The sequence below is a fragment of the Chanos chanos genome, chromosome 2, assembly GCF_902362185.1.
Source record: "Chanos chanos chromosome 2, fChaCha1.1, whole genome shotgun sequence".
Taxonomy (NCBI): domain Eukaryota; kingdom Metazoa; phylum Chordata; class Actinopteri; order Gonorynchiformes; family Chanidae; genus Chanos; species Chanos chanos.
The window spans coordinates 21,948,484-22,092,662 of record NC_044496.1 but is presented as its reverse complement, the minus strand read 5'-3'; the positions used below and the strand labels follow the sequence as shown (position 1 = coordinate 22,092,662).

At 40.4% G+C, this 144,179-nt stretch overlaps 6 protein-coding genes across 7 annotated transcripts; 2 read left to right on the top strand and 4 right to left on the bottom strand.

Annotated features, from left to right (window-relative positions):
- Positions 1-13,612: 13,612 nt before the first annotated feature.
- nae1 (nedd8 activating enzyme E1 subunit 1) lies at positions 13,613-20,079 on the bottom strand. Of its 2 annotated transcripts, none has more exons than XM_030764868.1 (20): positions 19,998-20,079; positions 19,540-19,648; positions 19,359-19,423; positions 19,157-19,187; positions 18,994-19,065; positions 18,814-18,893; positions 18,593-18,702; positions 18,397-18,506; positions 18,107-18,169; positions 17,829-17,892; positions 16,654-16,745; positions 16,481-16,540; positions 16,202-16,335; positions 15,833-15,908; positions 15,610-15,649; positions 15,219-15,305; positions 14,924-15,016; positions 14,647-14,761; positions 14,368-14,417; positions 13,613-14,146 (listed from the first exon to the last, which is right to left on the bottom strand). In XM_030764868.1, the coding sequence occupies exons 1-20, from the start codon at positions 20,045-20,047 to the stop codon at positions 14,037-14,039; spliced, it is 1,611 nt and encodes a 536-aa protein (XP_030620728.1). In that variant the 5' UTR covers positions 20,048-20,079; the 3' UTR covers positions 13,613-14,036. The 2 variants fall into 2 exon arrangements, with proteins under 2 accessions (XP_030620728.1, XP_030620727.1); XM_030764867.1 differs by having other exon boundaries at positions 19,359-19,419; positions 19,545-19,648.
- Positions 20,080-21,012: 933 nt separating this feature from the next.
- ca7 (carbonic anhydrase VII) lies at positions 21,013-27,775 on the top strand. The gene is made up of 7 exons (XM_030765030.1): positions 21,013-21,064; positions 21,903-22,100; positions 24,521-24,639; positions 24,858-24,953; positions 25,478-25,540; positions 25,776-25,931; positions 27,653-27,775. Exons 1-7 carry the CDS (start codon positions 21,028-21,030, stop codon positions 27,773-27,775), a joined length of 792 nt encoding a protein of 263 aa, XP_030620890.1. The 5' UTR covers positions 21,013-21,027.
- Positions 27,776-45,288: 17,513 nt separating this feature from the next.
- On the bottom strand, positions 45,289-68,800 carry cdh16 (cadherin 16, KSP-cadherin). The gene is made up of 16 exons (XM_030766885.1): positions 68,738-68,800; positions 66,434-66,568; positions 65,719-65,848; positions 64,580-64,738; positions 63,087-63,283; positions 58,986-59,111; positions 57,877-58,027; positions 57,424-57,636; positions 56,734-56,810; positions 53,655-53,846; positions 50,963-51,204; positions 50,644-50,774; positions 48,606-48,845; positions 46,216-46,332; positions 45,639-45,755; positions 45,289-45,389 (listed from the first exon to the last, which is right to left on the bottom strand). The coding sequence occupies exons 2-16, from the start codon at positions 66,533-66,535 to the stop codon at positions 45,289-45,291; spliced, it is 2,295 nt and encodes a 764-aa protein (XP_030622745.1). The 5' UTR covers positions 66,536-66,568; positions 68,738-68,800.
- Positions 68,801-70,717: 1,917 nt separating this feature from the next.
- rrad (Ras-related associated with diabetes) lies at positions 70,718-72,768 on the bottom strand. Its single transcript, XM_030766646.1, has 5 exons — positions 72,733-72,768; positions 72,119-72,496; positions 71,672-71,745; positions 71,313-71,517; positions 70,718-70,995 (listed from the first exon to the last, which is right to left on the bottom strand). Exons 2-5 carry the CDS (start codon positions 72,480-72,482, stop codon positions 70,718-70,720), a joined length of 921 nt encoding a protein of 306 aa, XP_030622506.1. The 5' UTR covers positions 72,483-72,496; positions 72,733-72,768.
- Positions 72,769-77,023: 4,255 nt separating this feature from the next.
- ciao2b (cytosolic iron-sulfur assembly component 2B) lies at positions 77,024-79,170 on the bottom strand. The gene is made up of 5 exons (XM_030765711.1): positions 78,874-79,170; positions 78,665-78,744; positions 78,225-78,350; positions 78,093-78,138; positions 77,024-77,745 (listed from the first exon to the last, which is right to left on the bottom strand). The coding sequence occupies exons 1-5, from the start codon at positions 78,998-79,000 to the stop codon at positions 77,645-77,647; spliced, it is 480 nt and encodes a 159-aa protein (XP_030621571.1). The 5' UTR covers positions 79,001-79,170; the 3' UTR covers positions 77,024-77,644.
- An 8,382-nt stretch (positions 79,171-87,552) lies between these two features.
- LOC115804662 (B-cadherin-like) lies at positions 87,553-129,024 on the top strand. Its single transcript, XM_030765170.1, has 17 exons — positions 87,553-87,588; positions 90,599-90,739; positions 90,826-90,981; positions 96,989-97,133; positions 97,341-97,513; positions 97,597-97,709; positions 99,647-99,655; positions 122,395-122,464; positions 122,551-122,706; positions 123,262-123,406; positions 123,568-123,740; positions 123,823-123,951; positions 124,036-124,221; positions 124,319-124,563; positions 124,642-124,784; positions 125,544-125,768; positions 128,780-129,024. Exons 1-17 carry the CDS (start codon positions 87,553-87,555, stop codon positions 129,022-129,024), a joined length of 2,490 nt encoding a protein of 829 aa, XP_030621030.1.
- The last annotated feature ends 15,155 nt before the right edge of the window (positions 129,025-144,179 follow it).

Below are 144,179 nucleotides of genomic sequence, written 5' to 3'. Positions count from 1 at the left end.
AACACTTGAGGGCCGGGAAGCTTTTTTTCTGGTGACACTAGGAAGCAGCCTAATGGCTAATTAAGCCACTACAGGCACAAGAAGACCTTCTACAGCAATATTCAAACAGCAAAGTTCCATGTCGTGCCAGTGAAAACAACAGGGTCTTACATACATTGCTCCTCCACAACAGTCTATGCCTGTCTGGACACAAGAAAATGGTCACTTTCAGTTACATACCACACACATGTTTTGACAACATTGTTTCCAAACAGGAGACAGCAGTAAGTTGTTTGGCCATTTTTCATCTTGAGCAATTTAGCATGTAAGCGTGTTATTTGCACTTCTGCTGAGGCTGCTGAACTGAGACATCTCTTGTGGATGTGACCAGGGTTTTCTGACAGAGACACTCTCAATACACTGGATGAGCTGGTATGACCTATGTGCTACTCTCTTTCAAGCCGCCTCCGAGTTTTGTGCTAGCTAAGATTAGCATGTTGATCCTGACAAGCACAGGCCATTGGAGGGGCCACAGAGAACCCACTGAGCCCCCCTGGGCCCACCAGCTTACACCCACCACACCAGTCAGAGGAAGAAAAAGACAGACAGAAGGAAAGAAGGAGAGAAACAGCAACACTACATGTAGAAAACCGTATTTGTTACTGCTAAGTTTCACAGTAAAATGTGTTTTAATTAAACAGTTGAAAAGGTATACTATCCTCAAGATCAATAAGGCACATTTGACTGGAGAAAAGTAGACAGAGAAAAGATTATAGAGACAGAGTAAAGAGTATAGAGACAGACTAAAGATTATGAGGATTTTGAAAACGAGGAAAGTGTAATGTATTTGCCCTGAAGGAAAGAAAATGAATTTACGTTAATATAAGCTGAATATGTGCATAAGGGAAATAAATGTCTTATTGAGCCTGGTTTTAAGTCAATATATTTGCATATATGTCAATACATAGAAAATGCATGGGCAATGTATTAGTAGTATACAGCAAATATACGCCTCACTGATCTTATTATCAGGTACATATATTTGCATATTTACCAATATAACAAATATATGGCAAAATATTATAATCCTTGAAGAGATATATTTGCATATTTGTAAGTCTTTTGTAGAATTCAAAAACCTGTCGAACAAAGGCCAATGAATTCACACCCTCACTGATCCATTCAAATAAACTATATTTCAAATGCCTTGCAGCTACAGCTCTGTGGAGTGATTGTATATATAACACATTTTTTGTGCTCTTCTGTGTTATTTTTCCTGGGCAGCTTAAGTTCATATGTCAACACACAGTGGAGTTGTGGAAGGGTGGGAGCCTGAGTCCTAGTCATGGTGGCTCTCATTAGCAGAGTGCTTACCCTCCAAGGGTACACATAATATGACATAGAACATACAGCACACTTATTTAAACTATCACCTAAATGAGAAAATCTTACCAAATTATGTTGACCATACTTAGCTTAATTATTTATTCATTTATATATTTGGGTGTGCGCATATGCACAGGTTTGTGTGTCTGTGTGCATGTTTGTGTGTGTGTGAAAGAGATAGAGAAGAGAGAGAGAGAGAGAGAGAGAGCACATGTATAGGACTGGACTTGTGGGGTGCTACTTCAAAGGGATGCCCCTCTGTGAAGTTTTGTGTGACTGATGGAGATCACTGCTCTGTCTGCTCATGGTGCCTTATTAATTCTCTGCCTTTCCCTCTGAACCCAAACCCCTCCTACCCTCACCCGCGGCACTCCCATATGCCTGCCTGCCACCCTGCCCCTGGCACAGAGTGAGGATGTGCCAGGCCTACAGTGAAATATAAAACTCACAGGCCACCCTGACACTATTAAGATATCACTAGACCAGCAGAATTGTGCACAGAAAGAGAAAGACAGAGAGAGAGAGAGGGGGAGAGAGAGAGAGAGAGAAAGAGAAAGAAAGAATTAGAGGGATTAAAGTCTGGTCTTTGTAACTGACCTGAACTAAAGATGAGAGGAGAGCATGACAGTTCATTAGATCAAAACACATTAAATGAGCACAAAGTGAGGAGAAAATGAAGATTTGAGTTTAAATGTCAAACTCTTCAACTCATGCTACTCTACAGATGCCTGGTTCACAGTCACGTTCATATTGTCATGCTCCTTTGTAGCAACAGTCTAGGAGGTACGAAGCGATGGGTGATCATCTTGTCCAGCAGCTGACGGGATCATTTTCTTTTCAACGTCCTGCTTGTTAAGATTCAGCCATGATCGGTTTAATATGCCTGACGATACCTGCATGTCACAGTCCAGTCCTTCATATAATACCACTTTATACAAATGCCACACACACACTTAGTAGGATTAGAGTGCACCACTGCATGGTTAGTCAGCATCAGCTGCTATAGAATGAATTTTGAAACCAAACAAGGAAAGAACAATTAATTCTGTCCCTTTCAATAGCAGAAGATTACATATGACTTCATTGTATGAATACTTGTTTAATTAGCCAAGCTGTAAAATGCTGTTTGCTGCTCTGTTTGCTTTCAGACCAAAGTTAAAGAGGACAGAGCCAACACAAAGACTATCCAGAGAATGGCAAGGCCTGAATCTCAGCAGTATTTATATGTCTTTATGGAGATCGATAGCGCTTTTGCAGAGCCCACAGCATGTGAGTTATGACTCCCTGCTGGACTCATGCGGCATACACTGGCCCACCTGTCTTTTGGCTGACTGTGCGTTCGACCACTATAGCTTCACAGATCACCATCTCATCTCCATGCCTGTCCAGAGCTTAGCAACACCATGCTCAAGTGTAAAGTGTGAAACAGATTTCTGTATTTGTGCATTGTCTTCCCATGGGCTTTAAGCAGTTCTGAATGAAATGTCTTTCTACAGAAGAAATAATTGTGTCTTTGTCTTTGACTGTCATGCACAATTTTCCAGTCTCATATTGTGTAAATCTAGCTCTTTTTCATTCTTCCTTAGCAAGATTGTTAAACTGTGTGATCTTGGCTTTGGTTTATCTGCATTCTAGGAAATATTTTCTGTTGAAGGCTCAAACATGGCCACTGACAATTTAAAAAATAAATTCACAATGCTCGCTTTGAACTTGAGTGTTGTCAAGTTAAGGTCAAGACCATAAAATCGCCAGGATGTAGGACTTACAGAATATGTGTCAAGGAGCCAGAGCTCCAGAAATCAGTTCTTAACAACACATAGCTCAAACATACTGTCACACCAAAAAAAAAAACCTCACACGACGACCAGTCAAAGACTGTCCCATCATCTGTCAAAGGCAACTCAACATTTATTATACTTGTGTTTTAATTTGGAGAAAAAGAATCTATGTGTCATAACCCCATACAGGTTTGTTAAGTCATTACATTAGTATTAACATGCAAGACATATTATTCAGAGCTACAGTAGTTTACTGAGAAAGTTCTGAAACTCATAGGTCAGATTGGACCAGCCAAGCTTTACACATACGAGTTTCAAATTGCTTGAATCACATTCCCCTCCAAGCAACTGCTTCTATCCTCACAAGAAAAATATCAGCTGAATGAAAGTTTTGATTTTCTTCCATGAGGACAGGCAGTAGAAATCAGGAGTAATTGTCAGTTTTTTAGTAAGCGACTTTAACATAAGGTAATAATTTACAGGTTCAGCTGTATTTTTCCAGTAAGCTCCAGGTATTTTGTCAGGACTGGCTAAAAGCATTTCTGTGAAAAAATAACGTTTGGCACCGGTGTTTTCATTCTTTTATGTGTGCCCTCATTTTCAACATTTATATTTACTTCAGGGTATATCTTTCTCTATGGGGGCCTCTTTGGGTCTTGAAATTACATTACAGACTGAGAAAGGTGAGTGTTTGCATACATTTAACTATTTCATTGTTTGAATGTCATTTCACTGGAAAGCAGTCCCTTACTGCACTTTGTGACTCTACCCTATTCAAATATCAACACTGGACATTCCATACTAGCCCCAATAAACTCATTACAGAACACAAAGATTCTTTTGAGAGGAAAAAAATGTGACTCAAATGTGTCTTCTCCTCCCATAACTACTCTAAAAACTAGTGTATTGGTAAACAAAAATATACAGGGGAATTGAGATAAAGTGAGGAAGAAGAGGAGGATGAGGAGACATAGTTGGTTGTTTGGTTCCCTGCCTGTCTGCAGTGTTTTGCTAGCAGCTATGCTGATGCAGACAGACATCTCAGCAGGGAGCATTTTTGGCTGTCCAGACATGGTAGCTTACATGGAAAGTAATGACAACAAACATTCAGAGAGGAGCATTTTGGTTCAGAGGACAGGAACACTGTCGCACTCTTCCACTTGTGTTCCTCTATTTTACTCGTGTGACTCCAGTTTTTCCTGCTTCTTCATATGCTATCTCAAGGTGGGATAACCGTACAAAAATTGTGTAGGGGTCTGTGGATGGAGATAATGCAGATGGAGGTAAAGTCAAACAACAGGTTCCTAACAGGCAGCACTAGTATGACTCAGCATAGAGACTGAACCCAAATTCAGTGCTTTGTTTAAAATGGAAATCCGTCGAGAGAAACCAGGTCAGCCACTGACTCTCAAAACCTTTTGCTAAAACATCAGTGACATTTGAGGGATGAGAGAAAAAGCTGAGTTGGCAAGCATGAAAAACACAGAGCAATTCGTCTGGATGTCTCTTAGCTAAGAGGCCTCTTAGTTGCTGTTTGAGGGTCTGTCAGTACAGCTCAGATACAGAGGGATAGGCGAACAATAACATCTTCCAAAGCAATAACAGGGCCATGTTTTTGTTTCAGAGTCCAAGTCTACACTGCTGAATACCCTGACACTAGTCTGACCTCCAGTGTGTTGCTGTGAGCTGAGAGAGGAGAGCTTTCAGTACATGCTTGACTGTTAAAGAGTACAAACTCAAGTCTTAACTGATTCTTCTGACCACTGATAATGAGACAAAGTGACACAACAATATGAAAGCACATGACATGACACCTCCTGGTGAAAAAGTTGACAGCGAGATGGAATGCTGCAGGCTGGTGTGATGACACAGACTGTGTTTCTCTTAAAATGCCAGAGTGACCATAAGAGAGAGTGGGGGGGGGGGGGGGGGGGAGAGAATGAGAGAGAGATAAGAGGCCAGGAAGAGGGATAGGGTGAAACAAAGTGCTTTGAGCACAGATGAAAGAAGAAGTGAAAGGAAAAAAAAGGTAAGCTGAAACACTCACACACACACACACACACACACACAAAGGTGGGGCGGGGGGTGGGGGCAAAATGAAAAGGTTGTGAAGGATAAAGGCATATAGGACCAGAAATACCTCATCTGTACTCTGTGTATGTGACATATGTCTTCTTTAGTGTGCACATAGGCTTCATAGATCTCACAGGCATGGTTAAACTGCATGTGCATGTATAATGGGGAAAGGGTGTGTTCAGGGCACATGTAAGACTACTTATATTTACAATGTGGGTTGTGTGCACACATTGGGTTTTCTGTGTCCATATGAGACCCGTACATACACGTTTGCATAGCCTGCAGATGTGTTGTAATACAGAGACCCAGTCACAGTAGTAAGAGATGTGAGAAGAAAACACCCAGATTGCAGGGCTTCAGAAACACTGATACAGTAAAACAGGGAGGCATAAGATGGGGAGCAGTCAGACTGAGACAGGGTGATGTAAGAGAAGGATTCATTTTGATGCCATCATGTCTTTGTTGTGGCCCCCTGTAGAGAGAAGTAGTGAAAGTGCTGCGCTCAGACTTGTCAGGCTCCCCCTGGTGATGATTGATGGTCAGTGCAGGCAAACCTTTGCAACACCCCACCAAGATCCTAACCCTGGATGTTTCTCTCTCTCTCTCTCTCTCTCTCTCTCTCTCTCTCTCTCCTCCCTCATCGCTCTTGCTGACTGCTGCAGACAAGGCTTCTGCAGCTTTGTGCTGGCATGGAGCCTCAGGCTGCTGACATATGCAAAGCAACACACACCCAAACACCCTAACACACACACACACGCGCACACACACACACACACTTGCAGACGCACACACACACACACACACACACAGACTTCCTTTAATGATCCACATTACATAAGCGCTGATGTGTCTAATGGTGGCTGTGGAGTCAGAGAGTAAAACTGTCTATACAAGCACTGCACTGTACTATATAGCTCCAACAAAAGCAGTAAACATTTTGGCACTGATTTATCCATTGTTTTCTCTGTGTCTTCATAGTTGTTAAGAATCTGCTGTGTTCTCCTTGCTGCGTTGTAAAGAAAACAAATGAAACTAAATCTAACGTGGCAATTTAATTAGAAAGAGGAATGGCAGGAATGTGAGAGGCAGGGAGCATGGCGCATGGACCTGATTTAGTCCATCTGGGGCCAGAGATGCCAGAGAGCCCCGCTCTCTCAGCGCCTGGCTGTTTGGATTCAGAGTTTGACCCTTGGTCACAGTGAGGTTCTTGCTATGCACTGTTCCTCTCTTCTTCTCTTCTGCTGGTTGATACAGCCCCCTGAGTTCAAACTCTGATCCCGGTCAAATGGCCTCTTTTTCTCTTTGTCTGAATCTCAAACACATCTCGAATGATGTGTGACACATTCCAAATTGCAGTAACTTTAGCTCTCGCTCAGGGTTCTCTATCACATCCATTTGTTTCTCTGTTCCCATTTTTGGCCCGCCATCTAGTTTCCCCTGACTTCACCCCACTTCACTGTGTTGTGTTCGTCTTAGCGTTTTGGTACGACCCACAGGAGTCTCGCCCAGACTCCCCGTAAAGCCAAAAGCATGTCACTTATCTGTTGAATTTGTGGGGTCACACTCCCCCTCATCAACACCTTCCTGCAGAGCCTCCTGCCGTGTGTTTAGCTCCACGCCTCACACACACAGCCAGTCTCTTATCACCGCAGTTTCTAAAGAGAGGGGTGAAGGATATAAACAAAGGAATGGTTTTACTGGACAGGCGTAAGTAATTCTATCCACAGCAGCCCCAAGAGCATGCTGGAGATTCTTTAAGTACATTCCAACCATGGTTGGCATTGGTAGGATTTTTGGCAACAAATGTTGAAACTGAAAAGGGAGCAGGCAGTTTTTAAGATGAAATGAGGCCTATGCAGGAAGAGGGTCAGAGAGAGGGGGCCAGAGGAGAGAGAGAGAGAAAGAGAGAGAGAGAGAGAGAGAGAGAGCCCCAAGTAAAAACAGAGTGCTGAGTGTTGGAGGGGTGATGGTAGGGCCCCTCACTCTGACCTCTCTGTTTACCCCTGGACTCCTCCCTCTGTCCTCTCTTCCCTGGGAGCTCCCTCTCCTTAACCAGCCCCCAGAAAGTTTCCAGCCTGTCAGGAGGTGCCGACAGCCCTCCAGGTCGCAAAGTTCACCTCCACATAGAGGTTTGCTCCTCTCTGTTCTCCAGCCTCTCAAAGATTTGACATCTAATCCAGGTAAAAGGTAAATCATTTGCGGAAAAAAAAAGAAAAGAAAAGAAAAGAAAGAAAAGAACAAAAAGAAGAAGAAAAAAGGCCAGGATGCTTCCATTCTGATGAATACAATACACTCAACTGTTCAATGTAAAGTTGTTAACTTCATGTTAGAACAGTAGGAAGCATGTATTTGAGAAAGAAATGCCCAGAAGGGTCTGTGTGTGTATGTATGTGTGCTTCTTCATCCCTCACAATGGAATTTGGCAGCCTAGCGGACAGATGACAGTGATGGCAGATGAAGGGAAAGCAGAAGAGCGCAGTGTCAGTGATAAGAATGGCACTCAGAGAATGCATGAGCTCCCTAGCATGTTCATACACTTCCCTGTGTTAATGACACACTAGTTCTGGAAAGTCTGCACACACTCACACACACGCACACACACACACACACATCCTCACACACACCAGTCCACACACTCACACACATGCACACATCCTCACACACACACCAATACACACACACCTGTATGCAAGAAGCTTACCCACATACATGTTTTTAAAACTCAAACAAAAACAAACACACACACGTTTACACATGCCCACATTCATGTGTTCACCCTTGACACACATGTACATGTAGACACACATACACAGTCTGTTCTCACTGTACCATGTGATGTACATGAAGGAAACAATTGCAGGAAACGAGCAGAGAGGAACCAGTAGAGCAGCTAAACTGGTGCACTAACTGAAACAGGAGCGTAAAACAGTAGGTAAAGCAGAACAGTGACCTCTTGTGCACATGTGCTTCGAGTGGACCAGCCTCTGGGCTCAAAGTACGTCCCTTCAACCGCTTCTCAATAAGTCACCCATACAAAAGAAGGCAACGCAGTGCAGTACTGCCTGTTCTGTGTGTACATTAAACTGCACAGAGAACAATGTGTACATAACATGAACAGGACGCAGGCCTCTCACACCTTATCCCGTGTATATGTACACACAACACCTTCACCGAGCCTCACTGTAGAACAGGTACAAGAATAAAACACACACATACATATGTTACATAATTTCTATAACTTCAGCATTACATTTAGCTCATCATGACTGAAAAGAGTTCCCAAACAGTTCCTTTATTGTGTTGTCCCAAACTAGACATATGCAATGAATCAAACCAATTTCTGAGATTCTCTTTCAGAAGATAAATATTACCAAAGGAACATCATCTTTTCTTTATAAAAAAATAGCTCCTGGCTAAATTAAAATGTTCTACATGTTGTGAAATGCATCACGCATAGAGATTTGTTTTGCATTAGTGGGTGTGTGGAGGATGGCTGTTGGATGGTACTTGGGGGCTTTGTTTGTTGAAACAGGGACAGATGAAATGAAACTGGGGTTCCAGTGCCAAGTCATGTGTGTGTCACACATGCTTTGGCGCAGCATGAGACGGAGGAAGCTGTGAGGTGTGTGTGTGTGTGGTGTAACCAGACACCGGAGCACAGAGCCCTGCAGAGCTGAAACTGAAGCCGGAACAACTTTCTGCCCTCTAGAGGGGTCCTGAGAGGGGGAGAGGGCCAGCACCTGGGCCTGCCTGAGACAAGACTGAGGACAGGGAGTGGGAAAAGGTAGGGAGGGAAAATTAGAGAAAGAGAGAGAGAGAGGGGGAAAAAAACAGAAATAGTGGAATGAAAATGTAAGATAGGCACAGCATGACAGAAGAAGACAGACCACAGAATGTAAGGAAGGAAATCCAATTGTTCTGAAAAGTGTCTTCCACATGTCCTAACCCCACAACAATAATGAGGTGAGAGAACACCCCCCCCCATTTCAGATTTATGACACCCACTGGTGTCATCCCTCGGCCCACTCAAGGACAATCTGTCCATCAAAGCACTGACCCCACCCCAGCGTGGAGAAATGTCTAATAAATCCCCTGTCCCCCTGCCAGTGGAGGTTGTTTACTTAACTGTGAATTAAGCTCCTCACTACTGCACAAACACAGTTCCAATAGCATTGCATCCTCAAAACCCCAAACAATGTCTGTGCCTCTTTTGTCAGGTATATCTCCAGCATGACTTAGGAAAGCCATCAGAGTGTCATGGTGTTTCTTCTCATACCCCAGCCTCTCCTTTTTTGAGTGCTTAGCCGTAAACCTGGGCTGTTCATCCCCCCTCCCAAACTAAAAACCAGGGCAAAGTGCTATGAGGGATGGGCTTGGAGGGCTGGAAAGGGGGGGAAGGGCAGGGCTGGGTGTCTGTAGCTTGTGTTACATAAACACACTATAAACAACCAAGACTGACATGACCGTGAGCTTTTGAGTCCTGAGGCATCTCAGTCATTGCAGGCATCCAAGAATCTGCAGTCTGTCACACACTTCCCCTCCTTCCTCAACACAATCTGACTTCCATGAAACTGATTAAGACTAACACTATCGATAGGATTAACCTAACTAGTCAGTTGCCATAAGTGGTAGCAGTTGGCTTTTGTGTCTGTTGAGGATATGAAATTCGTTACAGTAATAATGAACTGAATGCTTCTTCATAAGCACTGTGTCAACACTGTAGCAAGATGTCATCCAAAGATTTTTATCCAGTCCCAAAAAACATTCATGTCATGGCTTATTCTTCTTAACCCCTTGCAGACATTCACCACACCCTGAGAAAAGCCTGCTCGTACAGCCACGTTTTAATCCAGCCGCTGGACCTCAGGAGGGGAGCCACAGAGCTGCTCTGACAGTCAGCCAAACAAATATCCAAAGTAATAATCAGTAGGCTTTAGCAGAACTCTATACAGCTGCTTGCAAATGACTGCCAATGAAAGAATGAATAAAAGAGAGAGAGATCATCGTGTGCTACCGTTGTTTTTTGTAGCAATCTTTTTTTTTTTTTCTCATTGGCATATTGATTTTCACATTAAGAAAGCGACCACACCAGCAGGGCCAACCAGTCCATTGTTCAGTCTCCTCTGTGAGGGGAGATAATGCTCTCCTCTGGCCATAGCAGTCTGATAACCCCTGAACAAGACAGACTCAAATCAAGGAGACAAAATGGATGTCTGTGTGTACACACAGGTGTAAAAGTGTGTGTGTGTGTGTGTGTGTGTGGCGGTGAAGGACACAGATCAGGATTTAGCAGTGCTACGTGATCCTAATGAATTTCGTCTACGATATTGGATGATGTGATAAGGGAACATTCAGTGGATTCACATGATGGTCATTTGGTAATACTCATTCTCCTGTTTGAGGAAACACAAAAACGTTCAACAACATTTTACTACAAGATCCAATTTTTTGAAATGTTCTAAATAACTGAAATGCATAATTCACCCAAAATAATACGGCTAACATAATTCAGGGCACCGTCAATAACATGTTAAAGCAGTTAGAAGAACAGCTCGGTGCTCGTCATCATAAACCTCATATTGTTTGGAATCCAGCTTTTACTTCAAAATTCCTTTCAGACTGGTTGAATGTCAGTTTGCAATGCAGATAAGAGCTGAATGAAAGAGGAATGTGGTAGCATTGTACCAGTGCTCAGTGTGCCTTGGAGGGGCGGTGCCTTTCCTGTGGCCTGTCCTTGGCTTGTCATCCATATTAATGAAGAGAGACTCCACTGTTCTGTAGAGTAGCCAAAGGCCTAGCAAACAAGCTTTAGGACTGCATGCTTTACACGCCATTCAAGCACTTCACATAAAAACATTATTGAAAACAAATGTTTTTGCATTTTTCTGGGAAATGATTCAGTAATACAGGATGTTGGTTAACTTATCCAATTTTTAAACATTTTTTTAAACAAGTGTCATTTCAAAAGAAAATTGGAAATCACCAAGATGTATGACAACATCATAACAACATTCCAACGATGCTTTACGCGCATCTTATCAGAATGTGGTGGAATGCAACCTCTAACGTGTTTCTTTCTGACTGTGAAACATGTCCACCACAGATGTTATCATGAGTTAAAAGCTCAGACGCTCACGTCTGACACACATAGCCATTGTATACACTTTTACAATCTTCTATTTGTTGCACTCACTCACGCTAACCTGTCAGCCTCTGCGGATGCTTACCTGTAGGCAAGCTGCAGCAAAAAGTTTCTGTTGGATTCACATTAAATACCCTCACATATAAATACAGTTCTGACATAACCCAACATACAGCAAGGTAGAATTACATTATTGTTGTAACGGGTTAAAAACACGACTTAAAGGCGGATGTATTTGATGACTGAGGCCATGCTGAAAGCTCTGTGATAAAGACACGGCACTGGGAAGTGAAGTAGTCTTAGTATGTTTGAAATGGCTAGTTCCTCATAGTTCTACAGGAGTGTTGACACAGCTGCATTGCTCACCAGTACTGCACTGCTTTACTCTCTTATGCCGTACCGAAGTTTGACCACTTGTAATAAGGGAGATAGATTATTAAACCAAGTGACTTTAAAGCATAAAGTTTTTTTTCCTGCAGATTCCATACCCACAGTAATACAGATGGACACAGTTTTGACGTTCATAACTTTCTTTGCTGACTAAACTACCTTTCTGCCATGCTTAACATTTGCTTTAAGACCTCCTGTTCATTCTACTGGGACATATTCTAACCCTATCCCTAAAAGTATGACAAAACACTCGTTTATTTACACAGTTACTTTTATGACAGCATCTTGACAGGTATGTGGAAAATCATGACATCATGTATCAACAGTGAACTATTGCATTAATGTTTAGTCTCGGGCTCCAATGGAAAATGTTTTTAAGGGTTTTTCTGTTTAAAAGTATACCACTGTGGTCACCATTGTAGAATGGGTGATGAAACCAACTCAAACAGCACTGGACACACAGTGAAAGCAGAAGGAAGCAATGTAACTGTGAGTTAAGAGGAGCTGTGAGGACAGCATACACATACATGAGAAAACTGGAGGCAAGAACAGAACAGATGTCACGAATAATTCTGGCATACGGAAAACATGTTGAATTAAAAAAAAAAAAAAAAAAAAAGATGAGAGGGAGATAAATCTACCACAAGGGCAGCTTGGTGGAGGATAAAGTTTAGAAATAGCCCTGAAATTTCTTGGCCACTGGCACCATGTCCATATCAGCTCTCTTCCAAGAGGAATAAATCTGCCTCGGGAAAATTTCCACTCAGTTTGTAAAGCTACAAGCAAAGCACAACAACCACCAAAACATGTGAATGTTTCCTTCACCAACCAGCAGAACACAACATGTTCTGAGCCACCTCTGATTACACCACAATAAGCACTGGTCATAGACCCTCCTGTTATATTCAGCCCTGTCATGAAGTTTGCATTATGTTCATGCAATACACTCTCCACAGGAAAAACATTGTCTATATATTAAGCAGTGAAGAGACAATGTTTCAAGACTTTGCGGAAACAATGAGAGAGTCACTGATCAACACAGTTCAGTTAGGCAAGCTTCTCATTAACAATGTCCAGTTCAACTTATCGATTTAATAGTAGCCTGCGGTTATGAATAATTCACTCAGCGTTGGAATGTGTTCATGTTCAAGAAAAACATGCAGGGGTTTTCATAAGATGGTCTTTTATTACTATGGAAAATGGCGCCCTCTGCTGTCTGTGTGTTCCAGAACTGACGATACCAACCACAAAATGATAAGATTGTTGCCACAACATTGAACATCAATCCCAAAGGAATTAAAGAGTAAAAAAAAAAGACCTTTTAAAAAACAAATAAAAATGAATGAAAAAAGGACCAAGTGCATAAACACAAAACAACCAAAGATAATTCATTTTGTCATTCCTCTGTCTCCACTCCCTGTGTGGAAAATGCACTTTCAGTGACCACAGAACACACCATGAATTTAGACATGACCAAGAAAAGCATCACCCCACCCAACTGCAGGAAATACTCTGTAATCTGTCTCAAATCAGGAAACAAACAAAACAACATCATCACAGCGCTCCCAACCACCCAAACACATGATGCAGGAATGCAAGCATACTGTTGAGTTTATTCTCCAGTGAGAACAGACTAAACGTAAGCCTATCATAATAAAGAAAAGAATATTCCAGCAATTTAGGACAAATAACAAAGAAATTGGTTTCTGAAATGCTACATTCCCCAAGTGTAATCAGGGTGAGGAGCCTGGTTACCAATTAAGAGTTCATTTTGCCATCAAGCCATATTATGGGCAAATGGTCAAGACAAGATGTATATACAAAAGCTGTTTCGCGTTCTGTTTTTTTTTTTTTTTTTTCCTGAGATGCTCACATGTTTTTCAATTCAATTTTATATGGACAGGAAAGCCAGCTAACTGGTAATGTTGGTCATGCTACACGTCTGAAATTTCTGGAAGGGTTATGAAACACAGTTGATCCTTGTTCAATGAACATTTAACAAACGTGCTATCTATAAAATCTAATTTATTTTTAACTGAATCATTTAAGCAATGTGAGCAGTCAATACACTTCAAAGATAAAGTAAGAATGTTCAGCACCTATCATGAACATCTCCCGACAGAAACATTAGTCAGTGAAAACAAATACGAACGAGCGTAACCACACTATATAAAACACTGATTTTAATGTTGACATTTCCAAAATGAAGCTTAAGGTTTTACAGAGGACTTGAGAGAAAAAAAAAACAAAAAAAACCACACACACACAAGGTGCAGAAGATATGCTTATAGCTGGAAGGTAGTTGAAGTCTGGGACATAGCGTTGTAGATGAAGGCGTTGTTGAAGGGTACAAACTGGTGTGTGATGATTTTGATGGCCTCCTGTGCAGCAGAGCCTATCAAAACAAACGGAGCACATGTTCAGAATCAATACTACCACGTCTCAGTGCACCAACTGACTCTTAAGTCAACATAAACCCCTAAGCCACTGTACAAGTAATTAAGTAACACAAATCCTTGCTTTTAATTAAATAAACGGGAGAGGCTAAAGTATGAGCGAGAAGAGTGTTTTTGATTATTTTAAGATGAATATCAGATTTAGTTTAACAATACTAACCTCCCAAAAAGGCAGCGACTGTGTGTGGTTCAGCAGCACCATAGCGACAGCTGTAACAAAAATATTCTCTTTATATTAAACGATCAAAATGATAATCACCATATTTTGATGTAATCGTCTGGAATGTTACAAAACTTAACAGTATGTGTAAGGTGATTAACACAAAACAACTGTTTAAAAACACTGCAAAAGTGCATCGTCAATTCCACTACGAGTCATCATTCAAAGTGAAGTTTGTGTCAGTTCAAGTTTTGAATGAATTTGATAGTTAAAACTCACAATTCATGGATGTAGTCGTCTTTCACGTTAACAGTCAGACCGTACTCTTGTAGCAGACTGTTCACACACAGCTTCAGTTTACTGATGTCCTCTTCCACCTGGTAATTATACACACCTGTGGAAAAACAGTGAACAGCATTACTTTACTGATAATCATAACACCATGGCAGCGGTACTGAATTAGCCCTTCTGCCACTTCCTTCTCTTGTCCCTTCTATCAGCAGGCTTAGTAACTGAGAGCATTCTGGTCGTTAGCAGACATATGTGAGGGAGTCACCTGGGTAACGAGAGTGTTGCTGGTAGAAACGATCGACAGAACGCAACATCAGGTAAAGCACCATTTCACTGTCTGGACTGTCCATGCAGGAAGCTGTGAGAACAAACAGTTCAGACTTACTATAGCAATGTTTTAATACTTCAGTCTAATCAATGTGAAGTTATTTTGTCACGTCAAAACTCATGAGCAACACCAACTACCAATTATCCCCACATTTAAGTGAAAAAACAAAGAAACATGGTAATTTTAAATTTGAACAGCTGTATCACAACCTAAAGACGGGCAGATCACTTACTGATCTCATCTTTGTTGAATGACTCCACGCTGTACTCCTCAGCCAGAGATCTGCAGCGTACCACCCTCAGGAAGGCGGCGTTCTTACCTGACAAACATCAGAATCAGCTCTGCTCACACCAATGATTAACACAACACACATACCATTCTGGGCTTTCAACTCTGACTACACGGGAACGGGGAGTTGTACATTCATTTGCAGGACTGTTTTAGTCAAAGTATACATGCATTTGATTCATTTAGATGTGTAAAAATGCAAATGTCTTACACCTTTAAAAGTGAGGTCAGCATCCTCTGACTAAGAGACTGATAGAAACATAGACTTTCACAAGGGTTTCCAAAACTTTAGAACAACTGTGCGTGTGCGCGTGTAAAACAGAAGGAACACTCACAGAACAGTTTAATATCCTGCTCCGAGATGCTCTCTGGTGGCTGTATCATGTATGCACAACAAAAAAAAAAATGAAAAGCACTAACAGAGGCAGTCTGAAAATGGAGATACTGAACATGTCTCATCTGCATTAGCATAATGACATCATTCCAAACAGTGGCTTCATGTGCATATTAGATATCCACAACACTATAATATACATGACTATAAAAAGACTCAAATACCTTCCCAACAGACTGCAAGAGGGCTTCCACATGCTTTGATACGACAGAGGCATCCTGCATTGCTTTCTCCCTGTAACTGAAAGTCAACCAAACTTTACTCCATTTAAACAGACATGAATGAAAGCATCTTATCATCAGCATCTCCTAAGTAATACAATTTTGGACTAGAGGAAAGGCAAACAGGAACATCAATGGTCACAACATGTGGCCAAGAGCGTGCACTTCATCTACTTACCTCCGCTAATCACTTTATCTCTTAAACAATTACTGCCATTTGCGTACTAAGGCTTCATCTAAATACCAGTACAGCCTCGTGATTATGGAAAAACAGTTTTATAATTACTTTGGAAGATCTATGAGAGTACCTACACATTTTGCAATTTAATGAATTTCTCAGAGTCTGCGATCATGTCGGGGATGGTTCCCCGCACTGGGAGGTTCCCTCTGCCTTCATTCCGCACAAACTCCCTCACCGCTCGAGCCATGACCCAGAAGGCCGGCGTCTGGGGGGGGCAGATGACAAACAGACATAAGAAAAGAAGAAAAAAAACCCCCACTAGGCTGTAAGCCAATAAGTCTTGAATGGTATATGACTTTTTTTGTAAATGACAAATATTTTCAAATTAAAGGCTAACAAAAAACAAAAACCTGTGACGTAATGTTTTCGCACTGCTCCCCGTTAAAGACGTCCTCTACTGTGCTTGAGATCTAAGGAAAGGCAAGGACGAGGAGAGTTCCGGCAGTGCAGAGCATTAGACACTGTACACACATACCCCTTTTACTGAGATCTCACACATACGTTTCGGTCAAAAGCAGCATACCTTAGTAGGGTTTAGGGCTGTGTTGACATTCTTAATCGCTTCATCAAAATTCTCCTCATCTTCCAGAGCCCCGTTCTCATTTCTCAGGATCCCTGAGAGAACAGCAAAAGACGACAAAATCAAACTGTGTCCAGCGGACTGACGACTGCAACCTTTTACACAGCCTTGTAAAAGTTTATTTCATGGAGGGCTTCACAACATAATGAAGGAACGACTGCAGAAATCTAAAAAAAAACAAACAAAAAAACCCCAAACAAATCACATCCCCGGTCATAGCTTCCCCAAATTAGCTTAGCTCCACCACACTCCCCTAGAAAGACACATGATGAGTTAAACAGGCTCCACCAGCATCTAATCATGGTGGCTCAAATGATTTGAATAACCTGGCTGTTTCTTTCATGAGGTAAATTTGGAGATAAAAACATGACAAACAAGATAGAAGAATGAGCTTCTATATGAAGTTAATTAAAGACGCACATATGAAGAACGCAACAAGCAAATTTCATTGTCTTTGAATATCCCTTGGAGTGGTGTAAGGTCCAGTGTCAAGTGGAAGCAATGTGTGTCACCAGGACACTTCATTAATTGGGCTGTCTCTCAAAAGATACCATCCTTGGGTTAAGGTGGGTTAAAACTCTTGATCTCTGGCCTGGTAAAACGTAAGAACAGCTTGCTTGTTTTGCAGCAGTGAGGACAAGGAACTATCAGATCCTAGGGGCAAATGTGATGTAGACAATGACCTGGGGCTATAGAGGAGATTCACCCCTCAGAAAGATCATTTTCTGATTTACTGAGATGTCACTAAGCAAGAGAGAGAGTGTGCTGAAGAGTGGTCCAGTCAAAGCCCAGAAAATAATCCAATAATCCAAGTCCATAGTCCACAGTCGAATCACAGCCAGCGTTGAACAGCTGGAACCATTCTGACTAGAATAAACAAAATCTGAATCGTCCCACTGTGCAAAGCTGGTGGAGTCCTGTCTAAAATGACCCGCTGTCTCTTCTGAGGTAAAAGTACCTTCTATTAAATATAGAGAGTACAAATGCAGTGAAGACATTCTATTTTAATGACCTCTTTGAAAGGGATGTGTTATAGAATGTGAGAAAGGTCTGAAGATCTTTGTAACATATTTTAAACCTCACTTTCATCTTTTGAAAATATAACTCTCTGAGATTACCTTGCCGAATGAGCTCTCGGAATGCCTCCTTCTCTTTGTAGTTCTTTGGTAACTGATAGTTGTGCTGGATGGGAGAACATAAAGGCCCTTTCATTAATAAATGAATCCTTTTAATAACAGAAACTGATTAAAAAATGTATCGAATTACTAAAATAACATACAATTGTATTAGAAAATTCCAGCGTCACTAGGTTCTGCATGAACATTTTCATAGACATGAGACAGTCAAATATTTGTCTGTGAAGTCAATATGAAAGAGTGAAGGAGGATAATGTTACCTCACTGTGCCACTTCGCCAGGTATTTGGCTACTATGATGATCCATGGCGTGTGACTGTGATCCTGTGTTCATAGCAATAACAAACACATTATTTGCTTTTAAATCAAAAGATCAAGAAACTTATCTTTTCAGGATGAGGCTATAGTGAGACATTAACACACTAATGATGGTATACTTCAGCGCGTGACACTGTTGAGAAAGTGAAACAACTTGCAAAATGACTACAGCAACAAATAATTTTGAGATAATGGTACAATTGTGATGTTATAGTCAAAAACTTGAATCTAACCTTCTTTTCCATACTGTCTAGGTCATAGGAGTCTATGTGGTTTTTGAGCTCAGGAAAAGGCTGGTCAAGTCTCAGGTCCTCAAGGGCATTGTCAGGGTGAGACTCAATTACTGGGGACAGACACAGGAAATTCACAACCACAGCCTACCAGGAAAACAGCTTTTTACTAACACCCAGAAGAAAATCCAGCGAATACCTGTGTGTTCCTTCACTACTAGCCTCATGTAGCCAATCAGTCCATACGCTCTACACACCAGGAAGGGCACTCCAACACTCCATAGTACTGCCCCCAATCTCAAACATGTGCTGGAAACACACAAAATTGTTTGGTTAATTGGGAAATTAACCACACACTCCTCATTAAAAAAAAAATCACAAAGCATGAGAAATCTTTAAGCAGAAAGAAAAGAGAGAAACCTTTCAGGAAGCTGGACGCCAATCACCAAGCTAAATCTATGGAAGAATTCAGGGTCATTGTCCAACAGTTTGTCTGGGCTCTGAGGAAGAAAAAAAAAAACAAATTTACTTTAGTTATATAGGTATAGGGCTAAATGCATACAATGTCACTTCAGAGCTACTGAAACTGGCAAAACAAACCTCCTCAACAAAGTTCCCAGAGACATCACTGTTGAGCTCCTGTAGCAGTTCAGTGGCTGCCTGAGCCCTATTCTGTAACACAAACAACAGAGTTCATTTTCACATCCAACGTCAAGATATTTAACAAACAGAAAGTTGGATAATCATTAATCACCATGCATACCTTTCCAATGTTGTTGTTGCTGAGAAAAAAGCTGCAATGAAGTATTAAAACAGCCTTTGAGACAAGTGGAACTGGTGAGCTGCACTGCAATCTTGCACAACGTGAATCAGGGGCACTCAATATACCTCTCTTTTGAGTATTACAGATCAAAAATTCATGAGAAGCTTGCACAAAGAATTTACTACAAAATTAATCATTTTACTTGTTTCCTACGTCCTCCCCAGAAACTTTGTGTCCATCAATGATGGTGAAAGCTCCAATGCCTGGCAAAAAAAAAAGGGAGCAAGAGAGAGAGAGAGAGAGAGAAATCCAGAGTTGTTTATTATGGCCTCCTAGTTATGTTTTGAAATGATATAGTTAAATAGAAGCCAAGAAGTCACTCAATTACCTGGAAGAACAAGGTTCTTGAGTATCTCAGTACCAGTTGCAGACGCATTGATGAGGCAAACATGAGCGTTTTCGAGCGCGTCCTGTCCATGGTCTCCCCATAGCCTAAAAGATAATCAGTTATATATGTGGAACTCATGAGTGTACAGTTCTTCATCACCTGCCACTTCACCAACGTTAACCACACACGCAAGGCACTTATTAAACTGAAAATATAATGCAGTATTCTTGTCACGGTGTAATGTAAGCTGGTTGTTAAGATATGTGCTGCAGACAAACGTTAAACGAGCTATAATGACAAGTGAATTAACTCATGTCAATAGCTTGCTAAGGTTAACACTGAAGCCTTCGGCTACATGATACATTTAAATGGCACGCAAAATTAAAAGTGTTCCTATTGTATATGCACCACAATTTATGTAAGACTTTTACATAAGGCATCGCTTTCATATACCTCAGTTGCCTATCATATTTCTGTTCTTTAACTGTTTTAGGATCCGCCATGGTCCACTGTCGCCCTGCTCTGCAAAAATCCTTACCGGCTAAGGCTAAAAATTTTACACTGCTCCTAGACTCGCAGATTCGACATAATATATATATATGCAGTATCTGTAGATTCCACTCTGGGTTTTCGACATATCAACTTGCTCACTAGAGGGAGTCATTAGCAGTCCCATTTTAAGTAGTTCTGCGGAACACAAATAGGGGGTGTATATTTGTATGGGCAAATATTTATAAAACGCGTACAACAGACCACATATGATAGCACATTGAAACGTATTATGTAATATACATCAGTGACAATGACAACATTGTATGTTTTCGATATTTTTATATTACATTTATTGATGAATGGACACGAGCGTGCAAATTTTATGTAGATTTTTAAACTGGTATTGTCTCCCCATTTAAAAACTGGGAGAATGTAACAAATGTAACACATTTTCCAAGTAATTTGGACTCAAACGACCACTACTTCCCATGGTAGTGTTTCTTCAATCACCATATCAGAGTTTACATATTGGGGACCATCAAAAGAGTGAAGTGCGTTGTTTTAATGCAGTCCGAAGAATGGAGATCAGTGTAGACTATTTTCAGGTGAACTGTCGTTTCAAAATCCAGTGCAATTTGTTCTTCTTTAAAACGCTGTATTAAAACACTGCATACCTGCACTGGAAGACACTTTCTGTATCATAACAAGATGCAGTCTCAATTCGCGCCAGGTTTGACAGAGTTGAACATTCTCTAGTGTTTTGATGAATCCCTTGTGCAACGGGATAGAAAAGGGGGCGTGGTCAGAAAGGATAACCACAATTGCTATTGATAAGAGCTGATGCTTATTTCCTCTACCTGTCAGAGGTCTTCTAACTAGACGCCGGTGTGTCGAAACTCAGACAGTTTACATACACGACTCGAATAGACGCGTTAGATCTTTTTCTCCTTGTTCGTTCGTTTCGGATCTCAGTCAGAAAGGAGGCATTACAATGACTGGGCATCACTGGGGTTACGGAGAGGAGGACGGTAAGTTGCATTGCTGTGTGACAAACAGTATGTTGCTTGTACCCCTTGGTCCACCTTTCATGCACCACCCTTGCGAGCAACGAGCGGAATCGCTCAAATAGTGCAAACGAATAAGGAAAAAAGGCTGCCTGAGTTGAGAAATTCTACTCTTCTTACAGTTACTGTGACCTTTTAGGGCATTACCTGCATTTAAGGACACAAGTACTAATGCGGGTTTATTTTGTTTCCTTGTTATTGTCCAGAATATTTTTTCCTCCCCAATCTGCATGACTAATGTTAAGAGAACAAGTAATGCGAGATTAGCCCGATTATCTTTAAAGGGATAATTACAGACCGTATTTAGCTTCAACGGGGACAGTGTCTGTTCGGTAGAGGTTGAAACTGTCAAGGTCGGCAGAAATTGTCTGTAATCCTATCCTGCTGGTGCTTCAAGCACAACCATAGTTGTACTGATTTGTAGGAGTGATTCTTAAATCAGTTCTCATCCAGGTTGCTCCAAATTGTTTACCTCCTAATTTCTCGTTTAGTTAATCGATTTCAGACTAGTCAATATGCTATTTGGTTTGACCAAATGTAAGCGAGTTTCTCTCAATTAAATAAACATGTGAAACTTGTGTGTGTGTGTGTGTGTGTGTGTGTGTGTGTGTGTGTGCGCACGTGCGCGCGCGCGCGGTTTTATTTGAACGTTAAAAAAAGTTTAGGAATTTCAGTTTTTTTTTTTATTGAGATTCTCTCCTAGATTTAACAAGTGTGCAAAACATTTCTCATTTTAAATCAATTTTAGGAAACAGTATCTGATTCATTTTGGACGTCGTTGTGCCATCCTTCTGTTATGTAGGTCCTTCTGCTTGGCACAAAGCCTACCCCATTGCCCAGGGCAACCGGCAATCACCTATTGACATTGTTCCATCAGAGACTGTGTATGATCCTAGCCTCTCTCCCATCTCACTGTCTTATGACAACTGCACCTCCATCAACATCTCCAACAACGGCCACTCTGTTGTGGTGGAGTTTGATGACACGGATAACAGATCAGGTTTGTATTGAATGGAAGATAAATTCCTGATCATTTTCTGTCAAATGAATGAGTGTAAATGGGTACTCTTTACTAAATAAAATTGCAGTAGTACTGTTTAAATGCGATGAAACTGCAAAAACATTTTCTCTTAGCCTGGGCTGTCAGGGTTATCATAGGCAAAGATCTCACCTGATTTCCAAACTTGGGAAGCAAATTTGTATGGAGGTAAGAATCATCCTGCCTATAATCCACGGGAGAATTAAGCCCCAAACCTCAAAAACCACCATGATCAGAATATCAAATCAATTTTCAATATCAAAGTCATTTTCAAAGCCCAGGAACATGATCCAGTAGCATCTCTTTCTAGACCAATATTATGACTCTGGAAGTTATTGGTGTTTACTTTGAGCATTGGTAAAAAAAAAAAAAAGGAAAAAGAGTCACACAAGCCTATTCAAGACTTCTACTGAGCTGTGCCAGTGCGTTTGTGTTAAGTGCCTGCTTTTACTGTGTATTGCCAATTTGTGCCTCTTAAGGTCTCATCAGAGAAATATAATTTAAGACAGTTATTAAGACGGTTAAAGTTCAGAGTAAGCAGTAGTCATTTACATTTATGGGATAATTAATTGTTTGAGAAGTGTACTCATTTTTCATATCACAGTGGTGTACAAAACTACAGAAAACTAACCACTCAAAGGGTTAGTTTCTAAAGCTTGTTGTTTTGACATTTGACTTGAATTTGCTTGTGCTCAGCACATTTTTGCAAGTCTTCACAGAAATATGTATAATATACATGGACTAAATGGGGTAAGTTGTTTGCACAATCATACAACACAAATGTTAGCATAAAGCCTTCTACAGTGAAGAGGTTTCTTCTGATTTAGCATGGAAAAAAATTATGAAGATATTTTAATTATAAAGCGTCTATAAAGTTGAGGTAGCTTGCCTGTCGATATTTTCAGGGACAAAACTAGTCATCAGGTACTTTCTTTGTTTGATACAGAAGTGACCACAGCTCTCTGGCATGTCTGTGATCCCAATGTTTTTTTATTCTTACTGATACTAACCACTCACTATCTGAGTGTTTCAGCTTGAAAGATGCTTAAAAAAGACTGAAAAAAGAAAAGATTTTTGTTCAATGGATGTAATCACTGCAGCTCCACTAACATTACACAGACACATTGGATCAAACTGAAATAGCATGTTATCTTGGCCTAAGTTGATATGGTTGTCTTTTTCAAAGATCTAATTTCCTGAACACAGGAAATTAAGCTTTGTGGAGCTAAGAAGCACATATCCATTTTCCACAGGAGAACTGAGTCCCAAAGCTCAAGGACCTCTATAACCTGAATATGAAAATCTTTTACAAGTCATATACAGTGTACTATATCTGATGACAGGATCTCTTACTCACCATGCACTATGTGTTTTCACTATGCTTTCTAAGGCACAGCATGAAAAATAACATTAATATAAATCTAATCAAGAGTTTAATTCAGCTTTAGCAGTGCCTTTGTGTTAGAGGCCCACCTGTACTGCTTACTACCAGTTTGTGCAGAGAGTCTCAAAACTGAAAAATATCATTAATGCTAGTTATGAAGAAAGTTAAAGTTCAGATGAAGTGATAATCATTTACAGAAAAATAAATTACAAGTGGGATCATATTTAGTAGACAAGTGGACTTTTGATGCAGTATTTTGCTCTGTAACGTAAGTGTAGACATCGCTCTATTTTCAAGTCGGTAAACTCTGTCAAAAAAACTTTGTTAGGGCTTACTGTTCGGTCATGTCAACAGACGCCAAATGCTTGCTGTCATAGTGTCTCAGACTGAGGTGCTGGAACTGTAACCATCGAGTATATTCCAGTGTGTGAGAGCATGTGCATGTGTTTTTCATTTTTTCCTGCATGGTGCTGTTACCTGTAACCTTTCACTCACCTGTTGTGCAAAGTTCCTAAATACGGTTTTCATTTTGAAAAACTGAAACTATATTCTGTTATTCTGCATACCAAGAGAAAAATAAAGGACAACACAAATAAAGAGGATTATTTAATTAATAATCAGTTTGGCTTCAGCAGTATCAGACAAACTTTGCTACTTACTCATGTAACTCTAAGCACCATGTTGCTCAGAAACACGAATTGCCACAACACACGCATTCATTGAAAATTATTATGTACTCTGACCACTGTTTTCTTTGGGTAAACAGTTTTGAGTGAAATAATACCTAAAGTAGAAGGGTTGATGACCCTAGAGGAATCTGAAACACACTGTGACTCGTAAGTATATTGTCTGCAACACAGTTTGTATCTGTACCTGTGCCTGGAACTGACACCTACTGAAGTGCTTTAGTGAGGGCTGGTGTTTGTGAGGTGACAGTATGTTGTCTGAAGAGTGCTGCAGTGACATACAGTGTGGCTCTTCTCCTGTCCCTTTACAGTAATCCAGGGGGGTCCTCTCCAGAATGCCTACAGACTAAAACAGTTTCACTTCCACTGGGGAGGAAAGGGCTGCCATGGCTCTGAGCATACTGTTGCTGGACAGACCTATGCATCAGAGGTAAGGCCACAAAGGCCATACAAATCCTCATTCTCTTAGTACCCCCCACAGCAACAAAAGAACACACACACACACACAACAGAGTGAAGACATTGTCAAATCAGAGTTCTTGCTCCTCTAGGGTGTGTTTTGGTGTCTGTAGCCGAGGTATAGATTTTTTTGTTAGTCCCTAACCACTGCTCCTCTATAACCAAGCCTTGTGCCTCCTCTTCTCACAGCTTCATCTTGTGCACTGGAACGCTGCCAAGTACAAGTCGTTTGGGGAGGCGGCTGCAGCCCCTGATGGCTTGGCTGTCCTTGGCATCTTTTTGAAGGTGAGAGCCTCATTTTACCCCAGCCTCAGTCAGCAGCTGCTGCACTATTAGCCCAGGACACACACTGAAACCCACTGGTTTTTTTGTTTGTTTGGTTTTTTTTTGAGGTAATGTTGCTACCATAATTAAATCAGTTTAACATTCTAACCTATGTTTCTTAAACTGGTTGAACAGTCAACGATATTTAGTTGGATAACCCATAAAGTTGGTTTACGGTGAATTTTTGATGGATATATACACGCCAGTTTTCCTTTTCAGCCATTCGTTGATGTTTTAAACAGATGTGTTTTACCACTCTCCACTGTGATGAATTATATTTTGCCAACTTTTGTGCAGTAACAAAGTATGGAATTGGGACAGGTGGGCAACACTAATGGTTTCCTTAGAAAAATAATATTTTATTCATAACTTTTGTTGTGACTTTGTTAGGGATAATATGCCTCACAAAGTGACATTTCATTCTGTACAATGTTGCTTCAGTTTGTTTTTTGGGAGATGACTAAGAGTGTTTTTTGTGCTCGCAGACCGGTGATGAACACAAAGGTCTACATGGCATAACAGATGCTTTGTACATGGTCAAATTTAAGGTTTGTTTCCAAGCATCATTAAGACTGTGTGTGTGTGTGTGTGTGTGTGTGTGTGTTAGAGAGAGAGAGAAAGAGAGAGAGAGAGAAAGGTAGACTTTGTCTTTTGAATTACCTTAGGTTACCTCAAGTTGATTTGAATCTGGCATTATTCATCTTCTGTAATTGTTTTTATGAAACAGTACCAGTACCCTCATGATCAACATAGAGTCTCTTGCTCATTGTGTCTGGCACTCAGGGAAGCGTTGTTGATTTCAAGGACTTCAACCCAAAGTGCCTCCTGCCGAGCAGTCTGAACTACTGGACGTACCCTGGCTCGCTCACCACCCCCCCTCTGTACGAGAGCGTCACATGGATCATTCTGAGGGAGCCTATAGTGGTGTCAGAGAAACAGGTGGGTGTATAAATTGTGGGTCTAGACACAAGCAGAGTTCTAAGAAGTAGCATAGCCAAATTCGATGAAAGAACAAACTGTCAAACTTACTACAATATCTAGTATTAAAACGGAAAACAAACTCAGCTTTCTACCTGCTGGGTAGAAAAGGTGCCATTCAACAAAATTATTGCTTACATTCCTTATATATGTGTATACATACACACAGATTTTTTTGTTTGTTTGTTTTAATGTTGGGTGTCAGAGGGCAGTATCTTATGTTTTTATTTAATTTATCACATTTAACATTAAACGTGTAGCTAGCGTGTCAACTTGTGGAGCAGCTTTTTTTTCACCAACCTGAATGCCACAATTTGAAGTACATACTTCAGGACAGTTTTTCCCATTTCTTTCCTCTGTCTTTGCTGGGTGACTGTGTGTTGAGTATTTGTGATTTAACATACCTAAAAGAATATTGCACTATTATCTATGACTTTATTTCATCTGCTGATAAGAGAGCCTTAGAATCTTTAGTTCCTTGACACCCTTAAAGATAAGACTTGTCTGGTCTAAATGTCAGCCACAATATAACATAAATGTAACAGTCAACACCCATTTGTCACTCTGCCTTCACTTAGCCAAATACACTGACCGGGTCAAGGTCTACAATGTAAGGACAACTTGCACTCCTTGCCTGGCAGTATCATAACATATAGTTTGGTGGGTTTTCGGTTTTGTGCGTGAGTGTGTGTGTGTGTGTGTGTGTGTGTGTGTACTGAAAAGGCTGAGCTGAATCAGCACTGGAGTGAAGTGCCGATCACCTTGGGGCACCAAATCCACTCCTTGTGACATTAGGAGTGCAAGTCAAAATTAAGCTCCATTTGAAAAATATGCATTGCGCACCAGATAATCATAGTCAAATTGAGCAGAAAACTACACAAATATTTTTACCTTCCTAGAGACAACATGTAGACCCAGACACAATATTTTGATTTTGTCTATGAAATTTGTAGTCCCCAAAGTTTTGGAATATACACAAAGATATCTGATTCTGAGGCTTATCATACTTAAGTTCGTGTTTTTCTCTGATTTTATAATTGTATAGCATGTTTCCTTCTCCCATGAAAAATGTTCTTGTATGTTCCTAAGTAAGAAACAAAGAATTGAAGAAATTTTGCATTCACAAATCCTTTTTTGTCCACAGTCATAGAGTATGTTTTACTTCTTGTCAAAAACAAGACTAGAATACTGGTTCTAAATACCTGACTGCGGGATGCGTACATGCACACGTCACTGGTTTTTTTTTTTGTGTGTGTCATGACCAGAACAGAACAGAACAGAACAGAGAGCCTGTTGACGTCCACGTCCCCATCCCCTTCTGTTCACTGCCCCGTCTCTGTGTCGTGTGTGTGCTGAGGAACTTAATTAAAGTCAGCATGGTCCGATCGGCACGATGGCTGCATAGCTTTGGTTTGGACTGGCTTCCTCTTTGACCTGCATACTGGACCCAAGGCCACAAGGCTTTGATCCTTTTCTGCTGATTAAAATGATTGATAGGCAGTCACTTTGCTCTCTTAATTGTGGAAAGCTCTGGAGATACTCAGCAGGGGAAAAGCCTAGTTATGTAAGAGTGTATTATGTTATTATTCGCCCCAATGTAACAAGGACTTGTTCTCTCTCTCTCTCTCTCTCTCTCTCTCTCTCTCTCTATCTATCTCTCTCTCTCTCTCATCTGGAAACAGATGGGGAAATTCAGAATGCTGCTTTTCAGCGCTGAGGAGGAGGAACAGCGTAAACGTATGGAGAACAACTTCCGACCGCCACAGCCTCTGAAGGGCAGAACCGTGCGCGCTTCCTTCAAGTAGTGTGGCCTCTGCTCAGTGACAATATCGCCCCGCAGACCTGTGAGTCTGTCTAATGCCACACTACAGACTGTTCTAAAACCAGGTGTCCGACAGAGAGAATGTGAAAAACACCATGTCTACTAATTAATGAGCTAGTGGAAACACTTCAGACACAGAACAACTTTGAAAATGGCATAATTACACTGTACGTTTTCTCCATAGCAGATACTGAATTCTGACATGGGTCAATCCGAAAGTAGAGTGACACAAATTGAAACAATGAAACTACAAAGACGCTAAATAAGAAACTACATCAAAGAGACTCTGAAAATTATCAAAGGATCTCCTAATAAATCAGAATGCTTTGTGTTCAGAGCTTCATGACAACTATTAAAAGCATTAATGATGTAATCATGCCGAAACCACCATCTAAAAACATTACCCGTGAACCCCTATTAAATATATGATGACTGTTCCATAGAGATTTTCCTCTCTACATTGGAGCAAACTGTTTGCCTTCTACAGGCTGTCTATGTGTTTTCTCTGTTTATGTCTGAGGGACTAATATTTCCATGACAATGCTACTTTGTATGTGCAACTAGAGGCAGTCAAACGATGAGCTGTGCTGTCTTTGACTTTGGGTATTGAGCTGTTTGTCTTCATGTAGATCTACTTTGATCCACAATGATCAGGCATCAGCAAGTGCATCCAAACCCTAGGTGCCTGAAATCTTTTCACTTCAAAAGGGTCAGAACAGAGGCTGGAGTTGGATTAGCACAGGGCAGCCAGGCCTAGACTGCTTGACAGGAGCTTGGGGTCGGAGGTCAAAGGGCCCACGGTTTATGTTAACTCCCAATAATCAAGCCCCAGTGTCCACCAAAGGCCTCTAATGAAATTTGATCATGTTACCTTTTGTTTCAGACAAACTCCCTGTCACTAAAGCTACTCCTACTAGAGCAGATGGCTCTTTGAAACTTTGATACTCTGGTTAATCTGAGGGAACCCTTTGTAAAACTACAGGGACAAATGCACAAATACCATGGAATGTCTGTTCCTTCATGAGCCACTTAAATCTGTCTGCCATAATCACTATGTAATTTACGATAATTCCTCTGGGAATGTGTGTGTGTGTGTGTGTGTGTATGTGTGCATATGTGTGTGTGTGAGTGTGTGTGTGCACATACATGCGTGTGCCTACATGTGTGTGCGCACGCATCTGTGTATGAGTATACATATATGTATCTGTGCACATGCACATTTGTGTATGTGTCTTCAGACTATGCTGGTGTCTATGTTGCATGTACTCTACATGCTCATACACTCTCTTGGGGTTTTTTGACATCAATATCAGGGCTTTTACAATAATGAGGAACTCAAGGTCAAACTGTTCTCACTACTGAAGAAGTGGTTCCCAATCTAATTCCTAATGGAGGTCTTTGTATCTCTGGCAGTGACTTGTAGTGTGTTTGCATAATTCTCTTCCTGATTTAGAAGGAGTTCAGTGGCACCAATCTAAGATTAGCTAAGATTCCTAGCATTTCACACTGTCATGTTTTAGTAGGGACTGGGAATTTAGGCTTTTCACTTTGAAATAGTCAGTGAGATTGAGATGGAAAATTATTTATGCAATATTAAAAACTATGTGCATGGAAAGCTATCTATTCAGTCTATTGTAACTTTAATTGTGCTGTATCTTTTGTAAATTTTAATATGAAAGAAATATATTAATCTTCTATTGCTAAGTATTTTATCAGAAATAAAGTATGTAACTAGACTGTTATCTGTCTTTTTTTTTTCAGATAAATTTCATATTTCGTGGTTCAGTTTAAGCACTTGTACACAAGTTGTACCTATTTATCAAACAGCTGTTTGATTAATGCTGAAAGATAAATGCCTTTGTGAGGGCAAGTGAGGTTTTACTTTGTGGAGAACTGTTAATCAACTGCACAGCGATGTTCTGCACAAACTTTAACTGCGAGTATGTGGAACTGTAGGACAAATACTGATTTTAGCAGCACATGCATATGTACAGGGTCAATACTGAGTTTATTATTCTCACTTTAATAATGTCATACTAAAGAGGTATTTATGGAAATTGTCTAAAGTAGAAAATAGAGGCTACGTCATGACAAACATGCTTAACCATATCTATATTCTGTAAGTTTTGAGATGATTCATGCATTTTCTTACCAATGGTATTTCATAGTCTTAACTATAAAAAATCTCAATCATTTGTCCAAACAATGCTTGACATGGCACATTACTTCAAAACTGAATACAATCTAAATCAAATGTAAGGTAGTGCAATATGTTTTGGCATACATCTTCTACTTTCACTACTTTTTACCTATTACATTAATTGTCTATGTTGAAAGCATGTACCCTCACACATGGGAGTGTCAACATTGATCCACTTTCTGTAAAGTTGCTCTGTATAGTTTGGGGTTCTGCTCTCAGCCTGGACACATGTTGGCTTTATGTCAGTAAGGACAGAACCAAATATAGAGATCTGTTACCCAATAGAAATGGTGCAGAGATCTACAGGGAATAGAGTTGACCTTAGGTTTGCAGTTCAGGATCTAGATAGGCGTTACATCATGTCATTAATAGGAAGCTAATTTGGAGATATTCACTGCACATAAACAGTAAACTATGGTTGAAAGAAACAGAATGCTGGAAGCAGTTTGGTTTGTTTCTGCAGCAGTAGGACAGAGAGTCAGGTGAATGTTTAACTATGTCGAACTCTGATTCATGTCATCCTATCTGAAACTTTCTGTGGATGGAGTCTGATTGTGTTTGCCTCATTTGATGATCACCTTCAAGGCTCATTTCACTCTGAGTTGGGTGCTAATGAGGCGGCCCGAGAGTTGTTTTCTGTTTGCCCATGCACTGTTCTGCAGACCAGTAAAAAAAAAAAGAGAGAGAAAGAAAGAAAGAAAAAAACCCCCAGTAAACAGATGAGCTGCTGTTAACACTCTTTACAAACACACACACACTCAAAGGACCAAACTGACTGATGGGGTTCATTTAGCTAATACGTAGCTCTGTTTATTCATGTCAGGGGAAAAGGAATCATCATCTATTCTCTTCATTGGTCAATGCCAATGCCTGTGTTGGCCTGATTCACAGGTAAGGGCTGGCTTACTCTGGCAGGTTTCCTTCCTGGCGTTTGGAAACGATTCAGAAAGGTCACTTGTGAAACATGCTAGAAGAGCTTTGACCTTCTCTTGAAACATTAAGGATAGCGGATTAAGGCTGCTAATAATGATAGCTATTTTGTCTCATTAACCTGGTACAAATCCTTAATGTCTCACATTATGAAATGTCTCAGTGGTTGCTCTGTCAAGTGTGCTGTTTTTTCAACTTGGCTTTGATTAAGTTGTGTGTGATGACGTATGTCATTTTGACACACTGACGCCACAGGACATAACACTTCATTTGGTTTTAACTACAGAATAGTCAGTCTGCAGCCAAATAGATATTAACCTGAATCAGTACATCTTTGGTAGAGCTCATTGAGCTGTTGAGTTCTCTGCAATGTAGCATCCACTCCAGGCAGTCGTGGTGGACCTGTGGACTGTTCATTGCTTACGGTCCTGATCACTGTTGTACTGAGATGGATCTGAGTACGAATTAGACTGATAAGCAGAGAGGGTGATTGGATTTTACCTCTTAATCCAGAAACCAAAGGAGCTGGTTCCCTGAGTGACTCAAGGTGGTGAAAGGAGAAAAACGATGCTTTTCACTGGCTGATAAATAGATAAATGTTTAGAGAGCCACTTTGCTGAAAGCAGATTCCGAGCTGTTATACTTTCTTTTTCAAGGAATGTTTTGTCCATTTTTTACCCAATAAACCCCTCAAGCCCCAAGCTGATTATAACTGTGACTTCCTAAAAAAGTGCCACTCATCTGATTACATGCAAACATTTTACTTTATCTAGGACGGAGCATGGCGCTGTAGCTATTTTCTGTTTAATTAACCGTTAATTCATATGTTAAAGTATTAGTAAATAACTATTTATTTTAGAAGACTTATATTTTTACATTACAGATATTCTATACATTCATTCACACATATGCCACAGTGCTCTGTGTCTCCACATGATGGCAGCATGCACCAAAGTGAAATACAGAAGCACAGTTCACATCGCGACCAGACCTGGTCACGTGGGATATAATTTATGGAGTAAAAATAGCTAAAAACTCATCATAGTTATGGAGATGAGAAAAATAGTCTTAAACAAGCAAAAATGTTTTACACAAAAGACAAGCTATTTATACATCATTTAAACAAATACAAAAGCTATGGTAAATCTTATAAAAGCTATTTTAGACAAGATTTAAATAAAGAAATGATGTTTTAAAGCGTTTGATGTTTTAAAGTTCAGCTATGACATCAGACTATGTTAATTTATCTCTAAAGTTTCTATTTTGTGACAAAATTAGCTCTGCATATCCATATCTTTGTTGTCCCATCTGTCATCAGAGACGTCTGATTCACGGAGGTATTCTGTTTTCAGCTTCATCAATAATGAATGAGATTGGACGTCTGGTATATATTTAACATATTTGCAGAAATAGACCTCCCAGAATAGCAGCCAAAGGGTTGGGTTTAGACTGAGGATACCTGAGCAAGCACAAAATTCTTGAGAGCGATCAATGTGTCATGTAACGTAAACTGTATCTTAGACTCATATAAATAGCTCGCACGTGATATTTTTGGCATCATGATATCTATCATATCTACTGACGTTGCTCAAACAGACAGCAGCATCCGATGCCCGAGGAAGAATAAGAATTCCAGATACAATTATACATTTAGCCTGGCATTGTTTTCTCCCAAAGAGAGAGAGAGAGAGAGAGAGAGAAAGACAGAGAGAAAAACAGAGAGAGAGATGGAGAGAGAGTTAAGGTTAGATGGTCACATTTTGTTTGCAATATATTCTAATATTAGGTATAGTTTTATATAATCAATAGGAAGAGAGAGAGAGAGAGAGAGAGATGGAGAGCTTATATTACTGCTTCTACTGCAAGTAATGAGTCAAGAATAAATTACAGATCATAGAAACTCATACAGCACTTTAGAGAAATCTCACGTTGTTTTGAACTTCTGTGTCAAAAACATACTTCACTTTAGCGCTCTCCTTCCTAACATTCTGCTTTGTATCACTGTACCTCTGGTCTTCAGCAAAGTGAATTTCACACACATGAGAGAGAAAGAGAGAGAGAGAGCACTGATTTGTCAAGCTGAGTGCTTCTCTAGTTTTATAAACAAAACATTACGCAGTTAAGCATCAGACTGTCATAAGTCAGGATTTACAGCCACTGAAGGCCAGCAATGAGAGCTGTGTCTACACAAAGTGTAAAGTGTCTCTGGCACATCGCCTGACGTACCAATGTTGTCATGGTTACAAACAAACAGTCAGCTTCCCACCTCCTATCTTCCCCCCTTTCATTCTGAACGGTGATCTGTCGCCGTCACCCATCAAAAAATAAATGATGTCTGCCCAAAATATCTCACGCCCTCTTCCTGAAATACCATCATGCCACGTGTCCTACTGTACACATCGTCTTTATTTAGAAACATATGCTAACATGAGATAACGAATTCGTCCCCTATATATGACCCCGTGGCCTTAAGGGGGATGCAGACCTGCGCCAACCTTGAGCTAAACCTTCAGAGGTATGCTGTCAAAGCAGAAGAAATAGTGGCAAAAGGCACTCGTGGTCAACACACGCTCATACGCGAATAATCATGCAGCCTTGTCATCAAAATCACGCACCTTGAGCCATGCCTCTCGCCATCTCGCTATGGGGTCAACCAGTCATCAGAAGTCTCCACCTCATGAGTTATTGACAAGCATGACTGTTTTGCTCAGTCTCCCTGGGGAGTCATTGTGGGGCTGTTGATAATGTATTAAGTACTGTTCGAGCTCACAGTTGAATCCCTCTGCTGGTTAAAGTCTGTTTATTGCCTTTCTCACTTGTTCTACTTACCAGACAATAGAAGTGTGGGTTTACACTGACAATGACTTGTAGTGAAGAGCTGTTACCCGTGTGGTGGAGGCCAAGGCTGCTGGCACAGTAACCCAAACTACATGCTGTTACTGGATCTACCGATTCACAACAGGACGATTTTCATCAGCTGTAATCATAGCAACTCCACAACACAACCGATGACTCTGAGAGACAACAACACCAGCTGCTGGAGCTCTGACCACGTAGCCTTGTGCAGTTGGCACAGTGACGCGTGGGATAGGTATTACGGGCAGATCAGACCTCTGATGCCAGATCGGATCTCTGTGACGTCGCTTAGAAGAAACCCCCTTGCCCTTCCTCATCTGCACTGAACCAAGAAGTGTAGGAAGACTGTGTAATGTTTGTATGAAATGTAGTGGAATCAAAATTCATCACTGCCACATGTCTGGTGTGATTCAGTACCATTTCATCTCCATTCCTTTGAAAGGCAGGGATAATTCATTTCACTTCCCAATAACCTCCATCCATTCCTCTGTAGAAATATGTAGCTGTGATATGAATTGTTAAGATTTTGGGGTCAAAAAAAAAATTCTCTATTCAGCTACCTTGTATGTGTTGTGTCAAATTCTTCATTATACCAACTTTTTAAGTCCTATACAACAACATTCCACAAATCATAAGAGGTTAATTACATAAAACTTCACTAAACATTAGAATGTATTGCAAACAAAACATGACCATCTAGCCAAATCTCTCTCTCTCTCTCTCCCTCTCTCTCTCTCTCACACACACACACTTACACATATATACAAACACATGAACCAATATACACACACAAACAAACCCACACACAAATTTGGCACTGTAGTATAAACATTTTACAGTGGAGTATTTCAGTCCTACAAAAATTTGTTATAAGGTTCAAATCCAGTAGCATTTCTAAACACTCTCCAGAGATCACTCATGCTATATCCACTATCTCCTAAAATGACCGCCACGTTCTGGTCAGGGGTCAGTCATGCATGCATCAGAAGTTTCCACCAGAAGCCCAAGAGTTAAAAATAGCCTTCCCATTGCCTTTTATAAATCAAAGTGGGCCTATTAAAAGCTAGGCTAACCAACAGGGATGGTGGTGTCACCCTATCTTTAGCTGTATTTATGTCCTGCTGTTGACAGCCACACTTGCATGCTTTTCAGTTTCTACTCAGTAGGTCACATGTCTGTTGGGACTTTATTACTGGAAAGCACCGTCTTGGGAGAAAAGCCTCTGTGTCTTGCTCACAGTAATGTCGCTATTATTAACTTAACAACAGTTTCTCTGCCGAAATTCTTTCCATTCAATTATTTGCTATTACCACTGATTTAATGAGTGTATTGATGAAAGATAGGGACCACCTGCTCAGACTTCTGCCAACTTTCACTATTAATGTGCTCTGTCTTTCTTTTCTGTCGATGACTAAGAATATCACTGTTCTTGGTGATAATTCCTGGATTAGATGATGAAATATAAACATCCTGTTGTAAGTGTTTACACAGATATGGAGAGTCGCTACACATAAATATGTAGTTACTTGACATTTTTACTGTACTTGTACTTCGCCAAAGCAATTATTTCAGAACATATTTATTCACTATGCTGCTTTTAAAAAAAATTTAAAAAAGAAAAAAGTACTTTCTTCTGTAATACTTTCCTAGAATTTGAGAATGTCTTGCTATTTTTTTCAACGTCTTAAAGCACTGTTTTCACTGTAAGATTTTTAAACCAGTCTCAAGGAGGACAAGCAAATAGGCAAATTTAAATTTTGAAAGAGATGGCCAAATGACACCACGGTTTTAGGGAGATCATTCCCTGCGCTCAGGAATATTTCCATCAGGCTCAACACACCTCACCTCAGACAGATATTTACTCCACTGAAAACGAAAGTAGACACTTTAGAGCTGTCTTGTGTTGAAACTGACCACAAAGAGTTATTATTTATGCTCTACAGTCGTGCGGTATAGTAATAAGGGGTGCTGGTTTGAATCCCCTGTGGAGCACTGATTATTGGTTCCACGGTGGAGACTGATTCTAATGTTTCAGCCCATTTTATGTCTGCCTTCATTTTGCCCTTGAACAAAGCAAAGCACAACAGAGCAGCACTGTCTTCTCTACAACTTACCGTAGCACAGTAGCCTTCAAAAAAAGAGTGCCTGCCAGATGACTCTACGTATAATCAACCATGATTAAAATAAAACCAAGTTTTTGATATAATGTGTGAAAACAGCTGCTGCAAACTCCCAAGTGAGTCTTACTTCACTCACTGTTTGCTGTTGCTGCCCAAAAAACAATACTTTTAACTTTAATTTAAGTGCGTTTTCTGAAACTCAGTCTGAACTATTACATTAGGTCCCCTTTACTAACACCCTAAGGGAAATACAAGAATAAAGTGCTTTCTCCACCTGCAAATTTATAGGAAGTGATGGTGTAATTTTGTTAACTCTTAAATGACTGGAAAGGGTAAACAATGACACTAGGAAAAAGTTACAGTTTGGTATTACTTAATGAAATTCTTTTTGGCGGAAATGTCTTCCATGAAATATGATCCTTAAAGACAACACAGAGAGGGAAATGGAGACTAAATTCAGCATAGACAGGAACAAGGAGGCATAGACAGAAGGATAGACTTCCCTGAAACCTTTCTGTGTGGGAAGCCTCGATGGTTGATGGTAACGGTAATCTGTGTCAAAAACAGTCTGGGGGTGTTTCAGTGGAAAGTCAGACTAAATCTCTACCCCCTGGCCTGTTGAGGAGTCCTGTCAGCCCTCCTCTGCATGTCATGTTTCCAGGGAACGTGCCTGATAGGACCGCCAGTTTATTCCGGCCAAGTCATTCAGCAGCTCCACTGATGTGACAGAGAAAAACCTGCCAAGGCTGGTCAAGCTACGACTAAGTGGGGAGGGTGACACCTCTGGCTTTGAGCCACATAAACCATGTTCTGTTGATTTGAGCCCTCCATCCCTATGGAAACGATGTGAGAGATTAGGTGACACGGGGTAGAGGGGCTAAGCCCAATCTCCACACGGGATAAAAGGGAAGTCAGGTGTGGATATTCCTGGGGAAAAATCTAATACAAACACAGCTGATGAGCTAATCCTATAGAGGGCAGATACCATATGTAGGTTAATGCAGAGCTTTGCAGAGGTTTACAAGCAGTTGTTCTAGCCAGTCATTGTTCCACATCTCTAGCAGCTCCAGTGACAGTCACTGACATGCATGTCATACACAGAGAAGGGATTAACGTGATCCTGTAGAAATACCTGCTAGATCTTGTCTTTGGAGAATCAGACAGATGAGGATATACCTCTGAAAAAAAAAGCGGAATCTTTTAAAAGTCGTGTTTATCCTCATTTTGGTAATTCTACTGTTTGAGATTTTGCTATTTTTGGTTTGCTTTTTTAGGATAATTATTCAAGTAATTTTTGATCAATTTTGTTTGCATGTAGTACCAAGAGTCCCATTGTTACAGCTGTAATCTGACCAGTGCAAATGCATATCAAATAGTATATTGTATATCTAAGATAAAGATTCAGAGCAGGGATGCCCAGAGTCCTTCTGGAAGAGTTTGTGTAAATGCAAGCTTTTCCTCCAGCGCTGGACTCAACCAAATAATAAAAGTAATCAGTGGACTTTAGAATTCTCTCAGCTGGTTTTGTGGGCCGTAACGACCTGCTGATTGAAAGGTTAACTCAAAGACCCACCTACACACTGGCCCTTTAGGAACAACTTTGGACAGCATTGCCTTAGTCTATGTGACAAGTAAAAACACGTTTCTTAAGTAAGTGCATGTGTACCAATGACAAAGTGTGTGTGTGTGTGTGTGTATGGTTGTGTGTGTCTACATTAGACATGATCTTTAAGCATGTATATATATGTATGTATGCGCATATGTTTTGCAAGCGTGCACTAATGTGTCCACTGTGAGGAGAAAAGACATGAAGGAGTAGCACATATGAGGAGGAAGGGGAGGAGGAGGAGGAGGAGGAGAAGGAGGAGGAGAAGGAGGAGGAGGAGAAGGAGAAGGAGAAGGAGGAGGAGATGTTCAGCTTTACTGGAGATCTGAGCTGTCCTAGTGGTCTGTCAAAAATTTGAATGCAGCTGGCTTTCCTGGAAGAGTTCAAGAAGATTAAAACAGCTGATAGTCGCCTCATTGTGGGAGGTTGTCAAGAGAAACTCTACATGAGAGATGCACTCACTGACTGCTTGCATGTAAGGAGGGGGTCAGGGCTAAGGTGTTTACAAATGTCACTGAGCAAATGGAAAAACTGAGTTAAAGCCCTAAATTTGCCACATGAAAAAGAGGATGAGAAAGCAGTACAAAAACCACTGCTGCAGGGATACCTACAAGGAAATCCATTACAAATGTATTTTGCCAACATGTAACAACCAGAATATTTTAGCTAACATTTGCACATTTTTACCCCCATGATAGGAATGCTGAGATCTGATACATTTTTTCCTTAGTATTTTACTTATATTTCACTCTGCCTGGCCTTTTGTTTTCTGTGTAACAGCATGTGGTATGAAGGGTACTTACAGACACTCCACGCATATGACAGTAAATCTGAATCACCAGCAATGGATAAGAAATGTATATGTGTCAAACCATGAATCAATAGAAAGCAGAAACACAATGGCTGACACATTAAGTATCTTGATGAAAAGGCACTTGGCCCACACACACACACACACACACACACACAAATGCTACAGTGGGTCTGTTGGATCCCATCCCACTCATACTGAGACTGCTTCTCATGACCCTCCATGTTTCTGCTGGCCACGATACAGGCCTAGACCGTGGGCAGTTGGTTGGTTGGTTGGTTGGTGTGGGTGAGTGTGCCAATGACTGAGCGAAGGCTCCACTCTCACTGTTGTTCCTCCATCTCACTGAACTGAACCAGTGGAGCATGTGTGGGTGGCCATAGTGGATGATTTTAGCGTTTGTTGTTCTTCTCCAGTCTGACTTACGTGACTGAGGCGTGAGAAGTAGAGAGGCGCTGTTGGTGACTGTGTACAGTGGAGGCAGCATTTCTACTGTACGGACAAGTGGACAAGGCAAGAGAAAAGAGAGAGGATAAAGAACAAAAAAAAATATGGCTGATTGCTCAAAGTGAAAAGTGTGTTTTGAAGTCTTATGGCAAGTATAGGGTTAATGTTTCCCTGTGTTTTGCACTGGGCTGCATTGATCCATTTAACAATGACAAATCAAAGGCAGATGAAAGCATTGTGTTCAATGGTTAGGTTTCGGTACATCAGGATATTTTATCAGACAATGTGAAATGAGGTCTGACGCTATCCTGGGAAGCACTGACTTTGTTTAGAGCAATGTAAAAGCAGTGGAACAGCGTGGACAGTCGACAATAAATGCTTAACTCAGCAGGGCTACACAAGTCAAGGTTTATTGTGAAACCATCAAAAACCATCTTTGTGATTTGATGTCCTTTTATATTGCTGTAACCATGGAGACCAACACAAAGTAGCCAGTACGCCTGGAGAGAGAAAAAAATGTCTCCAAATATCAGTTGAGAAAAGAGCACCTTTGAGGTGTTACAACACACAGGAAATCTATTTCCATCTGAAATCTATTGGCTGGCTGGTGAAAGACAGACAAGCATGAGGAGTTTTGCTCAAGCTCATGTTTAGCACATGTGGGCTAGGGATAATACAATCTAAATACGCAGTGATGACTAAGACCTTAGGTACCATTCAAAATACTTAGCCTGCATTTGGTTTATTCAGGAAACACTTCTGCTGCCTAATAAAGATGCTAAAAATGCTTTGTCCTTTCCCCAGTATGGAATCTATGTCTTTAATGAGGCTATTGTGTCTAGACTGCTCTCCTTACTTGATGAGCATCCATGAAACAAGGGTATGAATCACACACTTCTTATCCTGCCTCGTAATCATTCTTCTCACAAGGAACAAAGCCCCAGGTCGTGGCAACTGTGTCACCGGCTTTACAGAAAAGGAAAATGAGTTTTGTCCCAGTAACCAAACACTGGAGCTTAGCATTATTCATAAATTTTGCATTTAGTTAAATGAAGGACTGTGATAACTCTTTTAACACCACGGCTGACGTCATTGAATGACCTAATATATATGATTCTCGGCCTCCGCCTTCCTCCTCCAGTGTGATATGTGGGGCACACACACATACGTACACACACACACAAACACTTTGTCATTGCCACACATGCATTTACCGAAGAAATGTGCTTAACAGGAGCAACAGTAAAAAGTACATTTAATAAGAGAGCAGTATTGAACCTTGGCCTCACATGGATGATCTAAGGTAAAATCAGTTGTATGCGCTGATTCTTGAGAGTAATCAGTACATTGGCTCCATAGGGAAATTGTGTTATCAGAGTATAGAGCTGCCAAATAATCATTTCTGAGCCCATGGATTTTGAATACCTCCTTTTTTTGAAGAATCTGCAGAGTAACAGATTGGTAATATGTTTTCCAAAGAAAACTTTTACCTTATATGCAACTTTCGCAAAGTGCAAACATTTACCAGACACTTTTCTCCAGAGTGATTTGTAATTATTACTTTCCATTTCAGAGGTCATACATTACTAAAATGATGTTAGAGTTAAGTGTTCTTCTCAGGGCCACACTGGCAGTGATATGTTGTTTTTGGAGTTTAAACCCACAATGCTCTGCTTATCAGGCCCCTTCAATTATTACTGCACTACTGCAGTTAAAAAATTCAGGAAAAGAGCTCGGAGCCAAATATCACCAAATTTTTTAGACACAACATTGCAACATTGTACAAGTTTAAAAACATACTTTTTCATACACAGATATGCCAGACATCAGACTGAAAGCATTAAACAGCTTTTTAAGAAATATTTTGCGATATTTAGGATGACTTATCTGTGTGAAATCCATTTAGACACCTGGGGGCCAGACTGATTCGTTTTCTAATGTCAAACACCGTACTGTGGCATTTACAGATCTACTCACGAGTGCAACATCTATTTTGTGAACCACTGTGCATTTTCTGCTGAGTAAAACCAGTTGTAATTCAGTTAGTGTGGCCAGGCAACATTCTCACTGGGCAACCACTACCTAGCCCCTTAATGCAATCACAGAAAGGCCTATTCTATTAGTCTGGGCCTGTTACTCTCTATGGGATATTGTTGGGGCCATTAGTTGACATTCGTTTAAATAGCTCAGGCACTTTCTGAAAATAGTAAGTCCCACTAAACGCCTTTTTCCAGTCCCTGAAACCCTGTCAACTATATGACCCATACACATTCATTGCAGCTGTTGAGCAGGAAAGACTGAAGACCTTTGCAGTAAGCTGGTAAACATGACATTTTTGAACAAAGAGAGAGAAACAAATCAAAGAGCTTTGAATTGCAGTTCAGAATCGCTATGTGTTCTCAAGGACTAATAGACAGGAACTTACGTTTCTTCTATTCTTGGACTGGCCCTGGTTGCTCAGCAAAGAATGTCTGAAGTGGATGTGAAGAGACCTTTATGTAGAGCATAATGCACTAATGGCTCATGACGACAGCATTGCACAATATGACATATATGTAGGAGTTAAAATTATATAATGAACTATAGAATTCAATAGGAGAAGAAGGACAATTGAAATTCTCTACAAAAAAGGGAATGACTGTATATGCTCGCTGAATTCTATTAAAACACGTGAACATATTTTGTCAAATGGTAAGAAAACAAAATCCTAGCACCAACTGTGATTTTAGTGCTGTCACATCATTCTAACCATCACAGGTGACTTTAAGCCAGCAGAAAGCTTTACTCATTTGTAACCCTACCATTTGTACTTCTCTACATCTGGGAGAGTGTTTTGTTAAACAGCGGTTAACGCAACATCACTGGTTCACGCCAAATTCACGTCACAGTTTCTGGAAGCTCCTCGCCTCCAGCAGACCCTTAAGCTTTGTCACTTGCTGGAAATTGACTAAAGCCCAATCAAATCTTTCTGGGAAGACATTGCCATGATTTACACCAAACAACAGGTGGAGATCATTTTGAGAGGGTTACATGGCAACAGTAACTATGGCTGGACCTATTACACTTGAGTAAAAGTGGCCATACGGGCTAAAGCGCTGTGTAATTTTGTTTGAATTTTTCATGTAATGTGGCGGTAAATTGGGGGAAAAGGGAAAAAACCTCCAGAGTAAACATACAACTTTAAAACAAATTATGGTTTATTTTTAGCCTTGAAACTCCATCCGTGTTATTATGTTTATGCCTCCTGTAGTGAAGCTCTCCCAGTAATCAGAGGCATTATTATCGGTTACAGGCAGGCAGCTTGTTAAATTTAGACCCTGGACCTCTCGTAGGTGCAGGGGCCAATTGCATGGAAACACTCAACACTTCTGTAGGTACATGTCTCAATGCTTGTCACAGGGTTGATACCCACTCCACTACCTGTCTGTTTTGGCTACACGAGAACACATCACATTTCTGCATAGCAAAGTGCTGTTTCCATACCAACCAGGCCCTAACTACCATCAGAAGACAACCAGTATCTGACATGTAACAGTGTCTTCTCACCACTTGCCAGTAATATCTGTGGACCTTCAACCCACATTCACCAAATGCCTATTAAACCGCCACAGCTGGCTCCAACTTCACACTGGCAACCTAATGCTGCATTAACCTGATGACAGAATAATTATTTGTTTAATTATGTGTTGTTAAAAGGAACATAAAGTATATTTTGATATGCTAAAAAATAAATACTGATTACCGTGTAAACACCACATATTAATGTGTAACTACAAAGGGTTTACAGTTTAATTGGTGGTTCAGCAGTTTTAATATTTTTGTCTGCCACATCCTACACTACACCCTGCATTGTTGGAAGAATAATTTTTAAAGATGCATATAGGTCGACCTTTGTTTATGTCCACATTAAGCATTCAAATTTGAATCAATCTCTGCAAGGCTTTAGAATCCCAGGCAACATAACTGTAGAGGAAAACAGTATTCTGCACACGGCAGAGGCTTGGATGGGGGTCCGCAGGCTTTCACAAAAAGCATTGAGCTGATCCTAATCACAGTCCAAATTGAATTTTATGCCTGTCCATCTTCACAAAGCCCCAAAGGAGATGGAAACACTTGATACAGAGAGATTAAATATGCATCAGATATAGGCAATTACAGGTTTTCTGGTCAAAGGATGCTTCTCATATTTGGCTGGCTAACCTTCACTTGACTCCTGCACTCTTGGCAGTGGTAAACAAGCAGGGTGATGCTCAGAAGTGAAGAGGAGGCTAAGTGGTCGGGGCCCTATTAAATTAATCAGGCAGTCAAACGGCAGGCTCGTTTTGGAGAGATTAAATGGGTCCATAAATAGAAAGCGTCGGTGCAGTGTTGAAGGTGAATTCCTTCCAAGTGTGTTCCTTTCTATCTGCCCTGGGGTGTTTTTGAAATTGGCTGTGGTGAGAGCGGCCACTTTTCATCCTAGCTTGCCACTCTCACTCACAAAGCATCACTTTCAGGACACTCACTGCTGCCGGTCCACAAGTGTAAAGAACAGAAGATAGACAATGTTGGTAACAGTGGGACCTAAGAACTGAGAACTGGGCTGGGAACAGTGCTTGAAAAGAGACAAAAGGCAACCAAAACGCAGTCCACACTGAGAGTCAGAAAGAAACTGACCATTCAAGTACCTAAACAGGAGGGAACTGAGGCATAATTTCCATTACGTTAAAGCGAAGGCAGCTCCTTCACTCTAAAGCATGCTTGCAAACAAACTGTTCTTTACTGCATTCACTCTCTCCCAGAATGACATGAGAGATAAAGCTGTGAATTACATCTTGTAGGCCTAATACCAAAGTCACATTCTTCCAACATCATGAAATTTTTTTCTCTATCAAAACTCAACTTCGGTATCTTTGAGACGGCAATTAAAGGCAAATGGGCTGATGTGATTGCCCTAAGTTGCACTCCAACCCCGGTTGAAATTAAGAAAAACAGATTTGGACACAGCTGACCTGATAACAGGAACAGAGTCACAGAAACTCATTCACTGATGGTCGAGCAGCTGACTATGATCATTTGCTTCTCCTCTCCCTGGTGATTGTTAGCATAGTTCAAAAACTTCAGTCTCAGCCCCAGTGCGTGGTGGTCCTGGCAGCCAGCTGAACCATTTTAATCCAGTCGAACCACTCCAAGAAACAAATAAGGCCAGAGAGACTAAATATAGTATCTGCCTTTTTTCTCTGTAGTACTGAGGCTTGACCCATGGTGACCACATTCTTTTGTGGGTATTCGAATGGGCTTTTGCCCTTGGAAAAAATGCATTGCAGACCATAACTTTTCCTTGGTTGTTTTTAGTAGTGTAGTGTGTAGCTGCTCTCCTGAGGCTACTTGTATGCGTTTTTATAATCCAGCTCACACAACTTGTGTATTTTAAACTAATGGTGGGGAGCGTCATAAGCATTGCTATTTTGGGAGCAGCGTATGTAAATAATTAGATTGTTATTTTTGGAAGAAGTATTCCTATTTTCCTACATGCACTGCTGGCACATTGCAACGGCTGAGTGGACACAGTGGCGAATCTCCTGTGCTGTGATCGTCCATCACACATGAATGAGATGCTCAGAGATTACATCACCCATCTGTTAACCTGCACATGGAAACTGCAATGAAAAAGTCTGTAGTAAGAACTGTTTGACAGAGCGAATAAAATGGAGGCATGACAATAAGTTAAAGGGGAAACATAATGAACACAAAGGACGGTGCTAACACATGGACGTGCATCTGGAGGAAAATGCACAAAACAAAATATTTTATGTTACACCACACACCTGGGGTTGAGCTTTATTTAAAACAAAACGGTTGAGTTGCTGCAAGGCGTCTTTCAGCAGACATTCAACGTCAGAGTTATTTCTAGTAGGCATCAGGTTTATATATTTAGCAGCTTTTAAAGGTCATCCAGGTCATGCTAACTGTCTGTTGTCTTCTTACCGTAAACGATTTATGCATCATAGTTAATCCTCACTCCTTCATTCCAATGTGAAATCATTTCAACTTCAGCTGGTTATTATCCTGAATAGATGAGATGATTAATCTTTGCCTTCCAAAGGTTTAAAAGCTGAGACATTAAAACGCACACACACACACGCACACGCACACAATACAGGCACATGAACTGAAATGAGGTTAAGCCCTGTCTCTGCAGAGCATTGGTGAACAAACAAACAACAAACCTTTTTTTTCCCTTTCATTTAGCTTTATTGCAGTTAGATTAGCAAGGTAGTGTAGAGAAAAGACACCAAAATAAATTTCAAATATGGTTTTCCAATCAAAATAAACATCATCAATCATCATTAAATGTATATAATCTTGATTATGGAAGATGACTATGTAACTATACATTAAAAAACAACAACAACTAATAAATAAGACATTTATATTTGAAGATGAATGCCTATACTTGTGGGCTACACACGCTCTGATGAACAAATGAGCTATCACAGATGAACAAACTTATGCATTAACAAAGCTATCAGCATGGTACAGTGTGTTAAATTGAGATTTTCAGAGGCACTCTCTCCTGGTTGGCCTTGTTTGGAGGTTTAGGCTCCTGGTAGGACAGTCTCATGAAAATAACAATTAGGATGATTCCTGTTAGACAAAGACACACATAGTTCTTTATTAAATGAGTTACAGTTCATAATGTTTACAGTGTAGTTTACAACATAGTTTACAGTGTAGTTTACACCTTACAGTGCAGTTTTCAGTGTAATTTACAGTGTGGTTTACAGTTTACAGTGTGGTTTTCATGTAATTTACAGTGTAGGTTACAGTTTACAGTGTATTTTTCAGTGTAGTTCATGGCGTAACTGAGCGCTGTTTTGATACAGATGTTCTTACCTATGACACCCAGGGTTCCCAGCAGAACGCCAAGGGTGGACTGGATGGTGGGCATGCCTGGAAGCTGCTTAGCGGCAGTCTTGCAGTTTCCTCTCACGTTGCATGAACAAACTGTCACTGTTATTGGAGAGACAGACAGTGACACTGCTTATAACTTTTGTTCAGTGCTGCCTAAACAGAATTTAAAAATATCAATCATTGGGACCACGCGGAAGAGGACTAGAGGTTGTCCTAAGCTCATACGTGCGACTGTGTGGGTTTGTGTGGTTTAATGAGGGGCTAACACAGAAAAACTCATTATACATCCTCAGATTCCAAAGTTACATCTGACAGGGGGAAACACTGCTGCACCTGCGTCCCAGCCCAGCGTCAGCAGAGATGGGGTGAACAAGTTGTCTCAGAACATTGTGCAAGCATGACACACATGCACATACACATACATACACACACACACACACACACACACTCACACAACTGATGGTCAGAACGTCCCCAACTAACAGCTAGCTCCCTTCTATTCCTCTCTCCCTTTCAGTCTTTCAATGATGAACCAGTGACAGAAATTGAATGATCCGACCTGGGAGGTTGATGAAGGTGCTCCTGGGTGGGGAGCTGCTATCGGAAATGGTAAAAGGGACAGTGTAGACTTCAGGAGGCAGGTAAGGAATGTTCAGAGACAGGTTGGTGTGAGTGTCTGTGGACAAAAAAAGAAAATACTACATGTCAACATGTCACATTAGAAACAAAACCCACAATATTCTCTGACCACTGCAAATGCACAGACGTGGTAGGATTCCCTTAGGATTCCCCATTTTATGGTGTTGGATGACATCCTTTCTTAGAGAGACTGATAACTGTTCCCCCGTGGTCACTCGCAGTGTCTGTATGAAAAATGCTACGGAAATTTTTATGATTCCTATGATTTCTGTGAATGTCTACTCAACACTGCTGCCCAACAAACCTTTAAAACCATTCAGCTTCGGGTCAAAATAAAGGCAACAGCTATATTTCTAACATGCAAATAATCCCATTTTACTCTACAAAGCCATTGTGTATCACCACGCTGTGGCTAAAACAATCAATGATTAGTTTATAGAAGAGAACCACACAATGACTTTTAAGTGGTGCTGAAATGTTTTACAGGTTTTCCCGAAATGTAGATGTTCATAGCTAAGGATAAGCAGTACAAGGCACAACAGTTTACAAACTTCAAAAAGACAGTGCTATACACACATTATCTTATCTAAGAGTGTGACATAAAGCTGGAAGGCCATGCCAGTAAATAGAGAGGTTTTTTTTTTTTTTTATCAGGGCCTGTTAACTCTAATCTATAGACCAAAGAGCTCCACAAAGTCCTCTGACACCAAGAGTCTTTAATAAGGCCGTGGTCTGGAAGGGCAGTGGTGACGTCAGGAGAGGGCTAAAATGGTCTTATCTCCTCTGTGTATCATTGCTGTACGAGCTGACTGATTTCTTACACACAGTCTTCACATCAAAAGGATCTCAGCAGGCTACCCCTCTAACTCATGTGTTCAACTGCATCACATACATACTCTGTCTCATGTCACTGGCTAAATGTAAGAAGTCGAAAAAAAGATGAAGAAGCTTACAAATTTTAAAATTCTGTTTATACTATACTATCATAATTTAAATACATTAATATAAATGAGTATTGTCCTTGTCTGTGACTGGTTTGAGTGCCTTAATTACTTTGATTTTATATGCTAGGTACAATATTCTAAATATCCAGGATGAATTTTAAGTAAACAGCTGAGTGTGTAAATGCTCCTGAATTTATATAGTTGTCTTATTGGCCTTTGGATAAAGGACTGGATGTGAATGATTGTTTCTGTGTTAGGGATACACTTCACATAAGTAAAACCTTAAGAATGGATGGTCTCTGATGAAACGGGAGACACACCCAGACAACTAAAAAAAAAAAAAAGCCCTGTATTTGTGAAGTGAGCTCAGCAACTGGAGCTTACGTCACATATCCGTCACCCTCTTCCATGCTTTACAGATGTGAGACGATGAGGGAGGGAGAGAGAGAGCATGAGAGACAGAGAGAGTGAATGAGAGAGAGAAAGAGAGAGAGAGAGAGAGAGAGAGAAATAGAGAGGGAGAGAAGGAGAGGTGAGGGAGAAAAGAAGCCACACCACAGGATGTCTGAAGCAAGCGCAATTACGAGACCAGTCACATCGAATACACTTTCAGCCTCTCAGGCATCAAAGCCCCGGTTGTGACATCACACGAATGAAAGGCAATATAATTACCCAACGCCACCAGAGGAGGCCTTCTCACCCATTAACATCTAACGAGGAGAAAAAAAAGGAAGAGATTAGGAGAGGGATGGCATGAGACACAGAGAGCAGTTTGGCTTGGCAAATCGATATTGCCTCTCAGCCAGTCAAGTCAACATGTTCCCTGGCATCAGTCTGACACATTAGACATGGTTACAGCGACAGGAAGAGGGCCATTACACTTATTACCACCTGCTCAGACAACTGCAAAGAAATGAGGGGAGGACAATTTCCTCCTGCTGACTGTCTTTCAATTTATTCTCTTCCCCCGACAATGTCTGAATTGGCAGGTGGCTAGTCTTCGACCTGATTCCGATGACGTTGCTGACAGACAAAATTGGTATAGTTACCACAGAAATAATGTTATTTTCTGGATTTCCAATTTTGACTGCTTTGACGTCACCATACACTTACACGGCAGGGCCAGCGTCAACATCTTTTGTACTGAATGACTCTTTTGGGTCTTGAATGCGTCAGTGAGTCTGAAAAATCTGATTTTGTAAAAAAAATGGTTCACTTGCTTACTTTCTTGCAGTAACAGGTCATTCGGTTCTGTCTCTGGCATTACTGTGTCTGGGTCACTGTGAGCTATGTATCCTACTGCGCAAGACTTAATCAACAGATGATTACAGTGCGAATTTTTTTTTTTTCACTGTGCGAGACACACCATTGATGGGTGTGAGTTTCCAGTTGCGGCGTACAGTGGCGTCACTCCGGAGGGAGAAGTTGAGTCTTCCACCATGCTGTGGGCCATCACTGTCACGGGAGGCTAGAACCAGAGCTTGGTCCTCCCAGCGTGGAGTACACAGGTACTTCCAGGAGTAATCCCCCACCAAAACGGGACTGTTATCATTCACATCCAGAATGTGCACAGTCACCAAAGTGGAAGCAGACAGAGAGGAATTCCCTTGAAGGACAGAGAGAGAGGAAAGGGTAGCAGTCAGAACAGAGACATCATCAAAACTTTTCTTTGTTTTTGGTTTTATTTATTTGTTTTTCAAAGAGAGATCTCTGGGTGGGGGCAGAGAGTGCATGTAAAAAAACTGACTTCATTTGTCAAAACAATCATATTTTGCATCAATTTATAAAGTTACGGTAAATGCTCAGTGAATTATGTGTACTGTTCTGTATCCCCAAAGAGTGAGCGAGGGCAAAGAACGACCCTGTCGCAATCCTACTTTTTTAAATCCCCGATCCCAGTGAACACGTGACTGTTTTTGATAGACTCCGTTTGTGGATCGGCAGGGGGTTCTTTAAAGCCATTGTGGAAGTACTCCTATATTTGTTTTTGCTAACATCTGTCTAGTCATAGCAGAGACCACAACATTCTAAGCTGATTTTCAAATGTTTTTAAATTTCTACTCAGTTTCCATACTCAATAAATTAGCTACCTCTACTGCTTTGCCATCATACTGCAACCTCATTTTCAGTGACTGGGTACAACCTTCATGAAGACCAGAATGGGATTTCCACCACCTTCATCTCTCAAAAAACTAGAACTTTTGTTAAATGCTTGTTATTATAGGCCCTTCAAAACCACTGCTTCAGGTGGGACAGATGTACTATATGCCAAACAACAGTACCACATGAACTACAGAATCACTCGTTCTATGGGAGACTTGAACTCACTGCTTTACTATCAGTTTACAATTACATCTGATTAAGTAGAGTAAACTAATTGTGCTAGCACAAATTTATCACGTCTTTCTAAGCTTTCTACACATAGACTCCTCTGTCCTTTATATTTAATTCGATGGCACGCAAATCTGACATGTCTGTGTCATAAGGCGCACACGTCTAGAGTTGCAGTTAAATACCTTCCTCTACCTGTAGCAGCTGTATCCTTTTTGTGGGCTTAAACACACATTAATCCAATTAGCTAGCCAGTTTTCTTAAAAGCGCATCAGTGCACACTAAGAACTTAGGTTCATCACTGTTCCAGTATATTCCGTCACCCACAATTCTCTGTCATCATAGTGGAATCTGAGTCATATACCCTCCACTTGTATGTCTCTACTCCAGATGAGTGTGTAATGGAGGACTCATAGAAATTAATTTTTCTTGTGGCCAGGACTGATGACGGCAGTAGGTAATTGGTGGAAAAATTGTGTTTTGTTCAAGGCCCGCGGGTTTCTGATTTTCCTCAACATCTATAGAGCACAGAAAAAGGGTCTCTGCTTTCCTCTAGAATCTCCCATTCCCCACACATCCCCCCTACTCTCCACCCCCACTCCACCTACAAGCACTTGTGCTAGTGACTCATTCACTGCTGTTTATGCTGTGTGACATTCTGGTCAGAAAGTGTGCATGTGTTCTTCAATTCACAATTTTCTTTACTAAGCTGCTACCAAATCTAAGATTTATGAAATGTCAAATGTCTCAGCTTTTACTGACAGGTATGGTTTGTTGATTTTACAGCTGTCTAATACCAGAACATGGATTCTGTTCTCATGTATTTTTTTCTCTATTGTTCAACTGAAAAGATATATTTTGAATGCATTAGGGAGCCTCCAACACAGTGAAACTGTCTTGGCAATTGAACACTGCAAGAATTTAATGACAGGATTCAAATCAGAATTTTGATGGATTCACAGCTGAGTTGAATTCATTCAGAAGAATGGTGACATACGGTAAAGGGTTGAAACTACAGTGTAATGTTCTCAAGTTCTTTTGTCATATGAGTTCTTGTAGTAATGATTTCTTACTTCCATCTTCTGCCACCACCTCCATGGTATAAGTACTGTTTTCTTCTCTGTCCAGGGCCTGCACGGTCTTCAGCTCCCCAGAATACTTCCCAATGGAGAAGTACCTCTTAGTGTCTCCTCTGAGAGAGTACCTGAAAGACAAGAGAGACTTCAGTCACTGAGTGGCTGCTGGGATATTCAAAACTGCAGAGTCTGTACTGCAAGCTTACTGCATTTACAAAAAATGCAATTTTCCTATTTGTACAATGTGTGAAAAACATTCTGATGTATCTGAGACATATGAAAACTCTTCTCCCCCATTGTTAGAGTTTCAGCTTGCCTGATTGGGTGTGAGTCAGGGTCGTATCCTCGGATTGTGGCAATAACTCGTCCCGGTTCCTCCCCTTCTCTGACTGTTACCTCATAGTGGCTCTGGGACAGAACAGGACCTTCGTTGATATCATCAACGAAAATTGAGACTGTTGCCGTGGAAGCAGGCCCATACCTGCCGCGCACAAGGGCCACTGGGTTTTGAGCGCTGAGCACCAAGATGTACTCACTCTCCCGCTCGAAGTCCAGGACCTGCACAGACGTTGCCATTGGAAACACTGCTCATACATAGATGCTGGAACATTACAGATATTACACTCTGTCTGAGCTGCCAGTTTAAGGAAATTAATAGACTGTAATAACCCAGGTAAGCCTGTCAGTATGCTAACACTCCTCTGATAGCATGATAAGAGGTCTGTGAGGTAGATATCTTTTTCTCAAGCACATAAACTTACATATATCACACACATTAACTTACAAACACACACACACACACACACACATACATACACACACACACATACACCAGAGCATTGCATCAGGTGTTTCAAACAGGCTGTTCCTTTAGTAAGACAGACAGTACACAGTGACCCTCAACCAAGCTGAAGTATCATACAGTCTACTGCACAGTCTCTCTCTCTCTCTCTCTCTCTCTCTCTCTCTCTCTCTCCCTCCCTCTCTCTCTCTCTCTCTCTCTCTCAGCTCATCTCTCATAGTCCAGCTGAGGTTTCTTTCCATTGCACATGTGCGCCCCAGAAAGAAAGCTGGACAGATCAGACATGCATTTCTTTTCTGATAATATGTCCTGTCAGAGAAACGCCAGCAGTTTCCAGTTTAGACATTTCTTCCTGTATTCCATAGATTCGGTTTTCCATTTTAGAGGAACAGAGGCTGCCTTATGATCAATGCACTACACAATGCAGCACACATGACCGAGGGGGGGTGGGGGGTGGGGGAACAGGAAGAGAGTGACTAATATGTATAGCATATCTATCTGGAGGAGAAGAGTGGAGCTGGCATAAACACTTGCCAGACTAATTGAACTTACCAACTGTATCTTCCTCAGGTTCATAGGCTTTTCTTCATAATCTGACATGGTCACCAACTGTGGCTGAACTTAGTTTCCTTTTTTGTTTAAGGCTCACTTTGCTACCAACCATTAAATTTGTTTTTAAATGAGGACAGACATTTGCTTGTAAAATGAGATCCTGACTGCTCTCCTGTGTCTCTAATATGTATTAGTTGGATCATACTGGGTAGTCAAAACAGCAAAAAACAAAGAGATAATCTGATTTTTTTCAAATATTATCCCTCATATTGTCAATTTAATACAGATTAATACATATTTTAACACACATATTTGTACTTTGAGCTTTAATACATTCCCTGATTCTCTCCCTTCCTGTGTGTGTGCGTGTGCGTGTGTGTGTGTGTGTGTGTGTGTGTGCGCATGTGCGTGTAATCTCCACACTCTCCGTCTGCACAGAATGACTGAATCTGTTTAGCACACCTGCTACTCTGCACAACACGTGTGACATGTTTAAATCCTCATTCAATTCTCTCGCAAGATTCAAAACAAAAGCTCTGATTCATCTCTCCTGACAACTGTGCCTCCATCAGTCCAACACTCTAACTCATCCTGAGACCGTGACAAATTACATTTGTCACTGTTGTTTACTAACTGCACTGCAGAGCTCACTGCTGAGAAATACAACCATTCTGGACTTGTTTTATTCTAGATTATATCACCACACTGTAATAATGAGATAATCTGCACTTTGGTAATATTTAATTAAGAATACAATTCAAGGGCCCATTTTCTCTGTTAACCATGCTAAAATAAATGGTGAGTGTTTATATATATATATATATATATATATATATATATATATATAAAGCTTGTGGAACAATCATTTCGCAGAATTACACCGGGGACAAGAGTAACAGAGGTCAACAGAACATAGGTCTCAAATGACTCAGAGAAAATGTACTGGTAAATCGATCAGGTATCGGGACCACAAATAAAGTGAGCCATGGGAAAAGCAGACACAAACCAGGCCTGTCTGATTAATAAACAGCATAGAAACCAATGGTCACGTGTTTTTGCCAAACGTCAGAGTGGGAGGCCGACTCCTATTCACAGACATGGTGTTGAGATCCTACTCTTTGGGATATAAGATCTGCTTCTCAGAGAAGAGGGAAACATCCCTCCACTGTTACAGTGTCGCTCAGGCCTGCTTCTCTGTCAATACAGTGTGCCAGGAAATAGCACACGCCCTGGGTCACGCTGTTTGGGGTGGGGGTGGTGAGACTGGCATTAGCTCAGAGAGAGAGAAGAGGTGGAGACAGGACCTGCAACAGCTGCAGAGGCATATGCTCACCTCTTTCAGATATGCTGTTAAAACATCATTGTTCTCTCTCTCTCTCTCTCTCTCTCTGTCTCTCTCTCTCTCTGTGTGCGTGTGCATGTGTGTTTGTCTGCATGCATGCATGTATCCATATGAACATGTGTTTGTGCACGTTGGTAAAATGTTGAATTTTGACTCACACTGCCCAGTGGATGTGTTTTTCCTAAGCTAGATCTGAGATATAATTTTCATCAAACCATCAATCCAGGCAATCAGCACTGTTTAACTAATGGACATTGTATCCTCTTTCTTGAATGGACCATAAATAGTGAATGAAGGAAGCAGCGTGAATACCTTATCAAGGACGAGGGAAACCTCGTTGGTCTGTCTGTCTGTTACGAGGGTAAAGACCTCTTCCTCATTACCAGACTCCAGCCGGTAATCCACCTGCCAGCTGTCTCCTCCCCATTCATCAGCATCCCATGCTGACACTGCTGTTACTGTGGTACCCACTGCAGAATCCTCAGGCAGGTGAAAGGGGCCATACTGACAATGTGATGAAGAGAGAGAGAGAGAGAGAGAGAGAGAGAGAGAGAGAGAGAGAGAGAGAGAGAGAGGATGATAAAGATAAAAAATGATACAGAATGTGTATATGGGACAGATGGGACAGCAGGAAACATCAACAGAGACAACACAGACAGATCATACAGACAACACAGACAGATCATACAAACACAGACAGATCATACAGACAACACAATAAGATCATACAGACAACACAATAAGATCATACAGACAACACAGACAGATCATACAGACAAATGAGTGAAGAATATAGGACAGAAGGAGAAAGAAGTGAAAAAAAGTTGGAGAGATAAGTAAGATAAACGTGTGATCCTTATGATTTAAGCACATCACTAGCTTCTCAAGGCTGTCAGTGATGGAATAATACAGATTTTTTGCCAGCACTAAAAACACGCTGTAAAGTAAGGTTGGTATTGTTTGACAATGTGGTATTGTTGCAGAGTTCCAACTTTCTACCACCTGAAGATTTTGAATAAGAAAAACAGCTCACTCAGTGTAACAGAACTGTGCTTTTTGTCAGTTTCCAAACATTTTCTCCATACATACAGAAACACACACACACACACACAAACACACACACACACACACACACATTTGCATGGAAGCTGTTTCAGTGTTTCAGCTTTTGTTTTAGCTGATTTATTCATCTGTATAGATTTGAAGTGTCTGTGGGGCCTGATGTGTCAAGTATTTTCACTCAGATAGAGATGAGTAAAGTTTGATAACACACAGAATGACTGCAGCTTCTCAGGTCCAACATGTAAAAGACAAAGGTGCTGTTTATAAACTCTTGTGCTTTGTTACTCTTGGCCAAAACCATAACCAGCATTATTGACTTCACTCTCCTAGGCCTTTATCTGTGTGCTTAAGTGGACTTTAATCAGGCTCTCTCCATGCTGCTTCACTGATGTGACAAACCCTCTGATCTCCCTGGACAACCAGTGTCAGCACTCGCCCTTCACCTTACCGCTAACCCCCTCACATGACAACACTGCCATGACCCACTCCAAAGTATTTTCCACTTCATGGAGAGAGAGAGAGAGAGAGAGAGAGAGAACATGAGATGAAGCATGTGTGTGTGTTTGTCTATGTGTGTGTGTGTGTTTGTGTGTGTGTGTATGTGTGTGTGTGGGTGTGTGTGTGAGTGTGTGTGAGTGTGTTTGTGTGTTTGTCTGTGTGTGTACATTAAAGTAGGCACCATCCACCTTAATTTGAGAAAAACTCAACTTCATTGTCTGAATAAAGTAAGAGGTATCGATTAAACATACAACAATTGCCTCTTTTTGTTTTGGCCCAGGGCTAGTGTGGAAAATTTCATAATAGAAGTTTCCAGAATGCAATGGAATGTCAGAGGACATCTATCTGAACTCTTCCTTCTCGACCCCTTTTCACTGACTGATCTAAATATACCTGCCTGTGCTGAGGCTTCCACTGGCCCTGGGCGTCCTCTGTTGCTCCACCACTGTAGCTCCTCTCCATCTTAAGGCAGTACTCAGTGCCTCCCACACACATTTCTAGCTCCTGTTTTATTCATGTGGCGTGGGTGGGCTTGACAGCAGCGAGGGTATTTTCCAGAAAAGAGGAGATTTTTTTTTTCACTTATGAGTAACTGTAGGCTGACTTTCTTGTGTTCATCCATCTCTTGTTCTCCGTGTTTTGCTGGCGATTTAAAGGTGTTATTCTGATCAGCATTTCATTAACTATTTATAACAGTTATTTAGTGAAGCAGCACCATCAGTTAAGAACAAAGACATCAGATGAGCGCTTGTTGTTCGTTTGTGTAAATGCATTCCCGTGTTGGGTGCTTTCATGAACCATAAATAAACATTACAAAACCGCTCAGAGGAACGAAAAGAGTCATTTTTAGAACTCAGGACAAGCCTCAGGACAAAAAGAACACAAAATCCCTCCAAAACAATGTCTGACAATGATGGGGTGGAAACTCAAGAGGATTTCCCTGCCTCACTGACATAAACAAAAGAGAGCACTGGATTATGAAATACCTAGAACTAAGTGTTTACTTAAAGTACTTGAAGCCTAGCTTTATCTGACCCAGCTTGCACTAGACACTGTGTGAATAGCTATAACCACAATGGCCTATATAGCTAAGAGACCTGACATCTTCTGAAAATGTGACAATGTAGTCAAGGTAAAAAGTGTCATGTCAAATGTAAAAAGAGTTATCCTTCGGAGATTAATTCATGCTATAACAGTGTTACCAACATGTGGTATTGTCATAATAAAAGACAAAGAGAGATGAGGAGAAAATGTGACAGAGAGAATGACATATCAGCCTTGAATGAAATTTCTTACTCACTGGCATGCCCTGTTAATCACTTCACACAGCAAATTTCCTTATATTGTAAAATTACAAACCTGCCATCTCAAATTATTTTTTGTCTAGTTTTGAAAGGGGATGTGGCATGATATATTCTAATTATTTAAATTATATTTTCCTCTGTACATGAAGTGCAATTAACTTGAAAGGAAATTAATGTTGCGAACAGAGGAATAATGCCAAGGGTCTGTGGCTATTGTCTGTTTTTTGCCTGTGTGAATAAATTGTCCTCTCAGGGTTTGATCGGATTATGTCTGAGAACACTGTCCATTTGGAGCGCTCAGACGAAAGAGAAAAAAATAACTCAGTAATATTATTATGCTTCTAAAGCCCAAGATTAAACCATGGATTCCCCTGAAAGAACTTCACCCTATTTGCCTCTGAAAATCAACTCGGTTATCCAGTTTCTCTGAGTTCAGAGATAGATACACACATTAATCCATCAGCACTCCAAACTTTATGTGCGTCGACACACACACACATACACACACACACACACACTAGCTTTACCTCATGCTGGGAGAAGACAGGTGAGTGGTTGTTCTCATCCAGCACTTTCACTATAACAGTACAGGAGCTGTTCAAACCTACAGAGAGAAACAAACACTGATTTCATTAGAATTATTTATAGTGTGTTTATCACTGTCAGTATCCATGAGTCAATGTCACTCTCGCACTTCATTTGATATGGTCATTTAGAAATGCAAATGACAGTCATTAAAATGACCTAGTAACTGTCACCACAGATCATGTCCCCATAGCGACACATGTCCTGTGACACACTTGATTAGAAATGCACAGGAGTTACATTATGGCAATATGTCCATACAAAAAAAAAGTAATAAAATTTTTAAAAAAATTAAAAAGAAAATTCAGAGCACTGAGAAAAACACACTCAAAAGCACTGAGTGTGTGTCATCGTGTGTGTTAAAAATGAGCATGGAATGAGTCATAAAATAACAAGCCCACTCATATCTGACATTGTGTCATTTTATCATTTTAGATTAGCTATTACAGTCAGTTATCTGCTGCTTAACATGACTGGAATTTTCTGCAAAAATGTTGTAAAATCTATGTTGTTATAATAACTGAACCATAAAACCTAGGACAATTCCATGTCATCTAATTATTCTCAGTGACTTCAGTGACTTGAGTTTGATTGTGTGTGTGTGTGTATGTGTGTGTTTCTGTATGTTTAACCTTTAGCATCCTCTGCAGTAATGGTCAGTGTATACTGAGGGGCAGTTCCCTCCATGCTGTCTGAATTGACTGTAATGACCCCTGAGTCACGATCCACTCGGAAAAGAGCCCGTGGGTTCTCTGGCACCTGTCCCACCAGCCTGTAGAAGATCCGAACGTTGTCCGTTTTTGGATCATCGTTGTCTGCTGCCTGGACTGTGAGAATTTCTGTTCCTGTGAGATTAGCAGGCTGATTTCAGTCCGGATACCTACGCAAATCTTTCAGTCTGAAACATGAGCTGAGATCAGACAATGCAATTTTAAGGCCAAAAGACCTTTTTTCCCCCCTAATTTGTATTTTCCTAATTCAAACTAAATTATAAAAAAATTACTTCAATGTCTCGTGTATTTCAGGATTGAAGAGGTGTTCATTTCTGTGGACATTTCAGTGGTTTACATGTTTGTGTGTTTGACCTTTGGTGGCGAGTTCTTTAACGACTGTGTGGTACTGCATCTGAGGGAATGTTGGTCTGTTGTCATTGGCATCTCCCACCATAACCCTCAGCTCCACCGGCTTAGCTATCTCTCTGCCATCTGGCCGCTCTACAAATATACTGATGTGAAACTAGGGGGAGAGAGAGAGAGAGAGAGAGAGACAGAGAGAGAGAGAGAGAGAGAGAGAAACACTCACCCACTTGGTTAAGAGAAGATCTCCTGCCAGTGTAGATACCTCTTATGACAAGAGACTTCCATCCAATCGCCTACAAATCAGTCTTTGCAGAGACAAATGACTTGAGGCTGTGCTAAGCTGAGTGACTGAGCATACCCCCCGTTCGGTTTGTGTTTGAGAGTAAAACTATCTGATCCCGTCCTGAGGTTCCTGCAGGACACTGGCATTGTGTGCACTGATTCATGAACTGAAGCTCAGAGTGGGGTGCAAAAAAAATGACAAACAGCTGGATACTCAACAGCTCTGCACTGCTCTGAGTTCACATGTGCTTCTATTCTGCACATGTGTGTCTGTGTGTGTATGTGTGAGGCAGAGAGAAAGAGAGACAGAGAGAGAGAGAGACAGAGACAGAGAGAGGGAGAGAGACAGCACGTGTGTGAGCTCATGACATGCCTGCCTGTGTGTCTATGTCCATGTGTGTGGTGTGATAAAAGAGTGGTCTATATGCAACTATTTCTGGATAAGGGTTAGGAACAAACAAGTAATATGTCAGAGTGAAAACCCTGGAACCAAAGGTGTCTAAGAAAGCTTGTGTGTAGTGGTTTACACAGTTGCACAGACATGAGAGTAGCTCAACACGGCACTGAACTGCAGCCTCACGTTCACCACACAAAGATGAATGTGCTGTTTACGTGCTCTTGTGCTGTTCCTAAAATACATCTAGGTGGCTGGCAAAAATGTTTATAAAAATGTTTGAATGAATTCGTAAATAAATAAGTTAGGAGATCAAAACATTACAGATCATTCTGTTCTGAATTCTGTTTTAACTTTGACTTTATACTGATGCCCACCTTTGGTCTGTCAAGCATTTATGCCTTTTCTTTTGGTTTGTTTTTTTAATGTATTTGTTTACCTGGTCCTGTGTCTCTCTGTCCAAAGGGGCATTGAGGTAAATGACACCCTCTCTGCTGATGGTGAAAAGCATCTCTGGAAACTCTCCCTCCAGGCTATATTCCACCTCACTACCGCTCCACTTTACCTGTCAAACAGACAAACACATACATCACAGAATCACATAAACAATATCAGTACTATTATGGGACAGGAGTGAACATACATTCATTCTAATGACAACAGAGGCTTTACACGACAGCAATCAAAAACCCATGAAATCTGGGAGTACACTAACAGCTCTCCTCCAGAGACACTGTTACATAAGTTTTGGAGAACAAAAACTTTTAAGAAGTTCTTTCCTCTTACAGCTGGAACAGAAATCAAACCATCCATAAAATTCAATATAAACTACTGTCACTAGGATCAGAATGGAGAATATACTTGAAAACAGTAATGTATCTGGTGCCTCATCATCACAGACCCAGACCCAGTCACAGGAGGCAGTGTTTTTGGGGGGAGCCCCAGATCCACTGAGCTTTGACAGTCTCAGGAGAAGTTCAGGACACAGAATGCTGAGCACATGAACCAAAGAACATACAAAGCCCAGAAGCCTGCCAAAACAAAGACATCTGCTCTCTAGATGGAGGGATTTTCCACTCTGTTAGAAAAAAAGATGACCGGTGACAGATGTGACAGAGGTATCCAGAATAGTACCGAACAAGGAGAGGACCCTGGTGCCTGGGGGAACACAGAGGACACGTGCATCTCTTCAAGCTGTGGTCATACGGCATTTGTTTTGGTGATGGTTCCCTAAACTCAGCCTTCTGTGTATACACCAGCCCATTTCCATCCACGGGCCCTCTCACACACTGTTAGGATATTTTAGAGCTGCAGTGCTTTGAAGAGATTAACGGCCATGACCACTACCGCTCAGTCCTCCAAAAGGGATGATCCACTTCAGGTGATGTCATCTGTTTTTGTTTCCATGTTCTCTCTCCCTTTTTTTTTTACTCTAGGAATCATAAACGGTTTTCCAGCCCTCCAGTAATGTTGTGAAAATCAGATGAGGCCTGATAAGTCTTTGAACAAACGTTGTAAACAGTTGATGATATCTTCAAAGTGTGATGGGAAAAAATACGCTTTAATACTCTACTCTTTATTTCTGTAGGATAATGTGGTTTTAGAAGACAAAATAATTTATACTTAAATAGAACAGATGCAGTTGAATTTAAAGTAGCTCAGGGAAGTCAAGATGCATAGCCTAAAATTCTCTACGTTAACTGAAGCACTAAGGTTAATTACACAAGTGTAATTCTCAGACTCTGAGAGCAACTTAACAGAATAAGAAAATAATAAAAAGAGATACTCGAAAGACAGCTGAAAAATCCACATTGTCTCTTATGAAGCTGATTGCATCATGCAATCGCAACTCTAATCCCATCTTGACAACGAGGAATCGACCAGCATGGGTGTTTTGGAGTGACCATCTGAATATGATCAAAGCAAATTTCAGCTCTCCAGATTCCACTCCACTGAGACAGAATGATGACCAGAAGAAAAAAAAACGAAACATCTAAACTTAGTGTGTAGTACAAATTATAATATCCCAGTTATATATTAACATCAGCAATACCAACCATACACTTACAATTTACTCATTTCCAGTCAACAGAATTGACAAATTATTCACCACATTACCTTAATGGCATAATTCTTAAGGTATCCAAAGGATTTAAAGACATTGTGCTTTATATAAAATGGCATTGTAAGAATGGAAGAAAGGTTGTTCTTAGTACAGGAGGAGTGGTGTGTGGACTGGAGCATGTTCACCCTTTCGTTTCATAACAGTAGTAATTCCCTCCACCCACCTGTACACCACCATGCGAGAGAAAAAAGAGGAGGATTCTCCCATGTAGGCTAAACTCTCTCTCAGGAATAAATTGAAAGTGCTACACTCACACGCATAAACATGCTCTCAAATACATACTCATATACATCATATACAGCCTCACCAACATTTGCTCCTGAGCATCAATTTAGGGTTCAAAGCATTGCACAAACAGGAGAAGCATGAGATTTCAAGTGGGGAAAGCAAACAAACAAACAAAAAAACAAGGAATAGAAATAGTATCTGGGCATATATATTGTAGGGTTTTTGTTTGTTTGTTTGTTTGTTATTTTTTCACAATTAAAAAATTGACTTTTTGACATGATTTTGATGACATTTGCTTTTGAGAAATATTAAATGCATCATACTGTGGAAACAGACTTGGTACATCTGTTTGTTACTGGTAGTGCTGTTGTAGAAAAACAGAGATTCAGATCCGCACAGATAGACAGAGTGAGATAGTAAGAGTGGGTGTGTGTGGGTGCAGGAATTAGAGAGGGAGAGGTGAGGTGTTGAAGGAGGAGGACGAGGAGGAGGAGGAGGAGAAAGGAGTGATGCATATTTTACATTCATTCCACACTCCTTCAAGCACACACACACATATATGGGTAGAACATTCAGTTCATGAAATAAAGATTATTTCACACATAAAAATATAGGCTATCACAGCAAGTGGCTGAATACATTTCAAAAATAAAAAAAAAAGAGTTTTGAGTTTTGATATATTTGTATATTTATATATTTATATTTGATATAAACGAAACATACACATTCTGTATTTAAAGGCATAGAGAAACAGAGGGCCCCCTAGAATGAGACAAGTTAAAAAAGATCTTACAAAAACACCATACCATGATACAGACCTTTCCAAATTTGAAATGCCCAACTTAATAGCGAATAGTATAGGTTAGACATGCAATAGCAAAGAGTAAATATACTGTACAATAGACTATAAACATACCACTAAAATCAGCAAAATCTGTAAAAAGGGATGTGTACTTATTCTACTGCAAAACTCTGTAATGACAGAGTGAAGGAGCTGGGGGAGCACCACTCGTGATCATGGGAACACTCGGGGAACACTCGGGCCCCTGGTGAATTTTAAAAAGTAAAATTGTCTCCAACCCACACAAACAAAAAGAAGCAGCAAAGTAGAGAGAGGGTAGACAGGCAGAGGGAAGAGAGGGAGAGAGAGAGATGCACATACAGAACATGCTAACACACATGCTCACATGTGCATGCATAGACACACTTAAAGATTCCATTTTCAATAAACAGTATGACACGGACACCTCGATGACAATTTGTAAATGAAACCTATTATGATTGTTATAATGAGGCACAGCTCATTCAACTGTTTCTAGCTCAGACTGTGTGTTCTCCGAGTCTTTCCATCGCTCCCTGCTTCGGTTTTCCAGCCCATTAAAATTTAATGGAAACAAAAGATAAGATCCATAGTGCTGAACAGTAAAAGTTAAAGTCCACACATCTCATTTTCTCCTTTCTAAGCACATCAGGTGTTCCAAGTTATTTATACACCTAGAGTGACAGTGGGCTGTGACAAGCACTCAGCCATGACTAATATTATAAAATTTGAATAACAAGCTAAAGGTCAGACTATACTGTAGACCAGGTGCTCACAGGCCAAACAATGCCTAGAGAGGACCCCAAGGTAACTCCGGGAACCATCTTCATTAGTTAACACATAATACAAAATGCATATTCACAATACAGATTTCACAGTCTGAGGAAACTTGAGTGGCATGACAGTGAGGTGATATAATACACTAAACAAGTTGAAAATGCTTGGTGTATTTGGAGCATTTGCCATATGCTCCTGGGAGATTACATTTGTATAAAATGCATTCTGATTCTGTAAAAACATAATGACCCCAAAAAACACAGTTCAGTTACTTAAAATATGCAGCAGAATGAATGAGTAAGGAAATCACTAACAGATGTCTGCCAGTGATCTTACAGCCTGGTTTTTTAATGTTTTGCAAATACATTTTCGAATCTAAGTGTATTTACCTGACCAAAGTAATGACCACCATTAATCAGTTCAATTTAAGTTTCATCCACAATTCTGACCATCAAAAGCATTTTCTCTCTTTTTAATGTACAGTTAATTCTTTAAGACTTAGAACTGACAAACGAGCCCTACTGCACAAGTTTACCTCTAAGTTCTTTGTGTCAGATCACAAGTCAGTGGTACTGAGAGCTGATTCTCACCTGGGAGATGGGGATGGGATACGGGCCGGGCAGGTTCTCCTGGAGTCTCACGGGGTCAGGCGACGCCCAAGTGTTTCCTGTCACTTCCACCAGCACGGTGCCCGTGGAGAAGAACGCGTTGGCCTTCCCAGCCATGTCCTTCACCATCACTGACAGTTTATAGCGACCGCACATCTCTGGGTCCAGTGTTGAAGCTCCTTGAGATGCGACAAATTCAGCAGTATTTACAAGCACAAATTCATAAAGGATTCACACAGAGACTGGTAAGCTATGCCAGAATGTTAAGTCATTCAAACAAAGTAAAGACAGACCTTTCTTCCAAAAGAACCAACCCCACCATCCACCCACCACCATCCACCCCCCACCCCCCTCCAACTTATGCCTGTCAGTTGTCCAGATACATCCAAAGAGAGCTACTGGTTTCAGTGTTGAAAATGCTTGTCATATTTAGGTACCACATAAGTCCTTGCCTTTCTTAAGTTCAGGACATGAAATCCATTTATCCGTTGCTTTTCTATGACCCTAATGACCAAATAACAAAAATAATATCTGAGCCGTTGAGAGATTGGAATGGCATACTAAGTCTACATCTCTCAGGGCATTTGCCAGTGCTGTTTTAATCACATTTGGCATTGGACCCAGAAATGGCGGCTTTGACCTGGTGCTCAGGTCTCTGATGACTCACATACACTAAATGATTCACATTTCTAGCTATGCTTGCTTTGGCCTTACTGCAAAGCCTTTTCATTTAGCACACGTGTTTAAAATTGGAGGAACAGCAGCATTAAAAACTGCAAACGAGCCAGTATGAAGCTGTAGCAACTCAGGCTTGGAGACTGCTCAGGAAGTCAAGAGGGCGATTAATGAATTCATTTCACAGTCAAATGGTTGAGAACAGAGAGTAAAACAAAAAGAGATGGAAAGGAGTTCAGGACATGCTGTTGATATCTTGCTTAAATCAACTTGTCAGAGGAGCACTACAGAAATAGTAAGAGAATATTCCAGGTTTCTGTTTGGACTGATCTAAGCCAGTGAGTGTGCAACTGTGACTGTGGGTGGAAAGGGGAAGGATGTGCAATGTTTTGAATGAAGAAGCCAAACAACTGGTCACCTAGCATAAATTACATCTGTAGCACTGTTTTTGCTGGTTTAAATAATGGAGCTGTGTGTGAGAAGGAAAATTGTACACAAAAATAGCACCTACATGTTGTGTTTATACCATGCTGAGAGTTTTAATAACCATGTAGTAGCTAAGTAAAAACTTTCATGAGTGATTTATAACAACACCTTGGGATCATTCTTTCTCACTTCTCTAAAACAATCTTATTTTTGTATTTAAATGTATAGTAGCATTTGATCACTTTAAAACCCTGACCACAATGCTGAATTTGAATCCAAATAAATAACAAGGGTGTTAACTCCCATTTTTAACATGTGCAGCATCTATAATTAACCCAGTTGCTTGCTGAAGTTTATCAAAATGTCTGTGGTACCATCTTCAGTTAGAGACACCTCTCCAGACAATGAGTCAATCTGGAACATGTGGCTGGCAGGGATGCGCGGAGTCTGGTCGAGCAAGCTGAATCGCAAGTCAGCATGGGCCGTGTTCCGGTCGTCCCGGTCCAAAGCCTCCACCTGCATGAATGGGATGCCTGGAGAGAATTCAGAGCAGACGTGAGAGAGAGACATGTGCTGTAAGAGAAAATACAGACCTGTGTTTACCTCTAGATGAGATACTCATTTATAAATATTGACAGCCAAGCCATTTTGATATAAAACGTCACACACTCAGAGAAATAAACATATGCGTATGTGCACAAATACTTATTTTATGGTTCAACTCAAAATAACTAATTTAAAATCACTCCTTAGAGTATGAGGCTCTTCTCATTTCTGACGCAAAAACGCTCCTAGAGTTTCTACAGATGCGTAAGCTGCCTGGATCTGAAGGTCACCAATAGAAAAGCATGACTAAGTACACCACGTCAAAGGATGAATGCCTCTGTGACATTTATAGCACCTCCGTGAGACTGGACAAGTACGGCTGCACATGTGGGAAAGACGACTTTGAAATGAATTAAGTTTCTTAATGAAACATGTTCTGATGATTAGAATGAGTCAGTATGTGTCAGTAAAGAGAGCCTTGGCATGGTTTTACATTGGTGGGTGCACGGTTGAAGGGGGGATTGTGACTCCTGGACGTGACACAGAAAAAAAAATCAAAGCGGCAGATGATAGAGACTACACACATGGACCTTCAGAAGATGGTGGGTACCAGGTCATGAGATCTCATTTAATTAGCCTTATAAAACAATTTTCAGTCTGACAAAAGAGCAGCTCCTCCCAAGTGCTATTACGTACAGTAATGTGTATTTAACTTTATAGGTTTTTTCGTACTCAAGTATGTGAAACGTTGTCAATACCTTGAGTTGTTGGAAGATTCTGTGTTATAAAAACTAAAAGAGCAGAACGGATCTTCAATCCTCTATGGAACCTAAATCCTCAAAGAGGTTAAATAATGATGACGGTAAAGATAGACAGTGTTGAGTGACTGTACAGAGAAGCTGATTGCTGAAAGAGACTGACGTAAGAGCAATATCTAATGTGTAAAGCCCACTGTCACTCCACCCACCTTTGAGGAGACCCAGCTGCACACTGCCTCTCATGCTCTCTTCCAGGAACACTGGCACGTTGTCATTCTTGTCAATGACACACACCTCCACAGTGAAACTCTGAGGATGCATTGAGGCTGTGAAGGACACCTGTAAGAAAAGCACAGACAAACTCGCACATTTAAACATTGAACCTTTTTCAAACCTTACAACATTTTCATCACTGACAATTTTCAACATCCTCATCAGGTATTTCTGGTACACAGGCCTTGAGGCTATATGAGTATATATTTACAGACAGACTAATCACTCATAGCAAACACAGCAATTTTTCTTATATTGAGCATTATTATGAATTTCACTGTTCAGACACAATTCATTAAAATCATATTTAGCATTAAAACACAACAGTATGATGGCCATCATAAATCTGAATGGATTTAAATTCAGTTTAAATTACTGTGCAACCCAGATTAATAGTTTTTAAATATTAGTGTTGAAGCTTTGTGAGGTTTTCCTAAAGATGCAATATTCCAAATCAAGAAAGCAGACTTCTTAAAGTTTCAATAACCTGATGCTGTTTTGCTCATCTTGTAAGCATGTTGGTTTGTGTCATTCATTTTTGTTCTGCTGTGTTGTTCATTGTTGTTCTTTCTTTTTTCATTTTTTCTTTTTCTAATTTAGAACTTCAAAGTCATAAAATGAAGCAATGAAACATCTTGAGCTATGTCCCACCTGCAGAGAGTAAGAGGGCTGTTTCTCTCTGTCTAATGGTTTGAGGGCATACAAGAAGCCAGACTCAACCCCAAAGATCCCCTCCTCATCACCAGTCACCATCAGATCAGTGTAAGTGTTGGGAAGATCAGGAAGCTGTAAGGATAAGCAACACCAAAAACAAAAAATGATTTCAGTACAGGACGTACATATATTCAGTACACACAGAGTCAGTTAAACAGAAACCTCAGGTGTTGACACGCGGTCCAAAGTTGACTCAGGAGGAGGAGCAGGTCTGCACTGACTGTTCAGAACTGGGTACTGCTGTTAATTCATTACAACATTAATGCAATAAATTAAATGACATTTCAACGGTGAATGTCAACAACACCATACAAGTGGCCCAAAATTGTAGTTATGTCGCCACATTCGACGGACTTTTTGAAGTTCTTTGTTTTGTTCCTGTCATAATGCAGTGGATTATATTATAACTCATTTACTTTTTCAGTTTATTTTAACCATGTTACATGCCTCTGGAAAACACTCAGGACTGAAACCGCCTGTTGTGCATTGAGAGACTAGATATACATGGATGGCCTGTCTGAATGTGACATCCATAACAAGAGGTGCTTCTCCTGTTGACAGCTATATCAGTTATATCAACAGTTATACCATCTCTCTGACTGGCACCAAGGCATGCAGTGCTGGCATGTTTAGCGTGTTAGTGGGCTGCATGAAACAGCTGGTTAAGTGTCTGTGCAAATGAGATGGATTCACAATGGACATATCCTGTATTTGGCCCACATGATATCACATAGCTCACAAACCTTAGTAAACAATTCTCACCCACCTGAAAACCAAAAACTTGTGTGTGTGTGTGTTTGTGAGGGGGAGGAGGATGTGTTGTTTCACCATATTTGGAGTAACATAATTAAAAGGCCCCATTTAAAAAAAAGGCATTTCATGACTGAGATCCTGACTGGTCACAGTGTGAAAGGAATCAGGCGATGACAGCTTACGTTTCCCCTGTTTGTTAAACACAGCCTACATTTTTTTTTTCACAGGTACCTCTCAGGTACCTCCCATTGGCGAAAACTCGTATATGACAACTGATTGGCTTGTTAAATGGCAATTTGACGTCATGTAACAAAAGAACAAAAATAAAACTGAGTCATATCACATTTAAATTACCACCCCCCCCCCCACACACACAAGAAATCAACCATTTTTTAGCCATCACTCTGTCCTTTTATTCCTAACATAGAGTGTGGGTAATTATCCACCCACCCACATGTACGCCATTACTGTTCATTTGGAGAGTGTTTTGATAGCCTGGCATCAAAAACAACACAAAAATGGAGAACGGCTAAAGCTTAGCATGTAGTCAGTGACGTTCTTTCAAAAATGCCTTCAATTACAGTGTCAAATGAGAAGTACTGCAAAGCCCACCCTGGCCATTACTAAATGGCATCTGGTAAAGATGCCTGCCGTCTTGGACACAAGACTGGCAGTCAGGCTTTGTGTAGAAGTTCCATATTTAGTGGTCTGACGACTAGATGGTGCATGAGTGGCTTGATCATAATTACACCTTGAGCTTTGAGTGCTTTGAGAAAGAATAATATGTACGACGACTCTGCTTTTTGAGCCTTTTTTCCCTCTTTCACTTGAGAGCGGCCATTAAACCATCACTCTCAGCTTGGCCATCTGATTCATTGCACGACACAAAAACAGACAGCAGCGACTACAGCATTCGTATCTAAAAATGACTAGTGCACTGACACTCACCTACAACTCGCTAAGTCTTACATTGTTGTAATTAATCAGTGAAATGTATTTACATTTATTTCCGTTTCAAATCTCTCACATGGTTTAACTTACAACTGACAAAACAGGGTCTAGAATTTGATCTCTGGGAAATTAGGTATGCACTAAATATTGCTTTTTAGTGATTATGCAATTCTGTCTTTTCCTCACTTTCTCTTTCTGTGCAGACATTAAACCTACCGTTTTTTTTGTAATAAAGGCACTTCTCCCCAAAAAAGTCTATCAAAATTGTAAAGACTACTGATTGTTTTTTTAATTGAAAGATGTCTTTTCCAGTACTTGTGTGTACACGCTGGCATATGCATGTATTCATAGGTTACAACCACGTAAATTATAGATAGTATACCCACTGATTTATGTGTCTTATTGCTGAATTCATTCCCTTGGCATATGTGATTATGAAACAATACATCTTTATTAAATTTAGAGTTATCAGAGTTCTAGTTAGATTTAGAGTTCGTTAAAGTCTTTTTTTTATCTTAGTTCTCAGGTAAAACTCACCTTGGTGAGGTACCACGGGAAAATACCATCATAGTTCTCTGGAACGCCAATTTTTAGATGTGCTGCCTTACATGACAAAAGTATTTGAAGAAGCACCAGCTGAAATAAAGGAAGAGAGTAGAGGTATAACAAACAGACTCTACAACTACACCAAAACATGTGAAAAAAAATGAGAGACCTCTTCTTACATTCATAGTGGTGAACCAGGTCAAAGAAGGTTCTCTTAAATGCATGTTGTCCAGTTGATATCTGTTTAATCTATATCCCAGGAATAAGAAAATTAGCAAGGTTCACCAATTTCACATTCAAACAAGTTTATCATTCCATGTTGCATATTAAGCCGAAACGTGTTTTAGGAGCATGTATGCAACTGACAAAAGAGGACATCTACACAGTTGGTTAAATGTGCGCGAAAAATGACTCCTCTCAAATTGAAATAAGTGAGTTAAATAGTAAGCCCCGCAGGATCTTCAGGTGAACAGCTAATTTAAGTCCTATCACGTAGCGTGCAACAGAGCAACTTAATGGGCAGAGGAATAGCCAGTTCCCCTTTCTTTTCATTTCTTTTCTTTTCTTTACTATACACTGGTCTTTAATCACACAAATCCTCTATTTCAAGATTAAATAATTATTACGATAAAATAGTGAGTTCATCAAGCCGCCACATTTCAGAACACAATAAAATATAGACACCTTTTAAATCAGACTGCCATGAACTGACTGAGTTTGCTTTTACTAAATATGACCATACTAAAACAAAACAGGTTGAGGCTGGCATGCATCAAAAGAATAATTTTGCGTTATCCGTCTTAGTACAGTTCAAAGAAACAAACAAATCTTCATTTGAACACTCGTGGAAGGATTAGCTGCTCTTGTCGCCTTTTACCAAGTGCATTTTATGCACATACGTAAACGTAGTGTCCCATTTTACGGGAAATAATCTTCACTCACCTTCTTGTAGAGACGTCTACACTCTCCCTGAGCAAGAGCGGAATGGTTTACGGTGGTGTGGAAAAAATACAGCATCTCCCAACGTTTAATGTTTAACTTCTTTAATTTCACTACAAATCGTTCAGCTTGCTTGTTTCCTTTCGTAAAATGGTTGGTCAACAAGCCTCCGGATACTTCAATGTTTGCATATGCATGAGGACATAAATCACCAGTTACTGAGGTTATGTTCCTTAAAAGCATATGGATTAAAAGCATTCTTTGCATGAGGAAGAATGTCAGAATAAATCAGAGTTTGAGATTTATTTTATTATAAAATTTCATTGTAAACATTGTAACAAAATTAACTGAATATTAAATGGAAGTGCAAATCAACTTTTTTTAACTGCTCACAACACAATATGATTTTATTGCTTCTACTTCATTCATTCACACTTGGAGCTTAAATTTCAGTACAACAGAATATGTCTAATATGAAGCCCCTTATTCTGAAAGCCCAGAATATCTCGATTCCTGTATCTTGCCTGAGGTACGGGCCTGCGTACTCAGTTTCAAGTAAGTATGATTCCAGATCAACAGCAAATATTCGTTGTGCTCACATCAAGCCCTGGCTCCAAGATATGCCCACATAAAAAGTTAACCCCCATTTTGGAGATTTATGTATTATAGCTACTATCTTAGCTGACACAAACGGACACCATTTTTCCCCCAGTATGAAGGCAATTCCATAACTTTCTGTTTGAAATAAACAGCCTTTGTGAATTCACTTCCTATTTACATGGGGAGAAGTTCCACAGCTACACATATTAAGGCAGCAAAAGACGGGAAATAAAAACATATGAACTTAAAAAGCCTCATGCAGATCTAACAATATGGACTTGTCAGTTTTGTCCTATGTGATCATATTTATTTTATATTATAAAATATGTAAATATATCTCTGTACAGCTTTAGAAGTCCTTGAATTAGTGCTAAAAACACACAACATCTGGTCTTGGTGGCCACTGAGAGAGTAAAGCAGTCCTGCTTTCTTTCAAAGTACCGTGAGGTCATGGCAGGATTTTGATTTCTGCCTAAAGGCCATTTTCTTGTTCTTCCGAGCCACCATACGACCCAGGAAGCGTTTGGCCTTCTTGCTGATGCTCTCACGGCGCTTGCAGTTGGCCATGCGACGGGCGTTGTCCTCTTTGCTGTCTTTGCGCAGACGGATTTGCCGAACAATTCCCTCAAAGAGGTCACGCACGTTGTGATGTAGAGAGGCAGAGGTTTCAATGAACTTGCAGTCAAACACAACAGCACAGGCACTGCCCTCTACAGGGGAAGGAGACAGGAGAGAAGATCAGGTGCATGTAAGAATCAGTCCCTTACAGTTAGTGTTAGTACTCAAGAGACAGTAGCTTCAGTGTCATCATTACTATGTCTCTCAGCTACTCCAGAATGCCCCCAAGAGGGCTTAGGTCTGTTTACTATGCCATATCTACACTGACAAAGTACCTATGATACAGCCACCTGGTCACAATAACATTATGTTGATGGATAATATAGTATTATTATTAGAAATGCCAGCAAATGCCAGCAATCTTAGATGTAGAATATCAGCAAAAAAAGTAGAATTAACAGTGACCTACCGTCGACAGACACCTCTCTGGATCGCACCAGATCGCTCTTGTTTCCAACTAGAATGATGGGAATATTTTCAGACTGACGAGCCCTGCGCAGTTGAATCCGAAGCTCTGACGCCTTCTCGAAGCTCGACTTGTCTGTTACAGAGTACACGATGATGTAGGCATCTCCCATGCGCATGCACTGATCCTTCAGCCACTGGCTGTTATCCTGAGGGATTATGCCATCATAAGGGAGTATATCAGTCAGGGTACAACAGTGCGGTAATGTGTCTTATAATACTGCGTTCTTTCACTGAAACCAGTTAATGTGAAGTTTGTTAATGCCACTGAAACTGTTTTAAGATGGGAAATCAAATGCTCACCTGTTCCCATATGTCATACAAGAGGATGGATGCTTCTTCCTCGTCGACAATAATCGATCTGTCATATGTGTTCCCTGAAACAAGAACAGGAAAATATCAGAATACCTAGTTAACATATGACAAGTGTAAATAACAGTTTTACTGAGCTCCCAGCTGACATAAGCACATTTGTCTTACTTAAAAAGCTTTCAATTTTGTTTTATAATTTTATTTTCATTTTATCAGTTGCTGTCATTTGATATAGCGCTAAACAGCAAAAGCTCTATGTTGGTTACAACTGAATGATAGCGAGAGTAATCAATATGCTTCAGTCTGTTAGCCCGGAGAGCATTTTCCGTTTGCCGTAAAGCATAAACTCCATGTGGTTACACCTTACAAATACCTTCATGAAGAAGAATCAATCTGGATTTTGACTCTTAGGTATCTATCAGCGTAGTAAAATATTACCTGCGTCTTCGCAATCGTGATTGTCCTCCACTCCTCCGAATATCCTGGCCAGACTGGTTTTCCCAACACCGTGTTCACCAAGCAGAACCACTTTGTACACTGGCCCTTCACAGTCACTGCCGCTGGAGATGACCGAGTCGGATGAATCGGAGACGCTGTCTCTGTGCTGCTCCCCAGGACTGTACGATGTGCAGCGCATGAGGTTGGAGAGTTCGCCAGTTTGCGCCGACGGCATTGTTGCGCGTAATTCGCGGTCGTCTACAGGCATGCTTCTTCTGTGCAAGTTCTGAAGGTGTACTGGAAACGGCATGCTCCCTCTCCTTTTATCCATGTTCCGCAACTTGTCACCTTTGTTCAAAGTCATGACTTCAAACCTGTCTGTGTAACAGAGTGTCGCGTTAATACTCTCCCTTCAGATTATGGGCTGTATGAAAGAATAAACTATTACGCTAAAGATGGTATCTTTCTTTGTAAATACTGATAATTAAATTAAAATTACAACAAATTAAGTAACTTTATCACAGGCTACATGTATGCAATAAATATGTATTCTAACGAAAACCACAGCTAAAACCAGAGATGGAAATTACAGCTCTCTAGGTGAATGGACCTACATGTGTAGCTTCCAATATCCTCGACACGTTGCCAAAAATCCAGTATCCAACAATCCCTCGTGTTAGTTCCTTGCGTTATTCTCCCTCGACGTGAGTTTGTGCTCTGAGAGGGGACAGATCCCGTATTTATTGCTCTGCCGAACAACTGACGTAAGCGCGAGGCAGGGCTTGCCTGGGAGAATCACGTATCTCCTTTTAGTAGTAATATCAGTCAGCGGGTAGAGAGAAGGGGGGCAGTGGAGGAAAGCAGCCCGGATTCCAGTTTGTCTCATGAGTAGCCTACGTGATTCAAAATTCTGCGCGGGCGGCCGGTAGAGGGGGTCTCCCCACCCCCAATGGTGCTGATGTAATGCTACCTGCCAACTAGTCAGTGTCCGAGAATAGGAAATAGATGACATGTAAGATATGTGAGATTCAGTCTTCATTTTAATATGTAGCGCAATAAATCAGCAAACGCACAAATATGTTTGCTGTTACATTTAATAATCTAAAATGCTCATTATTAGAATTTTTGAGTCACGTAGTGAAGGCCTACTAATGAGACAAAAGGAAACAGTTGTTTTCCTTCATCTCTCCTCTGTCTGCTCGCTAACTGACCTTACCCTACTCAAATACGTACACGGACGAATGAGGTCGAAATAAAGGACACTTTGTCGTCAAATGACGCTTGCGTTTACGCTTTCTGAAGTTCCTCCTATTTTAGCCAAACAGTGTTAGCTAGTGCAACACAGATGATTTGTTGCCTCCAGACTATGTACAGATTTGCATTTACACTTCTGTCAAAAATAAGTGGAGCCTGACTTGTGATGCTGAGGAATGTAGTCCTCCGCAGTTCTGCGGGCGAGCAAGGTCGTTCTTTCATCTTGATGTAGGCTAACCTGATCTTACCTGCAGAGGAGCACCAGGGAGCCTGATGTTATGTTGCCATCTAGCGCCCAATAAACAGGCACACAGCGTATAGCGGACTTGCACTAAATTTTATTTGTTTCATCATCTAAGTACACCCGTGAATATTGCTCTGTTGAATGTGTTAAGTATTGTCAATAACTTACCCTTCACTGATGGTCCTATAGTCATATTTCAATTATACATTCAAAAGGTATATGTAAGGACAATACTGTATATTGGGATATGTAAACTCATGATCATAATAATGAATAGCCTATAATAATAGGAAAAATGAAGTTCTACTTTGATATCTGATTGGTCACAAACATGCATGGAACAATCACACCCCCAATTATCGGCAGACAAGATGTTACCATGGAAACCACCACAGCATTTTAAGTTCAACCTTGAAAGCATGTCCAAAACCTTTCACATTACCAATTCCAGATGGAAAAACAAATACTCCTCTCGAAGACACTGGGTGTGTCATTGTATTTACAGGAGCTGAAAACAGTTGCATTGGGAAAGGCCCCTGCGGAAGAGCCGTGAATATGCTCCCATCAGGAACAGATCCTGGACACAACTGGTCTGTCACTGGTCTGTCACTGCTTTTACTCAGGTCCCTCTACTTGTATTGACACCACAGGACATGCAGTGTGTGTCACAGCAAAGAATACTGTAGCACTCCGTCTTATTTTGTTAGGCTATAGGCTACCTCTTTCAGCTAGAGTGGGAAGAACAGTGTTATCTCAGTCTTTGAAAGAAAAGACAATGTTACCTCATTATGGACAAGTGTTAAATTTACTCCCTGTTTTCCTCTATTGCATGTATATACAAATGAGTGTGGAGGTGGGGATGTTTACCTCAGTTCCAATAACAGAGGGAAGACTTGGCGATAGACTGTTCTGTCTGAGGTGACTCATTGTTTACTAGATCTCTCTGTTCTACTCTTTCATTAGCATTGCATTGACCTGAGTGGACACTGAGCAGTTTTAGTTTTGCTCACAGGCTTTTGTTTATACAGTCAGATGGCTGACACACTTGAGAGATGTCTTCTACATGCCATGGTTTATAGACATAAATTTGTGTCTACATCTCAGAGTATTTGAGCTCCGGACACTTTGTATATTCATATCACTATTCTGACTCATTGATAGCATAGCACACACACACACACACACACACATATCGGAATCTATGACTGAAACATTTGCTCATGGACAACTTAATTAAATTCCATTGAAGACCATCTCTACTCACAGATTTCAGAAGTATGAAAGACCAAATGAATCATGCACTCAGTACATATCTTTAGCTGGCCAAAGAAAGTTTGAGCTTATTTACAGTAATTTTCTCTAAGTAGTTCTCTCTGTTCTGGCTGATGAGCTCTGAAGAGACAATAGAAACTGCAGGCAGTTTTCTAATGAATGGAGAATAGCTATACTATCTTGGAAAAGTGTTCTATTACAGGTGTTTGAAATGATACTTTTTTGTTTTTTTCTCAGAAGATGACACTAGTTATTGACATAACATAGCTAGACTGCAAATATCCAAAAGATATCCGTCTAAATTAAGTTCCTCTCCAGTCTGCAAATTAAACTCCAAAATTAATTTATGATCCATGTCAGTCATTAACATTTTCATTTTTATCGGGTAGCCAGTACATTTACATTTCTTTTTGACTGTATTAACATAGGGACTTAGATAGTGTGATTTCTGTTCCATTTCATATTCTTGTTCTGAGCGCTTCATCCTCTTGTTCAGAGAGATTTGTAGATTAATACTGCCACCTGGTGGACTCTTTAATCCTTTTCCCTAAACCATACAAAGCCCTTAAGGTTATTTGACACACTCTTCCTTTTTAAACCCATGAAAAATCTTTCATAGGTACATAATAAAGTACATGTCTGACCATTTGATTAGTTTCATAGAAAGAGTTTCTAGGTTCTCACAACCTCTGTGCTCTTGTTGCTTTGCACATACAGCAAAAGAGTTGCCAGTGTGCCTTATATACCACAGATGCACTGTCCCCAGGTATTGTTAGGAAAGAGATATTTTTCATTACTAGAGCTTTGTTTAAGCCACTTTGGGTAGCACTTACCCTAAAGAAACTGGAACAATCACTTGACTTTTATCAATATACTGTAGGCTTTTGGTGAGAATACACATCATGAGTACGAACAAGTAAAAGTTATTTGTACTTTCTATCGTACAAGCACACTCAAAGACAGCTGTGCCATCCAGAGACAACAGAAAACATTACATATATTTAGCTAAACACAACACTCATTACTGAATTGAATGTTTCATAGTGGTTTGTTATTATAAATGTATGCATTCATTTGTTATGCACTAACCGAATTTTCCTATCCTAAATTACTGACACTCATATTTATATTGAAAGGGATATAGGTAAACTGAACGCAGATGAAAAAACCTTATAGCAGAGGATGGTTTCGATCCATCGACCTCTGGGTTATGGGCCCAGCACGCTTCCGCTGCGCCACTCTGCTCCTTCTGTACAAGGAGGGGAAATGTGTGCTTTCACCCACAGGAGCAGTACATGAACACAAACAATGCACAGTCTGACTGTACCCAAAAAGAGAGGGGATGTGAAGAACAATGACTCCCATTACAAACACAAAGCCTTGACTCTTTGGAGCACAACACAAACTATACATTTAATAGCCAACGTTTAATGAGGTCATAAAAGAAATGTGTTATTTAAGAAAAATGTGATACTGAAAAATATAAAAATACAGGTTTTGATAGAAAGCATCGCTTTAAGATTTAAAATTTAAAAACATTTAAATATATATTTTATTTGATTATGTGCATTTTAACATGCTACACTGTTCTTATTTATAGGAGAAAACTTAATGGACAGCATTGCATGGATCCCGAAACAATCTACGAGCAGGAAAACGACCACGGTAGGCTACAGTTATAAACCGATGTTTCTTCCTTTCACACACAAGGCCAGGAATGAGGGGACACAGGGAGATAGTGAACAAAGGTGGCGGAGCACTCAGGCGACGAAGACACATAGCCATAAAAAGATTCTTTTTTATCACCGACAAGAAAGGTAGAGAAGACAATGTATATTTAATTAATTATGTGGGGTTTTTTTGAGAATCACAAAACCATACATTCTGAGTGACAGTGCAGACTGAGTGCAGAATGAAGACTAAAAATGGACAGCAGCCAAATGACTGTTGATTAAAATGAGAAAGCACTACATTCTGCTGCTTCTAACACAATCAGGCCCTCAGTCATGTAAACCCAGTGAGAAAAATCCACAAACAATTTTCTTTAATTTTTCAAATCAAATTTTATGGGCATAAAGACATTTATGAACGTTTTATTATATTTTATTGTTATACTTTATTAAAAATGTACAAGCAATCCTTTCTAAGCATTAGAAATCTCTTCAAACAGAACTGAGCATATATCAAAATTAGTCAGTGTGCCAGCAGCTTGACTATTTTCAGTTCTATCTCTTCCCAAAGGACTTTGTGAGGACAGGATGCAGAGTAACTGTCATTTTAGTCTAGGAAATTTACAAAATTATTTTTAAGACTGACTCGTGTTGTTTTTACTTAGAGCATAAATATGATATCAAGGTGACCAAGCAAAGTAAGTACTTTCAGTTAACTTTTTATTCATATGAATGTGCTTTTGTGTTGCTTTTGTGTAAGTACTGCTCTGTAACACTACTGGATTCTGTCCTCTACACTCTTGATATAAAATGCATGTGTTGAATAGAATCCCTCATTTTTCTTTTCATATGAGGGTAATATGGAGTAGCTGACACCATGAAGAGTGAAGTGGCCAGTACATAACAGATCTTTGATGCAATCCAGTACACAAATTAAAACAGTAATACTGATGACTAGGATTAATCCTACAGAATAGCTTTGGCTGCAGTGTTGCACCTGAACATACACTTAGTCATAAGCCAAATGTAAATCCATTGCTGCACATAAATGCTTGATTCACCAGTTGATAATGTGTTTCCTGCATTTCACAGGGTTCTGGTTGATAGGCACTGGTTCACCACTTCCAAAAGCTGAGAGTTCTCAAGGGCTGCAGCCACTCTCTCCTTGTCTGCAAGCTGCTTATTGACTGGGGGGCAAAAGGAGAGTAAGCAAAGGAAGCAGTGAAGAACACAATCATAAAATATGGAAAAATAAGACCTGCTAGGATAACAGTGACCTAAAATGCAGAGGAGACACAGAAATCAAATTGTGAATTTATTGTTATTCAATTGGAATATTACTGAAAGTCAAGCTAACTAAAGAAAAAAAATGGGGGAAACTAAGATTCACTTTAACAACATTCTGTTGAATGTGATTATAAGTAATAAAAAAATACAACATAGTAGCAGCATTACACAGATCTGCAAACTAACAGGTTATCATAAGCCATACAAAATTATAGTGGTTTTCAAAGCGATATCCGGAGAGTTTTACCTGCATCCTCTGAAGCATGTGTGCCTGGTGTAATATGAACATCAATCTGAGAACATAAATCAACACATAAGTATACAAAGAATGACATTCAGCTACAGAGTGTCAGCAGAGCTGTTCTCCACTGTGACTTACCTTAAACCTGTCAGGCAGTGAGCGAAGCAATTTGACTTTGATGGAGAGTCCTATAAGTGTGGCCATACTGCAGTGGGGTATGGTGGGAGTGAACTCCACTGAGACTGTACTCTCCTCATCATTGACCTGTTTGTAGGAACATGAACAAAGGGTAAGATTAACTCTTTCGTGAGTCTGTGCGCTGCACTCAGTTAAACGACGGTAATCCACTAATATTCCAAAATAATACTCATTGTTCCATTGGGCTGGGTGAAATGTTGTTACGTTCCCTAGACGACATGGGCTTGTCAGAAAATTACCCCAACATACATAATGGATCTACTATCTTAAGGAAAACAACGCAAACACAAATAACAAAAATGAGTTCGATGTACCCCAGAGATAACTGTTAGCCTATTTGGTTAAACGTAGCTTGGAGCTGCAAAGAGCCTCCAACTCACTTTAACTCGCACTTGTTCCACGACGTTTAACTCTTCTAGAGATAAAGGGTGCTCGGGGTCGTTGATGGATCTGATCAGATGTAAACGTCAGGAGTTAAGCAGAAACACACACACAAGGTTTTAGCCAGGTTAGCTAACCTAGCTGCTAGTATACATAAATGAGTGGTTATCGTTAACTAAGCGACGTCCACAACTGTATAAAAGGATATCAAAAATTTCTCTGTCATCAATAGGGTCGGCAATGTTCTCATCCTCTTCATTTGCCGTTAGAAGTCTTTCCCCAGATCGCTGAAAGATCAAGGGATTGGCGTTTTCTAAACGCGTTGAGCCTGACATCTGGCCAACAGTCGCAGTTAAAGAAAAACGTAATTTTGAAGCAACTTTTTTGTTAACAGAAGGAGGGTTAAATACCCTGACTTCAAGTTTGATTAGTAAATGTAAATATGAAACCAATTTTATGATTAGATAAATGATCAACAAATCCTTGTCGTAATTTCCACTTTACACTTATAGAACTCTCCCCCCTCAGTGGCAACTTCCGGTATCGGTACGGCAACTGAACAATGTCAAACGTAACTGCATGAAAAATTGTCCATTTGAGCAGTTATTCTCAGCTACAGTCCTAAGGGCCCCCTGTCCTGCACGTCTTTGTTTTAACTCTTCATTATCAGAGTTAATTGAGCTAATCATGGGCTTGATGATTAATTGATCAGTGGAATCAGTTGTGTTAGTCCTGAGCTCAGGACTGAGGTTGGGTTGTGGCCCTAGCTAAGAATCCACCAGGTGCCTTGCTTCATTCTGCTTGTGCATGGAAATTAGTGTGACCCTTCTCATTGTAGGCTAATCAGTTCTGAGATCTACGAAACTGTCTCACCAATCATGTTCTGCTCTCCTGACATACACCATGGTTTCGCGTGCTGGAGTCTGATTAGTCTTATTCTTACACTTATGCATAACAGCCTGTGGATGGGAGCAACACACTTAAATGCTCCAGACTTACATATACTGTGCACAACCATTAGCACGCAATATACTATCAGGGCCTTTTTTTTTCTTTCATACGTAAATTCATCATGAAGCTCTAAGTTGTCGTGAAGTATGGGGTAATGTCCGACGGGCTGAAGAAAACAAATGAATGAGTTTGAGGCAATTCCACACGAAATATGGTGGACTACACAGAACGCACGTTCAATGATTTAAAACGGTGATTAAACTTTTGATCGGATGTATGACTGAGATGTACAGATATGTGAGCTTGACACCTACCAGCAAATCAGACACGTGTATTTTCCGTTGTCACTTTATATTATAAATGTATTATATTCCTTCGCAGCCTTTTCGGTTTAGCAATCGTACACGGACATGCTATTTCGGTTTTAACTGAGGACCAAAGCTGAGTTGTGTTTTACATACCAGAGTGCTACAAGTCTCGTTCCAACATGGCAATCGTCGGAACTGAGCGATTCAAGCTTTTAAATGGTATGACTGCATGATTTTGCTGGTCATGTCCACATCTCAGAATGGAATTTTTCCCAGTTGCAAATAGCAGTTAATAAGTTCTAATACTATTACACCAGCTGAATTCTGTATGAAAAGGTGAATTATACTCTTTTCAAAGTTTATGTTGCAATTATGTTGGAGTATTATTATAAAATCTATTGGGGAAATGGATCAGCACCAATCCAGATAATAACTGCAGAGACCATGTGTGAGAGGATGCGCTGGCTGAGAGTGTGCAAATATATGAATGCTTGGCCAGAAAAGCTCCTTTGTCATTTCGAGTTTTAATCAGTGTCTCGTACTGTGAAGTGCGTTGTCTGTTGTCTGTTTACCTGCCGGCAGCTTAAAAAACGTAAATAAAAATTTGCCATATCTGCAATACTTGCATGCCTGCTCCTTCCACCCATCAGACACACTACATTACAAAGTGCAGTTCAAGAGGTGGTTTTTTTTTTTTTCTTAGAATAAAAAGCATGTATAAAGAGGAACCAAAAGGAACCATCATAACCCTCAAATCAGAGACACACATAATAACTCACATAGTAGACACAAATGGCGTGAATGTTGAGGGTTTAATACCCTCCATTTACAACAAAAGATTCTATTCAGAGTCAGGCCAAATGTTCATAGCAACAACAAAAAAAGGAAATAGGAGTCAAATGCAAGCCTATAAGTTAGCAAAGACTGCCTGTTTGCATAAACATAGCCCAAAAAATCCATCAGTGCAGTGTTACAGCTACAAGATAAAATAAATAACTAAAAAAATAAAATCCATCTCACTAGATCGTTTTCATTTTCTGACTCTGAGTGCGAATGATGATTCGTCACTTTTTTGTTGCTGCTAAATGTCATTTCCGTTTATATTTTCACAGACAGAGAAGTTTGCTTTGCAATCGGAAACCGCAGAGTTAGCCACCTGCAGGTTAGCGTCTCCATCCTCCGAAGCGCTAACGTCACCGTTGGGTAGCTCCCACAGACAAGTTGCTGGGCGGCAAAAATAGTTCGTCAGAGGGGCACAACTAGACGTAACGAAGTCTTTCCTCCGCTGTTCCTCCAACTTCTCTCTCTGTTTACAAGCACCAGATTTATATTGTGTTCTGGGCACAACCAACTGGGAGGAGAACCCAGGACAGACCCAGGACACGTTGAGAAAATTATATATCTTGACTGGCCTGGGAACGCCGTGGGATCCCCCAGGAAGAGATGGTGGATGTAGCCGGTGAAAGAGATGCCTGGGCTACCCTCCTCAACCTGCTGCCACTGCGACCCGGTCCCGGATAAGCAGCAGAAAATGAAAAAAAAAAAGAGAGAGAGAGAGATCAGCAGGGGCCCCCCTAATGAAGCCTTTTCTCATATGGCTGATGGCCCACAAAAGTAACTGTGGGAAGAAGTGGGGTCATTAGTTGGTTCTGAATGGTCTGCATTCTTCTTAAAAACTAGTACATTCTCATGATTTTTTCCCTCCCAATTATTTTTGCAGCAAAGGTGGATTTCCATTTTCCTTGCAATCATGAGTGCCTTGCCCAGAGTCAATTCTGTTTCAAGGAGCATTCTGTCACGTCCACAGGTCGCATTTGTTTGTTCAAAGATTTACTTTTGTTGTCTTTCACTCTTGAGGTGATCAAATCTGCCCACAGAAATCTTATAGTGCAGCAACATTTCAGTCTTTCAATTCAAGCAAAATGTTTTCACTTGTTGTCTGAAGCAGTATCTCTCAGCTACAACATTATCTGTCTGGTGGTGAAGGTTTCCCACACTGTCCCCACAAGTTCACACACTGTCCTCATGAGTGAAGGGATAAGTACCAATACACAACTGATCAAACAAAGATCAGTGAAATTTTATCCCAAGCTCTGTCTCTGATCACTCTGAGTTGATATTTTTAAAAGTTAAATTACAAAAAAAAGTTCTTTTGAGGAAGATAATATCTACTACCTAAGTGGACCAGGACCAGGCCACAGCCTCTAAAATGACTGTGTTTCTGGAATAGAAATAGCCTTAAGCAACATGAGGAAGCATCAGGTTCCATCAGGTTTAATTATTTATTACAATTAACAGAAATTTACATTAAAATGCTTTCATCATAGCCAGTTACTGTGGGAGAGAATTCTCAGCCTGGGCCAGATATGGCTGAATCCCAACATCACACTTTAGTCTTTCTCCAATGTTGCATCTTCAGTACAATTCAAGAACTGCCAAGTCCTGATGAGTCTGATGCGGTATACATTTATTGTATATATTCAAAGCATACAACAAAGGGAGCCGGTCCTGGAAGTGGCTGTCTAACTGGCACACATCACATATGGTTACATAAAAATCATATCAAAGAATCCAATGGTATTCAAGACAGTCATCAGAGGACTTCCCACCTTCTCTGCCTATCTTGCTGGACACCATCATTTCCTAATGGTGTAGTCAGAAATTGACACCTTTGACCCAGGTCAAAAATGATTGAGGATGTTGCCTTTACATTGGCACCTGCATTGATAAATGAACAAAGGTATATACAAGGAGTTGTGTCTCACACTAACGCCTGCGATGACAAAATACAAAAACTAATGAGAGCTCGTTAGAGAATACAAGGAATAAGTGAAGACTGTGTTTCATGCTGTTGCTTATGATGATAGAGGATGAAAGGGCATACAGAGAATAAACGTAAACATCATTACACACTTAATTCACACCTGCTTGGTCTCGACTAAGAATAAATGAGAATACCGTTGGAAATACAAAGAATAAATGAGAGCACTGTTTTATCTTATCTTTGTGCTCTTGGCTATAATCCAACACAGTCAGTCTTCTCATTTCCTCCTAAAAAGGCTCACACCATGTAACCTTGAAGGCCTGACTGTTTGCACTCTCTGCACACAGATGAACTCGAAAAACCTTTTCTATTCACCATGCACAGGTCACATCTTTATAAAAGAACTTCACCCATTTACTTTATATAAATGACAATATAGGTATGAATTCTTAATGCAAATAAATACTGATTATTAATACAAAATGAATATGCTAATTAACTCACACAAAAAATAGCTACATAACTGTTACAGTGTTTTTTCATACAAAGAAACATTTTTTTCTTCCGACACTACTGTGACAGACTGCACATACAGTGTAGTTATTTTTCCGGGTTTAAAAGTTGGGAGTGGGCAGCTTGCGGGGGGGAGATACACTCACCATTGAGTAGCCTTGCACTTCTTCAAAAATCACTGACTACCACATGCACAGCTGAAATCCTGAAATGGTCAAGTGTAAAATGGTTAGTGTCAATTCACATGCAAACAGCGAGGAGGTCACACCACTATGAACTAACCCCAGTCAACCAAAAAAAGTATCACAATCTCCACAAAGCCTGGGATTAAACTGTATAAGAGTGATTAAACTATAGTAAATTTTGTATCCCTGGAAGAAATAAGAAAAACAAAAAAACATTTCTACATGTTTATTTTTGTCATGCTTACCTCACACCAAGAGGAACTTATAAAAAATAAAAATAACAATAACCATAATAATAATAGCTCAGTCATTAATTTTATTATAAAATAAGAAGCCTTTTATGTGTGGTTTCTACTGCACTGCCTTTGTCCCTAAGCCAGACTTTGGACCATCAACCCCTCTTCACTTTGAATTTAATATTGAAATAATGTCGAGGACAAATACAAATTAGACATTAACACCTATTTTAATGAAATATGTTATGTACTGTAATATTTCTCCACATTTTCTTGTATTTTTTTTTTATAAAAAGAACCCCTGTCCTTTGGGTTCATGGTCATTTCTGTACAAAATAGAATTCTGGTATCATGTTTTAGGGTTTGTATACTTGGTAACCATTGCAACAGCCACTCAACAGGGGAACACATGGCTGGAGAAAAGAGTGACCTCCACTGGGGGTAGTAAAAAGAGGAAAAATCAAGGTAAATATGAGTTAAATTGAGAGTATGTTTGTTGGGTGTCATTTCCAAACAGCTCATATTTCATATGATTGTAAAAACAACTGGACCAATTTCATTAAATATTGTGTATTTTGTGTATATTTAATGCTTCCTCTAAAACTGACATTATCAGGCTAACATATCATGAGATTTTAAAAGAAATGTGACAAAATGTCTTTTCCACGACAGTCATTTCCACAACCAGAGGTGGTGATTTCCTCTTAATGTTAGAGTGAAGTGTTCACAAAATCATCATAGCCATTATCAGGACACCCCTCCGTGGGCGACCGAAAACCTTGATGGTAAACTGTACAGTACGCCCTGTATTAATAGCCAGGGAAAGGGCTGAACCACTGATCATTCAGCCCAGTATCTCGACAGCCTCTTACGTTTCACCGGGGGACTTGAGACATCATTAAAACATCATTAAAATAAGGAAAAGATAAACTATTATCTAAACTAAACTACAGCTATTTTTAATTGTAAGCTACAAGGCAACCACTGAGTTACACCTAATGGAAATGATGGAAACAATGTGTACGAAAATATGGGACAAATCGCGTCCCTTATTGATTCAGTACAGGACACAGCACTTCCTTTTTCCAATACAGGACGATCCCGTTTTATACGGGACGGGTGGCAACCCTATCTGTTAGTGATCCAACACAGGAACTTCCTGTGTCGATTTAGCACAAGTGGCTGCCAAACATAAAGGATTAACTCGACCCAGAAAAGCGGCTCTCATGAAGCAACATCCTCTGACCAGACAGGAGGGGGAGGATCAAAACGGAAAAGGGAAAATACACAGGAAACACATAATCAACAACATAAGATAATGGATAGGATAGAGGTTTATACTTCTTTACTTCTGCTTGGGTGATCAGATACTTTCAGAGAGTAAAAACACGTGATAAATTGCCGACAACTGCTGCTGAAGTCATAAAAAGACCTCTGATTACTGTTACTGAGAGAAATTTACCCAAACAGTTCAGCCAGTTTGTTCACCTCAGCATCAGAGGGGTTCAAGTACGCCCACCCACTACTTCATCTATTAGTCAGCTTACCAACCCAGTGTAAAGACTGAATTCATTGAGGCAATAAGACGCGAGGGGGAGAGTCAGAACATGTGATCACTTGTGACAGGAGACCTCTTATGCTGACAGATGAGTCACACATAAGCCTGTGGTGGGTCCTGTTTTGAATCATCCTGTTTTGAAATGGTGGATTATTAATTTATTGTTACGTACACTCTTTTTTGAAAATGCACAGTTTTTAGCAACAATACTATACTAACAATACTAATATGATGAAGTTACTGATTTGAGCTTTTTGTTTAGTTTGTAACAATACAAAGCTGTGCCAATGTGATTCAGAATGAAAAACAGGCACTAAAATCATGCTTTCTTAGTTTCACAATGCCTAAAGCAGATTTCGATCAAATGCCTGCAGTGATCAAAGCTCATTAATCTTTGTCAACCAGTTCATTTTCTAATCACCATATACACCCACTTTCAACTCATCAACTCATAAGGTCTCTCACATAAATGTTTCACATACATGAGAGCACATGACTGAACAATGTCTCATGTTGACAAAACAGACAATCAGTCTGTTTTTCTTTCACTTGTCATCTTGTTTTAGGTTAAATGAAGCCAAAGGGAAGCGTGAATGCTTATAATGCATTTCAAGGAAAAGGAGAAGTGTGTTGTTTGCCTTAAAGAACAGGTGCACCATGTACATTGTCAGTTGGACAAGGGATTTCACTGACTGACTTGCTACTCCAAAAGATCTGACATAATATGATGTTTCATACTACCGCTGTTATTCACGGGCGCTGGAGTTTAAGAATGCTAAGAAAACCCCAATTGCCTTCAATTCTAACCTGGAAAATTTTCAGTTTTGTAGATGTTTAGTATTACTGTCATTGGCAGCTATGAGCTGCATAAAAGGGTAAGTATGGAGCTTTAAGTGTACATAGTCCATTGGTGACAAACAGCACACAACATGTACTGTCCCAAAAGTACATCACACGGAAAATGGGAATAATTACATTGGATTTCTCACTCATTTTGGCTGTATAGCATTGGATTCATGCACAGATCTGCATCCCAAATTGCAAAGTGGCAGTCAGATTATGTGCATATTCAGATTTCCATGTTACTTCTACTAAACAAAAATGTAATAAAACTTGAGACACCTTTGTCATGCACTACAGAACAGGCTAAACATCATTTCTATTTGTCTTCAGTGTGGCATCATTTACAGTCTGGCAAGGCTTTGAGTTTGATAAGCACTTCCCTTCAAGAGTTTAGAAAAAAGATATGCCACATCACTGTTGGCAGTGATTTGGTTGTGTTTACAGTCACATATTCAGACAAAGCAATATGTCAAAGTGTTAAAAACAAAGTAGAAAAACAAAAATGTGCTATGAATTTCATATTTTATGGTCCAGGCTTTTCTCAATTGTCTGTTCATTTTAGTCACACATATTTATTATAAATTAATAATAATAAGCAATTTGAAATCACACAGTTCAAGCAGAGGGGAAAAAAGAGGACAGGGATTTTCTCTCCACACAATCTCACAGTTTCAATGGGCCTTTCAAAGTAAGACCTGTTAATAAGTGACAGGCTCTGTGGGCGTCACTTAGTTATCCATAGCAATAAACAAACATTACGTCTCCATATCTATAAGACTTTCTATGATTCTACTGGCTGGCTTAACATTAGTAAAAACAACACTCTCAAGAGCCCCATGGACAGAGGCAATCTTCTTTTGTCATGACTGAGAAATACATACAGTTATCACTTAGTCAGGCTCTTCATGGCCCTCGAGAAATATGTAATTCTTTGTCACTGTCAACTTGAGTTTGTTCATGTGGCTTTTATGTATTGGATTCTTTTGAAGCTGCTCTCTGAGAATATCTTGTCAAAAGTGCTACTCAAATAGCCCAAATAAAACTTGATTGAATTAAATTTGCTTAGCTCTTTATTTGATACTATTCCATTCTATTGTCTGAGTATGTGACTGTGTTTGCCTTTACATTGATTATGCTGTCCTTTGTCAGAGAACAATGATAAAAGACAGAGAATTAGAGATTTTTCTGCTGCAAAATTTTTTACATTAAATTATACTATATTACATTAGGTTGTATTGTAACCGCCAAAATTTGTCACACCTTCAGAGCATTTAATTTATGATTTCACTAACTGTCTTAAAAGTCCTTACGATTTGTTCTAATGAACAGTGTCTTACCTAAATTAGCTTATTCTTTGTTGAACTGCATTGTGTGACAATTTTTCTTTTTAGAGAAGTAATACCAGTGGATGGAAACTTCCAGTGTCTCAGTGCAATCAGATGAATATGTGTTGAAGACAGAAGACAATTTTTACAGTTTCCTGTAAGGACACCAATACTCGAAGTCTCCCCACTATCATTGTGAACAACATGTCAATATTTTACCTTATCGTTGCATTGATCCAGGTAAGTCCATTTATTTTTGTTATTCCATTTTACTGGAGAGTCCAGTGGTCACACTGCAAAAAACTCTCTCTCAACATTTCACCTCACTGAGAAATGTCATTAGGTTATGGAGACAACTCATATGGCATGCATGAATGTTAAATCATCACTTCAGAGAGTATCCTACTGTGAAAGTCACATGTTGAATTTTAGTTGCATTTCTTTCCATTTATATTAAATTGGCTTTGAGGGTTTCACTCAGAGGCTAAAATTTAACTTTCATTTTCACCCAAGATTCCAGCCACCACAGTCATATCAGATAATCGTCAAGACCAATCCACAGAATATGCATTTACCAGTGTTAAAGAAGCACATCGTTCTGAAGGTAAAGTTGATGTTTTACTTCACAACTGAGTGTTGATCGTTGCTTGGTTTAATAATTGTAGTGTATATAAAAAGTTAAAGATCAGTGGGACACTGCTAACTCCACAGCCAAAAAAAGATGGAGCCTGCTCCCTGCACAACTCTGATGTGAGCACTGGGGTTGAACATATTTTCATCTTAGATCAATTATTGGATGAAGACTGATGAAAGATAACTAAAATGCATATCACAGAGATATGTGAAGCACAGTGAATACAGTTGAGTATCTCACCAAGTGATGTCCACAGTGAGACAGAGGTCTGTTTCACCTTAATGCTGAAGTCAGTCATAAAGGTTTTTTTTCTTTATGTTGTCTTACATAGTCTTTGTGTTAATTCATATGTCATCACATGGATGACATTTTGCTCAGATATAGAGTTTGAGTTGTGGAGACAACGGTGCCACATATACTGGGTATTTGGAGCAGAGGCCATCAATTTTGAAGAGCTAGGTGTTTGTTTGACACTTCAGTGAGGCTTTCAAACAAGCCAGCAACACAGCTGAAGAGAACAAATTTAGTATAAGTTGCAGAAAACCTCAAGCTATTTTATATTCAAGTTCATAGCTGTATGCAAGTACTTAAACATGTGTCACATTTAAATTGCAAAAGATGTTTCTCTCATTTCACAACTTGTTTGACAGTTGGATCATCTGATACAGTACCATAGCCCTGTTACAGAGGCTGCCTATCACATGTAGACAACACAGATTATGATGTTATAAATAAATAACAATCATGACTAAATTGTGCACTTTGTTTCCAACAGAGGAAATATGACAGTGCAACACAGTCAGACTTGCAAGGAAACATAGAAAAGATCAAAGAACGACTGAGAGGGAAAACTGTAAGATTACACTTGAAAACAACAGTATTACTCTGTTGAAAGTCAGGGTTATGGATGACTGCAGATTTTAAGTGGTCTGCAATCCATTCCATGGTGGTAGAAAATATAAACTTTTTGTCAAGCTTAGAGTGAGTTTGAGTGCAGAGAAGAATGGAGAATCCTGTTGTCATAGTTATCCATTTAACTGATTCTAAATAGGAATCTGCATCCCATTCAGCTTCAAAAAAGCAACCATCTGTTGACCAGATTCCCTTTAATACATTCTCTGATTTTCATTCTACCTAATATAGAAAATGATCACTGTCTGAAGCAGTGTTAATTACGTCAATGAAAACTGTGACGAAAAATGTTCGTCAAAAAACTTTTTCCTACGACAAAGACGAGACGATAACTAAATAAAAATGCACCTTTAAAAATAAAAACTGTGACGAAATATATTACCATTTTCGTTGATGAATACTAACGAAACGATAATGTCAGAGACAGACCAATAGACAAGCAATTACAGCCTCCCTCCTCTGGAAATCAAACGCTAAACATTTTAAATAACGTTAACCAGCGTTGCCAGATGTACGATTTAAATCCACATTAATGTGGGTGCAAAATCTGTGAAAAAAATACCTCAAACCTCAAGAGGCATTTGAAGCCCCACCTCCAAGAAATATATGATAATAAAAGTTAGACTTAAAAATCAACTTAAAGGCTTGACTTTGTTAGCTAGAACCAGGCGGCTATGTTTTCTTGTTCACTTGACTTGGCAACGTTTATTGTGCATACCGATAGCAAGCCTAAGAATATCTGTGTGCTTTATGAAATCGCTGTTATGATTTCATTTTAAAAAATGCAAATTGACGAAAATGTGACAAAAGCATTTGACTAAAACTTTACTAAAATTTGTCTATTTTTAGTTGACAAAAACTAGACTAAAACTTATAATGATCAAATGACTAAAATATGACTATAAGGAATAACTAAAGACTAAAGACTAAGAAAAGACTAAAACTAAGACTAAATCTACTTCACCTGCCAAAATTAACACTGGTCTGAAGAACAGTTAGTCATGACATTCCACTCATGAGGTTTGTATTAACGGTCCAGATATGAATCTGACCACATCCCCTCCTGTGCCTCAATCCATTAAGTACATGCATCCTGTTTCCTGGAGTATTCCTGACACATCATTTGTTATTTTATTAAATATTAAGCTATCAGGCAAGCAGTACAGAAATGGACTAATTCACTATTACCTATTACTGAAGTTTTCAGTTATCACACATTCATTAAGTATTAGGGTAGCTATCGTGAAAGTAATGTATGCCACACCTTTATTCGTAGTGCTGTAATGTCTTTCCAGTCAAGCCTGATGTAAAATGACAAAGGCACAGGAAATACGTTTTGGGACAAAAGGACATCTTAGTGGAAGCAAATAAAACGTTGTAATTTTCACTCAGTACCCTTGTTTGTTTGTTTGTTTGTTTGTTTGTTATACTGACGTTGTTATTACATTTTCTCTTTTCATATTTTGAATATGCTATAAGAGTCAAGCCTTACCCATGCACAGGTAGGAACTTTTTATTTTTTTAGACTCAGTGGAATGTCTTTGAATGTCTTTCACAATTGGAGAAATAATCGGAAACATTATTACCACAACTGACTCACAATTGGAATATTTGCATCAATTTGAAATGAAAGATGCCACCTGTAATCAGGTTTAGAACTTGGAACAATATCAAAGTTAAGTCAGTATTTCCATTTTTGAACAGTCCAAGGTTGCCCCGGCTCCACTACTTCTGGAGTTTCCAAAGTCCTCAGGGGTTCTGAAAAGAAAAAAGAGGGACTGGGTCATTCCCCCCATCAACTTCCCAGAGAATGACAGAGGCCCTTTTCCCAAAGAGATTGTGAAGGTAAGGGATAGTTTAAGGTGTATTATAACACAAACTGCTGCTTTTGCATCATTTAAACATAATCTTTTATTTTCTGTGTTAACTAGATCAAGTCCAGCAATGCTAAAGAAATCGCAATCACCTACAGCGTCACGGGTCCAGGAGTAGACCAGCCTCCTGTGGGACTTTTCACTATTAACAGAAACAGTGGTTGGCTTTATGTGACTCAGCCCTTAGACAGAGAGAGACAAGATAAATACACGGTAATATTTCTCTCTCTACTACACAACATTTGTGTTTTGTGTTTGCTATATATTCTGTCAAAACACCAGGTGAAAGTGTGACACACAGCATGTTTGTGTGACAATCAACTAAGGAAACCCAAACGCAGAACACAACTCTGGTTGGAATGAAGGAGGGTTTATTGACAGGTTGTAGAATGGAAATGGAAACAGGCAGAGGAAATGCAGGTGGCTAGCAAGGATGCGGACGATGAGCAAGGTTGTAGAGTGGCGAAGTGAGCGAGGCGGAGTAGAGGGACTAAGGAGACGGAGCTGGAGGTTGACAGGCCGGCGAAGGGCACACTGGATGTGCGGAGTGGCTCGGAGGTGATCCTTTCGAGAGAGAAATGGGCAGATAAATACTGATATGCAAACTATCAAACCAATGGAATACAAAGAGAGACCAAGAAGCGAGTTCTACCACACAGGCTGAAACAACGATCTGGCGACGAGTGGATGAAACACCAGGGTTTAAATACCATGATGTGATGAGGTGACTGATCACAGGTGTGTAGGCAATCTGGAAGTGAAGAGAGACCACGCCCACAACACACACGCACAACAGAGAAGACAAACCAACAGGGGGAGCACAGGGAAAAGGAAACACTAGAAACATAAGGAACAGACTGACAAAATAGCCTTAACCATGACAGTACCCCCCCCTCAATGAGAGCCTCCAGGCGAACCGCCAGGTTTGTGCGGATGGCTACGATGGAAGTCTCTAATGAGTGAGGGGTCCAAAATGAGGCGACGCGGAACCCATGAACGCTCCTCAGGACCATACCCTTCCCAATCCACAAGATATTGTAGGCCACGGCCACGGCGCCGCACATCCAATAAACATCTGACTGTGTAGGCAGGGTGGTCGTCGATGACGCGGGCGGGTGGGGGGGGGTCGGCCGGAGGGCACAACGGGCTGGTGGAGACTGGTTTCAATTGGGAGACATGGAATGTGGGATGAATCTTCATGGAACGAGGTAGCTTGAGTCTGACGGCGGTAGGGTTGATGATACTTTCTATTTCAAAGGGACCAATGTAGCGGGGTGAGAGTTTCTTGGAATCTGTTCTTAATGGAATATCTTTAGATGACAGCCAAACATGCTGACCAGGTTGATAAGCAGGTGCAGGGGTCCGGTGGCGATCCGCGATGTCCTTATTGCGTTCTATAGAGCGGGACAGAGCTGAACGGGCATTCCTCCAGATCTTACGGCAACGGCGAAGATGAGCCTGGACTGATGGAACGGCGATCTCGTCCTCCTGTGAGGGAAACAGGGGAGGTTGATAGCCTAGGGAACATTCAAAGGGAGACATACCAATAGCAGAGCTGATCATCGAGTTGTGAGCATATTCAATCCATGCCAGGTGAGAGCTCCAGGAGGATGGATTTTGGATCGAGACGCAGCGGAGGGCCGCTTCTAGGTCCTGATTGGCTCTTTCAGTCTGTCCGTTCGTTTGTGGGTGGAAACCAGATGACAAGCTCACAGAAGCTCCAAGGGCCTTGCAGAAGGCTCTCCAAACCTGGGAGATGAATTGTGGTCCTCGATCTGACACAATATCCGACGGGATGCCATGTAAGCGAAAAACATTACGAACCAGAAGATCTGCAGTCTCTCGGGCAGTTGGGAGCTTAGGAAGGGCCACGAAATGAACAGCTTTAGAGAACCGGTCCACTATAGTAAGGATTACCGTGTTACCCTGAGAAGGTGGCAGACCCGTGACAAAATCTAATGCAATATGGGACCAAGGGCGACTGGGGACAGGCAGAGGGCGAAGCAATCCAGCCGGTGGACGGTGGGAAGTCTTACCACGAGAACACACAGTGCAAGCAGCAACATAAGAGCGGACATCTGCATCCATGGTGGGCCACCAGAAACTACGTTTAAGGATCGACAGAGTGCGACCAACCCCTGGATGGCAGGCAAAACGGGAAGCATGCCCCCACTGAAGCACCTGGGAACGAACAGAGTTAGGTACAAAGAGACAATCAGGGGGACCGGTACCTGGGTCTGGTTGATTTCGTTGGGCCTCCCTTACAACAGACTCAACCTGCCACAAAACAGCCGCCACAACACATGAAGGTGGAAGGATGGTGTCAGGATTGGAAGGAACCTCTTCTAGGCAGAGCTGGCGTGAGAGAGCATCTGGTTTGATGTTCTTGGAACCTGGGCGATAAGTGAGGATGAAGTTGAATCGACCAAAAAACAATGCCCAACGGGCTTGACGTGAATTGAGGCGCTTGGCTGTCTGAATGTAAGCTAAGTTCTTATGGTCTGTCCATACAATAAAAGGCTGCTCTGCTCCCTCAAGCCAGTGTCTCCACTCTTCCAAAGCAAGTTTAACAGCCAGTAACTCCCTATTACCCACATCATAATTACGTTCGGCAGGGGACAAGCGACGAGAGAAAAAAGCACAAGGATGGAGTTTCTGATCTGGGGCAGCACGTTGGGAAAGAACGGCACCCACTCCAGTGTCCGAGGCATCAACCTCAACAACGAATTGGCGAGAAGGATCCGGTTGAACCAACACAGGTGCAGAGGTGAAGCGTTGCTTGAGTTCGGAGAAAGCTTGGTCTGCCTCAGGAGTCCAGGTAAATGGCACAGAGGATGAGGTGAGCTGGGTGAGTGGTGCTGCAACCCGACTATAATCCCTAATAAAACGACGATAGAAATTGGCGAACCCAAGAAATCTCTGCAGCTGCTTAAGAGAAGTTGGTTTCGGCCATTCTGCTACTGCTTGAACCTTTACAGGATCCGTCTTCACTTGCCCACTCGCAACAATGTAACCTAAAAAACTTACAGAATCAACGTGAAACTCACATTTCTCTGCCTTAATAAACAATTTATTCTCCAATAATCTTCGCAGCACTTGACGGACATGCAGAGTATGTTCCTTGAGACTGCGGGAAAAAATGAGAATATCATCAAGATAAACAAACACAAAACGATTGAGAAAATCACGGAGAACATCATTAACAAGGGCCTGAAAAACTGCGGGGGCGTTTGTTAGACCGAACGGCATAACTAGATACTCAAAGTGACCGAGAGGGGTGTTAAAAGCCGTTTTCCATTCGTCTCCCTCCCGAATCCGCACCAGATGATAAGCATTTCTCAAATCCAATTTAGAAAAAACCGTGGCTCCATGTAACAGCTCGAAAGCCGAATTAATCAAAGGTAGAGGGTACTTGTTCTTTACGGTAATACTGTTTAACCCACGGTAATCAATGCACGGACGAAGTGAGTTATCTTTCTTAGATACGAAAAAAAACCCAGCGCCAACAGGGGAGGAAGATGGACGAATAATGCCAGCAGAGAGCGACTCATTAATATACTTCTCCATTGCCTCACGTTCGGGACGAGACAGGTTGTATAATCGACTGGTGGGTAACGGAGCTCCAGGCAGCAGGTCAATCGCACAGTCGTATGGTCGATGGGGAGGCAGAGAAAGGGCTCGCTCCTTACTAAAAGCCTCACCCAAATCGTGGTAAGCGGGGGGAACTGAAGACAAATCAGGAGGTTCCATCATGACTGAGGAAGCTGGGGCATCAACGGGAGAGTGAGCGGACTGCAGGCATGTAGAATGGCAAAAAGGGCTCCAGCTAATTACTTTACCTGTGGACCAGTCGATATGGGGATTATGACGAGCCAACCAAGACTGACCGAGCACCACAGGAGCGTGCGGAGAGGAGATGAGATGAAATTGAATTTGCTCGCGATGGTTGCCAGAGAGAATGAGAAGCAAAGGTTTGGTTCGGTGGGTAACGCGGGCAAGGAGTCGGCCATCCAGAGCATTGGCATTTAAAGGCTGATCCAAGGGTTCCATGGCAATATCTGCTTGCAAGGCCAGAGTTGCATCTAAAAAACTCTCGTCCGCCCCGGAATCCACCAGTGCGAGGAGCGAAATAGACTGTTGTTTCCAACACAGACTGACTTTAAATTGCAACCTTGAACGAGGAGAGATAGGGGTTGTTTTTCGGCTCACCAGCACCCCCACTGCGACTGATGAGCCCTTTATTTTGGCCGAATTGGGCAGGCAGCAACAAGATGACCGGTCTGACCACAATAAAGGCACTCACCAGACTTCATTCTTCGCAGGCGTTCAGCGGGGGAGAGATGAGCTCGTCCTAACTGCATGGGTTCTTCGTCCGTGGAAGCTGGGGGATCAGGGAGAGAAGCTGCTTGGGACGAAGAAGAAATCACAGGGCGGTATCCAAGAGCGAAAGAGGGAGGAGTTGAAAGACGACTGGCTTTCTCTCTGCGACGTTCACGAAGGCGATTATCCAATCGCGTAGCCAGAGCGATCAAGCAGTCCAGGCTGTTAGTCTCGTCCCTGGCGGCCAACTCATCCTTAACTTTATCGCTGAGGCCATTCAGAAACACCCCCTGGAGCGACGAGTCATTCCAACCAGAATCCGCTGCTAGGATTCGGAATTCCACCGAGTACTCAGCGACGCTCCGAGAACCCTGACGGAGATTTAGCAGGCGTTTGGCAGCGTCGTTACCTTGGACTGGATGATCGAATACCCTCTTCATTTCCGCGATGAAATTAGGATAAGAGGAACTAATGGTGGGTTGGTTCTCAAAAACGGCCGTAGCCCAATCTAGGGCGCTACCCCTGAGCAAGCCCATTATATAAGTGACTCTAGACCGATCGGAGGAGAAGGTGGATGGTTGCTGTTCGAATACCAAAGTACACTGTAGGAGGAACGCTCTGCATTTACCCAGGTCTCCAGAATAAGGTGCTGGCTCCGGTAGATGAGGCTCTCTAGACCGCGGAGACGGAGCAACCACGGGAGTGGATTGAGTTGGCTGGGGTTCTGGAGCAGGCGGAGGAAGTCTCGAGGAAACTACTTCGAGCTGATGGCTGATCTGTGAAACTTGGGCCGACAGCCTCTGGAGGGTCTCTATAACTTCACGGAGTTTTTGATCATGCTGTCCAACTAAGACTCCCTGCCTGGCGATGGCTTGTTGAAGCGAGTCTGTGCCTGCTGGGTTCATCGTGGCCAGATCGTTCTGTGACAATCAACTAAGGAAACCCAAACGCAGAACACAACTCTGGTTGGAATGAAGGAGGGTTTATTGACAGGTTGTAGAATGGAAATGGAAACAGGCAGAGGAAATGCAGGTGGCTAGCAAGGATGCGGACGATGAGCAAGGTTGTAGAGTGGCGAAGTGAGCGAGGCGGAGTAGGGGGACTAAGGAGACGGAGCTGGAGGTTGACAGGCCGGCGAAGGGCACACTGGATGTGCGGAGTGGCTCGGAGGTGATCCTTTCGAGAGAGAAATGGGCAGATAAATACTGATATGCAAACTATCAAACCAATGGAATACAAAGAGAGACCAAGAAGCGAGTTCTACCACACAGGCTGAAACAACGATCTGGCGACGAGTGGATGAAACACCAGGGTTTAAATACCATGATGTGATGAGGTGACTGATCACAGGTGTGTAGGCAATCTGGAAGTGAAGAGAGACCACGCCCACAACACACACGCACAACAGAGAAGACAAACCAACAGGGGGAGCACAGGGAAAAGGAAACACTAGAAACATAAGGAACAGACTGACAAAATAGCCTTAACCATGACAGTTTGACTTTGAGTTCATATCATTCACATCTGTACCTTCAATACCATTAGCAGGGTCACATGTGGAAATTTCTCAAATATACATGTGGCTTTTCTAGATACACTGATGGTGACAGCACTACAGCAGTGCAACTTTTTCTCATGTTGAAGTTAAATTGAGTGTGATAACTTGCTTACCAGTTTGCTTATCAGACCAAATTTTGTTTAATTTCATATGAGAAGGAGACTCATGCTGGATGTCTATCATGGGTGTTTTCCACTGCAATATTAAGTGAAAAGGTTTATAAATTAATAATATTAATGGAAAAGCACTCTAACTGGTCTAACAGCTTTGGTGAAAATTTGATTTAGTATCATGATCATAGATTGCAATCAATATACATCACTGAACTCATTTTTATTTTAGCTAGTAACTCATGCTGTGGGAGCTGGTGGTCAGATAGTTGAGGACCCCATGGATATCATTATCAGTGTAATTGATCTGAATGATAATAAGCCTGTCTTTACACAAATTCCATTCCTTGGAAATATTCATGAAGCAGCAAAACCAGGTAAGTTCATAATCTGGCATTTCCAAGTTTTTCAAGTATTGTCTTGACGTGTGCATGTGTGTGTGTGTGTGTTTGTGTGCACGTGCATGCTTGTGTGTGTGTTGGTTTGTTTATATAAGTAAAAAAACTGAACAGCCTTTTCCCTGACAACTGTAGGCATATCATTCTTAATTAAACCACGATCTTCTTCACTTCTCTACTTTAAAGGTACTGAGTTCATGAAGGTTACAGCCACTGATGCTGATCAGCCTGGAACTGACAACTCTGATCTCAGATACTCCATTGTGAGTCAGGAACCTAAACTGCCGCATGACAACATGTTTGCCATCAACCCTGTGACAGGAGCTATTCGACTGAGTTTAAGTGGTCTGGACAGAGAGGTAAGTACTCAATTGTGTGACGGGTAGAAATGTCATGAACAGAAGGAGAATTATTTAATCTTTTTTCCCCATTTAACTTTCAGAAATATCCCAAATACACACTGGAAATTCAAGTAGCAGATATGAGAGGAGATGGTGCTGCAGTCCTTGGGAAAGCTGTGATTACTGTAACAGAAAGCAATGACAATGCACCTCAGTTTGAACAGACATCGGTAAGATAGTACAATTTACAATTTAGCATTTAGCAGACGCTTTTAGCCAAAGCGACTTACAGTCAGTGCATCAGTCAGATTCCTAATACCTCATAAGCATACATCGCTAAAAAGACTGGGCGTCGATTTACTCCTTCGTATTGCGCCCTGGAATTCTTAGACAAACATAGATACAAGACAAGGTTTTTTTATTTATTTTTTTTTTTAAGGAAGGGTAGGGGGTTAGGCTTAGGGGGATAGGTGGGTTCTGAAGAGGTGGGTTTTCAGTCTCTTGCGGAAGATGGCGAGGGATTCCGCAGTCCTAACTGTATGAGGGAGGTCGTTCCACCACCTCGGGACAATGGCAGAGAAGAGGCGTGGTCGGGAGGAGCGGCCGCCGGGTTCCCGAAGTGAGGGGACCGTCAGCTGACCAGAGGTTGTAGAGCGGAGGGTTCTAGTAGTGGTATATGGAGTTATTAGGGACTGAAGGTATGATGGGGCGGAGCCTCTTGTTGCCTGGTAGGCCAGTACCAGTGTCTTGAATTGGATGCGGGCAGCTACCGGAAGCCAGTGGAGCGCAGTAAGGAGTGTGTGCTTAATGTGATGCTTAATGTTGTTTTTCATGTTTGTTTTTCATTTGAGTGATCTGAATACTCTTGTCTTTTTTTTCTTTAGTACACAGTGTCAGTTCCAGAGAATGGAGTGGGATATGTGGTTGTGAAAATGCCAGTCACTGATGGGGATGAGCCAAACACACCAGCCTTCTGGACCAAGTACAAAATTATTAGTGGTGACACTAATGGAGCATTCAGCGTTACTACAGGACCAAATAAGATGGAGGGCATCATTACCACTGCTAAGGTACTGTTCTTACCTGTGTCAAATGAGTACCGTTTAAATTGATCAAGATCTGAGCATTTCACTCATTTTTATTTCTTGTTTCTTGTTGTCCACTTAGCCCCTTGACTTTGAGAAAAACATTAAGTACACACTGTTGGTGATTGTGGAAAATGATGTTCCGTTTGCTACCCCTCTGGCCACCTCCACTGCCACTGTCACTGTGGATGTGACTGATGTGAATGAGGCTCCAGTCTTTAAACCACCTGAAAAAACTATTTCCATGCGTGAAGACCTGCCTTTCACCAGTGATTTGGTTCTTTATACAGCCACAGATCCAGACACAACCGTGACAGAGAAATTGTTGTAAGAGTTTCTTCTCATGAAATTTAATTGCTTTTCACAAATTTACACACAAATGTTAAATATTTATCTGTATTCCAGGTATGAGATAGGCAATGATCCTGCTGGCTGGCTTGACATTAACAAAAAGACTGGACAGATCACACTCAAGAGCTCCATAGACAGAGAGTCTGCTTTTGTCCAAAATGGCAAATACAGAGCTCTCATTTTCGCCTCTGATAACGGTATCCTTGACTTCCCAGTTTCCCTAGCACCCCACTGAGTTCATGTAGTGAGTGCTATGAGTAAAGTTATGTGAGAAAAATGTTATGCGTAAACTGTGAGTGTGAGTGTGCTCATGAGTGAGATAGATTGTCTGGAGTTTCTTTACAGTGCATATATGTCATTTAGAATGCATCTGCTCCGCATATAATGTGTAGAGTCATTCATGAAGGTTTGTGTAAATGAGCAAGTGTGTATGGTGAGTACTATGTGTGTACGATGTGTGACTTCGTATGGTGTGTGTTTGATAGCGTGGGAGGTGTGGTTTGTAGGAGTAGCACAAGTCCCTATTAGTATGGTGTATTTCTAGTGTGTTCTCGCCAAGGTTCGAAGCTTTTATTCTTTAGATATGTTTATTTTATTTAATTCTCACCTAGTTCAACCACTGGGCATAATAGGATTTTTTTGTCTTTTAAAAAACTCTTAATGATATGGACAAACAAAAGCTACCTATCACCTACTACACCCATGAGCAGGGGAGGTTTGACAGGTCTAGCTTCAATGCTGCAGGTGGAGTAGCATCTGAAAGAATTGCTATAGCAAGAAAAAGAAGCAAATATCCAATTGGATTCAGCGTAGTTTGCTGCTTTTGTATAATTATAAAGACCATCAACCCCAGACAAAAGTGTAAGGGTGGCCACTTTTAAGTAGTATTTCTCTTGTAATTGTTCTTATCATTTTTGGAATTTTTTTCTTATGCTGAAATTAATTTTCTAGGTGATCCTCCTGCTACAGGCACTGGAACTCTAATTATTGAAGTTGCGGATGTGAATGAAAATGCCCCCACTATAAAAACAAGAACCATCACAGTCTGTAACAGAGACCCTCAGCCAGTTGAGTTTCCTGTTACTAATATGGAAAACTCAGGCCACTCTGCTCCACTCCGTGTGAAACTTATGGGAATGTCTGAATCCTACTGGACTGCCAGAATGAACGATGCAGGTAAGTTCTACACTTTATCAAATGTTCACTGAGCTGTGGTAATGCTCTGTTTTTCTAATTTAAAAACTGGTCAACAGTTGTTTTAATAATCAAAGAATTTCTAAACCAAAGTACTGTGTTTTTATGGTAGCACGTTTTACAATGATATGAACATTTAAAATTATGCATCCATTTCACATTCTTTCAGAGAATGTCAAACAAACATTCTTTAGAAGTTGTAAGGATCTTCCATGTGGCTGACATGTGTTCCTTTGTCTGTGTTGTTCCGAGAATGATTCCCCCTGTTCCTTTTTTAAGCATTTATTTTAACTGCAGAGACAAAATAAGATAATGAATTGTATCCAACTATCACCAAAATAAAGATATACTTTCCAATGTAACTTAATCGACACGGTCAGAAAACCGTGAGTCTCCACTTTTCCACTCAGTGTCCAAAGCATGCTCACGAATTGACCTTATTCTCTCATTCTTAAAGGGACAGGCACACATTAAGCCTACACACCAACACAATAGAAATATAACGAAAATATAAAGACATCCACTAAGGTCATCCACTAATACACAGAGTGTAACACATAAACATTAATACTACATATGCAAATTACCAAATGTTGCTAAATGTACAAGTTACTGAATATTACCAAGTATGAACTATCAGGGGACATTTGGCTCCTACAGAAGTGTTTAATGTCCTTCCTGTATTTATTTTCAGGAACTGCTGTTGTACTGAAAGTCAAACCCATGAAGGAAGAGAGAGTCTTCACTATAGTCGTGAGACTTTATGATTCCACTGGCCTGTACACTGACAACACCATATATGCCCTTGTGAATGAGGACAAGTGCATGACCTTTGGCCATTTCTGTTTAAAAAGATGATCTGAGATGGTCATGTAACAGCTACCATCTTGTCCCAATCCAGCCGAGGCCTTCCAGTGCCTAGCCATGTTTTCCCTCTCTCCTGTTTATGTGCCCAGTTCCTGGGTTCCACTCCAGGTTTTTGCAGTTCCACCTGTCACCAACCCTCTCTCCACACACCTGATTCACTGTCACCTCATTAGACTGTTTTAAAAGCCATGTTTCCTCCATTCAGTTCTTGCCAGATTATCTTGTCTGTTTTCCAGGAAGATTGTCCAGCCATTTCATGAGTATTCTGATTCTTGTTCATGGTTTTGACTTCTGCCTGTTTTTGGATTTTGCTCTTGTCTTGTCCTTTTCGGTTTTTGGTGATTGTTTGGTATGTTTTTGCCCTACTTTGACTACTGTTCTTGCCCTTCTCTCTCCCTCTTTTTTTGTATTGGACTGATCTCAGTTTTTTTTGTTGTTGTTGTTGTTGTTTTTTTTTTAACTTTACCTGGACTCTGACCACACCTTTTTTGACTGTGGAGTCTGTCTGCTATTTTCCGTGTTTTTTTTTGTTTGTTTTTTTTTATCATTAAAATTTGCTTTTTGTACTCTCACGTCAAGAGTCTGCTTTTGGGTTCAATCGCCATGTTCCAGGCCTAACAGGCCGTGACACATCTTTGTCATGGCTTCACTATCCATCTTTTGTTCCTCTCTATTAATTGCACTTTTTTAGCATCACAGCAGTAATATGACAAGTGAAATGCATTTTTATTTATCTACTTGTTTGGTAGCACACTTTCCAAGTACCAAGTACTGCCCTGTCACCACAAAAAGCCAAGTTAAGTCTCAGTAAAATCACTTGATCTAATTTGATGAACATAAATAAAATAAATGACACTTGAAATTAAAATCTCTCTGAAACATGTTGTCTTTGGAGTAGTTATTCTGTGTGGTCCAGAAAATCATTTTAAAGTGTTTTAAAGAACGGGATTCGGGTCATTATTGTACGTGTCAGAATTTCTCTGTCTTGTCTGCAAATTGGACAGTATTTAATCTCTCTCTGTATGTATGATTCATCTGAGGGTAAGGCTTCAGAACGCCATCATTACATTAACACATCTGGGTGTACAGTGTATCTGTATCCTCCCATGCACTGGGTAAGAACAGCAAACAGCTTCAAAATCATCACTTAACACAACATTACAATCAGCCAATCCAGTAACCACTGACTCTAACTATCATAACTATCATGTTCACTATCAAAAAGGGGGGGGGGGGGGGTGTTCTAAAGTTGCAGTCTGAAACAGGATTTTGTGCTCCAACCTCCTGAGTTTGGTGACCTGAAATTTTCTCTCCCATAACAATGTTAACTATTTCTCAGCAGCTCAGGGGCATGCTGATGTCTTCTTGTAGAGACTTGAATGTTGCTGTTTGGGTTCAGGTGAATAGTACTTGAATATTGCTCCTCAGTTTTGAGCTTCAAGTCAGAGCAACAGATTAGAGAATTATAGTGAATACGGAGTCAAGCAGAGCTACGATAGGACAGGTAACAATACCCAGCAGTCCACTGAAATGTGACGGGGCTTTTTCCAAGCAATGGTCACAATGGTTCGACCACGTTTGTGTGGAACAATCTTGCTAAATGTGTAACTGTCAAGGAAATTATGGGAGCTCTTATATACAAAGTAAAGAATACTTAATTTTCTTCCCTTTAACTACATTCCAGCGATAATTTTTAAAATATATATGTATATATTTCTTCCATTCTAAATTTGTCAAACAAATGCATTTAAATTTAGGCAATAGTACTTCCCCATGTCCTGGTCTTATTTATTATCTGATTTTTCACAATGTTGATTCTTCTAGTGCTGAAGATCCTGAAGACAAATGTCAAGCCAACTACATCCCTTTCACCCACTCCAATCGCTTCTGTATAATATGATTACAGGGTCTTTACACATGAACTTTTCTCTCTCCCTAAACTTCCTACCCCCCCCCCCCCATCTCTTACTAAGTTCCATTTTTCACTATCTGTCACTAGATCAAACCAATCTTTAAAATTCTCTGTCTGTTTATGGTCCTGCCTCTTCTCTCCTGGTAAGAATAATACTGTTATTCATGAATCAGGTTCTTCTTTGTCCTTCCCACCTTAAGCTCATTGATTTAACTTTTATGCAAAAGCAACTATGAAACTGCTTTGTGAGAATATCTTGTGCCAAATGTGCTACACAAATAAAGCTTCCAATTTAATTTCATGTATGACTGTGTTCATCCTTACATAAAAAATGCACTCTTGTCCATGAAGAAAATTACAACATGCACAATTAGAGACTATTTTGGTACAATACATGAAATACAGACTTATATCTCAGTTACATAACTGCAAATGTGTCATACTATCATAAGACATGTATTTATGTATTTGTTTCACACATGCCATTACATGCATTTTTAACGCCACTTCAAACAATTTTGAAAAATAAAACTATGCAATCTGGCCATTAGGGGGCACCGTGGCCCGCCCTGTGCAACAGCGTGAGCCGTAAGACAAATTGCTTAGAGTAGAGTTCGTAAGACACTTCCTGATATATGAGTTAATGGACAGTGACAAACTTAAATCAGATGCACTATTTAAAGCTCCAGTCTGTATGAGCTCTGATATTCGGAGACCAGGTCGAGGTAAAGGTGATGTATTAATTGAAACCTGAATACCATTATCTAAGCCGCTTATCCTGTTTAGGGTTGCGGGGGGTGCTGGAGCCTATCCCAGCGCTCACAGGGCGATAGGCGGTCCATCGCCAGTCCATCGCAGGGCAGACACACATACTCATACCTAGAGGCAATTTAGTGTCTCCAGTTCACCTAACCAGCATGTCTTTGGACTGTGGGAAGAAACCGGAGCTCCCGGAGGAAACCCACGCAGACGCAGGGAGAACATGCAAACTCCACACAGAATGGAGTTTATTAGCTGAGGACCAAAGCTGAGTTGTGTTTTACATACCAGAATGCTACAAGTCTCGTTCCAACATGGCAATCGTGGGAATTGAGTGATTCAAGCTTTTAAATGGTGTGACCACACGCTTTTGTTGGTCACATCCACATCTTAGAATGGAATTTTTCCCAGTTGCAAATAGCGGTTAATAAGTTCTAATACTATTACATCAAATGAATTCTGTTGAGGATGCAAGGTGAATTATACTCTTTTGAAAGTTTTGAAAGTTTATGTTGCAATTATGTTGGAGTATTATTACAAAAACTATTGGGGAAATGGATCAGCACCAATCCAGATAATAACTGCAGAGACCATGTGTGAGAGGCTGCACTAGCTGAGAGTGTGCATACATAAGAATGCTTGGCCAGAAAAGCTCCTTGTCATTTCAAAGTTTAATCGGTGTCTTGTCCTGTGAGGTGCGTTGTCTGTTGTCTGTTTACCTGCCAGCAGCTTAAAAAACATAAATAAAAATTCACCACACCTGCAATGCTTACTTGTATGCCTGCTCCTTCCACCTGCCAGACACACTACACTACAAAGTGCAGTTCAAGAGGTGTTTTTTTTTCTTAGAATAAAAAGCATGTATGAAGAGGAACCAAATAGACAAAAATGGACAGATTGTGGTGTCCCAGGTTCTCACTGCCTCCCTCTGGTGGCCATTTTGAGTCAAATTTTCATTGTTTTAGTCAGTGCCTTGTTTTCTTTGGTTCCGGCCATCATTCAATCATGTGCTGCACCTGTGCTCACCTAGATTTTAATACCTTGTTTTCATGCAGGCAGAGACTCTTTTGAATAATTGTCTGCTTTTCCTACAAAACAGTAACTTAGAAATTTCACCAGTCTAGTCATTTCTTATACGGCTGGCGGTCCACGAATGTAACGGTGAGAAGAAGCGGAGTCCTTATCATCAATTGGGCCTGAATGGTCTGCATTCTTCTTAAAAACTAGCCCATTCACATGATTTTTTCCCCATTTCTTCAATTATTTTTGCAGCAAAGGTAGATTTTCATTTTCCTTGCAATCACAAGTGCCTTGCCCAGAGTCAATTCTGTTTCAAGGAGCATTCTGTCACGTCCACGGGTCACATTTGTTTGTTCAAAGATATACTTTCGTTACCTTTCACTCTTGAGGTGATCAAATCTGCTCACAGAAATCTTATAGTGCAATAACATTCCAGTCTGTCAATTCAGCAAAACGTTTTTGCTCATTGCCTGAAGCAGTACCTCTCAGCTACACCATTGTCTGTCCTGGTGATGAAGGTTTCCAAAGTTCACACACTGTCTTCATAAGTGAGGGGATTAGTGGCGATATATAACTCACCAAACAGAGATCAATGAAATTTTATCTCAAACTTTGTCTTGAATTACTCTGGGTTGATATTTTTAAAAGCTAAATTACAAAAAAAAAGAGAAAAAATTCTTGTCAGGAAGATACTATCTACCACCTAAGAGGGCCAGGACCGGGCCACAGCTTCTAAAGTAACTGTGTTTCTGGAATAGAAACAGCCTTAAGCAACATGAGGAAGCATCAGGTTCCACCAGGTTCAATTATTTTACTACAATTAACAGAAATTTACATTAAAATGCTTTCTCACAGCTTCCTCCATCAAAGCCAGCTACTGTGACAGACGGCACATACAGTGTAGTTATTTTTTATAAGTTAAAAAGTCTGCAATGGGCAGTTTGGAGGGGTAGACACAGTCACCATTGAGTGGCCACGCACTTCCTCAAAAATCATTTACTACCACATGCACAGTTGCAATCCTGAAGTGTTCAATTGGTGTAAAATGGTTAACTGTGCAATTTAGAGCCCAACAGGAGCCCGACAGGATTTTTAAGACCGGGACCGATTTTGATATTTGAGGATTTAAAAAAACGATAATGGTATATCGGCTGATATTCTTTTCTTTTTTTCAGATACATAAACAAAGATTTACCCTAACATTTGTTATGTGTAGTTATTTAAGAGTCCTCACCACGATAATGAGACATAATGCAGTGTAAAAATAAACTTGTTTTGTTGCCATAAATAGTACTTTGAACAAAGGTACAACAAAATTGAAATATATTAAAGTTTTCATAAATAAAAGTCAAATGTATAAAAATACAAAAAAGTAAAAAAAAAAAAAATATATATATATATATATATACACACACACACACACACACACACATATATATTTACACATACAACATATACACACACACATGCACACACACACACACACACACGCACACACACGTATATATACAACTGCATTCATAAGGCACAGCTGGTTAAAAGTATTAAACATATTAAATGGCCTCCAACAATATAGAGGGAAAACAGTAGCTAGCAATAAGAGGAGATACAACAAGAGTCACAGTAGTCTACATTGACTGGATACAAAGTGTGATCCTTAGTGAATCTGTAAGTGACGCAACACAGGAACCTCCTGTGTTGATTTAGCACAGGTGGCTGCCAAACATAAAGGATTAACTCGACCCAGAAATGCAGCTCTTATGAAGCAGCATCCTCTGACCAGACAGGAGGGGGAGGATCGAAATGAAAAGGAAAATACACAGGAGACACACAATCAACAACATAAGATAATGGATAAGATAGAGGTTTATATTTACTTCTGCTTAGGTGATCAGATATTTGCAGGGAGGTAAAAAACATATGTGATAAGTTGCCGACAACTGTTGCTGAAGTCATAAAAAGAACTCTGATTACGGTTACTGGCCGAAATTCAGCCAAACAGTTCGGCCAGTTTGTTCACCTCAGCATCAGAGGGGTTCATGTATGCCCACCCACTACTTTATGTATTAGCCAGTTTAGCAGATTAAATTGTAGGTCACTTCATAAAAAACAAGTTATGTTGAAGGACAAAAGACCTTAAGCACAATTTGTGCCACTGTTACTTCCCCTTCTTCCTTTCCTTCACCTACATATCAGTCATAAGAACTGAACAGTTGGCACTGAATTAAAAAAAAATTGACTTAGCAGAAGGTTCCTTTTAAAGCACACCACAAAACCATATTCACAAGTGAACTGTTGACGCAAAATGGACCTTGCAAAATGCAACACAGCAAAATGTTCTGTTGTAACAGATTACACCACAAAAGCACTTCTGTTCACAGTCAAATGCCAGAAGAGTTGCATTTATAAACTTTAAATGCTCTTGGGTTGAATGCAGATGAGATAACAATCAGAAGAAATCAAAATTCCTGCTGTTTACCTTCTCATTACTGCTCACATCAGTCTAGATATTAAGCACATTTGTGTCACTGTCAGTGTTCACTCAGGAATGACACCACTTCACATGTCTTGACTTTTTAAATTATGTTCAGTGATAACCTGTTTGTCAGGAGCAAACTCAAACAGAATTTTTAAATGCTTCAGTTGGAATTATTAGAACAAAATTGCCACAGCTCATAACTACACAAAAGCAGTATATCATTCCCATAGTCTTCAGCAGAATAAACCACAACCTCCTTCAGTGGTTGGAAACTCCCTGTGTCTCAGTGCAGTCTGTGTGTTGGAGACAGAAGACAATTTTTACAGTTTCCTGTAAGCACACCAAGGCTGGAGGTCCTCCACACTATTTGTTTGAGCAACATGTCAATATTTTACCTTATTATCACATTGATCCAGGTAAGTCCATTTATTTTAGATATTCCATTACTAGATAGTCTAGTGGTTACACTGCAAAAAACTCTCTCTCAACTATTCACCTCACCAAGAAATGTCATTAGGCTATTGAGACTACTTATATGGCATTATACATGTGTGGATGTTAAAACATCACTTCAGAAAGTATCCCACTGTGAAAGTCACTTGTTGAATTTTAGTTGTATTTCTCTCCATCTATATTCAACTGGTACTGAGGGTTTCACTCAGAGGCTCAAATTTAACTTTCATTTTCACCCAAGAACCTGGACACCATGGTCATAACAGAGACTCGTCAAGACCGATCCACAGATTATGCATTTGTCAGCATTAAAGAAGCACATCGTTCTGAAGGTAAAGTTGATGTTTTACTTCACAACTGAGTGCTGATCGTTGCTTGGTCTAATAATTGTAGGGTTAATAAAAAGTTAAAGATCAGTGGAACACTGCTAACTCCACAGCCAAAAAAAGATGGAGCCTCCTCCCTGTACAACTCTGATGTGAATTTGGGGATTACCATATTTTCATTTTAGACCAATTATTGGGTGAAGACTGATGAGAGACAACTAAAATGCATATCACAGAGATATGTTCAGAATGGGAAATATACAATTAAGCATACCACCAACTGTCCACAGTGTCCACAGTGAGACAGAAGTCTGTTTCACCTTAATGCTCAAGTCAATCATTAAGGTTTTTTTTTTTATCTTGTCTTACATAGTCTTTGTGTTAATTCATATCTCGTCACATGGGCGCCATTTTGCTCAGATGTAAGGTTTGAGTTGTGGAGGCAAAGTTGCCACCTATCTTGGGTATTTGGAGCAGAAGCCATCAATTTTGAAGAACTAGAGTGTTAGATAGGCACTTGAGTGAGCGTTTCAAGCAAGTCAACAACACAACTGAGAAGAACCAATTTTGCGTAAGAGTTACAGAAAACCTAAAGCTATTTCAAAGCTTTAAAGCTTAACTGTGCAACTAGTGTCAGTGTACATGCAAACAGCGAGGAGGTCACACCACTATGAACTAACCTCAGTCAGCCAGAAAATTGTCACTCTGCTTCACAAAGCCTGGGATTGAACGGTATGAATAAGAGGTTTAACAATTAAAATAAAATTAATTCTTAAATGCCAAAGCATGAAGAGTTAGTTTGTCTCGTGAACTGGAAGAATAAAGTCTATAGATAGACATTTGCAATGAACTTGAGCTGATTCCCTACATCCACCACCATTTGTATTGATCATGTCAGCACAGTATAACTGCATTCATAAGGCACAACAAGCAAAAGGTATTAAATGGCCTCCAACAATATAGAAGCAAAACAGTAGTTAGTGTAACCGGGGTGTTCCTCTATCTGCACCTCCGTTAAATTAAACTCTATAATCTGCGTTGTGTTCGGTGGTCTGCTTAACTTGATAATAGTGTAAGGATCACACCGATGATTCCAGTTGTTGGTTTTATTAGGAGAGAAATACCTCACACGCACACACACAGGACATCAACAACCTCTCCTCAGTTCAACAACCGCAGACTCAAAATTAACTACATAATAATGAACGAACACTGAGCACAACATCCCTCACAAATTAACACAAAATGAAAAGAAATGTTTGACATGCAGCCCTCACACGCACACACACAGGACATCAGCAACCTGTTAGCAAAAGAAAGCATACAAGAAACCTCCTAGCACCGTATGGAACACGTGTCTTTCATAAATTGTGTAAAATATGAAATTACAGTATTTGGATCTGAGTAATAAAATGTTCGCATGTTCACTAACTTTACATACACAATTATGGCTGCATTGCGTAACATTTGTCTCGTTTTTTATCACCAAAAATATACTTTTATAATCCAACGGGTATAACTTCCGTACCTCTCCTCAGTTCAACAACCGCAGACTGAGAGCGACGCAATAATGACGACAACGAACTACAATCTCTTAAAGAAACAGTGCAAAGGGGTATTTCAGGAAGCGGGTTTAACAAACTCCGAGTTTAATTCTGAACTCTGAGTTGATTAACCCTGAGATGGGAAACTCTGAGTTTTCGGTTCCAGAAAAGCTGATCTGAGTTGGTTCGATCAACTCTGAGTATGTTAACTCCGAGTTAAGCGCGTGCATGACAATTATAAAAAGCCATCATCAGTGGAGCTCCGATACTACGATTCACCATGGAAACCGGCGAAAACAAAAGTCGTTTTACTGTCGCCTCACAACAAAAAGGTGTTTGGTTCGGTTCCCACCTGCATCGGCAAAGGCGAGATAATCGGCGTGGGAGAGAATTGCTGCCCTAGTCAATGCGTAGGTTTGAATGCAGAAGTCTATTCATTTAACATGTATGCACACTTTCTAATATTACAGGTGGAAGTGGTGGAATGTAAGTGAATAAAATTCTGTTTTCTTTTAGGAGCAATCCTATGGGCACAAAGCGCACTTGGTAGCCGCTGAAAATGAAATATAAAAACATAGTTCAAAAAGGTAAGACACATTTTGCTTAGGCCTATAGGCTCATGATTGTACCTCATTTTGGTTTTAATCATATTTGACATATTAAACCAAGTAAATGTCATTCAGTGGCTATTTCAACTTGGAGTAGCTTTAACCCCCAACAGAATGCTGTTTTAAGACACACAAATGTCCCCTCACCTAATATCCTGCTTAGCAGATTAACATTTGGGCTGTAAATACTCCCAGAGATTTTGCCAATTATAGTAGTTTAAAGTATACTGAATCAGAAAGCTCTTCATCACAGGATGATGATGAAGACACGTTGTCTGCTGTCTCAGAGGGATTCAGAAAGGCCTACTGTGGTTTACATTAATATTATGTATGGTAGCTACTGATATTTCTCTCCCTATTAAACTGTTTTTACATTCTTGTGTGGAATTTTGAGTTTAAAATGCACATTGAAGGGATGACACGTTCTTATCCTTTTTAACAGAGCATGACTGGGCATTACCAGGAGGAGAGTCCATCAACCTCCACAGCACAGACTGACACAGTGAGATGTTCAATAAATGCCAGGTTAATTCTGCATGTAGATCTGTAGAATTTAAAGTCATCCTTATGTTTTCTCAGTTATGAATTAAGGAGTTGTATAAAATACATCTGGAAAATGGCTAAAACTGACTGAGAAATGATGCACTTGCAGTGGCAGATTAAATAGCCTATCTTGAAATTCAATTACTGGAGCACCAGTTAGAGGTGGGTGCATGGTCACAGGTGAATTGTTAATTGTTGGAACAATCTAAATATAGTGATTGTTGCATTTGTAGGAAATAAAGAAGACCAAATGAAATGTGACTGATTTTTCTTTATTTGACTGCTGGGGGTGGTGGTATCTTAATCTGTGAAATGTTTCTGGCAAATTCTCTCGGATGGCTCCTCCATCCAGGACATCTGCAGGGTGGATGGGACTGTCTTCCTCAGGGTGGTTCATTTGTGCGGCAGGGTGCTGCTCTCCTCTAATTGTGGCAATATTATTAGGGAGAACAACACATGGCAAAATAATGTCACATGCCGTTTCTGGGATTACCCTGAGTTTACACAGACGCTAGAGCCAGGCTTTGAGCATGCCTACTGTCATCTCAACCCAGGCTCTAGTCCTGCAGTGGGCCACACTGGAACATTGTTGGGGGCCCAGCTCAGGGTCAGGGTAAGGGCTCAACAGAGAGGGCTGGCATGGGTACTCTCTGTCACCAAGCAGGTGGCCATCAAACTCTCCTGTAATTATACAGTGGATATATTTTAAGGGTGTTAAAAGAGGGAGACAAGGAATGATATTTATGCAAAGCTTTACTTACCATGTGCAAATCTGTTGCTCAGGGAACACTAATGATACATTCGTATGTCATGCACAGAGCTGGGCCACTGGCTTCAACATTTGTGATCAAGTGCACTGCATCACATATGATCTTGACAGTGCATAGAATGAGATATATTAGTTGGAGTATATTGTGATGTATAGTCTTTGCTATTGTAAGACAATAGCATTGTCAGTGTACCTGCACATTAATGCTGTGGAAAGACTTCCTATTCACATAGTCAACTTCATTAACTGAAGGAGCAGTGATAGGGATCTGTGTGCCATCGATGCAGCCCATGACACTGGGAAACGCTGCAACATAAAAACTAACGACTGATCCCAGTTTGAGGTCGCAGCAGAATGTCATGAACACGATATAATTTAAAATATCGTTACCTTTAACTGAATGATTCTACATCAGTCGCCTGCAATCCTGTGTAATTCCTCTTTGATGGTCCTTAGAGGTCTGACACTAGGAAAATGTGCAGTAGCCGTTTAAGTACAAGGGACACTTTTTACGGCTCTACAAACAGTTGCTAACCCGATATACTCGGCGTCGCCAGTGTGATAAAGGAAACTCCCGTCGGCAGAAATAAAAATGAAGAGCAAAGAACTTACTCCGATCTGAGAGCAAGAAGTCCACGGTGTGTAATATTAGAGATGTAGGCCGATGTTCGGATAAATGATAGATTGTGATGAAAAACGGTAACGCTCGATTACGTAGTCATCAGGGAATGATAATACATCTAATTGGGGTCTCAAAAACCTCTCCCGACATAAGGCTATGCGAATTAATTTGGTTTCAACACAGATCGGGTTAGCGACGAAAGGAGACGCGATGTTTCAGGTTCAGTCGGAGGGAGGAGCTAGGGAGAAACTCAGGATTTGTTGAAGAAAACCTGCCAGCGAGCAGGTTAGGTTCACAGAGTCAGTTACTGCGGTAACTGAGCCAGAGTTTGAGTTACCTCGCCTTCTGAAACGGAAAACCCAGAGTTTCCCTCATCTCAGGGTTAACAAACTCAGAGTTTTCACTAAACCCGCTTCTTGAAATACCCCCCAGGTGCAACAACTCAGTATTGAAATCAGACACATTACATAGATACATTATGTACAAACATAAAATAAGACAATAGCAACCATATCAGGATTTGGTGAAGTTCATAAAAAAAAATAAATGTACACTTTTTAACCTGGTTACATTAGTAATAAGAATAGACACAATAAGAGTCACAGTAGTCCACACTGATTGGATACAAAACGTGATCCTTAGTGAATCTGTTAGTGACCTAACACAGGAACCTCCTGTGTTGATTTAGCACAGGTGGCTACAAAACACAAAGGATTAACTCGACCCAGAAATGCAGCTCTCATGAAGCAACATCCTCTGACCAGACAGGAAGGGGAGGATCAAAACGAAAAGGAATATACACAGGAGACACATAATCAACAACATAAGATAATGGATAGGATAGGGATTTATATTCACCTCCAAGTTGGGACAAAAGACCTTAAGCACAATTTGTGCCACTGTTAGTTCCCTTTCTTCCATTCCTTCACCCACATATCAGTCATAAGAACTGAACTGTTGACACTGAATTTAGCTGTGCAACAGAAGGTTCATTTTACCACAAAACCATATTCACAGGTGAATTATTAACACAGATCAACCTCGGAAATTTTGATGCAGCAAAAGGTTCAGTTGCAACACACCGCACACCACACACCACAAGCGCTTCTGTTCACAGACAGATCACAAGCACTTCTGCTCACAATGACAGAAGAGTTGCATTTATAAACTTTAAATGCTCTTGGGTTAAAATAACAATCACTATAAATAAAAAATTCTCTCAGGAATGACACCACTTCAGATGTCTTGACATTTTAAGTTATATTCAGTGATAACATGTTGTCAGGAGCAAGCTCAAACAGAATTTTCAAGTGCTTCAGCTAGAATTACTCACTCACTCATTTGCAAAGCCACTCATCCTAATTAGGGTCGCGGGGGGTGCTGGAGCCTATCCCAGCGTTTATTGGGCAAAAGGCAGGGAAACACCTTGGACAGGTCACCAGACCATCATGGGGCAGACACATAGACAAAGACACTCACACACATTCATAGCTCGGGGTAATTTAGTGTCTCCAATTCACCTAGCCTGCATGTCTTTGAATTGTGGGAGGAAACTGGAGCTCCCAGAGGAGAACATGCAAAAATCAGTAAGAATATAATCTAATATTCTTCATCATCTTCATAGTTCATAGAGAATAAACCCCAACCTGTTTACCGTCTACATCCACAACTACATCTCAACTGGCCCCTGAGAACTTACCCTCTTCGATTCTTTCACCCACATATCTGATGATAAGACACTGTTTTTTGACACAGCAGATTTTTTCATTAAAACAGGCCACAAAACATGTTAAGAGAAAAAAAGCCTTTCTGAACTGTAAATGCTCGTAGCCTGATGACAGACAAAGTATCAATCAGTAGAAATAAAAGCTGTTACAGTTTGTCCTGTTATTACTACTCACATAAGCTTAGACACAAATCGCACTTTTTTGCACTACCGGTTTTCATCTTAGGTTGACACTACTTTAGATTCCCTGACTCCAATGATGTGATTCTATTCTGTTCTGTTGCCTGAGTAAGTTACTGCATTTGCCTTTACAATAGTTGTCATGTGGCATAATTTCGGCCATCATCACAGAAAAATGTTAAGAGGCGTGCAATTGAAGTCCATTTCGGCACAAAAAGTAAAACACAGGTTGTAATTTAACAGCCAGCATTTGTCACACCTTCAGAACATTTAATTTATGATTTAACTGTCTTAAAAGTATCTATGATTTGTTCCAATTAACAGTGGCATACTGAACTGGGTTATTCTTTGTTAAATTGCATTGGGTAATAATATTTCCTTTTAGAGAGGCAATATCGGTGGTTTGAAACTTCCTGTGTCTCAATGCAGTCTGGTTAATGTGTGTTGGAGACAGAAGATGATTTTTACAGTTTCTTGTAAGCACACCAAGGCTGGAGGTCCCCCCACACTATTTGTTTGAACAACATGTCAATATTTTACCTTATAATCGCACTGATCCAGGTAAGTCAATTTATTTTAGTTATTCCATTACTAGATAGTCTAGTGGTTACACTGCAAAAAACTCTCTCTCAACTATTCACCTCACCAAGAAATGTCATTAGGCTATTGAGACTACTTATATGGCATTATACATGTGTGGATGTTAAAACATCACTTCAGAAAGTATCCCACTGTGAAAGTCACTTGTCGAATTTTAGTTGTATTTCTCTCCATCTGTATTAAATTTGTATTGAGGGTTTAACTCAGAGGTTCAAATTTAACTTTCTTTTTCACCCAAGAATCTGGATGCCCCAGTCATATCAGAGACTCATCAAGACCAACCCACAGATTATGCATTTGCCAGCATTAAAGAAGCACATCATTCTGAAGGTGAAGCTGATGTTTTACTTCACAACTGAGTGTTGATCGTTGCTTAGTCTAATGACTGTGGTGTATATAAAAAGTTAAAGATCAGTAGAACACTGCTAACTCCACAGCCAAAAAAAGATGGAGCCTCCTCCCTGTACAACTCTGATGTGAATTTGGGGATTACCATATTTTCATTTTAGACCATTTATTGGGTGAAGACTGATGAAAGACAACTAAAATGCATATCACAGAGATATGTGCTGTCGGGCAGACACTGCGCAGCTTTCAGAAAGAAAAGGACATTTGTTAACCTTAAGTGTTCCTTAGTAATTAAAGTTGCAGTTATGTAAACTCTCTCCCTCTTTTTCACCCTTCTCTATCTATTTCTATCACTCTCACTCTGCCTCTCTATCCTCATTCCCTTTGATCCCAGTTCTCTCTTTATGGCCCAGGCCTCCTGCGTGAAGGACCAATGCATACCAAAGCAGGAACCACTCGCGGTAACACCTAACAGACGCCAGGCTCGATATTTTAGCGCAGCAACCCCCAGACCATTTGGTCAAATGCTGATAACGTTTTAAGTGCGAGGGAGACTAGATCACCTCGGGAGGTTAGTTTCCCTGTGAAAATGGAATTCAGACCATGTCACATGCCTCATCTGCATTGCACCACTCGGCACAAACTATTTAGAACAAAAGAAAAACGAAACTAACCATACGATATTATCAGTTAAATACGCACTGTTCGTATAGTCATAAATGCGCGATAAAACTTAAAAATAGCCAGGAGCCAAGTCATGAGCAGCTAATTGTATGACCATCAGTGTAACTGTGCCGTTTTTAATGGTAAAGAAACCATATTTGGTCTTGTTCGGGAGCATAAAATGCGGTAGACCCAAGCACGCGGACGTTATTTTACTATTCTTTAATGGGAAAAAGTTATGTAAAATTATTTTAACCGAGCTCAAATTAATACTTCCCAAATTCCAAGGAGTGTCTCCTCCTTTCAGGCAGAACCCCCCCCCCCCCCCCCAAAAAAAGGATAGCGGCACCCCCCGTCTGCAAATCAGATAAAATGCCGGACTCTCTGCTATCCTACAGCTCAGTTCAGTTCAGCTGCGCCAAGGTTCAGCTCCAGTTGAGCTCCGGTTGTATCAGCAGTAATGTAAGTCCGTCCGTTCCGTCCTGCTCGTCTCCACGAAGAATCGTCCCAGGCTCACCGCTACGGAAGATCCGCGACGCTAAAAGACTTTCCCGGCACCCACACGAAGTCTCGCTTACGGTCTCCTTCTGCCTACCTCGGTAACTCCGGTCTCCCATACCTGAACGTGGCTGGGCCTGCTCTTCTTCTTCCTCATCCCTTTTCTCTCCCTTCCTCACAACCCCTTTTTGTGTGTAAGTAACTCCACTAGAACATCCCTCAGGTAGTTCTTTTGGTTAAGCGTGCCTTCTCGTGAGTAATGCCTCATGCTCACGTAGTTGTTCATTCATACATACTTTGGGTAACGAGGATATTGTTATTGTCTACCGTTAGTTGTTTGTCTTCTTGTTAGTAGTTTAGATGCTGTTGTATGTGTGTATAGCGGATGTGCCTTAATTCCACCTGATTTCCAATTTATTCAACATTAGATTCATTCTGTACCGTTTGGATTTGATCGTTGTAATAAACGTGTACGTTTGTAGTCCTACTCTTTGAGTACGTGATAAATTATTTCCTAGTTGCTGAATATGGTGATCCAGGAAATTAGTTAGCTTGAAGTATTGAATTCGAAGAGTATTATTGTACCTGCTACTTTAATGCTGTTACTTATTATATGTACGGCTAATGAAGAGGTATTCAGAATAATTTCTAGGTTCAGTGTTCAGAGCGCTGAGCTATAAATAGAGTTTTTCAGAATATCTGTAATTTCAGTGGGTTCAGGTTCCAAAATAAGGTTATGGTTACAGCAAAGTGATATTAGTATTAAGTCTAATATTCACAGTGAACCATTAACCAGATTTTCCTCATACCATTGGCACGACAGTGCAGAATGGGAAATATACAGTTAAGCATACCACCAACTGTCCACAGTGTCCACAGTGAGACAGAGGTCTGTTTCACCTTAATGCTCAAGTCACTCATTAAAGCTTTTTTATCTTGTCTTATATTGTTGCGGTAGTGGGACTGTTTTAATTCTTTAACTGTTCGGGTGCCAGGTGAAATCCACCACCACTCAGACAAAGTAGTTAAAAATAAATTTGTTATAATAATGAATATTAATGATGCTGGCTTCAGCTATAGTAAACCAAGCACAACAAACACAGCTATTTAATTATTTACTTATTGTTACGACCCCGTCTAGGGTGGGGTGAACATAAATGAGTGGGAGAAACCTCCTTCTCCTGCCACCCGAGTGAACCCGAAAAACACCAATACCGAAACCGACTCACGAGTCCACATCATTGTCACAAGAGTTTCAAAGACTAGAGACGCGGCAGCAGGAGTTTAACAGGAGGTTCCGCGCACCGATGTGTCCTGCGCAGCCGTCGTCTTTTAAACTTCCCTCGGATGTTCCCCAGCCAATCGTGACCCGCCAGCAAACCTGAAAAGAAAAATGGGGCGGGGAGCGAGAGGGAGGGATAGAGACAGAGGGAACACCCGAGCGGTAACAAAAAATAAACATTATTTATCTAAAGAAATGCATTCCGGACCGCAAGCTTCAAAAGATGCGTTATATTCCATTAGTCGGTACGCGGTAACAAAGTCTTTCGGGTTAGGAAGATGGGGAAGAGAGGACAAAACAACGAAAACCAAAAAAAAAAAAAAAGGAAAAGAAGAAGAAAAAAAAACCCTCTTTTCTTCAAGGTCCGTTTTGAGCCCCTGCTTCCAAAAGAAACAATTTCAAACAATTTTAAGATCAAAATTATACACGCAGTATTCCGACTTGTAGAATTTCCGTAACATAATAACATTAAATACAATTTCAACACATCAGTAATAGGGCAACCCGGGCGCCATAGGAAAATAAAAAGAAAATAAAACAAAATTTAAATAAACGAAAAACAGAACAGCTATCCCAAGGTAAAAACCCTTCCGGAAGGAAACCACAGTAGTAACCCAAGGTTACGCTTCCTAAATGAGCGGTCACTATAGGACCGCACTCACAAAAAAAAAAAAAGACTTGCCCCATCGCTGCCCTGTCACCTGCTAAACACGATAAAAAAATTCACAATAAAACTCGTAAGCAGCTTACCGGTGGAAAATGAAGAATTCAAAAGGCCGCAATTTGAAAAAGAAACCGCTCTCTCTATAACACTCAACCAACTAAGCGCGTCCGGACAGCGCAGCCACCCAAAGTGTACCATGAGCGCAGAGGTGTGACACACCAGGTAGAGGAAGTGAGGGAGAGAGCGCAATGTTTCCTGGGCCGGTATTTATAGACAATGATCATGACCCGTATGCAGACGCCATGTTTTTTTTAAAAAAAATATTTTATTATAAGCAGACATGGCTCTTATTGCCACAATATAGTCTTTGTGTTAATTCATATCCCGTCACATGGGCGCCATTTTGCTCAGATTTAAGGTTTGAGTTGTGGAGGCAACGTTGCCACCTGTCTTGGGTATTTGGAGCAGAAGCCATCAATTTTGAAGAGCTAGAGTGTTAGATAGGCACTTGAGTGAGCGTTTCAAACAAGTCAACAACACAACTGAGGAGAACAAATTTTGTGTAAGGGTTACAGAAAACCTAAAGCTATTTCAAAGCTTTAAAGCTTAACTAGGTGTCCCTCAGGGGTCGGTCCTTAGCCCTCTCCTATTCTTTACATGCTCTCCCTGGGAGATATTATTTGTAGCTATAACATTAGCTTCCACTTTTATGCTGATGATACTCAGATCATTTTACTAATCAAGCGCAATGACCACTCTGAACTGGCTAACTTTGAGGTGTGTCTCTGTGCTATTAAAAGTTGGATGTCCACGAACTTCCTGATGCTTAACGCAGGCAAGACTGAATTGCTGGTCATTGGTCCCCCTGCTCACAAGCGTCTTAAATCTTGACAACTTCATTACCCCGCAAAGTTCCACAGCTAAAAACCTTGGTGTGATTTTTGACTCTAGTCTCTCGCTTGTCACTCATATCAAGAACACAAAACTGCCTTTTATCATCTCCGTAACATCGCCAAACTTGGGCCCATGCTATGTATGGCTGAAAACCATTGTTCATGCATTTGTCACGTCTCACCTTGACTACTGTAATGTTCTATACTTTGGTCTACCTGCCTCTAATACCAGAAGTCTTCAGTGAATCCAGAGTGCTGCTGCCATAATCTTGACCAGAACAAGGAAGTTTGACCATATTGCTCCTGTCCTGGCTTCCTTTCATTGGCTCCCAATTCATGCCAGGGCTGATTTTAAAGTCCTCCTATTAACATTTAAAATTCTCCATGGACTTGTGCCAGCCTACCTATCTGACTTAATTACACCCTATAACCCCCCCCCCCCCCCCCCCCCCCCACCCCCACCCCCACCCCCACCCCGCACCCTGTGCTCTCAGGGCACTAGTTTATTAGTTGTCCCAAGAGTTAAAAAGAATGCTGCTGGCCACTGTGCCTTTGCCTACTGCTCTCCCTTTCTCTGGAATAGCCTACCTAAAGAAATCAGTGAGGAAAACTCTCTTGATACCTTTAAAACCAAACTTAAGAGTCATTTGTTCTCTCTTATGGATAACACAATTTCGTACTGACCATCGAAGGAGGCTCAATCTCTGCCGTAGTCTCTCCTTGCGGTTTAGTTTAGTTTCTGCTGACTTAGCTGCCTCTCATATTTCTTTCTCTCTAACCCTCCCCTCTGCTCTTGTCTTGATGGCGGACTGATTTTGTCTACATGCCCTGCTGTCCCTGGCCCTGCTCTCCCTGCGTCGCCCTGCTCCTCCTGCGCTCTCCACAGCCGCTAGTGTTGCTACATTCATACAGCATGAGTGTAAATGTTGTCATTATATTGTTTACAAATTTACATAATTGTTTACCCTTTTAAGACCAATTTCATAATTAAGAATTTATCTAAGTTGCATTTGTTATTTACTTTGTTTAGTACAAGTGATATTGTTACTGTACTTTTATTTTGAAAGCTCAGTTACACGCAAAACCTGGTGGGCTGCTCTCGCGCAAGTAAGATTTCAGAGAAATATCTGGAAGCAAGAAGCAAGTACGGACATCGGTATAAATTCATGCTGGTTACAACTAACTTTAGATAATATATAAACGATTACAAGGAAGATTGGAAGATTATTCCCTTTTGAAGCATGCAGCCAACGAGGTATTTGTTTTGTTTGTCCATATTTTACTTTAGTGAAATGTTATTTTACATGCCGTGCATGATATTGTTTTACGTTAAGCTAACGCGGTCTCTGTATTTTATATTGTGTTTAGTTTTCACGGTAGATTTGGAGAAACCTCCAAATAAATCAGTTGAAGGGAAACCACTTGTGTCTGACTATGCTTCGGGGGAGTTATAATGAGTGTCTTGTTTGATTGTAGCTACTTTCCTCTTAGGTGTGTCCACCCCCCAGTTATTTATAAATAAATAACAATCATGACTAAATCATGCACTTTGTTTTCAATAGAGGATGAAATATGACAGTGCAACACAGTCAGACTTGCACAGAAACATAGAAAAGATCAAAGACAGACTGAGAGGGAAAACTGCAAGATTACACTTGAAAACAACAGCAGTACCCCGTTGAAAGTCAGGGTTATGGATGACTGCGGATTTAAAGTTGTTTGCAGTCCATTCCATGGTGGTGGAAAATATAAACTTTTTGTCAAGCTTAGAGTGAGTTTGAGTGCAGAGAAGAATGGAGAATCCTGACATCACAGTTATCCTTTTAACTGACACTGAATAGGAATCTGCAAATTTATCCCATTCAGCTTCAAAAAAGCTTCATCTATTGAGCAGATTCCCTTCTATACATACCCTGATATTCATTGTGCCTAATACAGAAAACGATCACTGTCTGAAGAACAGTCAGTCACGACATTCCACTCATGAGGTGTGTATTAACGGTCCAGACATGAATCTGACCGCATCCCCTCCTGTGCCTCAATCCATTAAGTACATACATCCTGTTTCCTGGAGTATTCCTGACACATCATTTGTTATTTTATTAAATATTAAGCTATCAGGCAAGCAGTGCAGAAATGGACTAATTTACTATTACTTATTAGTAAAAATTCTTCAGTTATCTCACATTCATTCAGCATTAGGGTAGCTATCCTTAAAGAGCATGTGTCACACATTTATTTGTAGTGCTGTAATGTCTAATTTAATTGTACCCTTAAACAACACAATCTAAGGCCAGTCATAGGCAAGATTTCTAGACAAAAGCCAAATCGGCTACAGCGTTTCATTCAATCAGCACCACTGAACTCCGCACCATTAGCAAACAACAATTAAATGCCAAGGCCATCAGGTTGGTGATCAATACACTGTGAATGCTGAAAGCTGAATGGTAGAACCAGAGGGAGGAGGAAACAAGGTTGTCACACTCTGATGAAACTTGAGATACCTTGTTTAGCGGATAGATATGTTCTCTCACTGCTTGGCTAAGATACCATGCTTGAAACCTTTTTTGTTCAAATGAAATTACAGCTGACAGACTATTTCTGCTTTTTCACTCTCTTTCTTGCTATACAGTTTAGTTTCATGGCAGCAGTTACCTTTTCAGGGGTGGCACGGCGGCGCAGTGGGTAGCGCTGTCGCCTCACAGCAAGGTTTCGGGTTCAGTCCTTTCGGAGTTTGCATGTTCTCCCTGTGTCTGTGTGGGGTTCCTCCGGTTCCCTGCCACAGTCATGCAAAGACATGCAGGTTAGGTGAATTGGAGACACTAAATTGCCCTTAGGTATGAATGTGAGTGTGCCTTGTCTGTGTGTCTGCCCTGCAATGGATTAGTCCAGGGCGTTTCCCTGCCTTTCGCCCTATGAGGCTCCAGCAACCCTAAGCAGCTTAGATAATGAGTGAGTGAGTTGCCTTTTCTGCTCTTAAATCTGTTTTAATGCCTGGAGTCTCTGGTCTGTCCCTGTTAAATGCCTGTGAGAGGATTCTGTGTCAATTGCTCACCTCAGCTTGTCAGTTTTGTCATCAGTAAACTGTGTTTTTCTTTCCAGGGAAGCCTGATGTAGAATGAGAAAGGCATGGGAAGTACTTTTTGGGACAAAAGCCTTGTAGTAGTAATACAACAAGGCTAAGGACGTCTTACTGGAAGCGAATAAAATGTGTTGTTACATCACTCAGTGCCTTTGTTTGTTTGTTATATTGACGTTGTTATTACATTTTCTCTTTTCATATTTTGAATAAACTGAAAGAGTCAAGCCCTGCTCATGCACAGGTAGGAATTTTTAGTCAGTGGAATACTTGTATCATTTTGAAATGAAAGATGCCACCTGTAATCAGGTTTAGAACTTGGAGCAATATCAAAGTTAAGTCAGTATTTCCATTTTTGAATAGTCCAAGGTTGCCCTGGCTCCACTTCTTCTGGAGTTTCCAAAGTCCTCAGGGGGTCTGAAAAGAAAAAAGAGGGACTGGGTCATTCCCCCCATCAACTTCCCAGAGAATGACAGAGGCCCTTTTCCCAAAGAGATGGTGCAAGTAAGGGATAGTTTAAGGTGTATTATAACATAAACTGCTGCTTTTGCATCATTTAAACATAATCTTATATTTTCTGTGTTAACTAGATCAAGTCCTGCAATGCTAAAGAAATCGCAATCACCTACAGCGCCACGGGTCCAGGAGCAGACCAGCCTCCTGTGGGACTTTTCACTGTGGACAGAAACAGTGGTTGGCTTTATGTGACTCAGCCCTTAGACAGAGAGAGACAAGATAAATACACGGTAATATTTTTCTCTCTCTACTACACAACATTTGTGTTTTGTGTTTGCTATATATTCTGTCAAACCACCAGGTGAAAGTGTGACATGGCATGTTTGACTTTGAGTTCATATCATTCACATCTGTACCTTCAGTACCATTAGCAGGGTCACATGTGGAAATTTCTCAAATAAACATGTGGCTTTTCTAGATACACTGATGGTGACAGCATTACAGCAGTGCAACCTTTTTCTCATGTTGAAGTTAAACTGAGTGTGAGAACTTTCTTATCTATTTCCTTATTAAACCAGATTTTGCTTCATTTCATATGAGAAGGAGACTCATGTTGTTTGTCTATCATGGGTGTTTTTTCATTGCAATATTACCTCTAAATTAGCAAGGCTGTAAACCTCACTTCTTTGTCTCAACAAACATCTGAGCATTAAAAGTGAAAAGGTTTATAAATGAATAATATTAATTAATCTCACTGTTCTAACAGCTTTGGTGAAAATGTAAAATTCAGTATCATGATCATGGATTGCAATCAATAAACATTATTGAATTCATTTATTTTTTAGCTTCAAGCTCATGCTGTGGGAGCTGGTGGTCAGGTAGTTGAGGACCCCATGGATATCATTATCAATGTAATTGATGTGAATGACAATAAGCCTGTCTTTACACAAAATCCCTTCCTTGGAAGTATTGATGAAGCAGCAAAACCAGGTATGTTCATAATCTGGAATTTCCAGGGTTTTCAAGTAGCGTGTGTGAATGTATAATGTGTGTGTGTGTGTGTATGCCATAAAAAAACTGAACAGTCTTTTCCCTGACAATTACATCATTCTTAATTAAACCACGATCTTCTTCACTTCTCTACTTTAAAGGTACCGAGTTCATGAAGGTTGAAGCCACTGATGCTGATCAGCCTGGAACTGACAACTCTGATCTCAGATACTCCATTGTGAGTCAGGAACCTAAACTGCCAAATGACAACATGTTTGCCATCAACCCTGTGACTGGAGGTATTCGACTGGGTTTAAGTGGTCTGGACAGAGAGGTAAGTTCTCAGTTGTGTGACAGGTAGGAATGTCATAAACAGAAGGAGAATTATTTAATCTTTTTTTCCATTTAACTTTCAGAAATATCCCAAATACACACTGGAAATTCAAGTAGCAGATATGAGAGGAGATGGTGCTGCAGTCCTTGGGAAAGCTGTGATTACTGTAAAAGACAGCAATGACAACGCACCTCAGTTTGAACAGACATCGGTAAGATAGTGATGCTTAATGTTGTTTTTCATGTCTCTGTTTTTCATTTGAGTGATCTGAATGCTCTTCTCTTGTTTTCTTTAGTACACAGTGTCAGTTCCAGAGAATGAAGTGGGATATGTGGTTGTGAAAATGCCAGTCACTGATGGGGATGAGCCAAACACACCTGCCTTCTGGACCAAGTACAAAATTATTAGTGGTGACACTAATGGAGCTTTCAACGTTACTACAGGACCCAATAAGATGGAGGGCATCATTACCACTGCTAAGGTACTGTACTTACTTGTGTCAAATGAGTACCGTTTAGATTGATCAAGATCTGAGCATTTCACTCATTTTTATTTCTTGTTTCCTGTTGTCCACTTAGCCCCTTGACTTTGAGAAAAACATTAAGTACACACTGTTGGTGATTGTGGAAAACGATGTTCCGTTTGCTACCCCTCTGGCCACCTCCACTGCCACTGTCACTGTGGATGTGACTGATGTGAATGAGGCTCCAGTCTTTAAACCACCTGAAAAAACTATTTCCATGCGTGAAGACCTGCCTTTCACCAGTGATTTGGCTCTTTATACAGCCACAGATCCAGACACAACCGAGACAGAGAAATTGTTGTAAGAGTTTCTTCTCATGAAATTTAATTGCTTTTCACACATTTACACACAAATGTTAAATATTTATCTGTATTCCAGGTATGAGATAGGCAATGATCCTGCTGGCTGGCTTAATGTTAACAAAAAGACTGGACAGATCACACTCAAGAGCTCCATAGACAGAGAGTCTGCTTTTGTCCAAAACGGCAAATACAGAGCTCTCATTTTCGCCTCTGATAACGGTATCCTTGACTTCCCAGTTTCCCTAGCACCCCACTGAGTTCATGTAGTGAGTGGTATGAGTAAAGTTATGTGAGAAAAATGTTATGAGTAAACTGTGAGTGTGAGTGTGCTCATGAGTGAGATAGATTGTCTGGAGTTTCTTTGCAGTGTATATATGTCATTTAGGATGCATCTGCTCCACATATAATGTGTAGTGTCATTCATGAAGGTTTGTGTAAATGAGCAAGTGCGTATGGTGAGTACTATGTGTGTACGATGTGTGGCTTCGTATGGTGTGTTTGATAGCGTGGGAGGTGTGGTTTGTAGGAGTAGCACAAGTCCCTATTAGTATGGTGTATTTCTAGTGTGTTCTCGTCAAGGTTCGAAGCTTTTAGTCTTTTGATATATTTATTTAATTTAATTCTCACCTAGTTCCACCACTGGGCATAATAGGATTTTTTTGTCTTTTAAAAAACTATTAATAGTATGGACAAACAAAAGCTACCTATCACCTACTACACCCATGAGCAGGGGAGGTTTGACAAGTCTAGCTTCAACGCTGCACGTGGAGTAGCATCTGAAAGAATTGAAATAATAAGAAAAAGAAGCAAATATCCAGTTGGATTCACCATAGTTTGCTGCTTTTGTATAATTATAAAGACCATCAACCCCAGACAAAAGTGTAAGGGTGGCCCCTTTTAAGTAGTATTTCTCTTGTAATTGTTCTTATAATTTTTGGAAAAAGATCTTTTTTTCTTATGTTGAAATTTATTTTCTAGGTGATCCTCCTGCTACAGGCACTGGAACTCTAATTATTGAAGTTGAAAGTGTGAATGAAAATGCCCCCACTATAAAAACAAGAACCATCACAGTCTGTAACAGAGACCCTCAGCCAGTTGAGTTTCCTGTTACTAATATGGAAAACTCAGGCCACTCTGCTCCACTCCGTGTGAAACTTATGGGAATGTCTGAATCCTACTGGACTGCCAGAATGAATGATGCAGGTAAGTTCTACACTTTATCAAATGTTCACTGAGCTGTGGTAATGCTCTGTTTTTCTAATTTAAAAACTGGTCAACAGCCATTTTAGTAATCAAAGAATTTCTAAACCAAAGTATTGTGGTTTTTATGGTAGCACGTTTTACAATGATATGAACATTTAAAATTATGCATCCATTTCACATTCTTTCAGAGAATGTCTAACAAACATTCTTTAGAAGTTGTAAGGATCTTCCGTGTGGCTGACACGTGTTCCTTTGTCTGTGTTGTTCCAAGAATGATTCCCCCTGTTCCTTTTTTAAGCATTTATTTTAACTGCAGAGACGAAATCAGATAATGGATTGTATCCAACTATCACCAAAATAAAGATATACTTTCCACCGTAACTTAATCAACACGGTTAGAAAACCATGAGTCTCCACTCCACTCAGTGTCCAAAGCATGCTCACGAATTGACCTTATTCTCTCATTCTTAAAGGGACAGGCACACATTAAGCCTACACACCAACACAATAGAAATATAATGAAAATATAAAGACATCCACTAATACACAGAGTGTAACACATAAACATTAATACTACATATACAAATTACCAAATGTTGCTAAATGTACAAGTTACTGAATATTACCAAGTATGAACTATCAGGGGACATTTGGCTCCTACAGAAGTGTTTAATGTCCTTCCTGTATTTATTTTCAGGAACTGCTGTTGTACTGAAAGTCAAACCCATGAAGCAAGAGAGAGTCTTCACTATAGTCGTGAGACTTTATGATTCCACTGGTCTGTACACTTACAACACCATATATGCCCTTGTGAATGAGGACAAGTGCATGACCTTTGGCCATTTCTGTTTAAAAAAATGATCTGAGATGGTCATATATTAGCTACCATCTTGTCACAATCCAGCCAAGGCCTTCCACTGCCTAGCCATGTTTGCCCTCTCTCCTGTTTATGTGCCCTGTTCCTGGGTTCCACTCCAGGTTTTTGCAGTTCCACCTGTCACCAACCCTCTCTCCACACACCTGATTCACTGTCACCTCATTAGACTGTTTTAAAAGCCATGTTTCCTCCATTCAGTTCTTGCCAGATTATCTTGTCTGTTTTCCAGGAGATTGTCCAGCCATCTTATGAGTATTCTGATTCTTGTTCATGTTTTTGATTTCTTCCTGTTTGTGGATTTTGCTCTTGTCTTTTTTGGTTTTTGGTGATTGTTGGCATGTTTTTGCCCTCTTAGTACCTGACCTGTGCCTGCTCACTTTGACCACTGTTTGTCATAGCTTCACTATCCATCTTTTGTTCCTCTCTATTAATTGCACTTTTTTAGCATTACAGCAGTAATATGACAAGTGAAATTTTTATTTATCTACTTGTTTGGTAGCACACGTACCAAGTACTGCCCTGTCACCACAAAAAGCCAAGTTAAGTCTCAGTAAAATCAGTGGATATAATTTGATGAACACAAATAAAATAAATGACACTTGAAATTAAAATCTTTCTGAAACATGTTGTCTTTGGAGTAGTTATTCTGTGTGGTCCAGAAAATCATTTTAAAATGTTTTAAAGAACGGGATTCGGGTCATTATTGTAAGTGTCAGAATTTCTCTGGCTTATCAAATTGGACATTATTTAATCCCTCTCTGTATGTTTGACTCATCTAAAAGTAAGGCTTCAGAACTTCATCATGTGAAAGTCCTTTACATTATCACATCTGGGTGTACAGTGTATCTGTATCCTTCCAGGCACTGGGTAAGAACATCAAACAGCTTCAAAATCATCACTTAACACAACATTACAATCAGCCAATCCAGTAACCACTGACTCTACCTATCATAACTATCATGTTCACTATCAGGAAGGGGGGTGTTCTAGAGTCGCAGTCTGAAACATGATTTTGTGCTCCAACCTCCTGAGTCTGGTGACCTGAAGTTTTCTCTCCCATAACAATGTTCACTGTTTCTCAGCAGCTCAGGGGCATGCTGATGTCTTCTTGTAGAGACTTGAATATTGCTGTTTGGGTTCAGGTGAATAGTACTTGGATATTGTTCCTCGGTTTTGAGCTTCAAGTCAGAGCAACAGATTAGAGAATTATAGTGAATAAGGAGTCAAGCAGAGCTGCAGTAGGACAGGTAACAATACCCAGCAGTCCACTGAAATGTGCCAGGGCTTTTTCCAAGCAATGGTCACAGTGGTTCGACCACTTTTGTGTGGAACAATCTTGCTAACTGTGTAACTGTCAAGGAAATTATGGGAGCTCTTATATACAAAGTAAGGAATACTTAATTTTCTTCCCTTCAACTACATTCCAGCGGTAATTTTATAATATATATGTATATATTTCTTGCATTCTAAATTTGTCAAACAAATACATTTAAATTTAGGCAATATTACTTCCCCATGTCCTGGTCTTATTTATTATCTGATTTTTCACAATGTTGATTCTTCTAGTGCTGAAGATCTTGAAGACAAATATCAAGCCAACTACATCCCTTTCACCCACTCCAATTGCTTCTGTATAATATGATTACAGGGTCTTTACACATGAATTTTTCTCTCTCCCTAAACTTCCTACTCTCCCCTAATCCCTTACTAAGTTCCATTTCTCACTATCTGTCACTAGATCAACCAATCTTTAAAATTCTCTGTCTGTTTATGGTCCTGCCTCCTGGTAAGAATAAGACTCTGTTATTTATGAATCAGTGTCACGCTGGTAGAGTGGTGCAGGACCCAAGTGCAAAGACACGATGATGAAGGTGACAAACGGAGGACTTTACTGACAAAATAAAGATGAAAATACATGTGAAAAACAGGAACAAAAACCGATAACAAAAGGTGCAGCATAACAGAGTGTAAAATACACAAACAACGATAGACCAAACAAGGACCCAGCAAGACACTTCACCCCCCAAGGCAGAGACAACTCCGGCTCTGGACCTGGGGGTGGTGGGGCTCCCTCTCTCAGCAGGTTCTCCAGCCCCTAACCAGGGGGGGGAATTTTTTGGGGTGGGGCTCCCAGCCCTAGATCCTGGCACCACAGGGACTGTGGTGCTGGGCCCAAACATCTCTGGGGCTGCGTCCACTCCTGGGTCTGTCCTGGGTCACTCCGGGTTCTGTCTCGGGCCCCCTGTATCCCAAAGAAGCACCTTCTTCAAGCAGTGGCTCCGAAGGCGCCATGGAGGATGCGCTGCCCAGCGCGCCATGGAGGATGCGCTGTCCTGTTCCTTAGGCCGCTTTCCCGGCCCAGGTCAGCTCCCAAGCTGACGCCCTATCCTGCTCCCGAGGCCGTTTCCCCGGCCCAGGTCAGCTCCCTAGCCGACTGTTTGGAGGGTGTGCTCCGTTCCCGTTCCTGTGCCCATTTGGAAAGTCCGCTCCAGTGTCTGTTCCAGCCAACCCACCACCTGCTCGGCCGCAGAGGGGACCCGTCTACAGCAGCACCTTCGGTCATCCCTCTGTGCGTCCCCCCACCCACCCAGTCTGTTCTGGACTTTGTTTTTTTGTTCTGGGGGACGTCTGGGAGCCGTCCCTTAAGGGGGGAGCTCTGTCACAGTCTGCGCCTCATGTTTGGACTCTTATTTTGATATGTCTTTGTGTGCCTTTTCTGTGTCTGGCTCCGCCCCTCACCTGTTCCTGTTTGTCTCATTATTAACCTTGTTAATTTGAACCAATTCTGTTTTGCCCTGTTTAGTTCTCCCTCTGCATTTAAGCCCTTGCGTTTGCCTTGTCCTTTGTCTATTGTTGTTTGTGTATTTTGCACTCTGTTATGCTGCACCTTTTGTTATCGGATTTTGTTCCTGTTTTGCACTTGTATTTTCATCTTTATTTTGTCAGTAAAGTCCTCTGTCACCTTTATCATCGTGTCTTGCACTTGGGTCCTGCACCACTCCAACCAGCGTGATAATCAGGTTCTTCTTTGTCCTTCCCACCTTAAGCTTACTGATTTAGCCTTTATGTAAAGGCAGCTATGAAACTGCTTTGTGAGAATATCTTGTGCCAAAAGTGCTACACAAATAAAGCTTTGAATTTAATTTCATGTATGACTGTGTTCATCCTTACATAAAAAATGCACTCTTGTCCAGGAAGAAAATTACAACATGCACAATTAGAGACTATTTTGGTACAATACATGAAATACAGACTTATATCTCAGTTACATAACTGCAAATGTGTCATACTATCATAAAAAATGTGTTTATGTATTTGCTTCAAACATGCCATTACATGCATTTTTAACACCACTTCAAACAATTTTGAAAATTAAAACTACACAATCTGGCCATTAGGGGGCACCGTGGTCCACCTTGTGTAACAGCATGAGCCGTAAGACAAATTACTTAGAGTGGAGTTTGTAAGACACTTTCTGATATGTGAGTTAATGGACAGTGACAAACTAAATCAAATGTACTATTTTTTTTTTTTTCTAAGCCCGCCACCACCCCTCCAACATGGGAGTCACATCGTACTTTTCTCTTTTTTTTTTCTTTTTTTTTCTTGTTTCTTTTTATAAATTTTATTTGATAAGTCCACATACTTGTGTGCAGAGGAGACAGGTGGACAGGCAAACGAACAAACATGCAGGCAGACAGGTGACTTGCTGTGGAATGACAGACAGACTGGTGAACAGGTAGACAAGGAGACAGACAGAAGGACAAAATCAATGAAAGGTAATAAGGGAGTGAGGGATAAAGAAGAAAACATTGATGACCATAATACTAATAAGGATAACAACAATATTGACAATACTGCCATCATAATACTACTACTACAGTTAATACTACTAATAATAACAATAATAGTGATGGTTTCTTTGAAGTATGCGTTTGTGGGGGGGTTGCGGGGGTTAGCTAGGAGGCAAATTCAGTGAATTTATGAAAGGGGCCCAGATTTTTTGAAAGTATAAGTTTTGGTGTTGGAATGAAATTCTTTCCATGGATATGTGGTCTATAAGAAAGTTTAACCATTGTGTGATGTTTATTGTGTTTCTTGTTTTCCAGTTTAAGAGGATAGTTTTCTTAGCAATTGCTAGGGCGATGAGTATGGGTTGGGGGTTTTGGATTGGTGGGCTGATCACAGAGGTATCCCCGAGCAGACAGAGGGATGGAGAGAGCGGGATGTTACAGCTCATAAAAAGTGATATTCTGTCAGTAACTTGTTTCCAAAAGTTGTAAGTTGGTGGGCACAACCAGGTAGAGTGGAAATAATTGTCTGGAGTGTTCATTGTGCAATGTGAGCATATGTCTGAATCTAGGAATCCCATCTTATACATCTTGTGCTGGGTGATATGTGTTCTGTGGATTACTTTATATTGTATTAGTTGAAGATTAGTTTTGTTTGTCATTGTGAAAGTGTTTCTACAGATTAGAGTCCAGAAGTCTGCATTGGTAGAGAGTGATAGGTCTTTTTCCCAGTCTTGGATGGGGAGGGATATTGTTTGGTCTGAGGATGATATTAGTTTGTATAATTTGGAGATAGTTTTCTTAGTATTATTTATTTTTTCCATTTCTTCCACTAGTGGGGGTGGATGTAGGTTGTTGTTAATTTTATTAATTTTGGATTTTAGAATGGATTTTAATTGTAAGTACTGAAAGTATTGCTCTTTCCCTATGTTATACTTTTGCACCAGGTCCTGGAAAGTGATGAAGGTGTTATTCTGAAAGATGTGTTGAAGCTGTGTGATACCTCTTTGTTTCCAAGTGGTGGAGTGGAGTGGTGATTTGTTGAGTGAAAAGTCAGGGTTGTGCCATATTGGGGTGTATTTACATGGTGACATTGTGAATTTAAAGATTTTATTAATTTTCCACCAAGCTGTCAGGGTTGTCGAGATTACAGTATTTTTGAAGCAGTCGTGGTGTTTTATGGAAGTGCTAAGGAATGGCAAGTCGGAGATTGAAATTTCATTGCATTCTGACTGTTCTGTTTCAATCCATGGGTTATTCTGTTGGTTGGGATGAATCCACTTTGAGATATACTGTAGTTGATTAGCCAGGTAATAATAGTAGAAGTTTGGTGCTTCCAGTCCTCCTTGAGATTTGTGTTTCTGTAAAGTTGCTAGTTTAATCCGGGGTGGTTTATTTTTCCAGTAGAATTTAGTTGTCATGGAGTTGAGTGAATTAAACCAGTTAGTAGTGGGTTGAGTTGGAGTCATTTTGAAGAGGTAGTTCACTTTAGGTAGTATGGTCATTTTTACAGTTGCTATTCTGCCATTTAGAGAGAGTGGTAAATTTGTCCAACGGTTTAAGTCATTTTCTATTGATTTTAATCGTGGAGTGAAATTAAGGCGAAACAACTCTGACAGCTTGGCGGAGATATTTATGCCTAGATATTTAATATTACCTGAGGAGGTGAGGGGCGTGTTTTTCGCTGTAGCATACGAGTCAACACCGCAGATGGGTAAAATTGTTGATTTTGTCCAGTTTACAGTGTAGTCTGATATTTCAGAAAATAAATTGATAAGCTTCATGGCTTCTTGCAGGGAATTTGATGGGTCTTGGAGGCAAAGCAGTATGTCGTCTGTGTAGAGGCTGAGTTTGTGGTGTGTGTTGGGGGTTTGAATTCCTTTGATGTTGTTATTTTGGCGTACTGCAGCAGCTAGAGGTTCAATGAACAGGGCGAAAAGTAATGGTGAGAGTGGACATCCTTGCCTGGTCCCTCTGAGTAGCATGAAACTCTGTGATGTTAGTCTGTTAGTAGAAACTGTGGCCATCGGTGAGTTATACAGTGTTTTTATCCATTGAATAAACGATTCCCCGAATCCAAACTTCTGAAGTGTTTTGAATAGAAATGTCCGGTTTACTTTATCAAATGCCTTTTCCGCATCTAATGAAACAAGTATTGTTTTTGTTTTACTTTTTTGGGATATATTGATTAAATTGAATAATCTGCGCATGTTATTTGATGAATCTCTTCCTTTGATAAATCCGGTTTGGTCTGAGTGGATTAGTGACGAGGTTACTCTTTCAATTCTGATGGCTAGCGCTTTACTGATAATTTTGAGATCGGTATTGATGAGTGATAGGGGGTGGTAGCTAGAACATAGGGTTGGGTCTTTGTCAGGCTTCAGTAGTACTGAGAGGAGTGCTGTGTTCATATGTGGCGGGATTTTTGAGTTTTGTTTAATATCAACAGTCATTCTAAAGAAAAGTGGGGAGATTGTGTGCCAGAAGTGCTTAAAGAACTCAGCAGGGAAACCGTCAGGTCCTGGTGTTTTATTATTTGGTATCTGGTTGAGGGCATTATAGAATTCTTCCAATGTTAATGGTCCATCTAGTTCATTTGCTGTTTCCTTGTTAAGCTGAGGAAGGTCAGTACTATTGAGGAAGGAGTGGATGTCTGTCAAATTTGGTTCATGATCTGAGGTGTATAATTTAATGTAAAATTCCCGAAATGTATTATTTATATCTGTAGGTGTTTGCATGGTTTCCCCTGCTGAGTACTTTATGACTGGGATAATGGATTTGTCTTTGGCTTGTTTTAATTGGTTTGCCAGATATTTACCAGATTTGTTGCTGTATTCAAAACTGTCATGTCTTAGTCTTTGCAGTATAAATTGGTTTTTCTTGTTTATAATAGTGTTCAATTGAAAATTGGTTGTTGTTAATTCATTCAGAAGTTGTTCCGTGGGATTATTAGCATACTTGACATTTAATTCTCTGAGTTTTTGTTCCAACTTCTTTTCAATCTCATTTTCCTTCTTCTTCTTGTGTGATGAGTATGATATGATTTTTCCTCTCAGTACTACTTCAGCAGTTTCCCACAGTAATGAGGGTGAGATATCCGGGGAATCGTTTATTTCCATGAAGGATGTCCATTCTTCTCTGAAGAAAGTGTTAAAATCAGGATCTTTAAGCAGCAAGATATTGAAACGCCTTCTGGGTGAGGGTTGTTTAAATTGTTTAGTGTTTAGATTGAAGGATACAGGGGCATGATCGCTAATTATTATGGGGTGGGTGTGAAAGTCTGAAATATCAGATATAATTGAATTACTGGTAAGAAAAAAGTCTATGCGAGAGAATGACTGGTGAACCGGTGAGAAGTACGTGTATTCTCTGGTTGATAGGTTTTTTAATCGCCAACTATCACCAAGGCCGAAATCTTTCATATACTGCTTTAGTGTTTCGGTGGAGTGCCAATTTCTAGAATTACCTGATATGCTAGACCTATCTAGGTTGGCGTTGATGACAGTGTTGAAATCACCTCCAATTATTATTGTTGAATTTGGGGTTTCATTCAGTGAAGAGAAAAATGTATGGAAGAAAGTGGGATCAGTATTGGGGCCGTATATGTTTGCTAAGGTGATATTGTTGCTGTTAATGGAAGCGTTGATGATGACATATCGCCCTTCAGGATCAGTAATGGTGGTTTTATGAATTAATGGTATTCTTTTGTTTATTAAAATTGATACGCCTCTTTTCTTTGAGTTATAGGTTGATGAGAATACTTGATTGAAATGTGGGGTTTTTAACTTTTGAGATTCAGCTGCTGTTATATGAGTTTCTTGTAGTAAGCATATGTCAGCCTGTAATTTGATTAGGTGGTTGAAAATTTTAACTTTCTTCGCCTGTGAGGAAATCCCACGGATATTATGTAGTATTGTGTGTGTTATATATAATTGGAAGAGTAGATATGATTGTGAAATTAGTAGTGGGCTGGTGTTTGTTTGCAATACCACATTTGGCAAAAATGAGATACCTGCAGTAATAACGATCCATTAACAGTAAAATGAATAACTTCATAGAGAAGCGACTTTGCCATAATCATCCTGCTTACATCATAATGCAGTGTCATCCCAATTAATGATCCCATTACATGCATTTTTAACGCCACTTCAAACAATTTTGAAAATTAAAACTACGCAATCTGGCCATTAGGGGGCACCGTGGTCCGCCCTGTGTAACAGCGTGAGCCGTTAGGCAAATTGCTTAGAGTGGAGTTTGTAAGACACTTCCTGATATGTGAGTTAATGGACAGTGACAAACTAAATCAAATGTACTACTGAAAGCTCCAGTCTGTATGAGCTCTGATATTCGGAGACCAGGTCGAGGTAAAGGTCATGTATTAATTGAAACCTGAATATCATTATCTAAGCCACTTATCCTGATTAGGGTTGCGGGGGGTGCTGGAGCTTATCCCAGCGCTCACAGGGCGATAGGCGGTCCATCGCCAGTCCATCGCAGGGCAGACACACATACTCATACCTAGAGGCAATTTAGTGTCTCCAGTTCACCTAACCAGCATGTCTTTGGACTGTGGGAAGAAACCAGAGCTCCCGGAGGAAACCCACGCAGACACAGGGAGAACATGCAAACTCCACACAGAATGGAGTTTATTAGCTGAGGACCAAAGCTGAGTTGTGTTTTACATACTAGAGTTCTAGAAGTCTCGTTCCAACATGGTAATCATGGGAATTGAGTGATTCAAGCTTTTAAAAGGTGTGACCACACGCTTTTGTTGGTCAGATCCACATCTTAGAATGGAATTTTTCCCAGTTGCAAATAGCGGTCAATAAGTTCTAATACTATTACATCAAATGAATTCTGTTGAGGATGCAAGGTGAATTATACTCTTTTGAAAGTTTTGAAAGTTTATGTTGCAGTTATGTTGGAGTATGATTACAAAATCTATTGGGGAAATGGATCAGCACCAATCCAGATAATAACTGCAGAGACTACGTGTGAGAGGCTGCGCTAGCTGAGAGTGTGCATGTATAGGAATGCTTGGCCAGAAAAGCTCCTTTGTCATTTCAAAGTTTAATCGGTGTCTTGTCCTGTGAGGTGCATTGTTTGTTCTCTGTTTACCTGCCAGCAGCTTAAAAAACATAAATAAAAATTCACCACACCTGCAATGCTTACTTGTATGCCTGCTCCTTCCACCTGCCAGACACACTACATTACAAAGTGCAGTTCAAGAGGTGTTTTTTTTTTTTTTAGAATAAAAAGCATGTATGAAGAAGAACCAAACAGACAAAAATGGACAGATTGTGGCGTTCCAGGTTCTCACTGCCTCCCTCTGCTGGCCATTTTGACTCAAGTTTTCATTGTTTTAGTCAGTGCCTTGTTTTTTTTGGTTCCGTCCATCATTCAATTATGTGCTGCACCTGTGTTCTCCTAGATTTTAATACCTTGTTTTCATGCAAGCAGAGACTCTTTTGAATAATTGTCTGCTTTTCCTACAAAACAGTAACTTAGAAATTTCACCAGTCTAGTCATTTCTTATACGGCTGGCGGTCCACGAATGTAACGGTGAGAAGAAGCGGAGTCCTTATCATCAGTTGGCTCTGGATGGTCTGCATTCTTCTTAAAAACTAGCTATTTCATATGATTTTTTCCCCATTTCTGCAATTATTTTTGCAGCAAAGGTAGATTTTCATTTTCCTTGCAATCACAAGTGCCTTGCCCAGAGTCAATTCTATTTCAAGGAGCATTCTGTCACGTCCACAGGTCACATTTGTTTGTACAAAGATTTACTTTCACTCTTGAGGTGATCAAATCTGCTCACAGAAATCTTATAGTGGAACAACATTCCAGTCTGTCAATTTAGCAAAACGTTTTTGCTCATTGCCTGAAGCAGTACCTCTCAGCTACACCATTGTCTGTCCTGGTGATGAAGGTTTCCAAAGTTCACACACTGTCTTCATAAGTGAGGGGATTAGTGGCGATATATAACTCACCAAACAGAGATCAATGAAATTTTATCTCAAACTTTGTCTTGAATTACTCCGGGTTGATATTTTTAAAAGCTAAATTACAAAAAAAAAAGAGAAAAAATTCTTGTCAGGAAGATGCTATCTACCACCTAAGAGGGCTAGGACCGGGCCACAGCCTCTAAAGTAACTGTGTTTCTGGAATAGAAACAGCCTTAAGCAACATGAGGAAGCATCAGGTTCCACCAGGTTCAATTATTTTATTACAATTAACAGAAATTTACATTAAAATGCTTTCTCACAGCTTCCTCCATCAAAGCCAGCTACTGTGACAGACGGCACATACAGTGTAGTTATTTTCTCTAAGTTAAAAAGTCTGCAATGGGCAGTTTGGAGGGGTAGACACAGTCACCATTGAGTGGCCACGCGCTTCCTCAAAAATCATTTACTACCACATGCACAGTTGCAATCCTGAAGTGTTCAATTGGTGTAAAATGGTTAACTGTGCAATTTAGAGCCGACAGATACAGGATTTTTAAGACCAGGACCGATTTTGTTATTTGAGGATTTAAAAAAACGATAATGGTATATCGGCTGATATTCTTTTCTTTTTTTTTTCTTCCAGAAACCGATACATAAACAAATATTTACCCATTTGTTATGTGTAGTTATTTAAGAGTCTTCACCAAGATAATGAGACATAATGTAGTTTAAAAATAAACTTGTTTTGTTGTCATAAATAGTACTTTGAACAAAGGTACAACAAAATTGAAATATATTAAAGTTTTCATAAATAAAAGTCAAATGTATAAAAATACAAAAAAGTAGGAAAAAAAAATACACGCACACACACACACACATATATATATATATATATATATTACTTTTAATTCTGTCAAGTGTAAGCCATGAGAAACCATTTTTCAACCAGCATTTGAAGCCATCTAAAACAGGCCATCTTAGACTATGCAGTTAACTGATAGTGACCTAGAATAAATGCTGCAGTTGAATGCATCTACTACTACTACTAAGACTGTCTGCAATGAGGACTTGCAAGTTTGGGACTTCACGGCAACACATTTGAAAGAGAAACCAGATAACTTTGTTTGGCTACCAAGCAATGTTAGATACTTGAAGAGCTCACGTTGATTTACGTGTCCCCTTCTGTTTAATAATTTCCAATGCACTGACAGACATACGAGTCGCAGATATAGGCCTATTTACCATTGCAAAATAAGTTAAATGCTATAGTTTGACCGCACGTTAAGAGCGATCTTCCACTGATAAACATGGCATTAGCTAGCTTTGTGGGTAACCTCATTTAGCAATGGATAGCGCTATAACCTGCTGTAAGCGATGTTGCCAAAAAAAGCGGAAGAGGGAGAAATGAAAGGACCATTGTTTGTTTACTCGCTAGAACTGCCATTTAATAAATAAACTTACAATCAAATTTGTCGACAGCTTAGCCCACACCACTCAAATACCCTAACATTTAACATAATTTTGATGTTTGACTGACGGTATGGGCTTTCACATTACTGCAGCAAAACCAGGCATGGCTGACATGAATGTGGTCAAGCTTATTTGGGCTAAGAGGAGAAGTGATGGGAGATGTTTATTATTATTTGAGTGATATATTTCACCTGACAATTATCATCTGACCATGAACACAGATGATCTCTATCGTGGGCGACTCTGCTCGACTGCTTGGATCAGCCGATTATTGTCATTTGTTGGTTTTGCATGTGTTGCCAACTATGGAGTTGTAATGTGCAAACTACACAACAACAATATTCATAACATCTTCCATCACTGTGTTTCTTTTTCTATTGCCGATATATCGGTCGGGCTCAAGTGCAATTAGTGTCAGTGTGCATGCAAACAGTGAGGAGGTCACACCACTATGAACTAATCCCAGTCAGCCAAAAAAAAAAAGTCACAATTTCCACAAAGCCTGGGATTAAACTGTATAAATGAGAGATCGAACAATTAAAACAAAATTAGTTTTTAAAAAATTCCAAAGCATGAACAGTTGGCTTCTCTCATGTGAGCTGGAAGGATAAAGTCTTTGGATAGACATTTGGAATGAACTTGAGCTGACTCCCTATGTCCCCCAGCATTTGTATTGATCGTGTCAGCAAAGTACAACTGCATCCATAAGGTACAGCTGGTTAAAAGTATTAAATGTATTAGATGGCCTCCGACAATATAGAGGGAAAACAGTAGCTAGCAATAAGAGGAGATACAACAAGAGTCACAGTAGTCCACATTGACTGGATACAAAATGTGATCCTTAGGGTATCTATAAGTGACGCAACACAGGAACCTCCTGTGTTGATTTAGCACAGATGGCTGCCAAACATGAAGGATTAACTCGACCCAGAGATGCAGCTCTCATGAAGCAACATCCTCTGACCAGACAGGAGGGGGAGGATCAAAATGAAAAGGAAAATACACAGGAGACACACAATCAACAACATAAGATAATGGATAAGATAGAGGTTTATATTTACTTCTGCTTAGGTGATCAGATACTTGCAGAGAGGTAAAGAACACGTGATAAATTGCCGACAAGTGCTGCTGAAGTCATAAAAAGACCTCTGATTACTGTTACTGAGAGAAATTTAGCCAAACAGTTCAGCCAGTTTGTTCACCTCAGCATCAGAGGGGTTCATGTATGCACGCCCGGATCACCGCACAGGCTTCATATGGCTTAAGCCTAGGGGCCCCCACGCCCCCGCGCCTCGGAGGGGGCCCCCGATTGGTCAAAAGAAAAAATATATATCATATTCATTAGCTCAAAATCACGCCCCCGCCGCACAGGGGCCCCCAATTGGTCAAAAGAAACAAAAACGTATTATTCATTGACGCAAAATGAATATTTAAATAACCGGACACTGATTGGTTATGGGGAATCCGCCTTTCATATATAAACGTTAGGCGTCACGTACTGTGTCAGTCTGTAGTTGAACAGCGACAGTACTTATGAGCGAAAGAAAATACGAAAGCGGTGCCCAAAAGCGCAAAGCGCAGCGGCAAAAAGCCCAACGAGGCCAAGCTCTCTTGAGCAATATGCCGAAACTGACCGGATTTTTTAAACCGAGTGAATGCCAGTCGGCAAGTGAGCATGGCTCCAGTGCATCCACGCTAGCTAGCGTGGATGCACTGGAGCCATGCTCATCTTTAGCAGCTGAGGCTAGCTCTGATGAGGGCGAGGGACCATCCCTTTCTGACCACCCCGTCCTATTCCTGGATGCCCCAGCAACATATTACCCAAACACAAGCACACACACACACAGAGACGACGACACTGATATTCCCGATCCCGAAAGTATCACTCAAGCATCTAATTCCACCGAAATGCAACATGTGGATCCCCCCTTTGATTCGAACTCGTGCAACGCTAGCGTATCTGATCAGGCGGCTGCCTGTGATGTGCCGGCGGGACAGAGCCAAGTTGATGCTAACTTAAATTCAGATCCTGGCTTTTGGGGTGAAATAGAATTATAGGCTCACTGGTTGTTGTTGATCATTAGTTTTCTTTACCCTGTCTTCAATATCTTTCATTATATCTGGCCTACATATATCATACATGTACATTCAAATATTCAGTTGCATTAGTTGTGATAAGTTGTCAATTCCTTGAGTTTTAGCTGTTCTGTTTCACTGGCCCAAAAGACCAGAGTTTAATAGTTTAAAATAGTTTGAAAAAAAAAAAATATATATATAAAAAAAATAAAATAAAATAAAAACAACAAAAAAACACACAAAAACAACAAAAAACAAAACAAAAAATATCTATCTATCTATCTATCTATCTATCTAGGCCTATCTATCTATCTAAGGCTATCTATCTATCTATCTATCTATCTATCTAGCTAGATGAAATAGATGTAGCCTAAGGTGGGCGGACGAGGGACGGGCAGACGGGGGACCGGGAACGGGGGTGTTGGGGGGGGTTGGGGGCCCACAGCAGCTTGTAGCCTAGGGGCCCCTGACCATGTTAATCCAGCCCTGCATCATGTATACCCACCCACTACTTCATGTATTAGCCAGTTTAGCAGATTAAATTGTAGGTCACTTCATAAAAAACAAGTTATGTTGAAGGACAAAAGACCTTAAGCACAATTTGTGCCACTGTTACTTCCCCTTCTTCCTTTCTTTCACCCACATATCAGTCATAAGAACTGAATTAAAAAAAAAATGGACTTAGCAGAAGGTTCCTTTTAAAGCACACCACAAAACCATATTCACAAGTGAACTGTTGACGCAAAATGGACCTTGCAAAATGCAACACAGCAAAATATTCCGTTGTAACAGATTACACCACAAAAGCACTTCTGTTCACAGTCAAATGCCAGAAGAGTTGCATTTATAAACTTTAAATACTCTTGGGTTTAATACAGATGAGATAACAATCAGAAGAAATCAAAATTCCTGCTCATTACTGCTCACATCAGTCTAGATATTAAGCACACTTGTGTCACTGTCAGTGTTCACTCAGGAATGACACCACCTCAGATGTCTTGACAAATGCATCAGTTGGAATTATTAGAACAAAATTGCCACAGCTCATAACTGCACAAAAAAGTAGTTAGAATATACTTGGTACTCCTCATCCCCATAGTCTTCAGCAGAATAAACCACAGCCTCCTTACAGTCTAGCACCTACATCTCAGCTCGCCCCTGAAAACTCACCCTCTTCAGTTCTTTCACCCACATACGAGAGATAAGACACTTTTTTTTTCACATGGCAGATTTTTCCATTAAAACATACCACGAAACATGTTCACAGAAAAAAAAGCCCAGAGTTGCCTTTCTAAACTGAAAATGTTTCTAGCTTGATGGCAGACAAAGTATCAATAAGTAGAAATAAAAACTGTTACTGTTTTTCCTGTTATTACTATACTCACCTAAGCTTAGACACAAAGCAAACTTTTTTCCACTACCAGTTTTCATTTTAGATTGAGACTACTTTACATTCCCTACCTCCATGATGTGATTCTATTCTATTCTATTGCCTGAGTACGTGACTAGGTTTGCCTTTGCATTGATTATGTCCTCCTTCATCACAGAAAAATGATAGGAGGTGTACAATTAAAGTCCATTTCAGCACAAAAAAGAAAACACAGGTTGTAATTTAACTGTCAACATTTGTCGTGCCATCAGAACATTTATGATAAATTAATGATTAAACTGTCTTAAAAGTCCTTATGTTCTAATTAACAGCATCATAATTAAACTGGGTTATTCTTTATTAAGCTGCATTGGTGATAATATTTCTTTTTAGAGTAGTAATATCGGTGGTTGGAAACTTCCTGTTTCTCAGTGCAGTCTGTGTGTCGGAGACAGAAGACAATTTTTACAGTTTCCTGTAAGCACACCAAGGCTGGAGGTCCTCCACACTATTTGTTTGAGCAACATGTCAATATTTTACCTTATAATCGCACTGATCCAGGTAAGTCCATTTATTTTAGTTATTCCATTACTAGATAGTCTAGTGGCTACACAGCAAAAAAACTCTCTCTCAACTATTCGCCTCACCAAGAAATGTCATTGGGCTATTGAGACTACTTATATGGCATTATACATGTGTGGATGTTAAAACATTACTTCAGACAGTATCCCACTGTGAAAGTCACTTGTTGAATTTTAGTTGTATTTCTCTCCATCTATATTCATCTGGCATTGAGGGTTTCACTCAGAGGTTCAAATTTAACTTTCATTTTCACCCAAGAACCTGGACACCATAGTCATATCAGAGACTCGTCAAGACCCATCCACAGATTATGCATTTGCCAGCATTAAAGAAGCACATCGTTCTGAAGGTAAAGTTGATGTTTTACTTCACAACTGAGTGCTGATCGTTGCTTGGTCTAATAATTGTAGTGTATATAAAAAGTTAAAGATCAGTGGAACACTGCTAACTCCACAGCCAAAAAAAGATGGAGCCTCCTCCCTGTACAACTCTGATGTGAATTTGGGGATTACCATGTTTTCATCTTAGACCAATTATTGGGTGAAGACTGATGAAAGATAACTAAAATGCATATCACAGAGATATGTGCAGAATGGGAAATATACAGTTAAGCATACCACCAACTGTCCACAGTGTCCACAGTGAGACAGAGGTCCACATCATTGTCACAAGAGTTTCAAAAACTAGAGACGCAGCAACAGGAGTTTAACAGGAGGTTCCGCGCAACGATGTGTCCTGCGCAGTCGTCGTCTTTTAAACTTCCCTCGGATGTTCCCCAGCCAATCGTGACCCGCCAGCAAACCTGAGAAGAAAAATGGGGCGGGGAGCGAGAGGGAGAGATAGGGACAGAGGGAATACCCGAGCGTTAACAAAAAATACGTCCAAGGACGTAACATTATTTATCTAAAGAAATACATTCCAGACCGCAAGCTGCGTTATATTCCATTAGTCGGTGCGCGGTAACAAAGTCTCTTTCGGGTTAGGAAGATGGGGAAGAGAGGACAAAACAACGAAAACCAAAAAAAAAGGAAAAGAAGAAGAGAAAAAAAACTCTTTTCTTCAAGGTCCGTTTTGAGCCCCTGCTTCCAAAAGAAACAATTTCAAACAATTTTAAGATCAAAATTATACACGCAGTATTCCGACTTGTAGAATTTACGTAATATAATAACATTAAATACAATTTCAACACATCAGTAATAAGGCTCCCCGGGCGCCATAGGAGAATAAAAAGAAAATAAAACAAAATTTAAATAAACGAAAAACCGAACAGCTATCCCAAGGTAAAAACCCTTCCGGAAGAAAACCACAGTAGTAACCCAAGGTTACGCTTCCTAAATGAGCGGTCACTATAGGACCGCACTCACAAAAAAAAAAAAAGACTTGCCCCATCGCTGCCGTGTCACCTGCTAAACACGATAAAAAATTCACAATAAAACTCGTGAGCAGAAAATGATCACGGCTTACCGGTGGAAAATGAAGAATTCAAAAGGCCGCAATTTGAAAAAGAAACCGCTCTCTCTATAACACTCAACCAACTAAGCGCGTCCGGACAGCGCAGCCACCCAAAGTGTACCATGAGCGCACAGGTGCGACACACCAGGTAGAGGAAGTGAGGGAGAGAGCGCAATGTTTCCTGGGCCGGTATTTATAGACAATGATCATGACCCGTATGCAGACGCCATTTTTTAAAAAAATATATTTTATTATAAGGAGACATGGCTCTTATCGCCACAATATAGTCTTTGCGTTAATTCATATCCCGTCACAAGGGCGCCATTTTGCTCAGATTTAAGGTTTGAGTTGTGGAGGCAACGTTGCCACCTGTCTTGGGTATTTGGAGCAGAAGCCATCAATTTTGAAGAACTAGAGTGTTAGATAGGCACTTGAGTGAGTGTTTCAAACAAGTCAACAACACAACTGAAGAGAACAAATTTTGTGTAAGGGTTACAGAAAACCTAAAGCTATTTCAAAGTTTTAAAGCTTAACTAGGTGTCCCTCAGGGGTCGGTCCTTAGCCCTCTACGGTTCTTTACATGCTCTCCCTGGGAGATATTATTTGTAGCTATAACATTAGCTTCCACTTTCATGCTGATGATACTTAAATCATTTTACTAATCGAGCACAATGACCACTCTGAATTGGCTAACTTTGAGGCGTGTCTCTGTGCTATTAAAAGTTGGATGTCCATGAACTTCCTGATGCTTAACGCAGGCAAGGCTGAAATGCTGGTCACTGGTCCCCCTGCGCACAAGCATCTTAAATCTTAACAACTTCATTCCCCCGCAAAGTTCCACAGCTAAAA

Excerpts from the sequence above, each read along its gene's own strand:
- nae1 (XM_030764868.1), bottom strand. The coding sequence starts at position 20,047 with ATGGCGGATCCTAAAACAGTTAAAGAACAGAAATATGATAGGCAACTG. Across the intron at positions 19,188-19,358 it reads GGGGAGGACGTAGGAAACAA|CTTTTTTCTCAGCAACAACA; the intron begins GTAAAATGATTA and ends ACTTCATTGCAG. Across the intron at positions 15,017-15,218 it reads ATTCAACAAAGATGAGATCA|CTTCCTGCATGGACAGTCCA; the intron begins GTAAGTGATCTG and ends TTGTTCTCACAG.
- ca7 (XM_030765030.1), top strand. The coding sequence starts at position 21,028 with ATGACTGGGCATCACTGGGGTTACGGAGAGGAGGACG. Across the intron at positions 22,101-24,520 it reads TGACACGGATAACAGATCAG|TAATCCAGGGGGGTCCTCTC; the intron begins GTTTGTATTGAA and ends GTCCCTTTACAG. Across the intron at positions 24,640-24,857 it reads GACAGACCTATGCATCAGAG|CTTCATCTTGTGCACTGGAA; the intron begins GTAAGGCCACAA and ends CTCTTCTCACAG.
- cdh16 (XM_030766885.1), bottom strand. The coding sequence starts at position 66,535 with ATGGTGACTGGTGATGAGGAGGGGATCTTTGGGGTTGAGTCTGGCTTC. Across the intron at positions 59,112-63,086 it reads ATCCCATCCCCATCTCCCAG|GTAAAGTGGAGCGGTAGTGA; the intron begins GTGAGAATCAGC and ends TCTGTTTGACAG. Across the intron at positions 51,205-53,654 it reads TTTCCCTCGTCCTTGATAAG|GTCCTGGACTTCGAGCGGGA; the intron begins GTATTCACGCTG and ends ACGTCTGTGCAG.
- rrad (XM_030766646.1), bottom strand. The coding sequence starts at position 72,482 with ATGACTTTGAACAAAGGTGACAAGTTGCGGAACATGGATAAAAGGAGA. Across the intron at positions 71,746-72,118 it reads TCACGATTGCGAAGACGCAG|GGAACACATATGACAGATCG; the intron begins GTAATATTTTAC and ends TTCTTGTTTCAG. Across the intron at positions 71,518-71,671 it reads TGTATGACATATGGGAACAG|GATAACAGCCAGTGGCTGAA; the intron begins GTGAGCATTTGA and ends ATAATCCCTCAG.
- ciao2b (XM_030765711.1), bottom strand. The coding sequence starts at position 79,000 with ATGTCAGGCTCAACGCGTTTAGAAAACGCCAATCCCTTGATCTTTCAG. Across the intron at positions 78,351-78,664 it reads TGGAACAAGTGCGAGTTAAA|GTCAATGATGAGGAGAGTAC; the intron begins GTGAGTTGGAGG and ends TCCTACAAACAG. Across the intron at positions 78,139-78,224 it reads CACTGCCTGACAGGTTTAAG|ATTGATGTTCATATTACACC; the intron begins GTAAGTCACAGT and ends TTATGTTCTCAG.
- LOC115804662 (XM_030765170.1), top strand. The coding sequence starts at position 87,553 with ATGTCAATATTTTACCTTATCGTTGCATTGATCCAG. Across the intron at positions 90,982-96,988 it reads AGAGACAAGATAAATACACG|CTAGTAACTCATGCTGTGGG; the intron begins GTAATATTTCTC and ends TTTTTATTTTAG. Across the intron at positions 124,564-124,641 it reads ACCGAGACAGAGAAATTGTT|GTATGAGATAGGCAATGATC; the intron begins GTAAGAGTTTCT and ends TCTGTATTCCAG.